At 45.6% G+C, this 135,380-nt stretch overlaps 6 protein-coding genes and 1 non-coding gene across 13 annotated transcripts; 3 read left to right on the forward strand and 4 right to left on the reverse strand.

Annotated features, from left to right (window-relative positions):
* Positions 1-550: 550 nt before the first annotated feature.
* On the reverse strand, positions 551-25,264 carry LOC8053770 (kinesin-like protein KIF11). Its single transcript, XM_042291679.1, has 24 exons — positions 25,119-25,264; positions 24,752-24,890; positions 23,390-23,463; positions 23,047-23,305; positions 22,027-22,242; positions 20,853-20,919; positions 20,359-20,428; positions 20,107-20,299; positions 18,854-18,942; positions 18,674-18,761; positions 17,142-17,255; positions 15,419-15,514; positions 14,123-14,330; positions 12,042-12,214; positions 11,820-11,948; positions 11,066-11,233; positions 10,820-10,918; positions 10,641-10,702; positions 8,258-8,357; positions 7,160-7,243; positions 6,263-6,581; positions 4,031-4,179; positions 3,314-3,388; positions 551-2,497 (listed from the first exon to the last, which is right to left on the reverse strand). The coding sequence occupies exons 1-24, from the start codon at positions 25,169-25,171 to the stop codon at positions 2,396-2,398; spliced, it is 3,126 nt and encodes a 1,041-aa protein (XP_042147613.1). The 5' UTR covers positions 25,172-25,264; the 3' UTR covers positions 551-2,395.
* A 337-nt stretch (positions 25,265-25,601) lies between these two features.
* LOC115326377 (polyphosphoinositide phosphatase) lies at positions 25,602-59,056 on the forward strand. Of its 2 annotated transcripts, XM_040219101.2 has the most exons (22): positions 25,602-25,918; positions 26,746-26,844; positions 26,942-27,068; positions 28,470-28,626; positions 28,718-28,768; positions 29,831-29,996; positions 35,209-35,317; positions 35,992-36,117; positions 36,362-36,462; positions 37,296-37,458; positions 39,171-39,402; positions 41,705-41,945; positions 42,307-42,365; positions 42,803-42,969; positions 44,516-44,657; positions 47,020-47,078; positions 47,591-47,738; positions 50,816-50,869; positions 52,965-53,223; positions 55,377-55,456; positions 57,741-57,824; positions 58,862-59,056. In XM_040219101.2, exons 1-22 carry the CDS (start codon positions 25,817-25,819, stop codon positions 59,037-59,039), a joined length of 2,904 nt encoding a protein of 967 aa, XP_040075035.1. In that variant the 5' UTR covers positions 25,602-25,816; the 3' UTR covers positions 59,040-59,056. The 2 variants fall into 2 exon arrangements, with proteins under 2 accessions (XP_040075035.1, XP_040075036.1); XM_040219102.2 differs by lacking the exon at positions 50,816-50,869.
* A 549-nt stretch (positions 59,057-59,605) lies between these two features.
* On the reverse strand, positions 59,606-59,694 carry Trnay-gua. The gene is given in 2 exon segments: positions 59,606-59,641; positions 59,658-59,694. It is a non-coding gene; the product is annotated as a tRNA-Tyr (tRNA).
* A 207-nt stretch (positions 59,695-59,901) lies between these two features.
* LOC115308175 (ribosomal oxygenase 2) lies at positions 59,902-78,386 on the forward strand. 3 transcript variants are annotated; one of them, XM_029987234.4, is made up of 10 exons: positions 59,913-60,110; positions 64,262-64,300; positions 68,779-69,148; positions 70,118-70,237; positions 70,892-71,023; positions 71,769-71,875; positions 72,032-72,152; positions 74,065-74,308; positions 77,990-78,069; positions 78,166-78,386. In XM_029987234.4, the coding sequence occupies exons 1-10, from the start codon at positions 60,025-60,027 to the stop codon at positions 78,346-78,348; spliced, it is 1,482 nt and encodes a 493-aa protein (XP_029843094.2). In that variant the 5' UTR covers positions 59,913-60,024; the 3' UTR covers positions 78,349-78,386. The 3 variants fall into 3 exon arrangements, with proteins under 3 accessions (XP_029843095.2, XP_029843096.2, XP_029843094.2); XM_029987235.3 differs by lacking the exon at positions 64,262-64,300 and having other exon boundaries at positions 59,902-60,110; XM_029987236.4 differs by lacking the exon at positions 64,262-64,300 and having other exon boundaries at positions 59,910-60,110; positions 68,782-69,148.
* Positions 60,129-61,751, forward strand: LOC8053768 (arrestin, lateral eye). Its single transcript, XM_002434864.5, has one exon. It carries the CDS (start codon positions 60,369-60,371, stop codon positions 61,572-61,574), a length of 1,206 nt encoding a protein of 401 aa, XP_002434909.1. The 5' UTR covers positions 60,129-60,368; the 3' UTR covers positions 61,575-61,751.
* LOC115326378 lies at positions 78,385-93,901 on the reverse strand. Its single transcript, XM_029987237.3, has 4 exons — positions 93,847-93,901; positions 82,988-86,217; positions 81,868-81,929; positions 78,385-79,291 (listed from the first exon to the last, which is right to left on the reverse strand). Exons 2-4 carry the CDS (start codon positions 86,195-86,197, stop codon positions 79,195-79,197), a joined length of 3,369 nt encoding a protein of 1,122 aa, XP_029843097.3. The 5' UTR covers positions 86,198-86,217; positions 93,847-93,901; the 3' UTR covers positions 78,385-79,194.
* A 1,698-nt stretch (positions 93,902-95,599) lies between these two features.
* LOC115326380 (ubiquinone biosynthesis O-methyltransferase, mitochondrial) lies at positions 95,600-118,988 on the reverse strand. Of its 4 annotated transcripts, none has more exons than XM_029987239.3 (5): positions 117,479-117,770; positions 117,298-117,412; positions 106,833-107,072; positions 97,948-98,107; positions 95,600-96,449 (listed from the first exon to the last, which is right to left on the reverse strand). In XM_029987239.3, the coding sequence occupies exons 1-5, from the start codon at positions 117,634-117,636 to the stop codon at positions 96,331-96,333; spliced, it is 792 nt and encodes a 263-aa protein (XP_029843099.2). In that variant the 5' UTR covers positions 117,637-117,770; the 3' UTR covers positions 95,600-96,330. The 4 variants fall into 4 exon arrangements, with proteins under 4 accessions (XP_029843099.2, XP_029843098.2, XP_040075034.1 ...); XM_040219100.2 differs by adding an exon at positions 118,972-118,988 and having other exon boundaries at positions 95,603-96,449; positions 117,298-117,571; XM_029987240.3 differs by having other exon boundaries at positions 95,603-96,449; positions 117,298-117,531; positions 117,597-117,770.
* Positions 118,989-135,380: the final 16,392 nt, after the last annotated feature.

Genomic DNA, 135,380 nt, shown 5'->3' on the forward strand with positions numbered 1-135,380 from the left:
CAGAGAGCATACACATCAGTAAAATTAATATTGTCTGTGCCTGTAACAATTGAATAAATTGAATAAAAAGTTGATAAAGTCACGTCTTCAATTTTTGCAGATCATTCAATAGACAGATGGATTACACAAAAGCAATAAATGAGCGCTTATTTTATACTGTAGTAATCCACTTCATGGCAGTAGAGGTGTGAATATCCCAATACTTTTTTCACTCTTCCTTGAACTGCTGTATGAACCAGTTCAAACAGTGTTTTTTTTCCACTCCAGAGCTGAACCGAACCAAAATATTTGAACAGTAACCTGAACGGAACCGGAAAGATTCGGCTGGACACTGGTTGAAACACAATTCATGGATAAACTTAATAGCATATACTTTTGATAGGTTTCACTTGGCTTGCTAACAATAATTTGGACTACACCTAAACTGGATTACTGGCTTCATTAGGCAAGCCATGCTTCCAACATGTTCGAACTTCTAGCTTTGGCCAGAAATAAAGTGAAACAAACTCCAGTCGACTATAAAGATCAAGATTTACAAAGGAAACCAGAGGAAGCACATAAACATTTTAATGTGGACATGTCAAAGGACACAAAGAATGTACATTGTGAGAACAGTAAGATTAAGTACTAATCAAAGAAAGCGCAGAAGGCAATATGCTGAATAAAGTTGCGCAACAAAAGTCTGCTATATACAATGGAAGGCCGAGGAAGCCATCATCAATGGGAAGAAAGATTTCTTTTGACAAATTATCGCAAAAGTCACTTCCTCTTTGTTAGGCGGTCCATGGAATGCTGCATAAAATTAAAACTGACAGCTATTAAAACAAATGCTACAATAAATGTTTCTTTAACTTTTTTAGGTAGTTTGCCAATGTAAAATGTAAAAAAACTCGAAACCTAAAATTTTTTTTTTCTCTACTTGGTTAGGACAGGCATGTCTCAAAATACATGTTAATTGAAAAAAGAGTTTGTATTGTTTATGGTACAATGCAAATTTTTCAATTTGCAGGCCAAACCGAAGTTGCACCCCTGCAAGATGATAGCGTTTGTTCCAACAAGGTAGAGGGGCTTAGAATGATAAACTGGTACCTTCTTCACCAGACAAAAAGCGAGCCCCACTTGGCTGCTGCCATCTTGTACAATTTTGACCATTAGACACGTGACCGTACCAAATCCCGAGGCTTTTAAGCAAAACTGAGTCGAGATTTGTATTGAGATTGCTGTAAAAAAACACGATAAACTATTTTTCAATACTGTTAGCCTCGGAGATCAGTGTGTAGCTCCGATAAAAACCCAAAAAAAACAGCACCGTAGCCGACGGGCTCTAGCAGAGGCATTGTGAAGCTGCCAGAGTTTGTCGTAAAAGCACATTGTGGACTTAAAACAAACAAAACATAACTTGCCTCGTCGTTACTGTTACTAAAGATCAATAAGAATTATTTGTGCGCAGTGCTTCGTTAAAATCTAAACATAATACTATAAGGTCACGTGTCTAGTGGGTCAAACATGAGCAACATGGCGGCAGCCGGGTAAGGGACACTTTCAGCTGCCAGTTTATCGCTCCAGGGCGTTCTAACTTATTGGTTTGTCCCCATCCAGTGTGCGCTCAGAGGTCTAGCAAACTAAGCCTGTCCTAACAACATAGAAAAAATAACTTTCCCTAGGTTTAGTGTCCCTTCAAGGATGTTCATAGCCAGCCCAAGCAAGTATCGAAGGGCATCTATACGTAGTCCAGGATAAAAAGATAAGTACAAATTGTGAAAATGCTGTCAATTTACAAAGACGTGACACAGTATAGGGCGACTGAAATACCCAGGCTCGAATCTAAAATGGGCCGTAAAAATCGGCGCCTGTATGTAGCAATCTGGACTTTTCATTAAAGGTGTATTTCACAGGTCGGTCTTAAGGTTTCAAAATAAACGAGTAAAACTTGCCGCTGACCTTGGCAAGATTTGTGGCCCCACGTTTGCTTTGTAATATTGCACGTTAAGACAGACTTGTGAAATACACCTATGACGAAAAGTTTAGATTGCTTCGTGCAGGCGCCGATTTTTACGGCCCATGGTAGATCGAGCTTGGCTATTTCAGACACCCTATATACGAATCCAATAAAAGCCAACTTAAAATGCTCGGTTAAACAATACGAAAATGTTCTAAAAAGTGGTGCTGCAATTTTTTTTTGTTTTGTTGACAAAAAGTTTGCCAATGTATATAGGGAAAGGAAGCAAAAAAAAAAAACTTGCAGCACAATCAGAGGATGTGCATTGTAATAATAATAATAAAAAAAAAACACTTAATATGCCGGCACAGTCAATTTAAAAGATGCAATTAAACGTGAATCATGATCAGTGCTGAGGTCCTCAGCTAAAATGTCGTCAAGAGTTTAAAAAGCCTCCTAACGGACGTTCCTGGCTGCAAGGCATTTCTTCGAAGGATGTTTGGTCATTTTCTTGGCCTTGCGAGACGGTTGCTTTGCCTTGTTCTCCTTTTCGTCGCTCTGCGCGAGGCAAGAAACAAAAAAATTAACACAACAATTTATAAGATTTCAAAGCTCTTCTTGGAATACAATGCCTCCACAGGATAGTAAGAAATATGCCTCGGATACCAAGCCTCTACCTAGAACGAAGAGAATTTTGAAAAGCTGGCCAGGAGGGCCTAAGAGCAAAAATGCAGAAAAGGGACACGACAGGATTGGCTTCGCCGCTTTGCACTGGAGGGAGCAAGCATCGAGATTGCGGTCTCTGCTGCCTACCACATTTATTCAAACATAGTGCGACCCTTTTATGAACAGACCCGTGTGTCTCCTTTCGCACAGGACCCACGGACTTGGGAAAGGAGAATAAGACTTGGGAAAGGAGCTGGCAAATGAAACTGAGATGTTTGAAATAAAATAAAATGCAATCCACACAGATCTCATTTTTGCGTTCAGACGTTGTCGGTGGCTCGTCATTTGCCAGGCATCTTCCGTAAATTGCAATAATTGGCTCGTCTCGAGTGTCGAAGAGAAATACACAGTAGGTCCAGTAAAAGGCGCACCGCAAACCATTCAAACTAAAAAAGAAAAGAGGAAAAGTGCATACATAGGGAGCAAGAAGTGCCCTTAACCATAATGCACCCCATCCCATTACTCCCATTGCACATTTTCTTGCATTCCACAAAGGCAAGAACACATGGTAGGCAAACAGGAACGTAAAAGTGCTACATTGGAGCTCCGTCTGCTCATCTATTTCCACGGAGGGGCGAGCTATAACAGAGATCCACACTCGAGCGAATCAAGGATCATTTGCTGACAACCAATATTGGCAAGACTTACGTTATTGGAAGAACATGAGGTCAGAGACTCTGTGGAGGAGGACTTGGCGGAGGCAAGTGTTTCCCAGCTGGAAGCCTGCAATGAGAAAAGACGGACACTGTTTGAACATGCTCTCCATAAAGAAGCTATACCTTTGCCCAAGTTTGGTCAAATGGGGACACAACGTAAGGCGAACAAAACAGATGCAACTTGAAGAAGCAATTTGTTAAGCAAGAATGTCACAAAGTTTGTAATGAAACCCCAAATATAAACAAACAAAACGAAAAAAAAAATTTAATTGGTTGCTAAGACTTTGCGTGGTTTTTCTCCATGAGAAAAACAGGATGTAAAAACACACTGCTCCAAAAAACTGTATTTGAAGTCGCATTTCACTAGCTGAGTGAGTGTAGTTATTAACAGCACTTAGAAATAGGCTTCAGCATAAAGAAATTGGAGATCACAAAGAGAACCACCCTAAAAGAGAAATTTTTGTATTTCTGTAAAAACATCCTCTACATTTTCTCAAAGTTGGTCCCTACATCCCCCTTAAAGCAACAAGCAAGGAAAGTATTATCACTTTGAGACCAATAATCCTTTTGTTGCACTTGCCAAGGGTTTAATGCATGGGAGACAAAAGAACACTGCCTTTTATGAAAACAAAAGGCGGCGAGATTCTTTTTTGACTGAATATGTCCGGTAAGGTCTCAAGATAGACTCAGCGGGTGGCAGAGAGCCTACCTCAATGTCTCCCCCGTCTGGCAGGGGCAGACGCATGGCCGCCTCCATGTCCAACGCAGCAGACCGCAGGCGCCGCAGGATGACGTCGTGGGGAGAGGTATGGGGCAGGTCCGTCGGGAAGGGGTACTCCTTGCGCTGGGGGGTGCAGCCTGCACGCAGGGACGGCAAAGATCAACAACAAGTACCATATTTACTCGCATAATGACAACAGGCGTCTATTTCGACCTTCTTCCCCCTCGCGTAATTTACAGCTATGCAAGTCTCGAACTGCGTCCAATTCGGCTTGGCTAGCCACCAAGCCAATAATTCTCTTTTGCCGCGAAGCAGTCGTGCCAAGACAAGTGAAGCAGTTGGGCAAAAGTGATCAACAGTGAAACCGAGCAGCGCGCACACCCAACAAATCTGGGGTCGAAGAATTGCCCAGCCCCAGACATGTTTCGCTCATCGGTTGCATCAATGTCAATAAACACGCCGTCATTTGTGTTCCTCTTTTGGAAAGGAAAATCACGAAAGTGGTTAAATCTAAGAACGGTCGCGTTGCTCCTCGTGCTCGGCAAACTTCGCTGGGCGCTTCTTTTGGCAAAAGCCAGGCTGAGAGTGCGCTAAGAAAGGGTTGCAATTTATATTATTAGGCCTACAAGCTGTTTAGGGGCACCGGAAAAGTACAATAAGTAAATAGAGCATGGTTACTGTGGCACTCCCATGACTAGCCGTGAGTGCGCCTCTGTCGGTGGAGACGTGCCACGGTACCAGGGTGTAAGATAGACAGGTGGGGAAACGAGAGCCAAATGAGTGACCGCATTGTGTCCCCCTTGGTTTTCTCTTTTTCTGTGGCGCCATCGATGTGGAGCACCGCAGATTCTCACTCCGGGTAGGCGACTGGTGGCGACCAACTAAACTGATGGAGATGATTTCTCGTGGATTTTCAGTGGAGGACTATCGTGCTCTCTGTTTATTTTGCGCACTCTACCATAGAGTTTTATGCAAATCCGATTCCGATTTTTTTTCCTCTCGCCGCAGCGCCATCTGTCGCAAATCGGGGGTACCCGCAAGCAGACGAGTACACAATCCGGTCACGGCGCTGCGATAGGCTTCTATGAGCCGTTTCCCCACCTGTCTATCTTACACCCTGCACAGTACCCGGCCGTGTCATATTGGCAGCTAAAACAAGATTTGCACAAAGTGTGTAAACACAAAAATTTTACCCCCATAATGAACACACCCCATAAATATGTGTAGATTTTTTGGGAAAAAGTGTTCATTATGCGAGTAAATACATTACACTTTCAAAAAGCAAACAAAAAGAAAAAAAAGAAAAAAAAAAGAGGGGTTTTCTAAAATTGTGGCAATGCATACGCAAGGCTTGCCACTGGAACACTGGTTCTTGTTACAACAGACGTCTGTAGAAGAAACGGTAAAATATTCTAATCTGCCCGCTTTACAAAAGCCACATGGCAAAATCCGATTGTGCAAAATTGTCAAAAATCGCAAGAAAAAATGCTCGCAGAGCATTACTGATTTAGTACTCCTTAATGTGGTGAATTAAGATACAAGGTGTGGCAGAAAAGTAGCAAGAGTGGCAACACTGCGCACAAACAGTCAATGCTGCTGCTTCCCCTTCACATTGCAGTTAGGTAACCCCTGCCATACACTCAGTACAAGTACACTCTAATCTCATTAATCCAAACTCTTAATTCAAACTAACATGTAGGTCCCATGCTATGAGTCGCTTTATTCAAGTGTATTTTCAGTCCCCCTCGAGTTTGAATAAAGAGATTCCACTGTATGAACTTGCTACAGTTGGTAGGCTCTGGCGAAAAACCGACACCAAAAGGACCTATAGGTTTAACAGTTTTTTCCAAACGAAAAACTAGTGGTTCCCTCCATTCATCGAATGGTAGTGGCATGGTTTAGAGCAGCTTACATAGGGGCAAGCCATTTTCCCCCATTTTTTGGGGTTGCCCACCCGCAGTTCGCCGACCCCCTGTCCACCTCGTTTAGCCCCTGTAAAGGGGAGAGGGCGAACAACTTTGGGACAATAGGGAAAATCAACTTCCCCATTATCCCGACCAATCTGCGCGGAAGGCGTCCACTATTTGATTGCGAATGCTCTCCACATCTTAAATCTAGGCTCTAGTCCGACCCTGCCGCCACGGCGCCACCTGGTGAGGATGCGTGCGCTTGCTGCCTGCGTCCACCCGACGTGCTAAAATGGGGCAGGAATGTGCATACCCGTCGGCCGATACTCCTGGAGGTCGCTCTCGAAGAAGCGTGTCACGGCGCCTCGGAACTCTGCGACGTTGCCCCTTGTCTCCACGTCCAGGCTGGCCGCAGTGGCCCGCGCTTCGTCGGCCTGGGCACCACCCTCCCGGCACAGGGCTTCCGCGCGGTCGGCGTGGTCGCACACCCGCTCCCAGAGGTCGTCCACGACGGCGTCCGCTTCGTGGAGGAGCGAGTCCGCGGCGGCTGCTCCTTGCGACGCTCGTTCTGCCACCTCGTCCACTAGGGCCTGTCGCATCGCCTCCTGGTCGCTGTGTTGTTGCGACAAAGACTGCCGAGGCAAAAACGCGACCGTTTTAACTCTTGAGAAAAAGGTGGGCTGTATGCGTCAGCTGCTGGCTCCCAGCAATATCTCCCGAAGAAGGTGTCCAGGCGACTCTAGATCAATTTTGCCGACTCTCGTAACACCCCAACAGCTTCCGAAATTATGACTATTCTTTTCAGCTGCCTTCTTTTGGGAACTGAAGATTGTGGTGGAGAGGTAAGCCCTACTTTTTCGGCTAATCCTGAATCACACACCTGCTAAATTTAGCGGCCGTGTGATAAAAAAGAATGTGCCTGTCCTTCCACTGCACATTCGAGCTTATCCGCGAGATTAAATATACATTTAATTTCATGATGAAAAGGAAGACCTGAATTGTTCAATATTGGTTTCCCCGCAACACTCGTTTTTCTCCACCTCGATTAAACGAATCTGAGAGCTGCGCATTTCACGAGTCTACGAAAATCGCTTGTCCGATATTATACACATCCTCTCAAGTAGACTCAAGTGCGCACTGGGTTTGTGCGGAAAACTTCTCCGAGCCAGATTTCGGAAGATGTGCGAAGCTTGAGAAAAAGAGTAAGCACCTGGGTCAAAGATGAAACTCCGTCGGAGACGTCTTGGTGAACACGCTGCTGGATACTCGACAGCTCCTTGTTCGAGGCGGCAACCTGGGCAGGACATGTGGAGTGGTTACCAAACAGTTAGCCAAAGTATAAACATGTCCCTGGAAAGATTAGGCAAATGCGACAGTTCACTTAAGGGGGCACTGGCTAGAGATTTAACTTCGGAACTACTGAAGTGATCGGAGTGAAATTTTGCAGAGGAGATTTAACGTCCGATGTAGGTGTACTGTGCAAACTCTCTAAAACAACTTTGCCTACCTGCATAAGAAGATGTGTCACACTTTGTTATGAAATCTATGATATGCAAATGAAGCCATTAAGGACCGTTTTGACCGCCAGAATATAAAGTGGAAGATGTGGAACTTCGGACTATCTAGTTTTTGTAACTCCAATGTGAATAATTCAGGAAGAGAGATTAACTCAAAATATGAGATGCATAGCTGTCCCATGTAAATCTCTGAAAACTTAGTTCTTTCTCAATGAGGACTTACACGAGATAGAAACCGTAAAAGCCTTAAAAACAAAAAAGAAGTAAATTTCACTTCAGAAACATCTTGATTGTGGTATCAAAATACTTTTATGTACCTCTAAATGAAAGATACCTTCGTATAAAATTTGCTGCAAAAAGCGGAACAGAGAAAAATGCATTTAAACATTGAACTCCTTACTTTGTTACTGCCTCACAATATGTTGAAGCTATTTTATATCAATATAACTATTTCGCATATAGTTACCATATTTAGTGTCAGGGCGGATAATTAGTTTCTAAAACCCAAAACCACAAAATTTAAAGAATTAAATTTTTTTGAAAATAAAAATTATATTTTTATAATAAAAATAAAAATTAGCGCATACAATAGTTCATTGCAATTTAAATAGGGAGAGGGAAAGGAAGGCCGAGGAGGAGAAAGCAGAAGGAACGCTGAAGAGGAGGTTTCTTCCTCTCTTCTCCAGCGTTCTGTCTGCCTCCTCTTCCCCAGCCTGCCTCACCTTCACCCTACCATCTTGAGTTGCAACGGACTATAGAGGCACAGTCCTTTTTGATGTAGCAAGACTCGCCTCTGACAGGCTGCTGGTGGTACTGATCAGGGCACCCTCTTCAATGGCCGTCCAATCCGACAGCAAGCTCTGGACATTTGAGGCCGAGTCGTCTTTGACGCTGCAAACAAGGCAAATTTTTGTGAACAATATAACAGACATCAATTAAATTTACGATGTAATGAACTTTCTTTTTTTGTGTGTATTACTCGCCTAGAGGACTTCAAATGTGTATGACATATCGAAGTAGTCGTACTAAGGAAGTCTTCACATGAGTGCTCATCTACAGGCAGCCTCTAGAGAAAACAAATAGTCGACCAGAAAGTGTTGTAAACTATCCTCTCTAACAACACGAAGATAGCATTTTTTTTGGCAGTTTTCCAATCATTAATATTTTTTGTTGTCCACAAAAGAGCTGTAATCGCCGATGACCGGAGACAGGCCTTGCAGCCAGAAAACATGGGCAGCAACTATTATCTCCAGAATGCGTTGATTGCAGTATTTAGATAGAACATTTAAATTTGTTTAGAAGACATTAAGCAGTCATTCTGGAGATTGAAAGAGAACATGCTGTCCATAGAATGTTCAGTCCCGTGGCTTCAGCCAGGGTGTGCCACCGGGGACGAAAGACAATCAGGTGCAAGAGTTGGCAGGCGCCATCTTTGTTCTTGCAATAAACACTAGGCTCTTTCAATTTACCTACACCTCCTGCACCGGTGCAGAAAAGTGTAGGGTGGCGTACATCCGAGCTTAATCTGTTCTGCAAGTACAACCATGTCACCTTTTGCACGGCTTGAGGGCTAGAGATTTAACTTCTGAACTAGTCAAGGGACCTGAATGAAATTTGCAGGGGGCATATAACATTAGGTGCATGCGTACTGTGCAAACTTTCAGCTCTCTAGGACAATACCTGCATAAGATGTGCCACTTTTCATTAAAAAATATTACTCTATCTGCAAACAAAGATAGTAAGCACCATTTTGGGCTGCTTGAATATGAAGTGGAGGTTTTGGAACCTCAGGCTATCTTGTTTTTATAACTCCAATGTAAATATTTCAGGAAGTGCGATTACCTCTAAATATGAGGTGCATATCTGTCATATGGCAATTTTTGAAAATAGTTTTTCCTGAATGAGAACTCAACTTAAACAAAATAAAGTAGATAGCCCGATTCCTTACTAAATCCGAGTTAAGAAACATCTTGATTGTTGCATCAGAATACTTTCACTTTTGAACAAAAGATTCCTTCGTATGAAAATTGCAGTAAAAGTGGAACTGAGAAAAATGCACTCAACCATTGAACTCTGTTTTTGCCTCGCAATGTGTTGAAAATATCTTATATCGATGCAACTACTGTAAACAAATTATTTTTTGCGGGCTTAATATTTCGCAATTCAGGTCAAAGTTGAATTTTTGGAATAATTCACGGGTTCTAATTTTCGTAGTGCTTACATATTACCGCAATTGTTTGCGGGGCGTATTTTTCGCAAATCGTAAGAGATTCACAGATTTGCGAAAATTAAGTTGTTTACAGTATTTGGTGCATGGTTATCAGATTTAGTGTAAGGGTGTAAAATTGGTTTTAAAACCAAAAACCTCAAATTTGAAAAATGAATTTTATCAAAACATTTTAAATTTAGGCTTATGCCCTTTTTTAATACAAGAGGCGGGACGGGGATGGAATTCGAGCACACGCCTGCTTCCCACGCGACCTAGAATGTGCGCTGGGATCTGAATTGGCATATAATCATTGACCAATTCAATTTCCCCACTACATTTAGTGGGGCAATTCATCATTGGTCAGACAGATGGACAAATTTCTGGGGGTGAAGGTCCAGTTTCCGATACAAATTTCTGGGAGCAAAAATTCATGCTCTGGTGCAGCAGTAAGGGATCAGCATCCCTACTACACAACTGCTAGAAGAAACTGACATATGCCACTCAATGCTGAAGCATGCAAGCTTGGCGGGTGGTCTTCAGGTTTTCCTTAGTTGCTGCCTTAGGGCCGAAATACGCCAGAATGTGTGCAGGAAGGCATTACTTTTTTCATCCGGAACTAAACATACCGCAACGTGGTGTGCTAGCTACGGTGGAGCCATAACAGCCATCATAAAGAGACCGGCGACATTACAATTCTGTTGGATGCCTCAAGGAAATTTTTTATTCTTTACTCCTTATATTTCTACTCAATTTCAGCACGATATTTAAATTCCAGGGAACAAAAACCAGCAGAAAAGGCAACTCCTAACCCCGTTTCTAACCATTGCACAGAAAGATTCTTTGGTTTTTTCTTGTGGTAAATAGAAGTTTATTTTTTCTTATTTTTTTATTTATTGGATTGGATTATCTATTGAATTGGATTTTTTTATGGGATTATGAAGAGAGCAATCCAGATGGAAGCTTACCGGGAGGTGACCGAAAGCAGCGACGCCTCAATGCCATCGCACTCTGTGGCTTTCTCGACCATCTGAAAAACCAAGGATGCAAACAATGCATTGTCGAAGTACAAGGATTACTAAAGGAATCCCCCCTTTCCCCCAACAACAGTGCACCATCTTCACACTAGAGTAAAAGTGAGCCCCACCTGCAAGTTCCTGGCTTCAGAGTCCACCGAGCAGGACCTCACAGACTCCAGATATTCCTGCAGCATTTTTTGCATGCTGGCGACGTGCGCCTCTGCATTCTGCAAAGGTAAGAAACAAACCAGAAGCAAAGCAATTTTTCAGGGGGAAAGAAAAGGAAAAAAAATATACAGGCTCGATTATGCAAAGTGTGCGCATCCGCATTAAAACTAGCGCGCCGTCCAGCATCTTTCCCGGTCTAAACTCACCGCGGAGCTCCTGTGCACGTCCTGCTGCAGGGATGCAGTGAGCTGACGCGCCTCTTGAGATGCCTGCTGCCACCGCTTGTGCAGGGCAGCGCTGTCCTCCCAGCAGGCATTCATCAGAGCAGCCTGGTCTTTCTCAAACTGGGACAGGCGGGCACTCGCATCCCTGCACTGAAAGAGGCAAAGACACCCGTCAGAGGACCGCTGACCGCCTCCAGGAAGGCGCACTGTTCTTTCCTTGCCTGCAGTTCAAGCCGGTCATTGCTCTTAACGCACCTAGACTTTTACAGAAACGAGGTGCCTGCTGGTTAAAGCTTTTGCAGTCAACGAGCCAGTCCAGCAGGAAAAAGGAAATGACAAGTTTGCCGTCTTAAGGTGTGTGTTACGACAGCCCCCAGGATTACTTTTCTCGAAATCCTCCAGATGGCAACAACTTTGCTGAAGAGTGACGACACTGGGAACTAATCACTGCTCCATGTTCCAGAACACAACTACTGTACAGTGCCTAAAACAATGGAGGACGCGGGAAACACTGGCGCGTTTTCCAAGTCCTCAATTGTGGTCCCTCAGTTTCCTATGGGGACGTAAAATGTGCCACTACACATTTTACGTCATTACGCTGCAGGTTGCTCTGCAGTAAGACGCGAGGCTTTCGTGCGCATTCCTACGACCAACCGCCAGAATTGCAACGTCCGACACTAATTGCTGCCGCTTCGGGACCAGTTTCGATGCACGGATGCCACGAAGGCGCGCTTACCCAGCCTCGGACCTTGTCGCCCAGGGAGAGGCACTGGTCGCCCATCTCCTGCAGGCTGCGCTGGGCACCATCCACGAGCGGTGACACGGACGCCTGGAACAGCTGCACCAGGAAACCGGTGTTGCTCGCCTGCAAGGAGACGGCCACAAATCACGGTCGTAAAGGGTCGCTTGTGAGAGCCGAGTCGTAGACAGATCAGTTTCGGGACTGCCACCCACATACCAGACTGCTCCGTGCGTGCGTTCCGAGCTGCTCTTCTGCCGCCCGCACGCCGTCCAAGATGGAAGCCAGGGCACTGCTCTGGGCAGCGGCGGCATTCTGGTGGGACTGCTTGGCCCTGGCCGTCAGCAGTGCCATCGCCTCTTGCTCACTCTTGGCCAGTTCGTCAAGCTGGGCTGCACCGTGCGTGCAGAATGGTGAAATCTTTAGTCTTTGGCATTCATAACCTACTAAACGGGCATTAGGTTTTCTCTCCCCACAACAGGCACACAGAAAAAAAGAACAGCATTCGCCTCCTCAGCTCTCAGCCAGTACAAGTGACCACGTGACAGTGTGCCAATTATATACTGCACATGTGTTAACAACAGCCATGTGCTGGGGCTGGCAAAGCATAGGGCAAGTAGAAAGCTTCAGACACTGCTAAAGTTTTGCTTTTCCCATCATTGCAGAACATAGAAACCAGCATGCTCGCTGGATTGCGAGATGGTTTGCTTTGCTGAGGCAGCGATGGTCGCAGTCCCAAGACGAGTGCTCCCGCGGTGTTTGTGTCCAACCCAATAGCGACATTCCACTATCGTCGCCAAGCGGTAATGCAACGTATACGTCAGTATTGAGATTCACACAACTATGCGTTAAAGCATTGCAGAGGTAATATTAGAGCTCAAAACTAGAATTGTTTCCAAGGTATTAGACCACCGGATGCATCATTTTTTTTTCTAAATTTACATCAGCAAAACTATACATCGTATTTACTCGCATAATGAACGCTCCCCCCACAACAAGTATGAAGATTCTGACTTTTTTCCCCTCATATATTGAGCGCACTTCCCAAGGTATGTAGTTGTGGAAGTGATCAACCACGGAAACCGAGCGGCACACACACCTAACAAAGCTGGGGTTGAGAAAGAGCCGAGCCCCAGACATGCTTTGCCCATTGGATGCATTGATGTCAACGGACACGCCGTCGTCTGTGGTCCACTTTCGGACAGTGAAATCGCGAGAGTGGTTAGGCCCAAGACCGGCCGCGTCGCTCTTCGTGCTGAGTGAGCTTTGTGGGTCGCTTGCTGAAAGCGTCCTACAAAAGGTTTGCAATTTATAGGGGATGGGGACTGTGGCGCGTCCACGATCAGTTGCAGGTGCACCTTTGTCAGTGGAGACGTGCCATAGTACACTGCCCTGTCATAATAGCACCTACGATGACATTTGCGCAAAGTGTGTAAATGCATGCCTGCCGACCTAGCAACATAAAAATACGAAAGACCGCCGTGCAAGCGTGCGCAACAACGGGGGGAGGGGGTCGAAACTTTTTTTTTAGTTTGACAAGAAACCTTGTAAAGAGGCACTATTAGCGGATCACACTGCCTTCACAGTTGTTTTGGAGTAAACTTCCGATGGTGCCCTGCCCTTCTACGCACGAACATGGTTCTGATGCTTTCGTGAAGCGATGTGCATCTTGATGTCAAGCTTGCCGCCGTGCAAAACACTCGCACATCATTGGCGCACATGGTACAGAATCCATACTTGTCAGCTTTCCGCGAAGCAACGAAGCACGGAAACTCAGTCGCAAATGATCTTGGAAATGGTTGCAAGTACTTCTTGGCTTTTGAAAGCGCCATCGAAAGTCAAATTTGAGGGTTTTACGTGCCAAATCAACGACGGGCATCTGGCACGCTTCAGCGGAGGACTGAGGATAAACTTCGACCACCTGGGGATCTTTTGACGTGCAACCGAAAGCTCAGTTACATGGCGAAAGCGCCATTGATTGTTCCAACTAAACTCGAGGAATCACAAAGAGTAGTTCGGCCTAGCGTGATCATATAAGCTGTGTTCCAAAATGCGCTCGAACTCCAGGAGTAGACGTTTCATACCTTAGCGTCTGGAAACCTACCCTCATTTTATGCTGTTGCTAAGAATTGCCACGTGGTAACCCGCCGGAGCAACCTAAACCTACAATCGAGAGATGTGATCAAAATTTGGTTGAGTTGGCGGGCATGCAAATGCAAAAATTTTGCCCCACGTAATGAAAGTTCATTATGCGAGTAAATAAGGTAAATAAATAAATGCAGCAACCAAGTTATACTTACCGAATGAGCCTCGGATGCTCTCTATGGTCTGCTCCTGGCTCTCAAACCGGCTTCGCGAGTTCCCCTCGATGGTGGCAAACAGGGCGTCGGCACCCTCCCGGAACTCCCGCTGCTTCGTCCGATTGGCGGTCTCGATGCTAGATTTGCACTGCAGCTTCCTCTGCAGGAGGTCGATGTCCCCCGTTGCAGTCTTGGCCACGTCCACCAGCTACGAGAGAAGGCCGCGTGAATGACTCCCGCAGACGTCTGCCGTACCGCAGCGCTCCATTTCTGCGCAATTCGGCAGACGACAAAAGCTACGATCCCGGCGGTCGAATCGCAGCGTCAGAGCTAGGCACGCGACGACATACCGTCAAGGTGCACTCCTAGTTTAGAGGGCCGCGACATGCTTCGCGCTCTTCTGGTACCTGGAGCGCGTCTTCGACTGGTGTGCCTAGCGTCCTATGCTGCCCATACATCAAAAGTGGTTCCAAAGTGGCAGCAAATGACATCGCAGAAGCCGGAGTGTCACGCTGTTACATGTTGCGATCCCGGAGGTCGGTTGTGCAAATGCTAACAAGCTGCGAGTAGCACAACCAAATGCGAGCGTCGCTGTCGTCTCGGCATTCCAACTTCTGTCTGTTGAAGCTTCCGCGGACTGCCACACTGGAGAGGGACCTGTAGCAGTACAGCTGTCTGCCACATACACACAGCACATGGGACGCCGTCAAGATCGCGACTGGCGACAGCATGACCCTTCTACGACGTCATCGGGCAGAAATCGAGGAACCAGTTTTTTGGACGCGGTAAACGCACCAGTCGGAGATGCGTTCCAGGCACCATAGCGCAATCGCTCCGACCGGTTAGAGGTTTGCCACAGCTTTAGCGCTTGACCAAGTTAAGATCAAGTATAATCGGCACTGTCATGCCTTGAGGCAACGTGCTCGCAACCCTAGAGCCGCACTGCTCGCACATTGTGCAAAAGTTTGTTCGATGCAGGTACAGTGAAAAAATCGTCTGCAGACGCACATCAAACTTGTTCAAGGCACGTTTGCTCTACATGTATGCATGCTTCGAACGTGTCTACAGACTCTTTCGTACGATGTATTAGCAACGTGAACAAGGCTTAGAGCTACAGCACACTCGCTACAAATTACATCACAGTGCAACTCGGCAACCGAAACGAGAATAGGGAAACAATTTAATTTTTAACAAACGAGCGGACTGCAAAAGCTTAAACGTGCTGCTATAGTATGTATAATATAGCATGTATAGGCAGGAGCATGAATTCCGGTGCAGCAGTGGCAGTCCCCTCACAGTCTTTGCCGTTTCCGTGAGCAAAACTTCGGTCTTGGCGTGGAAGTGTACTAGGTGCTGCTGCTCGTCCCTTTCCACCGCAGTCTTGAACAGCGCCTGGAGAAACCCAAACAAAACACCCCCAGAAGGTGTCAGGCAAACAGGCCAAGGGTAACTTATATTTAATCCCTTGCCTACTAATAGCGAGTGTCACTTATGCCCCTTTACGGACCATAAAGCCCAACCACGAGTGACTCGCGTGTCGGTTTCAGCACTTGTTTAGTGCACTCTCTGGCAGACGACAAAACCAACCCCGTTGCTGTATTTACAGAGAGAGAACGCTCTATTTATCCCCCCTAAAAAACCAGTCGCTGGCGAGCGTTCACGCTAAAAGAACGTGGATTTGGTGTGGATGTGCTCTTTATCAACAAAAAGATAGAAGACCTTTTTAAAAAGATTAATGCTCAGGCATGTGTGACAACAAACCCTTCTGCTTTTCCTATTTTTAGGAATCTGACAATAGTTTGATGGGCAGTTACAAGAGCATTGAAAGCTGTGTGAATGCTGCAGGCATTCTATTAACTTTGGCATCTGCGCAGAAGTCCCGATTCAGAGCAATATATGAAGCCCGAAATCGAAGAGATTATTTTGTCTTATTTTAATGTAAATAGCCCGTTTAAAATAAAATTTTGCTGTACATTCCTTGAAGAAAAAAATGAGTAGGCAAGGGGTTAACTAAATTTAAAGTTACTAGAACACATCTGCCTAGTTATGGCCTAGTTACACAAGCACCCTTAACCGCATTTAAGTGTGACAGAGGTCTGACTTAACTTTAAGGGGGGGGGGGGGAGGGAGGGAGGGAGGGAGGGAGACCACCCAAAAAAAAAAACAACTTTTGCAAAAAAAGTTGATTTTGAAAAATGTCATATTCACGTCCACCAACATCTGGAGAGTATTCCCAGAAAGTTTCATTAGTTCACACTGCATAGTTAATTTTTTTTATAAATTATTTTCGGTCCATCAATGCTTAACAAAAAGGTAGATGTTGGAGCACTTTGAATGCAGTTTTCTCCATTCCACTTTTCGGCATAAATTTCACTTCAGGAAAACTATCGTTTTGTTATCAGTACGTAACTTTGATTCATTTTTACAAGCTTTTTTGGGGTGAACTTTTAAAAGGAAGATAGCTATGAGTTTGTATTTTTTTTATTTTTGTCATTTTCTATGCCCAAAATCTAAAATGTGTTTATGTGGCTTTTTTGTCATGAAAGATATAAAAATATAGCTCCATAGCTATCTGCTCTGAACTGTCCCAAAGCAATGTAACATGAAAATGACGAATTTATAAGTAACTTCAAAACAATAGTTTTCCTATGCAGACACGCCCACTTTCAACTCTGAACAATTGCGATTTTTTCTGTACTTCACCCAGGTTAACGAAATTTTGCAGAAATGTTCTCAACATCTACAGAAACAAGCCCTGTAAATGTCATTTAAATCAGACAAGTGGTTCAGACATTTATTTTTTGGGGTAGTGTCCCTCCTTAAAGAACCCCTGAGCTTTGACTGCATAGCCGCAGAATGTTGTCCACAAGCATAGTGTGGCAACTGGCTTAGCGTAGCTGCGGTTAAGGATGCCCGTGTATATACGGTATTAATGTTACAGGAATGACATCTTAACTTGGGGTCGTGTTTTGTTACTGAAATTGCAACTAATTGAATTTACTTAAAAGCTCTGGCAAACCTGCTTTGTGGCACCAAGGTTCTCCTTTGTGTGATGAAGGTCCACCAGCGTGTTCTGCAGGGCCTCGGTCTTTGCTGCAACCTCTTCTTTTGTGGATGTGAAGAGCTCCTCGAGCTAGACAGCAAAAGAGTGCACCAACGAAAAGCTTACCAACTTCTTGGGTACCAACCATATATATACACAAACAAGAGCACATATATATATTTTCATGGGCAGTTGCAACTTTTTTTTCTTGGGTACCAACAATTCTATGCAACACCAAGAAAGGGCCTCCTTTTCATATCGATATTTTCATAAAATCACTTGTAGCTTTTGAATAAGATAATGGCAAGTTCCGAAATTTCGGCATCTAGTTGAGACACCTAGATGCTGACAGAATGAGTATTCGGTGATGCGTAGTTCATTCATGAAAAATACCCTGTATATTATTTTGAGAGACACAGTAAAACCATCAGTGCACCCTTACGTCAGTATAGCTCACAACCCCAATCCTGGTTTCAAGCCTTTTCAGTCTACATCAGGCTAGGGACGTGACCGTTTCCCCAAATGGCCCAATTTACGCCCGCGCTAACCAGAACACGTATATCTTCTATATTCCGAGAGCATTACACTGCGGCCCAATGCCCTACATTGGGAGTTGCATATTTGCTTATCCCTTTCGACTGATAGCCTAGGAAACCCTCCTGGTCTCGGCATTAATACGTTAGAGCAGAATAGACCTTGTAAAGAATACGTCCAAGAAAGTGTTTGACACATAGTTATGCATCAGTGGGCGACTCAGATCCGCTTAAATAGTACTCCAACTGGAAGGACGCCTCACTTAGGAATGGTCGAGAAATTTGTTAAGCTCAGGGAACCCATTGTGTAGGAACTTCCTGGAAACCGAGAACTCTCACATCATGTGGTGACTGTCCGAGGAATCTGGCAATCACCACACAGTAAACAGGAACCATTTCAATCATTTTAATCCTCACTGGCTTTAAGTAAAGTCCAAGTGAGAAAAATAAACTTTCAAAGCAGTCAGTTATAGAACTCCAAATGCCTTTACAATGACCGCCTCTACGAAAATGCCCGTTTAAATGAAGCAAAAATAAAATCCCGGCCAATCTCCCATGTGTTCAATGCGTTTCTTTGACTACTACAATGAATTTTTTTTTAACAAATATTTCTGTTTATTGAAGCAATTGTGTGGCCAGTGTCACCGGGACCCGCTAATTATTTCGTTAAATCGGGAACTTAGTAAAATCAAGGAAGGGCGACCTCGTGCATAGGCTGCGCAGGAAATCCGAATTTGTTAAATCGGGAAATTCGTAAAATTGGGTTTCATAAAAACGACTAACCTTGCTTTATCCGAGTCCCAAATTGTTCCGCTTTCGAGCAAGAATATGCAGTTTAGGAAGCATGATCTGCGACTCTACCCGCGACGCCAACATCTAAACGAGATCAGTAAAGCCGCACAGAAAAACGCGCACCCTTCTTGGGGCCAAACAGGTCAGATGATACGAAGAGAACAGAAAAGGATGAGTACGCACGTCTGCCAGGCGCTGAGAGAGGTCTTCAATCTGGGCCTCCTTGGCAAGGATGTTCTCGGACTGGCAGGTCAGCCGACGCTCCATGGCACTTGGGAGGAGAAATCAAAAAGTGTGGGCTCGTTAGACGCAAGTTCGTGCTTAAAACGTGATGACTGGAAAGACAACACACAGCTAACCCACCTGTAGTTCTCAGGATCCACAAACATGCCATTCTTGTCCCGTGCTGCGACGAGCTCTCGACGCAGCCGCTCGATCTCCTCAGTGTACTCCTGAAGTCACAAAATAAAGAGAATTTTAAAGGAGTGAACCCCACAAACAAACATGAAAGTGTAGCAGTGCCTGTGTGGAGTGCTACAAGATTCCCATGTCTTCAAAGCTCAGTGGTAGCCAAGAAGTTTTTTTTTCAACTTGACAGTTTCCCTGGGTCAAACAAGGGTGCGCCTTCCTACAAAGCAGGAAAGCAGGAACCGAGAAGACTTTTCCGCAAACTTCCACGCTCCGTTCAAAGTTCACACTGAAGAGATTTCACTGAGACAAGCGAGTCCGTAGCGGGTTCCCAAGTGTTTATCGCACCGTGAAACAAATTTCTCGTGTCTGCGATTGAGTTTAGTATGGTTGATAAGCCATTTTATCGAAACAAGTTTTAGGGAATGGGCACATTTCACCGAAGCTCAGTTTAGAGGAAGTGGAGCCTGTTTAGAGAAACACCATTTATCGAAAAGGACTGTTTCAAGAAAAGAGGTCCCTACTTCGCACATGCATCGCTGGGGCGCTTGTTACCCACCCGGCCCCCACACCTGTTTACGCCGCCTTGCAGCAACAGTCTGCGGTGGCCAATTACAAAAATGCTAACCTACTTGGCCCACCCATACACGCTGCTTTGCGGCGGCCGAATTCGCTAAAAGGAGACTCATTGCCATTTTCTCCAAACTGGGTTTCTCTATAAAGGAATTCGATAAACTGGAGGAGGCAAAACAGCGTTGGCTAAAATGAGCTGCTCTAAACTGCATCCCCCGACTGCGATTTACAATAAAGGCCCGTTCACACTCTTGCAACCAAGTACGACCGAGAGAGACCAGACCGGTTTTTAATCCTCTTGCGACTTCTTAGGACCAGGCGCGCTGCTGCGGAGCTGGTCCTAAGACGTCGTAAGAGGATTAAAAACCGGTCTGGTCTCTCTCGGTCGTACTCGGTTGCAAGAATGTGAACGGGCCTTAAGAGTTCCTGTTGTGCGGGGTTTGTGGCAGGTGGCCCAGTGTTTTCCAGTGATTGTTTATAGAATTATGCCAATGCATCGCCAAAGATCGTCCACCCCATATTTTCTCACGTATCTCTTCATTTTGGCTGGGTGTTATGGGTTTATACAATAATAGTCTCTCACTACAGTGCCCGACATGAAGAAGTGGGTTCCCCCCGCTAAGAAAAGCACTGGCCTTGATGAGGGCCCTCTTGGTCATCTTCTGGTTGACCTCTGGCCGGTTGGTGATGCTTTTGGCCCTGTGGGCGTAGTCCAGGGTGTTGAGGGTTTCCTCCAGGTTGCACATGTCGGGAGAGATGGTGGCGATGATGGAGGTCTTGGTGCGGCCCCCCAGCGAATCCTGCAGCAGACGGGTCAGCTTGCTCTCCCTGCACACACAAAGAAACGGGATTAGAAACGCTGCACGGCCAGAGTCCCAGTTTTCAACACATGAGGTGCCTTGTCGACCAAAGCGGTGATGACTCTGCCGAGAGTCAGGAGAGACTGGTTGATGTTTCCTGCAAAAGGAAGAATCAACAAAATAAGTGGGAAGCACAAAACGTGTACAGTAGTCACAAAGTGGATTTTCACGCCTTAGGATTTCACGAGTTCATAAATAAATCTGCGGGTCAGATGGTCGTAGCGTTGCGCAGTTAAAGCATCTCGCATCCCCCTCGCATGTGAAAGCTATGGAGATGCCAACCTAATTGCAAAAAACACATCTGCGTACTAATTTGATGTACACCCAGCCACATCTAATGAATTCATTGCTGACCCCAAGATTACCTATAAGCTCTACTTCATTCAATAAAATCCAATCGCTCCCATTACTACCTGCAAGATGAAATCCAAAATTTATCGTAGTTCTGAACGGGCCAACACATACTGCTACAACAGAACCATAAAACATCTATAGCAGACAGGAACGAAGAAGTTCCATACCAGCCTCGCGAGCACGCCTGTCCATGGCACCAGAGCGGCCAATGTTTTCACTCCCAGCAAGGTCGACCTGCGATCAGAGGTTGAGTTTAGTTGCAGTTTAGGATCGACGCTCTTTAGCGCCACCTTTTGCCACCAGCGGTATATAATGGGAGAAATTCTGTCAGTGGCTCGAAACTGCGGTGCCCAGGGCTGCACAGGCACCGTTTCAAACTTGCAGTTTCGAAACTAGACTTAGAGGTCCAAGTTATTAGTTAGGAGACCCTGGCAATAACACTTTGCTCTGCCATCGTCTGCTTTAGCAAGCAGGCTTGACAAAAAGATGCTTCTTGCGTTCCTCGCTAAGCACGCTAGTGAAAGCTGGCTTTGACTGCAAGTACCAATCCTGTGACAACACTGCTGAAAAAACGCTGACTTAGCCTATAGACCGACATACGCTTTGCACTTCGCACTTTCACCAGCCTCCTTTCCTACATCCTCTCCACGGTTTACCTCACTTGAACCTGAACCCCCAGGCAGAGAAGATTGTCTTCCCTGCAGAAAACTGAGGTTGTACGTAGACCTTAAAGAGCAACCAGGATAACCGGTTTCACTACTCTAAAGGCCGATTCAAACCGTCGTAAGCAGTTGCAAGAGGCTTAAAAACGGGCTTTTCAGGCCGGTTCACACAGCACCATCTTCTAACGTTATGTTAAGTCATGAAAGCCTGCATACAAGTCAGGGGGACACCTCTGCTTCATATTAAATGTGCTATCGGTTCCGGCACGTGACGTTCGAGACACTAATGTTTCGGCGACTTGTACACAAGATAAGAAAAAGTAAGGAAACGGTGCCGTGTGAAACCGCCTTTAGCCTCTCCGATCGTAAGCAGTCGCAGCTATGTGAACCAGCCTTTTAAGGCTGACGAGCAGCAAGAAAGGAGGAAACTCCCTCAATTCCTCCGTTCCATTCGAGAAAAAGGGAGACCCTTTTCCTTTCCGCAGGGAGTAGCTCAGTCTTCGAGAGAACAGGGTGAGAGAATGGAGAGAAGGAAACTGGGAACAGTTTTTCCCGGCAGAAGAGAATTCTGCAGGTCAGCTGCTTCAAGACTGACACTCATCCATCCGCAGCAAACAATCAAATCGTCCACATATACTTTGGCGAGGAAACCCGCCCAAAGCGAGGAAGAGGGACCTGCCAGGTTCAGCTTGCCGGTCTTGACGAGCTCCTCTCCGTCGTCAGTGTTCTCTCGGATGTGGACGGTGACGGTGAAGACTGTGTGGCTGCGAGAGGAGTGGGCGTTGAGCAGGGTGGCCGCCGTCTGCCGCTTGGCCGCCCCCTTCTGCAGGATGCTGAACACCTGCTCCCGACTGTGCACCGTCACCTCCTCCAGGCCCTGGATGATCAGAGAGCCCTGCACAGACAGGCCACCTCGTCTCCAGCTGTGCCCAGGACATCTCAAGTGACGCCATAGCTGCATTTACTTTTTCAGTATCCGTCCACATATAAACCCTCGATGCATTGTAGATCAGAGATCTTGCGTGACGGCATAAGAGGGCTTTTTATAAAGTGGTCTTTTGATTTGGCGTAGACCCCAACGAATGCTCTCGAGGGTCCCTGGGGATTTGTGGACTACAGTTTGAAAGCCATTGATTTAGAGTTACTGCTAACAAGGAGCGGCAGTGGTGCACAGGTACGGTAGCCCACAGGTGCACCCAAGTGTTGCAGTTGTGCATACTTTTCAATCTGAACCTTAACTTAGAAGATGCAAAATGCGCAAATGCAGCAAACTCTCCGTCTTAGAGCGACCATGTTTATCAAGCATGAGAGAAGGTAGACTGCCCATGGGGTTTTGAGTTTTTTAGCTAGGCATCACTTTTATCAAAAATACCTCCGATAGCACAAGAGTACTTTTTATGTAACAAACGCCAGATTATACTACACTACCCAGATGATTTTTCTGCCCTACCCAGATGGCTTTTTTTTTTTTATTTTATTAATGCTGCAAAATTTTTAATATTTCCTTCTGTCCTCATCACACAAAGTTTTCAGTAGAACGTTCAATAAAGTCTTAGTGAAGGGAAGAAAAAAATTCAATTATGAACCGCAAATACTTTCTCTACAACGAAACCATATCGCCTAGGCATGTACAAACGACCCGTCAGATGCTAAAGCGGGACAACTCTGGCCCGGCGTGCATAGTGCGTAAAGCGTGCACCTTGCGTGCCGAGTCCTCGTAGATCTTGAGGCGAGTGGTATCCTCGGTGGCACTGAGCAGGTCGAACAGCTCCTCGTTGTACAGCTCCAGGAAGGAGACCTTGATGGTGAACTCGAGCTCCTGCAGGGTAAGCTCCTCAAACATCTGGTGCAGGGTGCGGGGGATCACCCCAGCCAGTGGGTCATGGGCCCAGCTCAGGTTGGTGTCGCAGCGCTCCCCTTCCATTGTGAACGTCTTGCCTGACCCAGTCTGGCCATATCTGTGTGACGACAGAAGCCAACAGGCAAGGAGTGTGATAAGTGGCACCGACGCAAGAGGAGGGCAATTTCACGCATGTACTCACGCAAACACGGTGCAGTTGTAGCCCATCATCACCTCCGAAATCGTCGGGCCCATCACAGCCTGGTAGACGTCGATCTGAGAGGACAATGAGAAACAAAACGGTCTTAAAAATAGGAAATTCATCTCTTTGTCGAATGAATGTGAACCCTTAATAAAGCAGTGATTTCTTAATACACATGCAACATAAGAAACAAACGGAACAAAAGAGGGTAAGACAGGTAATGCATATGCTGAAAAAAAGAAAAAAAAAAAGGCGAGACTATTACACTGACGTTGCATCATCCACTCTGCACCACCACGGAAGAGAGGGGGAGCTGCTTTTGTATGAATATTGAGTGACTTGTGCTTCTGTATGAATTTTGAGTGACGTCAAGTGGAAAGATGTACACATGCCTCGCACCTACATTGCACGACGTCAAATGCCGACACGATAGCCCTTAGTGTCAAAACTTCTTCGGCAGCATATCAAAATCTTCTGCTCGTAGCTCAATTGCACCACTGCCGAAAAATTCCACACACACGGGCTGAATGTCATCATAGGAAGCTCGGTACATCTTTTTCAAGTTCACACATGTCAAAAACTAGCTGCCTTTGTTGAAAATATGGTGCATGTCAGCGCTTGTGCAAGCAGTTAGCAGCATCTTACTGCCTTGGTAAGTGCGCATGGTGAGACATCAACCACCGGCATAATGCGGGGCCCCATGCTTCCCTAGCGTGTTGTCACAGGCAAGCTGCATGCTTAAGCAAGCATGTTTGCCTGCTTAAAGGATGCAGGAACATGAGAGTTTCTGCATCCCTGGCACTTTCAACCTTGAAAGGGTTGATCTGAATCTGTTCGCTCCATGAAGGAGCGAAGCTATACACACAATGTCGTGCACCTTGACCGGAAATAAATATACGGTCGACGCAGTGAGCTCACGACATTTAGTGGTGGAATATGGCTTCCCATCATCCTGCAACGTTTTTTCGTCAACGTTTCTTTTTGTTTTTAATAAAAGCTGAAAAAAGAAAAAAGTTGATTGTCTGAGGCATTTGTCGTCAATATCGCCAAATACTTGAAAATCACTCCTGCCGGTGTCATTATTAATTCCTGGGTCCGCTGTGTGAAGCCGGCGAGTTACCTGAGAGCTACGCCACAGCTTTGACAAACGGCACTATTTTAAACGAAGTTCGCCATCAAACCTAGAAGCCGCTAAAAGCATGCGCGTTATTCGCTGAGGCGTGCTTGCCCAAGCCTCGGGCCCCCTCGTCTCTTTACCCCCGCAAACCAGGCGAGCTTGCGTGAGGGCCTCGCACGCCCCCACGGCCAGCGCGAACTCGACAAGCTGAAGCAGCACTACATTAAGAAAAAGATGGCAGTCACCTGCTTTGCTTCTGGAGGAAAAACCTTGTCAAAGACGAAGGTCTTGTTGAAGCGGTCTCTGACAACGATCTCCTTGCGGTCTGAGATGACGTCGATGGCCTTCACAGCACCCGCCTTTTTTTCTTGGGCGTTTGTGGGCCTGCAACAACACAAAAGCTTTGCTGTCTACGAACGAAAGTGCTGTAGAAAATTGCAGCCACGGTGTAGGTGGGCGAGTGTTTACATGTTACAACGAACAGCGCACTGCGTTCTTCGAAACGCTGCGAGTACCGACATACGCTAGTTGCACGAAACAACTCCACTAAACTTCCATTCTAGAACGAGGACACCTGCATGCTTTTCAACCGAAATTTTCTGGGCAGCTTACCGACATCGCACAAAGACTTGAATGTGCTGGTTGTTTGTCCTCTTCGTAGCCATGTCTGCGTGAATGGAACGCAAGAAAGAGTGTTCGTCGTGACGGTGACCCTGAAGAAGTTACAACTGGAGCTGGACCGGATTCGAGAATCAAATGCGGAGTTGGAGTGGCTGGAGTTCGGCAGAAATTACCGTGCCGAATGTCAGTTGCTTGGCTTCGCCAGCTTCGCGTTCTCTCCAAAGTTTGAAAATGTGAAATTATATGTCGAGCGTATTCATTGGATAAGCGAGGCTCACGTGACTTGTTGTTGTTGCTCACCATGGAACTTTTTGAATTGATAAAATTGTAATATTAAAATAAAAAGGATATACATATACTCATACCAAATAAAAGAATACATTATGTCAGAATTTTATTACAGTGTTAAGCTGTTAGCTTGGATGTTTTCTTTGTTGTACACATGACACGAGTTTTACGAAAGGAGGCGGAACCGAAACTCGAGGTAAAATCGTAAAATGGCGACAGTGCTCAGCTCTTGAATCTAGCTAGCTCTGCCCGACAGGCCCGACAAGCATGTAGAATTTTATGGGAAACGATCTGTACAATTTACAGATTCTGCTTAACGGCAGTTTGCGGAACTTGTTGTCTCATTTTCAGTGTCAGTGTGTTCGGCCTTTCGGGAGTTGAGATTCATCTTCGCCGGTGCCATGGCTGGAACGAGTGGACAGAAAGCGCGAACCTCCACGACTGTGCCCCTTCACCCGGTGATTAGCATCGTTCAAAGGATGGCTCTCTACGAGACGAGATGCGTAAGTGGAGCTCGAAACCACTTCAGGCAAACACGTAGTGCTCATGCCGTCGCCCAACGAAAGCACATGACGCCTTTCAACGAAGGAACTGTTGCCTTTTATTTTCCAAAACAAAAGAGGGGAAAAAAAAAAAAATCACACTTGTGTTGTTTTTTTTTTCTCGCATTTTACTTGTGTACGTTTAGTTGTGAAACATTAAATTTTAGCCACATGAGTTGGTACCGCATACGCTCGAACGTTGCACAGCCTTTGAGCCTTATAAGAAATGTCATAAAAGTTAAAAAAAAATAGTAATGTACACCAAAAAAAGAAAACTACGATCTCAGATCTGCCTCACTGACGCACTCTGTGAAAAGGGTGGTATTTTTTTTTTTAATCAACTTTCAAAGACCGAAAAAAAAAAATTAAGAAAACGCTTATTTGTGCAAACAGCTAGGGATGGTGATACTAATAGTTATATTTCTCTGCTCAAAGTGTAGCATCAGACGACGAGCTAGGCCAAGCAAGTAGGACGAAGCCTGTACGCAGTGAAATGGAGATATGGGCCAGTTGGTTCATTGCAAGCAAAGAAGCGCCGAAAAAATACAGGGACACAGACGAAGGGAAACAGGAGCACCTTGTCCTGTTTCCCTTCGTCTGTGACCGTGTATTTTTTCGGCGTTTTTTTTGTTTGCCTGTACGCAGTGCACCTATCAGCTGCCCAGAGAGAAGAACAATAGTGCAAAACGTAACGAGCATCTACTATTAATGGTTGACAGGGTGCTACACGAGTGAGTGCTGTCTAACCGAAGCAAGTCACAAATTAGCTTTTTATTTGCTCGTTTCAGAGGTACTACCTGGTGGGCTCGAACAACACGCAAACCACATTCCGGGTGCTGAAAATCGACAGAATGGAGCCGAACGAACTCGTCGTTATCGACGACAAGGTGATGATGCACTGAAAGACTTCTTGCCATCACGAGGTGTTCTTGCTAAATTTTTGAGATAGGTGTGTTGAAGGTTAACCCTGCTTTATTTCGGCAGATGGAGTACAACCACAAGGAAATCATAGAATTTCTCAACATGATTGAAAAGGAGAACCGGCCTACTAAACCAGGACAGAAGGGAAGCCCTGGCTTGAATCGCATTGTGTCAGCATTTGGAATTGTTGGTATGGTTTACTGATATACACGACAGGATAGGTGGTATTCACTGGACGCTATATTTGAGCTGACTGCTCTCAGCGCATGCTTGGGAGGAGTTTCTGGTCGCTGTCCAGCGCTTCGGCAACCACAAGGGAAGAGTGGAATGAGAAACTCTCTTCTCACCTAGACTTTCCTTCGTGTGCCCCAGTCTTCCCCAGATGTCGCTATTGTCCCTCTAGAAGATTATAAAAAATGAAACCGTCACTCAAAATTCCTACTAAAGCAGCTTTCCCCTATCTGTATTCCATGGCTGTGCGAAAGCAGCATCGAGCTCAGCTATGGCCGCCAGTGAGTATTACCTGTACTAATGGAGGGTGGGTAGATCCAGGTAACGACGTTTATACAGACTGGGGACCACCACTTTGAATCATGGTGATCTCGTTTTTATCTTGATGTCTTCCATAGAAGACATCAAGATAAAGGCAGTAGCTGGATGGAAGGGGGGGGGGAGAGAGTGAGAGAGAGGGGGGGAGAGGGGGAAGCGAAGGCCATGGATGAGGAGTGTAGGGGCAAAACTGGGGGGGAAGAGACTCGGCCCACGAAGGGTGCCTTTCCACCGAAACACACTATCTTCTGCTTTCTGGCCTCAAATAAACATGTCTAAATGCCTAAAAAAAAAATGTAAAAAAAAAAAAAAAACTTATGTTGTAAATTGGAAGGGTTAAAACGAAGAAAAAAAAATTAAGTGAGGCAGTTTAAAATAAGTAGTAAGCCCTATGCAGAGAGGAAAAAAAAACAGACAGGATAAAATTTTTAAAAACAAAATATAAGAAAAAAGTAAAAACGAATGATGGTTTCAGTTGGACAGTGAGTAGTACTATACCAAAAGAGCTCAAAATAAAAGATAAAAAATAAAAATAATAATATGGAAATGAGACAGCTGGTAACTCTTCCAACGTCAGGAAGAGGAAGTATTGTGAATGAAGTGGAGAAATGAGTTTACATCTGTTACTACTTGGCATCTCACTGAAAAAAAGAAAGCTGAGGCAGCATTTTTGTTGACATCATTGTTTTTAAACAAGAAAAGAAAAAAATAAACATTTGAGTTTAGACAGTGTAAGGTCGACCGGTCTGCCTTTGAGGTATGGCGACACTGGTTCACACCTTAGATGAGAAACTTTACTCGTGCAGTGCCACATACGCTAGCCTGATGTTTTTAATGTGCATCACTTAGTAGTGAAACATGACCGCACCTTGGTACAATGCTCATCAAGGTAGAAATGGGCCAAGGTGGGAATTGAACCCAGGATCCCCGGGCTTTGCAGCACAAGCTTTCACTTCATATCTGCTTTGAGCTGCAGTGCGCTATGGGCCGTATCTAATGTGTTTGGTGAGCTCTCTGACAGTTTGTCTCTTTTGCTTTTAAGGCTTTGTGAGGTTCCTGGAAGGTTACTACATGATCCTTATAACAAAGAGAAGACGAATTGCCATCATTGGGCACCATACAATATACAAAATTGAAGACACCAGCATGGTCTACCTGCCCAACAACCCCGAGCACAGTGTTCACCCTGGCGAGAGCAGGTATGTGGTTGGATTTTTTACAAGAATTTGGATATTCCATCAGCACCGGTGATTGCGACATATTTCATGCAGCGAAAATGTTCTGTTGCAGATATGTCAAGATGTTTCAGAATGTTGACCTTAGGAGCAACTTTTACTTTAGGTTTGTATTATTCGCAGCTGGGTAATTGTGAGGACATCCTTGATTCAATCATCGTATGATTCATTAATTCCCAGAACGTCGGAGCGAAACCAGCTTCCCACATCTTTTGTAGCTGTGCCATCACTTGACTCATTCAGAGCCTCGATATTAGGCATATTTTTGTGTATATTTTAGGGTGGCAGTTTTATTTTTTTTGTGTGCACAAGTGTCCTTGTTTCTATTTTGCTCTCTCCCTGAGGCTACTGATGTAAAGAATAGATACATAGACCCTTTTCGAAAGTTCATCAAGCAAAATTGATGGTTGCCATGCTTTTGGTTTCTAGGCTAGGTAGTGCGAGCTACTGCCCGTTATAAATGGAAGAGTCATTTGTATCCATCTATTCATAAGCACAAAGTGCATGATTGAATCCAAGTCCTCGCCGAATTCTGATGCGCCCTTATGCCCAATACATGCTTTTAGAGTATGTGATCAAGTAATGGCGGGCAGACAATGTCGCAGACTTTTGGGAATGGTCTGCTAAAACTCTTTAATATACTTTTCATGGGTGGAATTTGACTTGTTGCCATAAATGTTTTGATGGCAAAAACATTCTGTTCTGTAGCTGTTGTACTGCATTGTCCATAAGCTCGTAATACTTGGATATACAGGCATTTGGGATGCTGTTACAGTGAAGGTAATGCCTGGAGAAACTGATTTTACTTTAGGACATTCATAAGTGGTCATCAGCATGAGCTGTGGATAAAGTGATCCATTGTCTGTCAAAAATCATAGCTTTAATGATGCAAACTGAATCTGATGAAAGCTCGCTTTCAGCATGTGCTTAACAACGTTATGCACAAGCTGACAGCTATGGCTGCCGATAATGACTCCCTGAGGGAGGCTCAACTAACTTTGGGAGTTTTTTGTGGGAAAGCATGAAAGCTGTGGCTCACACTACATGCCAGGTTTGAAATGTAGCGCGACCTGCAACTCGTGCCTCTTTTTAATTTGACGCCCGTGTTAGGTCATAGCCACTCCTTCATTGACAAATCATTGTCTAACTTTTTTTTTTTGCACCTCAGTTACAGCTACGACTTGACGCACACTCTCCAGTACAACCTCACACCATTGGTGTGCACGGTTCCTAGTCAACCAACGACTTCGCAGAGCGAGTCAGATGACTCGCTTCTCAATGCCGAGGAAGCTGAGGTAGAAGCGGCTGATGTCTGGGACTTGCTTCCAATTGAAGTGAGCATTACTGAGACCATTTTTATAGACTCATTGAATGCTGGTCTGGAGACTTCAATATGGGCTTGAAAGATGGCATGCTTTGAGGATTGGAAGCCCCACAATATTTTTCTTTGGCCACACAGCATTCATGCAGTTGCAAGTGCACAATGTACATTAAGGACCACGGGTTAAAGAATGTACTTCTCTGCCGAAATGGACTCCTTAAAGGCCGCTGTACAAACGGGACGTTCTGCGGGGAAGAACCTTCTCTCCCGAAGCTGGAGACGGGGAGGGAAAGGGCCAGCGTTGGGTCGAAAGGGCGTCTAGAGAATGGGATTATCCTCGGGGCGAGCCATCCTCTCGAGAGGGAGTGGGGACGGAACAAAGCTGCCGTGGGGTTCCGGCTACCAGGTGGAAGATAAGCTTGTCAAACGGCGACCTCGGATGCGAGGACGGGCACGTCAAAGAATTTGAAAATAGCTGCTTGATTAGCCGGACGACCCAGTGCGGTCTACTGGCTCTAGAAGGTGACTCGGATGAAGAAAACTCGTTTTGCTCCAAAACTCTAAAATCATTCTGGAACGTGAACTCTTGCCACAAATAAAAATAACACATACATGAAGAACTACGAAGGCACCTAAGCTTTCTCCTATGATGTGAGAATGCGTGAGCATTACAGGCAGGGTTATGTTGGCGCAATTTGCAATAAAGAAAGAAAAAAAAAAAGTTATGTCGACGCAACTAGGCGCAACGAATAGCGCGCTAGTTTCACGATCGAAACCGGGCAGGGGATGATTTTTTTCTCGTGTTCTTTTTTTATTTCGTTTTTTTTTGTTCGGTCACCTGACAATAAAAATCACATGAACAGAATTTTTTTTTTCTTTTGGCCACGTCACCAGAGATTTTTTTTTTTTATTTCTCCTTTTCTTGTCTTTTTGTTTTCGGTTTACGCTCCCTTTTGCAAAACTCTTTCCACCTATTTCGCGTTACTTTGGCGTTAGCCAAACCATTTTATTTATGGCAGGGAATTCTGCCGTACGTATCTTATGTTACTATTACCAACCCTGGCTTGCAATTCGCGTAGAGAATTTCGTCCGGCAACCAGTTTGGGAATGACGAGGCCAAATTTGTGTTATAATTTTTTTGAAGTATAAGCATAATTTCGGCCTCGTTATCCGTCGGTCTTTATGATTGGCTCTTCAAGTATCTTTTGGGAAGGCAGACGACTGGCATTTTTAGAGTGCACGTGTGTCGACCAGAGTGAACATTGCTGAAGCGCCTCTAGTGTGATTTTGGCCGTAAATAACTGGAGGCCCCGGGCAAACCCACCCAATGTAGAAAAGTATCTACCTTTCTGGTTTCATAGAGAGCTATGAAAGGGACGAATCGCAGCCGAGTCAAACTACCGGCTTGCAAACGTAATCGTGTTGACAATAGCTCCAAGGAGTTTGTATGACTCTCTCTGGCGGTGTGCAGAGGGTAAAGGCACGGAGGTAATATATGCTTTCGCCTAGTCACCTCGCAAGCGATTGGGTATTGGCTCCAGAGATCCATTTCGCTTTGTTTTATTACCGGGATTATAGCATAATTTCTGTGTTCCTAATTTCACAGACAGAACGAAATCGCATTTCTCGGGTGGCGTCACGGCGGTGAGACAAATAAATCAGTGTACCGGAATTCGACGCTTGTGCTCGTTCTATAGCGCTTCTAGAAACCGTGCGATCACGGCTGTGCAACGTTAACAATGCATAAACTGCAGTTACTTGTAATCGTATTGCATCGTGAGGGAACGACTATGACTGGGTAAACAGGAATAAAGAGAATGGGTGCGTGTGATTTGTTGAAGTTCGAATCAACAAATCAAGCTTCAACGAATGCGATAGTATTGCATTCACTGAACCAGCTATATGAGTTTTCAGACGGTATATACGTTCCAAGTATGCGATTCGTGTTCTGCCAGTGGTACCTCAGCTAAATTAAAAAGCAAAATCCACGTTGAAAAAAAAAAAAAACGTTTACGGTGACTCGAGCCGCTCCCGCGTCGAATCATGTTTCACGTAGGCGTAATCTTGGGGTCGATGCATGATGAATTGTCTTCAATCATAAAAATAGTTTGATTACGATTATTGGCAACGCTAAAAATTTGAAAGCCAAGCAGTGAAGACAACGGTGTTCTTATAAATGTTATATACATTTTATTTTACACTGTTTGAATACGCTGCCGTCGTTATGTTCTTGAATTATTGGCTAGCTTGTGGCGGACAGGGAAATCTTGCAGGACCATATGATAGGACCTACACTAAACCTGCCGCGCTTCGAAAAATGTTAGTCAAATGCATACAAGCTTGTTCAAGGCGGACGGAGCGTTGCGCATCCGGCAAAGCGCATTCGGTCGCTGCCCGCGGCGGTTTTTTTTTTTTTTTTCCGAGCGGCGAAATAATTTTTAGTCAAGCAGCAGGCCCCCTCTTCGGCGGGTTCGGCCGGATTAACGGAGGCGTCTCCTAATCCATTCCCCGTGTTGTCCTCTCGGGGGAGGGCGGTAAACAGGTGGGGGAGGGCGTTGAAGGAAGGAAAGGAGGGCAGGAGAGGAGGAAACGCAGAAAAAGTGGAAAGCGCGAACTGTACGGCGGCCTTTAAAGGGGCACTGACAGCCGAAAGGTTGTATTCTATTGTCTAAAACGATGCATGTTGTAGTCATGGACACTCCAAAAAATAGCACAATGCGAAAAGAAGTTTCTCACGTGCACGTGCCTTTTTGCCTTTGGAGCTTTTCTCTCCCTTTTTCTCAGCTCCTCGCTTCTTTTTATCTCTTACGTAAGCGACTTTATAAGCAACATTTCTATAATATTTAATAATGTAATTCATAAAACATTTTTTTAACGTAATTCAAATGTACTACGCCCCCTGTTTTGAACTGTTGAAAATCACAGTCCGGAAATGATGCTGCCTCCTGGCTTTTTATCCTCCCTCGGAAAACATGGCGATGCTCGGCACATGTAGCACTGAGGATAATCGGGGAATCGGAGGAAGTTCTCTTTACGGTGCCCGACAACCTCTCAGACTTCGGAAAGGAAAGCGTCAAACGGTCCAGACAACTGGAGCTGGTGCCCCCAAACTTTTTGTCAGGCGATCCATTATGGTGTTATATAAGACAACCCAATCAATATTTTGCTACAGCGTCCCATTTATTTTTAATAAAGTAATAAAATGCAACTGCTCAAAATCAAAATCGAAACTGGACTGGGGAGGAAGAAGAAATGTAGAGGAGGAGAATGTTACTGAAAGTCATGTGGCTGTGCAACTTTTTTTTATTTATTTTACTATAGACGTATTTGCAGCTTTTTACAAGCCACAAAAAATGGGTATCATATTTTTTGTCTATTTTTTAGCATCGAGTGTGTGCCTTCGATGATCTACGACTGATTTTCTTTGGTAGTCGTGTCTATGCTATAGAAAACGGCATGTGACCACAGAGAAGAGAGTGAGCGTGTTTGATCAGTCCTCGATCGGCGGTTTTCGGGCGGAAAGGAAACAAATTTCGAGCCACAAATTGTGTTCTGGGTGGTTGGACTCTCATATGTCATGTACAAATAAAAACCTTGGGGACCATAAATACCCTGTCAGTGTCCCTTTAAGTGTTGAACCAGCATTGTCATAACTTAAGAACAGACCCCTCTCTCTCTCCTGCATAAACATTTACAACATTCAGTTTGCTCTTTGCAGTGTCTGATGTTGGTTCAGTCTAGCTTGCTTAATGAGGGATGGAGCAGTTCAGTGGGCCGCAACATCTAGCTGAGGCATAAAAAATAAGACTTTGTTGAAGGGCAGCTAAAGTATTTGTTTACCTGATAATCCTCTCTGTCTATGGGTGAAAGTTTTTGAGGGACAACAGAAAGGATGTTCTAAGTGCAGCCCTATCCTCCCTGTCTATGGGTGAAAGTTTTTGAGGGACAAGAGAAAGGATTTTTTAAGTGCAGCCCTGTGTATGCTGAATTCACCAGCTCAGCTTTGTGGTCAGTGTACACAAACTCCCCCAAAACATATACAATGAAGTACGTACGGTATGTCACTACTGAGTGTTCCAGGTCTCCTCTGTATCAGATCCGGCTTTTTGTAAGGTTCGATCGTTCTGGCAGGCATGATGTAAGGCATATATCTTTCCATAGACACAGGAAAAGAGAGTTTGATGATTCAATTTACATAAAGTGTAGAGGTACATACAAGATTTATAAAAAAAAAAAGTTTTTTTTTGTTGCTTACGTTACATAGTTTGCATATCGTGCAGTGTGACAAATTTTGTGAACCATTCATCTTGTATCCTTTATTGTTTTTAGTGCTATATGTATGCTAGTATACAGGAGACTCTCATTAATTCAAACTCCAGGAAGTCACGAATTTTGTTTGAATTATCAGAAGTTTGAGTTATCGAAAATTCATCTAAATTTGGTGTAAGATAAAATTATGATTTGCCATATGAGTGGCTGCATGCTAAAAGCAGATTTTTGATTTCTACTACGTAGGCTTACTGGTCATAAGCAGGTATGCCACACAAGAAACATTTGTGAAATGTAGAACAAAAGTTCATTTATCCCTCAAAAATGTTGTTTTTATCATGGACTGTTTAGACAGCACATCACAACTCAAAACAAAGTTGTTTGTTCATCAGGCCAAGAAGTTGTCTAATGTGAGCCATTAAGCAGGGGACATATGAGTGATGAAAACAGGCACTTTTCATAACAACTTTCGCGGACGCTGTGACGTGTACCCATGCCATGCCGCTGCGTCACAGCGTCCGCGGAAGTTGCTATGAAAATTTCCGCATGGTGCCCGTTTTTATAGCTCATGGTGCCCTGCTTGAGCCCCGTTGAGTGCGCTTCTCGCCAAGCACCGGTGCACTGCGGAGAAGAAACACCCGTGGAAGCAAGCTCCGCGGGTGTTGCTTCTCTGCCGTGCATCGGTGCACGAAAAGAAGCGCACTCAACGGGGCCGCGAGAACAAAATGCATGAAGTGCGCAAAAACTCCGTTCGAATTAAGCGGCTTATGAATACATTAAAAACAGTGGGACAACCTAAAATTTGAAATTTGTTTAAATTAAGCAGAAGTACAGAATATCGGGAGTTTGAGTTATTGCGAGCCTACTGTATAATGTTTTTTTTACATGAAAATGGAAGTCTTTGTGGTCTTTAATTCCACGCTTAATTTCTCTCCTGACTGCCGCCTCGACTACAGGAATCCCAGAGGCCTTCATACAAGTTGCCCGGAAGGAGGTTTAAGTCCGCGGGAAAAGACGACGGCGTGGAGAACACTGCAAATATTGTGTTTGGAAACTGGTCTGAAGGTATTGCGGCAGCAGCACCTGTCACCTAACCGTCTGACACAATACTGTCAATCAAAGCCACCAATACATAAGGCCCTCCACTGCCTTGCAGTGGGCCCATGCTTGGGAAAAGGCTTGCCTCAATCCTAACATGCATAAAGCCCGTATGATGCTGAAGTTATATGCATGATGCGTACCTACTATCTTTTCCTACCCCTGGTTTATGAATTAATGTTGTTGTTCAGCAAAACCTCTAGATATCACGAGTGTCAAAATGCAGTTTGTCATCTATTTAGAATGATCTTTGTTGTTTCTGTCAAGCAAATAAAATTTCAGAGCATGCATATTATGCCTGACCAGCAGGAACGCCTAGAGTTTGGTAGATAAACGAAATGGAAGTTGTGTAGGGCAGTATTTACCAGCTGGCACTCAGTCCTATCCCAGGTTGACGCAATAAATATAAAAAAAAAAATGAAAAGCAGGTTTTAGAGAAAATTTTTAAAAGCCCCGCTTCTCCCAACGTCTGAACTCTGTGACAAACAAAGTCATAAATTTAGTCTTATTGTTGCGTGTACCTACTCTGGAACGCAGTATTCATTTTGATGTCAAGCTGTTTTTGGTGGGCTGGAAATGAAAATTGTAAAGAATGATACTTTATTTTTATCATAAAAGTATACAATTTAGGTGTCCTGTAGGCACCTGCTTTGCCGGAAGGACAAAGCCCAACTGGAGGTACGTCTGGAACGCCTACCTCCTCGAGCCCGTAGACCTGCACACAGACTGGCTCCTTTACGTCACCCACGGGTTTGTGGGTCAAACGAGTATCCTTTGACTGGGAGTCCTAGCACTTCCACGTCGACAACATATTGTTTTGCTGGCTATCTGTTTGGCCAGAGAGTGAACGTTTGGATAAACATAATGTAGGTAAAACAGCGCTGAACGACAAAGACTAGAAGGAAGGAACAAACAGGACGGGCAGGCGCTGCTTTACCTACGTTATGTTTAGCCTACACCAACTAGTCCAGCTTTCAACTTTGGAACATTTAGACTTGACATTGGCATCAGACATAAGTGTCTACGGGCGGCCCATTTTTCTCACCCTGATCGCACGGAGGTCCCAGAAGTTCTCGGGAACCAGATTCCTGAAGCGGGGAGCCAACTCAGAGGTGTGCCCATGGATTATGTTCCTACTTCTATTGGGTTTTTAATATTGCATCTCAGCTTTTTTGAAGACTTTTTTGTTTTAAAATTTTTCGTTTACATATCCTAAGCTTTACAGGAAGCTCACGAGAAAATTTTCTCGTGTCCGAGTAGCATTGTGACTCCTTGCATGAAGAGTAGTGTTTGATCATTTATGCTCCACATAGGGCACTTTTAAAGTGGGTTCTTTAGAAATCCAATGGTTCCTCGGGTGCTCAGATTCTCTTTGTCATCCCCCATCCCTCTGCTGGATACATTTTGGGTATTTATAGGTGTGCACAATTTGAGCATGGCTAGGGAGATACAGTGATGCCTGATTGATATGCACGGTTTGAACATGACCGGATACGTATATTGGTGCTTGGCTACAAGCCAAATAGTGTGCTTTTTCAAATCTAACGTTTTTAAGCTTTTGAACTTTATATTGCTGGCCTGCCACTTGGGATTTTGTGTTTTTTGGGTGCTGTCAAGTCTACTAATAAACCCTTATCCACATCATGCTTGTCAGATGATCTCTTTGTATGCTAGTTTAGCGTAGGTAAAGGTAAAAACGGATACAAGCTTGCACGGACGGGGTAAATATGACTTTAAAAGATGAAACAATCAGAGGGATTCTTTAAAAGGCTCTCAATTACTTGTCAAGGGGCAGTTCTCCTCTAAAAATGTAAGACTGCCGTTGCAAAGCCTTGGCTACCACTTGGAAACCTATCTTGAATTCGGGTTTCTAAGCGTGTTGGCTTGAAAGAGAACTGTTTTTGTGCTGGGATAGCTGCGACTGCATAGCAGGATTCCTTTGCAGGGGGACGTGGCCAACGAAGTGGAGACGGAGCAGATTGTTCACGATTCATCCGTGTCCTCTTTTACGGATGGCAACTTCACGTCGTTTGTTCAAGTTCGAGGCTCGGTCCCATTCAGCTGGTCGCAGGACGTCTCCAAGATCGTTCCCAAACCTGCCATCAATCGTTAGTGGCTCATGTCTTCTATAAAATACAGTGCTTACTTCTTAGATCGTAAAGAAAGAGTTCCAGCCAGGAGACATATTTATTTATTTATTTTTCATGTCCTCAGGGCCGTAGCATTACAGAAAGGGTTGGGAGATGGGATCAAACACACTACAAAATGGTCAATTCGGCTTAAACACATGATCAAACACATCAAACAGATCAATTCGGCTCAAACACAAACACGTTAATGTTTCCTTAAATCTTGCAAGATCACTGATGGTTGCAGTGCATGGGGGAAGGCGGTTCCATTCAGATGATGTTTTTAGAAAGAAGGAACTGTATAAGGAGTTTTTGCATGTTGGTATGCCTATTTTGGAGTGATGGTCAGAACAAGAAGATATGTAGATGGGGTCATTGTTCAGTTGACGTTTTAGTATAGAATTGTTAAAGTATATTTTATGATGCAAGCACAGACAAGAAATCATGCACCGGGTAGAAAGGGGTGGCAATAATAGGCTAGATTTCGTGGAAGTCATATTTGATGTGCGATGATAGTTGGATAGCATAAAGCGCGCGGTACAGTTTTGGATGGCTTTGAATTCTGAATTGAGTATTTCTGTTCTAGGATCCCAGACCGAACATGCATATTCGAGCTTGGGTCGTGCTAATTTTTTGTAAAGCAAGAATTTTAACGATGATGGAGCTAAGGAAAAGTTACGTCGTAGGTATCCGAGCATGCAATTATTGTTGTTAATGGCATATTCCGTATGAGCCTTTCTTGACAGACCAGAACTACCTAACATGAACGCCTAAGTATTTGTAAGATGATACGTTTTTACGGTGGTTATTTGACATGCCCCATTTTTTGTGATTATCTCTGAAGTTTGAGTGGGCGCTTGCCCAGTATTTTACGGTAAAATGTTGGGATTGATGCTGAGTAGGTTAAGCTTGTATAATGAGAGTTTATGGGGCTTTTTATCGAAAGCCTTCGAGAAGTCCAAAAAGATGCGATTGGTCTGAGATCCATGGTCCAGAGCTGAGTGGAAGTAATGGGTGAAAATGAAAAGCTGGGTGTCACACGAAAATGATATGTGAAACCCATGCTGAAAGGGGCTAAAGAAATAATTGGACTGTAAGAAACCTGAGAGCAGTGAAGAGATGACGTGTTTCATGACTTTGGAGGGCATGCTAGTAAGGGAGATTAGCCTGTAATTAGAAGGGGAAATTTGGTTTCCAGATTTGTAGATTAGCACCACCTTCCCCACTTTTCAGTCCTTAGGTAGAACACCATGATCAAGTGATTGTTGAAACAATGCTGAAAAAAATGATTGATGAATACATTTTAGTGTCTCTAAGAAACTTGGCATTGATCTGGTCAGTGCTCGAAGCTGACGTGAACTTGAGACCATTAATGATTTTACCAATATTTTAACAATTTCAACAACAGTTTGGCACGTGGATTTGCGCACCAAACTTCTTTTTTCGTTTTGTCAACATATCTTTTTACTAGATGGCGCTGTAGTTTCGACCTTCAAGACTGTTGTCAGACTATTAAATTAAAAAAATGTTATAGAACCGAAACATTTAAACAGAAAAAAGATATTACATGGTTTTGCAGAGGGAACCTTTCCCATCTGGGAAAGGTTTCCTCCGCATTTCCGGAAACGACCTCGGCAAACGCTTTAAGATTAGTGGCTTAAAGTATGCTCGTTGCACGCTCCTCGTGCCAGTGGACCTGGTGGACCCGTACTGCTTTGCGGCGGGGCGCCACTTCGGCCTCCTGCTGCGCCAGTATGGGGCCCCCGTGATCGCCCTGAACCTGGTGAAGAAGCGGGAGAAGCGGCAGCACGAGAGCCTGCTCAGCAGCCAGTTCCTGGACATCATCGACTACCTGAACCAGTTCCTGCCCCGCAGCCACCACATCATCTACCTGGCTTTTGACATGGCCCGCAGCAACAAGCTGTGCGTACAGCGCTCGCTTTTGACATGCGGCGTCTGGCTCTGCCTATCTGTTTGATGCTCTGCAGGTATGCTGCCCAGAACGCATCTCTGACATGTGCGTTTAGCGTCCTCTTTCGCCCGTGCATTGAAAGTGGTTCCTAAATTGCGGCAACAAACGACGTTGCAAAAGCCGGAGTGTCGTGCCGACAGATGTCACGATTTCTGCAGTTGGGCGTAGACGCTGTGGAAAAAAGCACAAGAGAATGCAGGTGTCGACTCCCAGCTGCCGAAGCTTCCATGGACCGTCAAGCTGGAGAGCGATTTCCAGCAGAACGGGCGTCTGCTCCATCCACCACCACTGCTGCGACACGGCCAGGGTCATGGCCGGCGACGGCGGGACACTTGTATGACGTCGTCAGAGTCAAGGGACCACTTTTTTAGTGCACGATAAACACGCCAGTCGGAGACGCATTCTAGGCATCGTACTGCCGGGTTAACTGCCACGCTTGTACGGGACAGGCACCATGCTGGATGCCTGTCGTAGGCTTTTTGGACATGGAGTGTTTATTCTGAGTGCTAGTTGGCCAAATCGAAAAAAATTGACTGTCACTTTGGAATTTTCTAAAGGAGTTCAAAATGTGTACCGTACGCTTAGAACGTCTTTCTCATGTCCACCCAAAACCACAGTCTGTCGCGCACGTTACGTGCCGCACCGAAGGAATTGTTTGTGAACTGGCGCCTAGATCGCTGGTCGGCCGTTGCGTAATGGCCACTGGCCTCGTGTCATTGCGTGTGCTCGGCGTTCGTTTTGCAGCCACGCTCCTCGCCCCTCCCCCTTGACCTTACCGTGCCACCATTGTCGCGCTTGCGCCACTTTGGTGGTACGCAAAGCCCGCGAGCAAGAGCCTTCATTAGACATGTAGTCCGCTTTGCTGACGCCAAGTGCACACTGAGGAATGTCCCCGCACCAGCCGATAGACTTTTTTTTTTTAAAATTCAGTTCCATCTGGTATTTCAAAAAGCAGTTTCACTTTCGACAAACTGATGGCAGTCATGAAACTAGATTTCAACGGGCACCGTCACTTTTGCATGTCATAGGAAAATGAGAATTGTTTTTTCAGTTGCCTAATAATTCTTAATGGTTAAAAAGCGCAACAGGACAACGGACAGAAAGGAAGACACAGATATTAATTACAATAATTCTTTCTTGATTTGTTTCAGTTTCGACAATGTGAATATGACAATCAACCAATACAAAACGACGACCTATAAGCGCCTGGATGAAATTTCCGCCATCAAAAGTCTTTAGAGCCAAACTTGTGTCAAGAGATGGGTTGGACCACACTCCGAAATAAGCGCTTATGCTGCCATCGTATCTAATTCGTCCGTTGCGTTGCACCAATGTGTCTAGCATACAGGCTTCGTATATTCTTCGCTTAGTAGTACCTTCAACTCCTTCCTTCGTCAGCCTCGAGAAGGCCGTCACTAGTTTGGCACAGGTGCCATACGCCGTGATGATGATTGTGATCAAAGTTGCCAGTCTGAATTTTGAAGAGGGTTAATTGCACGTTGACTCTGCATTCCAGGTTGCACATTCCAGACTCGTGCACAAAAGCACTAAAGGCTCGTTCTCGCTCTGGCCAACAACTTTTGACCAAGTGCCTTACAACCCCTTATGACCTCTTATACCCTTGTTGCACGGGCACACTTAACTGCAGTTACGCTAAACCACAATTAGCGCACAATACTTGCCGACAACATTCTGCGGCGATGCTGTCAGAGCTATGGGCGAACGTGCGCTTGAGCATCTTGAGCACCCTTCAAAGCAGTGCACGCGCTCTCTTCACTTCTTTTGAAATAGCCGTTCGAGGGTATAGTGCGGCGTCTGTGCTGCCGCGTAACCGCAGTTAAAGCTGAGTTAACCGCGGTTAAGTGTGCCCGTGTAACAGGGGTATTACAATCTGGTAGCCGTGGAAAGCTCAGAACTCCAGTATATTTAATTTTTCTTTTGCTCATTATTCTTTTTATTCATTGAAACACTTTTGACAGTGTTATAAACAACCTTTTCTCATAAATAGAATATATTTACATTTGATCTCGCAGGTACCGTAAAACTTTTGCTCTAATAAAATGCAGTTTCAGGACCCCCTCGTGGATGGCGCCAGTGTGCTCTCGTCATAAGAGATTGCTAGAACTCTGTCGTAAGCAAGCACAAGTGTGTGTATTGACCCTGGTCCTATAAATGTTACTCTTTGAAAAGCTCTTTCGCAGTCCTTTCATATGTACGACAAGCGCGCGGGACCCACGTTTTTTTCGTCTGCAGGAAGGAGGCGAACGTTATGGGCCGCCTTTCGGACATTGCCTACTCGGTGCTGAGCAAGACGGGCCTGTTCCACAGCCGGGCGGGGCAGTCGCAGCCGCCCCCCGATTACCGCCTGGGCGGCGCTCTCACCCAGTACGGGGCGAGGCTGCAGACCGGAGTGGCCCGCGTCAACTGCGTGGACTGCCTCGACCGAACCAACACCGCCCAGTTTGCCCTGGGAAAGTGCGCTTTGGCTTTTCAGGTAGGTGGCCGCGCGGGCTCGTTCGACGCGAGTCTGGTTTGCGAACTTGTGTTTGCTTACGACCGAGCTCTCGCAACCTCTTACGCCCGAGCGTCGCTAGAGCGACGAACAGACACAACCGATGACGGCGAGCCTCGTACGAGCGCATAGTTCACGCGAGGGTATCATTGGAAGGCTCGCCATCACTCGTGTTTACCTCACGAGCACCAAGAGACTGCGAGCTTGCCAAAGTTACCATCTCGTGCGTGCGTCTGATGCTCGTCAGCATCGGTTGTTTCTGTTTTTCGCTCTAGTACGGGGGACTCGTACTCGCTCCGAGAAAATGTCTTACTGTGCATCTGTGGGCTTTTCTCTCGCGCAGCTGAATGCACTTGGAGTACTGCCCAAGCCCGACCTGGTGTTTGATACGGACAGTGTACGGTATGCGTGCCTCTCTTACCGCTCATTTCTTTTTCAATTACCACCGAACTGTGTGAGCTCAACTTGGTACCGTTGCTGCGTGTCACTCCGGTAGAGTTGCTAGGATTGAAATCTGCGATCTTTCCCAGAATCACGATTGATTAAAGCCGCAGAACTGTGGAGGGTGGAGGCTGAGTTAAGATGGTGTGCAACACAAATCTTAATATACTCTATTCATATAGTGTGTTGCCATTTCTTTCCCTGCTTCGCAGCTTTAAAATAATATTCAATAAGGCCTCATTGTCTTTTCTATGGACATTGAGATTAGAGTGGAAGTTTTTAAATTTGAGTGTTCGTTTCTTAAGGAGGAGGAAAAACTCAAAAACTCGCGTAGGCTTTTTTTTTTTTTTTTAGTGTCTTAATATTTAGAGTTGTTTTTTCCTCTCTGTATGTCAAAGGATGCTGGAGGTCCTGTATGAAGACCACGGGGACACCCTGGCTCTCCAATATGGCGGGTCGCAGCTGGTGCATCGGGTTAAGACGTACCGGAAGATTGCACCCCTGTCCTCTCACTCCAGGGACATCATGCAGACTCTGTCACGGTACTACAGCAACACCTTTTCCGGTGAGGTCACCCACAGTGCAGTGAACACTTGGGGGACAGTACTATGTCACCATCAAAGGGGTGCTGAAGATAGTGCACCAGACAACAAATTTAAACATACCTAAATGTTTATTAAAACACAACCTACAAAAAACCCGACATAAATATAATTGTGGCTAAAAATCGAAGTATTTTGGGGGGTTTTTTACACAAAAAAGTCAATAGTTGGCTGCTTAGAGCTGCCTCCTTATGGCTTGGAGCTCAAAGTATTTGAGATGTAAAGCTGTCTGAGGCACATTTTTATTATTAAAAACACAAGTTTGGGGACCACCGAACTACCGAAATCAAATGTTCATTAAGAATGAAAGAATCTGTAGTAGTGCAAAGTGAAACCCCACTTGACTTCTAGATTACTTCACATCGCATCCACCAGCACTGATCCTTGGGCTTCGCATTCACTTAGACTTTTTTTTTTTTTTTAATGAATACACACTTTTAATGCAAGATTAAGTAGCTGGTGTCTTGATATCACTTTCTAGTGCTTTCCACTAAAGTATGAATTTTCGGGGCGTGTCAGAGTCTATGTAATTTATTGCAGTTAATTGGACTTCTCAGTGTGTAACTTCTCCCCCCACGTAATAGTTCTTCCTTTGGGGCCCTTAAAGTAAAAAGGGCGAGGAATGAAAAGAATACTAGTAGTTGATGGCAGGAACGTGAAGAGCGTTCACTGGGCATTGTGAATTTGCATCATGGATTCACTAGGCGCTTGGATTTGCAAACTCAAGTGCTTTCAGTTTTTGTAGCCTAAAATTTTCAAAATTGTAGAGGTTCTGTTTTGGAGCTCCGACTTGTGCATAGCATCATGAACCACATGCCCGGAATAGACCTTCATCGGTATGATCAGTTCAGAGGTGTCATCTTGCCATTTTAGAGCGCAGCTCTTAGGTGCCCGTTTTCGGGTTGAGCGGTGTCGCCGTCAACATCGGCGTAATCGTGCGGTTGCATTATGGGAAATTTTCGTACTAAATTTAGCGGAATAAATGTTCCTATAATTTTAGCGGCGAAATTTTTCGGCTAAATATAGCGGGGAAATTCTACTAAATTTAGCACTGAAATTTTTTTCTGCTAAACTTAGTGGGGAGATATTTTGACAAAATCTAGCAGGAAAATTTACCCGCTAAATCTAACGGAAAAATTTTCCCACAAAATTTAGCAGGGAAATTGATGTCACGTGACCTCAGCACCAATTCAGTCTCCCTGCTAAATTTAGCAGAAAAATATTCGCTAAATGTTTCCGCTATATTTAGTGGAAAATTTTTCGCTAATTTTAGCAAAGAAAGTTTTGCTCAATTTAGCGAAAATTTCCTGCAAAATGGGAGGGCAACAAGCGAGGTGGAGGGGAGGGTACGGAAGGGGAGGACCGGCATACCCTCCCCTCCTGCTCCTCGAGAGCTGCGCTCTAATTCAGCATTACAGAGAATTGTAGACGTCTTCAATTTTTATTTGCGTTAACACTCGAATTACTCGAGTACCTCTTTGACTCTGCTTGAATTTTGCTTGTCCACAGATGCGGACAAGCAGAATGCAATCAACTTGTTCCTCGGGGTGTACCGGCCCTACGAACAAAGCATTGCACTGTGGGACATGACCACCGACTACTACCTGCACAACTCCATTCCTGCGGGCAAGCTGCTCTGCCACCGGAATCCGTGAGTTTTGCTCCCACGTTTCGCGGAACGCAGTTAAGGCCCGCTCACATGCACGCGTTTGCTTAGGACCGAGCTCTTGCGACGTCTTACGACGAGAAAACATGTTGGTGCCATCTATGAGCTGACCCTGGAACTGCATTTAATTAGAGCGAAGGTTTGGTGCATTTGAGAGATCAAATGTATGTACTTACTACCTACGAGGAATGGTTGTTTATAACATCCGCAAAAGTTTTGCAAGCCAAGAGAGAAAGAATGATGCGCCAAAAAGAATGGAAATATAAAGGAACTGAAAGTGTTCCACGGCGATTCGATAAATGGTGGCAGTGTGTTTTCTTGCGGTCAAAAATTTTAAGAGGTTCTAAGACACACAGTTGTAAGCAGTCGCAAGCACATGAACTTGCCCTTGAGTCCTTTGCAATGTAAGATAAAAAGGAGAAGCTTGTCTCCTTTCATCGTATTCGACTGCACGTGTAGCGAAGTGTTTTAGAACGTAGAAATCTTGCAGTTAAGGTGGACCTTCTATACCAAGGGTGGCCAGGCTGACCCGGCCTAAAAGCCGCAAACAAAACCACGAAACTTCCAAGAGCCGCGAGGGGGGCGGGATTTTTGTTTAGAGCAATAAACGAAACTCAAACTACTTTTAATCTATCGGAGTCAAGAGCAGTCCAACTGTACGTAAGTTAGCAGTAGCTCAAGACTACCAAACCGCAACCTGACTTTCGATCTAAAATGCGTTCCATTTTTCTTTTTGGGGATGTGCTCGTACGACCTAGAGGGAGGCGAAGGAGTGGGGGAGGGGAGGGGAGGGGAGGGGAGGGGAGGGGAGGGGAGGGGAGGGAGGGGAGGGGAGGGGAGGGAGGGAGGGAGGGAGGGAGGGAGGGAGGAGCTGGTAGGGAATGGAGCCGCGAGCTGCACTTTAACACGCGAAGAGCCGCAGCTTGGCCACCCCTGGGCTATACAGTAAATTTTATATTGCTACAGACTATAGTGTCGATTAGATTAGAGTCCTTATCTCACTGAGCCCTACAATTAACACAAGAGATCACGATGTCAAAGATATAAAGTGGCATCACTGTGATAGATTTGTATGTGGGTTTCATTCTTTCAGTGTTTTGATGGTGCACTTCTGCAGCATCGCGCCTCCCAATAAACAGATATAAATACGCGACTTTGAACAGTGTTGAAGTTTGGGCTATTTGGTATCCAGGAATAATAAAAACAAAAATAGCACTGTATCCTCTTAGTTTTCTTTTACCTTGACCTTGTCTTTGCGCTGTTTTTGTTTTTGTTATGTCTTTGAACAATAATAATCTAATGCATAGTGTTGCGTGAATATTCAAATTTCTAATAGTAGTTTCGAATATTATACTATTTATTATTCACTTTAAAATGAACTGCAATATTCATATTCTTCTTAGAAGTGTTTATAGCGGCAAGTTTGCTCCTTTGAGCACGCTTCTTACCGAGCACGGGTACACTGCGTGGAAACAACACGCATGGAGCTCTCTTCCACCGGTGTGGCTTCTCCACAGTGCTCCGGTGCTTGGTAAAAGCTCACTCAGCAGTGCTTGGCCGCCGCAATCAATTCTCCGAAAAGTATGGATATTGTAGCTGCGTGCTTTTGAGAAAAGCAAATTTTAGAAGCGGGATGGTGCATGTACGCACCTTGTGTATTTAAAAAAAGGTAGAAACATTGTGACTACCTATTGATATCTTCATTGCAGTAGTATTTTCAAAATTAAACACCAATCATACGTGATTGAAGAAAATATATTTTCATATAGAAGTATATATGGGCATCTATATAGGCTTATTTTTATGTTGAATGTGTTGTTTACTTGCCATGTCAATGTAGGCATTAGACTTTCAGAGGCCACAGTCAATAAATAGATTAGATTAGCTTAGAAATGGACAAGTGGAAGCTTGGCAGCAACCTTCAGAAGTTTCAGCTGGTTTTTGTTTAACCATGTTGCAGTAGTGAAAGGCTTAGAAAACTGTTCAATATCTTGTTAAAAAATATTTGGCCAAAACCACTGCTCGCTTTGATTTTGCTTCAAACTCAAAATCCACTACTAGTAAATACCTTCTAATGTATGCTCATTGAGCATAGAAGATGATACATGGCACTGAGTTCTGCAACATTATCAAGCGAATGCATCTTTGCAAGCAGGCACAAACGGTGTACTAATATGCACTATAGTGAAGATAATGATGTGGCAAAGATTATTTTCTATACTGATTTTGCTATAAAGAAGTTTCATTGTACCTCTCTGGAAGGGCCTTTGTTTTCTTGTTGTTTCGTATTATTTTTGCCATGGATTCGTGTTTTGATCTGCATGAAGTTTTCTCTCCTTTCCAATAGGTACACCTGCTGGTTTGACGAAGAGGTGGCCGCAGCCTTGCCGTTTGCACTCGAAGAAGGTTGTTTAGTGTTTTTTTATTTGTATAGGTTTAGGCTTTTTGGGGTAGAACATTGACTTTCTAGCACCGAGAAGTGAGAAGCAATTTCGCAGCAGCTCCTATACACATTTATGCATGCTCAAGCAAATCACGAATGTAGGCAAAGCTGTTAGGAAGAATTCGGTAGAGGAACCTTCTGGAAGTCTCTGAGTGACAGCGGTTGACATGTCACTGAGAGACTTGACTTCTTCGAAGCCATGTTTCTTCAGCCGAAGCCAAGTCTCTTTGACAGTCACTTTGAGACCTCTTGGAGGTTCCTTTCGAAAGGTCATATTCATTCCATTCTTTATAGCTTGTCCTTAGCTAACAGTGTTTTCCTGGTGTGACCGTCGGGATGAGAACAGCAGGGAAGCCTTTCAGTTGTCGCGTCTCCAGTTTCGCCAGTACTTGCCCTGTCGTTCTAATCCTGTCGGTGGCCATAGTATCAAGGCGGTGACATCTCTCAATAAGTCTAACTTTGGTGGCTTCAACAGTGCTCAAGCACCACGGAAGGTCCCTGATGGAAGTGATGAAGCTGGAGGTGACCAGTGAGAAGGCAGACGGCTTTGTGGAGCTGTACAGGCCTTTTGAGATGTCCGTCATCAGCGAGCTGTTCATGTTCAATCTGAGCCACTCTGTCAGGTAGTCTCACTGGCTTCTCTCCTGCCTGATGCCGACTGGCTTTTGTGGTGAAAAATGAATGTCGAGCATGCCGGCATGTTGTGACGTGGAATAGCGCCTCTCGTGCCTCGTCAGTCCCGTGGCCACATTATGCGCTTCAATTGAGCGGTCTTGCAGTGTGTTTGTTGGTGTAGGTGTAGAATCAACTGTAAAGTTGCTAACTAATTAGAAGCTACAATTTCTGTTGCTGAAAACTTCTCCTAGTTAAAAGAAAATTTCAGTAACTGTAATGTGCAACTTTGCATTTCTGGACTAACTTGTAGTTGACAAGAGCACAGATTCACATTTGTTTTTGTCTCGACATCAACGTTCAGGAAATCAAGACAAGACGGTGCCATTATCTTTTCTGAATGGGAAATTGTGTTGATTGGCAATAGCAGCACACTGCGACATAATGGGACATTTTTAAAGAGTATCTTGAGCATAACTTATAGTTACTTTTACAAATAACTGTGAAGACCTGTTCTCCGCCTTGTGCTTTGTTAATTAGGACCAAGTTCTTTTGATCTCTTACGACAAGAGAGAACGCTGGCATGCTGGAACCGTCTATAAGGTGACCCTAGACTTGCATTTCACTAAACCAAAGTTTTTGTGGTATTTGGGAGATCAAATGTATGTATTATCTATGAGGAATTGTTGTTTATAACATTGTAAAAAGCTTCATAACTTAATTAGATTTTATTTCAGGTAACTGTAGCTGCCCCCCCTTTTTTTTTAGGAGTATCTGTGGCTACTCCTAATTCAGTTGCTAAATTATATAAAAAGAATCCAAGCTGATGCAACACGGAGCATGTTGTATGTACCACCTTGGATTATTTTAATATTAATTGGCAACTTGTTTTTGGGGAAAAGAGACTATAATGATAGCACAGTTTACTTTATTGTGCATCAAACTCATTTTGTCACAATGTGTGAAATCATTTTAGCATGAAATAGTCAGTTTGTATAAACTACTAAAGCTAAGCATACGCACTCTTTTTGGTGCCTACTCATTATGTTAACAGAGCAGTTAGGATCTCTTGTCCTCCAAATGTAATTCACATTCAAAGTGAGGAGTGAGTATTCATCATTATGGAACAAACAAGACCCCTTTATTAGCATTGTCTTAATATTTTGGTAGGGGTCACTTTTACAAACTGAAGATTAATCTTATATAGTGTTAAAGGGGCACTGACACATCAAAATCATATCTTTTTTACTATCCGAAACGATTGAAAACGATGCCGGGACATTACCCTCAAAATTTGAAACTTGGGAATTTAGTATTTCTCAATTAAAAAAACAATTTCCAAATGCCAAATTTGAAGTTCCCGTGTGATCCGCGCCAGTGCAGCGAGTCAAATTTTGCGGTCTCCTGCGACTCAACTTTCTTTGGGACCTCCGCCGTAGCCACGGCGACCCGAAGCGAGGAGGAGGTGACCGGCGCCGGCACGGGAAAAAAACGGTTTCTTCCCCGAATCGCCGATAAGCCTCTGCTCAAGTGCCGCCAAGTTTTCCGAGGGAGGATACAAATCCAGGAAGCGACATCACACCGAAATCTGATTTTTGGTATTTCAAAAAGAGGGGCCGTAGTGTGTTTGCAATCGCGTTAAAAAACATGTTTTACGATTGCCGTTATTAAATGGTATAGAAATGTCGCCTACAAAGCTTTTTAATTTCCTGATTTTTGACGTCACCGATCAAAAGAAGCAAGGAGGTGAGCGCGGGAAATATAAACAACAAAAATAAAAAGGCGCGCGCGCGCGCGAAACATTTTTTTTGCGCGATGCGTTTTTTTTTGCGTGTCTATGACTATAACTTGCATCGTCTTAGACAAAAAAAAAATAGAACCTTTGGGGTGTCAGTGCCCCTTTAAAGAAAAGGCACAAGTGGTACAAATTTTAAGAATCACTGATGTGACAAATCTGCCTAGTGAGCATTTAAAGGTAGTTCTTAGGGGGTGCAGATTGTATATTTTTAATTGGGTTGTATACATTTGATAATGAATATGGTAATAATCTTTATAGAATAATTGTCATAAATCGATTGTGATGATATTTACACATGTTAAACTTTAAAAATGACTCTTGAGGAATTAAGTTATTCATCTCATTCTTTACACCTAATTCCTCAGAGCTTATTAAGGATATATTATTTGCTGATCTGCCCATATACATAAAATAGTAACCTTTTTATATCACTTATATGCTAGATCAAACTGTTAGGACTTTGATTCTCTGAGTCACAGGATCACAGTGGGGTTGTTAAGAGGTAATCTCGCTTACAAGAGTCATTTAAGGAGACCACAAAAAGTAGGCTTTTCTTCCGCATTTGATAATCTCGCCAGGACAATACTGGGCCCCATTCATGATTTCTCGGGTCAGAGGCATCTATGGGCTGCAGCATTATTGTTTTGACGTAGAATACATTTTTGGCGATTGTGACTCGGTGAAAATGTAAGATGTGAAAGCAAGATGCGAAAGGAACTATGGAAAAGATGTCTTCAGGTTACATGTCTGAGAATGTCATCGGGCCGCACGACTAGTAACGTCGTTATTCATGCGACCCACGACGTCACTAGCGTCATCATAAGTCACATGTCATCATAAGTCATGTGACCTAGTGACCACGTGACCCAGCGTCATCATAAGTCACGTGACCTAATGACGTCGCCGTTACTGCAGCAGCAGGGCTTTCTCACGGGCGACATCTCGCTCTCGTTGGCTGGCATAAGTATCGTGTGACCATAGCAACGTCCAGTGGCGTTCTCGTCAGACGTCGCAGCGTGAGTCTCGGTACATAAATGATTGCACCGAGATTGACTGACCCCAAAACATATCCTAGTGCCTCGTGCTCGTATTGCTTCGTCTTCGTCCTCGTTGTTTTGGGCGCTTTCACACATTTTAAAACCACAAACCAACAGGTCCAAATAACAACTTTCCTACGCGTGGCGCTGTCGTCGGGTGTAATCACCGTTGTCATTTGTTGTTGACCCTCGGCAGTAGGCTTTTAGCGTGTCGGCACAAAGTTGGTGAATGAACCAATCTTTCTTTTTCCAGAAGCCGGCTGGAGGGTGTGCCAGACAAAAAGCCGCCGAAGGAGAGTTTGACAGGGTTGGGGGCCCCCATTGTATTACGGAATGTAGAATGCTGGTGCACAGGCGGAGCTCTGTCATTTGACGAGCTCTGCTAGAGCCAGAGTGCCTGAATGCGAGATGACGGCCCCTATTTCTCGGTGGAGCCTGCATGAGGAAACTGACTAAAGAAAAAATTGATCAACTTTTAACCCGGGGGCTGACTAACGCTCACACTGCATGGATTATGCCGGATGTCCACTACTGCTTAATGTACCATAAAAACAAAATAATTTGCATTCATAAGCTTTACTGAAACTTCGGTTTACGTATGCGAGTGAAGTTCGAGGAGGGTGGGGCTGAAGGAGCTAATGAACTATTAGATTTCTGTTTCCATTTTAGAATTCTCAAACGTCGTTCGAAACTTGACAGAAACGTTGTGTGAGCATGGACATGTTTTGTTTTGGGGATGTCTCATCGTTCCTGCATTCATTCTTTGTTGCCCCGGTGTTTGTTTCGTCTACGTAATTTCGCCTATTTCCTTGCACGTCTTCTTGTATTGTTTCTGTGTGGAGCTTGGTCTTGTCTGTTTGTTGAGGCAATCCTGGTCTTGCATCTGCCTCTACTTGAGCCTTGCTGTGTAGTGTCTTTGTTTCGTTTACTATTCCAGTAGCAGATATATCTGTTTGTTATTGAAGTTCTTGCTTGTATCGTATGCAGTGCAGCGAATGTTAATTATCGAACAGTTGTTTTTAAATGAACGCTCATACCCTTCCAGGGCAATCTGACTCATTCAAAATAATATATGCAAAGCATACCATCTTGAGAAGGGTGGCTTTTTTTAGGCAACGAACTGTGGGTGCTGTAGCTATCTATAGGGATTAAGAAAGCTTGATGTGAAGTAAATTTAAAAGCTGGCTGAAATAGTCGGGTATAAGGGCATGGGACGCAGCAAGACACATTACAGTTAAAGACCTAATAAGTGTGGTTGAAACTGGATGTTGCGCATGCTTCCTCGTTTAGCCTCAGGCAGTGAGTCCACATTTTCTTGGGCGGTTATGCTTTGAAAAGCGAGCCTGTCCTTGTCAACTTGGCAAGCCAAGTATCTGATAAGATTGTTTTCTTTTCTCTTTGTATTTTTTTTTTTTCGTTGCAGCAAACATTTTGATTTATAAAAACTGTTTACTTATGTGGCTGCTTGATTTTAGTGTCAAAAACTTTGTGCTGCCAAAGATGTAATAATTATAAGGCTTGAAACACTGAAAGCTTCTGCTTTCGGTGTTTCTTTTTCCATAGTCATTTTTCACTGGAAAAGTTTTAAGGCTACCACCGAAAATTTGCTGTTTTAAGCTCGGAGGTACAATTGTCGAGAGAGTCACACCCATTTTGGTAAAGGTTAATGAGTCAGTAGCAAGAATGTTCACCCCCGAGGAAAAAAAAAAAATTGTGAAGGCTGGCAGATGCACCACACTACATTTCCCAAATGATCGGATGGCATTTTTAATTTACAATATTTTGACACAAGATTAAAGATACGGTCAGTTTTGCCTGCACAAATTCTTCACGTCGGCACCCTAAAATCAAAACTCGATCGACACTTCTAAAGCAAGTCATTATGCACGCTAGCCACCTTCTCCCTCACGGAAAAAATTTGCATTCGCTGCATTACATCTCCCTTTCTACTTTCTGAAAGTGCCATTTGGCATCTTGCTTGTTGTAAACAGAGTCCGAGGTAGGGGTTGCCGAATGTTCCTAGAGTGCCACATCCCGTAGCGCTTGAACTGAAGAAACGAGTCATTCAATCTTTTTGATTGCCTAATATCAGTTAATGCCCAAAGAGGGGAGAAAAAAAAAAAAAAAGAGTAAAACGTTTACGTGAGAGCACTGAACGCTGGTTTTCACGAGTTGTTTTAATACACAAAGCGAAAATGTGAGTCTTTTTGCTCCTTTGCGAGCAAACAGTAGTCACAGACACGGTAGGGCGTCTCTTTCAAATGCCCTCAGCTCCTTCGCATTTGTCGAATTATCCGTGGGAGTTTCCTTTATTGCCCTAGGGGCGTCCGGTCACTCTAGCTACCACGCCTCATCGTATAAAGCCGCGCAGCGTAGTAAGGGCCTTCTCTCGTGCCACTCAGGGACATCATGCCCAACTCGGCGACAGACCACAGCCCGTTCTCAGTGCGCATCCGCCCCGGCAAGCACCGAGAGACGGTGGGGGCGGCCAAGCTGCCGAACCCGTCGGTGAGCGGCATCTCCTCGGCCATGTCGACGTCGAGCGGGGCCAGCGACTCGGACAGCATGGAGCCGAGCGACGAGGAGCCCGACACCGCTCAGACGCCCGACAGCAACGAGTCCTCCTCCAACGACTGCTCCCAGAAACCGATCACCTTCGAGGTGAGGTCGTGCTGCTCTCGCTTTCTTTCTCCTCTTTGCTTTTGGTCCCTGGATTCTTGGAAAACTGTGGCGTAAGTGTGCACACGGAGCGTGGCACAGTTTGTAGAAAGCAATTGTCGACTCCTAATGTGGAATACTTTTTAATGGAAACAATGTAAGAATTGGTGTAGCCCCCTTGCTGCCGTCGCATTGCCGTCACCGTAGCTGCAGCCATATTGTGCCGTAGGATTGTGCGAATACTGAAATTTTTTAATAGTAGTTTTGGGTAATATGCTGTTCAATATTTGCTTCAAGATGAACTGCAATATTAGTATTTTTTAAAGTGTTGATCACGGCTCGTTAGCCCCATTACTGAACACCGCTGCACTGCAGAGAAGCGACGCGCTCGCTTGCTTAGGAGAAAAGCACACTTTAACGGGACGGCGTACCCGCGTGCCTTGTATATTTAAAAAGAAACAAAAGCTTCATGAATGTTGATACCTGCATTACAGTAAAATCTTCAAAATTAATGTGTGGCCATTATGCGAGAGTATATGTTAGGCAGGGATGCCCTGTTCATCTTTTGTGATTGTCGTTTTCTTTTTTTTTTATTCAAGATTGTCGAAAGGATATTTGCATATATAGCGAGATTTATAAGTACCCTTAATTAGGTATACCTGGACGTCTACACGTCTACACGTCTACACGTCTCTACACCTTTAGTTTTACGTTGAATCTCGTTTACTTGCCGTCCCAATGTAGGCATTGGTGTTTCTAAGGTCACAGTTCATAAATAGAGTTAGATTAAAACTAGCTTGACTAAATGGACAAGTGGAAGCTTCGAAACAACCTTTATGAGTTCAGCTGGGATTTGCAGCAGTAGTGAAAGGCTCGGAGAAACTATAGTCGATATTTGTTTTGAAAATATTTAAACAAAACTGCTATTCGTTTTGAATTCGCTTTGAACTCGTAAAGTCCACTATTCACACATGTCTACCACGCAGTCATCAGCCGAGTTTAGTGAGCTACGTTCTCCTAGATTTAGCAGGGTTGGTGCTACTATGGGTCAGCTGACCACGTGACATGCATCAGGTCATGCCAGCTTAAGGGGGAAAACTAATCTCGGAGCTTTTTTTCTTATTCTGTGACCAAACCCATTGAAACTGCATAAGCTTGTTCAGCTTTTTGTGCTGATTTCATATATCTGGTCGTTTTCTCAGTCAGGAGAATTGTCCTCATGGTAATTAAAACTTGCCTGCCTTTGTTTGGAGGAACGATAGGAAAAAAACGGCTCAACAAAATATCCTTTTTAACACACAGCTAGATACTAGAAAGTGTAGAGCATACAATGTTGGAAGTGCTTTTAAGATAAATCCACTATTAGTGATTTTACCACACATTCAAGTTCGGTGCTCAATACATGGCTAACAAGTAATAAAACAAAAGATCAAATAGAAAATATTCTAGACTTTTATTAGAAAATCTGCTCTCAACATTGTATGCTTCACTCATTTAGCTACACATTTCAAGAAAGGTTATATTTCTATCTGCTCTGGATGCTGAGATATCCCTCTTGCAAATTTTTCACGAGTCCAAAAATTGTGTCTTGTGAAAGCAATGTTTTAGAGTCAACTTCAACTCACATTCAGCCCGCATAGACATTATTAGTTGATTTATTGCCCAAATATTCACCCACAAAATTAGAAGCCTGGTAAATTCAGAAGAACAACAGCCATCGCCATTTTCAAAAGAATACAGTTTTAGGACGTTTTTGGCTCCAAGGACCCATGTGCCCCCTTAAGTGAAGCCATGCTGACATATTATGGTCTTAATGGGACGTCAGGTCGTGTGGCGTCGCTGTGATGATTTGCGCCAAGCAAATTGCCCGGCTCGCAGATAAAAACTGACAGGCCACGGTGAGGACGTAGTACAATGCTCTGACCGGCTCATTAACCATTACATTGGCACCTTCATATTGTTGCAACATAACCCTGAAGGAAAGGTGAACAACAACTTTTAGAATGAATGTAAACATATACCCAATAAAACAAAACAGCACCACTTGGGTAGTTAGGGTCCATTAGAGACAAAAAGAGTGTTCCTTCAGTGTTTTTGTGTTTGAACAGTGCAGAAGCCATCTGAATGCTACAGTTTTCATGGTCTCTTCTTTATAGTCTGTGTTCCAGACAATGCAACAGACATATGGCAGAGAGATTCATGAACCTTCTACTAAGGACTTGACCGTTTACAAAAGGTAAGGCACATTTGCATTTACTGCTACAATTTGTGCTTGTCTTTTTTTTTTCTTTTAGCATGAAATGCTAAAGCTAAATGCCAATGAGCAAACCTAAAGCTAAATTAAAATGACTTCGGCAGTCAGTGAGGAGTTTTTCAAAATGAGGGACTCGGCAGAAGTTTGTCGCCTTATTTTTACAAGAGAAGCTTAATTGGCTAACAGTTGACGACCCTTTCTTGTTAAACAACTCACATGAAGTCATAAGGCTCTTAATTGAACACAACAACAAGGACTTTAAGGCCTTCTCCATTGACATCAAGGACTTGTATTATGCTATACCCCAAGAACGACGTTTAGTAATGTGCATTCAAACCTGCATTGACTCTTTCGATATTATCGCTTTCCAAAATGCTTCAGGAATGTCCCAAAGTGGCTTTCTTGAATTGCTTACAGTCTCCCCAAAATCTACTTTCACCCTGTGGAATTGAAACATCTATCGGCAAACAAAAGGTGTTTGCGTTGTTTCCTGTATTGTGCCTCGTCTTAGTGACCTATACTTAGCACATCAAGACAAAATCCTACACCGGTGTTTTGACACTTCAAAAAGTTGTGAAAGTGTTTCGCTATGTAGATGATTTTTTTTTATTTTCTTGGCCCTTGATGGAAACGACATTTCAAGTACCGTATCCAATATCCTCTCGATTTTTAAAAACTGTTTGGATCCTTTGGACATAACCCATGAGCTTCCGGTTGAAGAGTCCCTAAGGTTCTTAGACCTCAGACGTTTTTTTATATCTCATCTCATGTGTTGGTCCTACGCTCCGAGAGGGAAAAAGCCACTCCTCCATTATCAATCGGTGCACTCCAAGTTAGTTAAGAGGGGCGTAGTTCACCTATGCCTAACAAATTCCAGCAAAAAGTCGTGCCCGCATACTGTACAAACTAGCTTTGACGCGTAGACAGCTAGGCTACTATCAGTGGGGTACCCTATTCACTTATTAATATCTGTCGCAGAAAAACTCCTTCAGAAAATTAAAAATCCAGATTTAACCCAATGTAAGAAAAGGGACCGAAACCAAAGGCCAGCAGTTGTGCCTTATATTCACCATATTTCTCGTGGTCTTAAAAAGATAGGCAACCGCATAAACCATAAACATCAACATAGTGTTCTGTGCTCCATACAAGCTCTTTAGTTTATCTAAAAAAGTCAATTCATCCTCCGATAGAACCTTAGGTTGTATAAAACAGCATCACACACGTTTTGTTCCGTGCTCTGAAGGGGTGTCTGAATGACTGGGAGGTGTCTGAATGACCGGTTACAAGAACATCATTATAAGATAAACACTAAACAGAGTAATCTCAGGTAACCTAGGCATCTACTGCCGGGACTGGGGTGCTCAGTAGGCTTGAGAAACTGGTAATCAGCTGACACTAGAAATTATTGAAACTGAAAAAATAGCCAGGTTGGACAAGCAATCCGTCAGTGTCCCATCCTTAGCTTTATCAAAGAAAGAATTGGATTATCTCGAGATAACATCAAAGTACCAATAGTGATGGGTAATTTTCGTTAAATTTTTTTTTTCTTAATTTTTATTTTTGTTTAAAAAAGTTTTTTTTTTTAATCTTTATTTCTTAGGTTTTTCTTATTTATTTATTTAATATTGATTTATTAATGTTTATTGGCTATTTTGTATCCGGTGTTTAAAAATTTAAAATGTTCTCTTTAACGGCGAAGGAGAAGGAGATGACGATTTGAGGAAGAAGAAATATATCACTGAGTTGTAGTCAGCGCTGTGAAGGCCCGTTCACACTCTTGCAAGTGAGTACGACCGAGAGAGAGGAGGCCTTTTGGAACCTCTTAAAACTTTTTAGGACGAGGGAACACACTGGCATTCTGCCGCCATCTATGCGGTGACCCTGGAACTGCATTTCACAAGAGCGAAGGTTTTGCAGGATTTCCGAGGTCAAATGTGTGTAATACTGTACCTATAAGAAAGGCTCGTTTATAACGTTGACAAAAGCTTTTCGAGCCAAGAAAGATAGGATAGTGAAAGATAGAATAATGCGCGTATGAAATAAAAAATATGCCGGACCGCCAAGTTTACACTGCTACCCAATAGATGGCGCCAGTGTCTCCTCTCGTTGTAAGAGGTTTCAAGGCACCCAGTTCTAAGAGGTCGCAAGAGTGTGAATGGGCCTTGAGTCTGTTTCTTTCTTGCGTGCCTGTGAGAGTGGCTGTATATCCACGCTGCTCCATTCAAGCTTTTCACACTTTTTATTTTGGTATTTCTTCCTTTTGCAGATTTGTAAGCTTGGGGAAGTTGTCTGGAATGACCTGCAAGAGTGATGCCAGCAGCATCGCCTCACCAAAGAAATCGTTCCAGCTGTATGTAATGGTCCTGATTCAAAGATTTTGATTGATTCGGATGGTCTAAGTGTGTGGCACATGACCGTTATGAAGTGGCATTTTCTAACTATGGTATTATATTTCTTGGTTAATTTCTTCTTAAAAAGAATGTTTATTGGCATCGGTTGTGTTCCGTTTTTCGTCTTGATACGGTCTACAGTAGGAAGGAATGAGAAATCAGTGAAGCACCAAGTTTTGCGTCAAAACATTTTAGAATGTTGGGTAGGTTGCGGTGATCTCAACTAAAATAAAGGTATCCTGCATAGCTTTGGATCGATAGTATAGGTGTCTGTGAAGCCACCCACTGCTCCACAGTTAACACTTTATGTCTTTGAGCTCAAATTTTGGTGACATTCGGAAGTCAATCAACTATAAGCTGCAGTTTTTTTTTTTTTTTATGCTTTTTAAATATTATTGGCTGAATCCATAGCTCTGCTTCATAACACTTTGTTTTAGGAAATCTAATTAAAATGTGGTTCATAGATTTTTTGCTATTATATTTAAATATAAATAAATAAGACTGAAAAAAAAAAAAAAGTTTACAACATTGTCAATTATGAACAAGACAACTGCGCTTTTGGGCTTGCGCGAAAGTCGAGAAATCAGGTGGTGTTCTTGTATGAGGCATAGTAAAGGCAAAACATAAACGTAGGACTCTGAACAACCCATCACGTCACACAACATGGCAACCGGTGGTAAAGAAAATATTACTTCAGAAACCTGATCTCGCCGGTCCAGTACTGGTTGGCCATGTGGATATAATAGTGTCACATATATACTTAAATTTACACGTATAAAGGAGGTGCGAGTTCTCAGCACTTCCTTTTTCCCCCGCAAGTTCACTAGAGATAATTTGCCTGCCAAGTGAATTTGTTACTTCCTGTCCAGTTTCTCTCTCGTTTTTCTCTTAGTGCAGTCTTTGTGTAGCCTTTCCTTGAATCACCCCATGTTTCTTCTCACTAAAGGTATCCAACTTTTCCTGTGCTGCGAGTAATCTCGTGCTGTTCTCTTGTCAGGATCCGGCAGAGTGCATTCCCCATAGACTCGGTGTACGAAGTGAGCCCTCCCATGGTGCCGCGCTCTTCGCGGGACATCTACCAAGTCTACGTGCAGAGAGGCAAGACCGGTGCCCTGACTCCAAATCATCACACACTGATGACCTATCAGCACTTTGTTTCCCGAAGATACCAATAAATTCCCTTCTCTCTTTCTTTTTTTTCTTCTTTTGGTTGGGGGAGGGGGAGGGAGAGGGTAATTACTGTCCCTGATGATGCTGTACTGTGATGCTCTCAGTTTTTGTTTTGTTTCCGCCAGATCAGCTGGTTAGTTATATGGTATTTTGAATATATACATGGCCTCATGAGCCACATATATATGCATATTAATCTGTGTAGTTCAATTGGGTTTACCATTTTGCGTAACTTGGTCCATATTACTTTGTTCCTAAATTGAACTTCCAGTCAACATACGACCCCCAAAGCTTCGTAACCACCCAACTAAAGTTCCAAATGAAACTGGTAATAATAATAATAATAATAATAATAATAATAATAATAATAATAACAACATTAATATTTTATTTGCATATAAAAAGAACTACCCTGGGTGGGTTATTAAATAAGAGAATAAAAGGCAGAGGCAACTTTAGGGTAAAGCTTAAGCGAGTCGCTCTGCATGGAATGTCATTGTCTCCATGATGTGTTGTATTGGGTGGGAGAACCTTACATTCATAACGTCATACAAAAAAGGAAAAAAATCACTCCGTCGAGCCGGATTCGAACCAGCGACCTATGGATGTCAGCAAGTACTCATCTACAGTCCACCGCTCTACCAACTGAGCTATCGACGGATGAAATTCAGTGCTGAAAATGTGCTTTTTGTACCTTATTTTGAAAGTATAAAGTTTTTAACTATTTTCTTTGTAAATATATGCTAATGCAAATGCTATTAGTTTTTTCGGCTTTGTTGCCATCACACCAGAGTGTTGTGAGCATTTTTGCCTTTGCGCGTGATTATTTCTGAAGTGATGATTCCTTGAAGAATATTTGCCAACAATATCCAATCCAATCCTCCTGCTACTCGCCTCGCCCGCTGCATGTGCGCATATGTGAAGTTATGACTTGGAGATTTGGACGGGAAATTTTGGCATAAGTTGATTCGGGTATATCTAAAGGAAGCTATGAACAGCAAACGCAGTAAAGTTCCAAAAGCTCCAAAAGCAGGAGCAACGTATAAGAAAAGGAAGACTTCGGATCACGACACAAGGTAAGCGAACCGGAATAAGCACGCTTGACATATGTCCGCTCTCGATGCTTGTCTGTCCGACTGCAGAGTCGGGCACCGAAGCCGTACCGGCGCACGGATTAGGAAAATCCCCGGTGCTTGCGCGGTTTCGGCCCCTGATCTCATTACTCCCGCATCGGCCCACGATGCGGCATCGCGGAAACGCATAAATAGCGCCGGCGCGAGCCGCCGCAGTGCTCGCTTTCCACCGCTCGCGTTCGTCCGCCGTGACGCCCCACCATGGCGTACCTCGTGCTCCTGTGCCTCATCGTGGCCGTGAAGGTGTTCAAGAAGACGTCGCCCAACGGAAAGGTGACCGTCTACATCGGAAAGCGGGACTTCGCTCAACGAGGCGACGTGTGCGACGCGGTCGAAGGTGTCGTGGTGCTCGACCCAGACTACTTGAAGGGCCGTAAGGTATTCGGCCAAGTGATCACCACCTTCCGATACGGCCGAGAAGAGGATGAAGTCATGGGCCTGCACTTCTACCGGCAGCTGTTCCTGGCGCACGACCAGATTGTCCCCGAGCGCAACCAGATCACCCAGATCTCGGACCTGCAGCAGCGGCTGCTCCGCAAGCTGGGCAGCGGGGCGTACGCGTTCAGCTTCAACCTTCCCACGAACGCACCCATGTCGGTGACACTGCAGCCGGGCCCAAACGACCGCGGCAGGCCGCTGGGAGTCGAGTACGAACTCCGCGTGTACGTGGCCGAGGACGAGCAGCAGAAGGCTCACAGGCGCAGCACCGTCAACATGGCCATCCGCAAGATCCAGTACGCGCCGCTCACGCAGCGGGAGCGCCAGCCGACCACCGTCGTCAGCAAGGGGTTCATGCTGAGCGCGGGCAAGGTAGAGCTCGAGGTGGTGCTCGACAAGGAGGTGTACTTCAACGACGACAAGATTAACGCCCAAGTGTCGGTGTCCAACTACTCCAAGAAGAGCGTCAAAAACATCAAGATTCTCGTCCTGCAGAATACGGAGGTGACGCTGGTGCACGGCCACTACAGCAAGGTGGTGGCGTCCGTTGAGTGCCGGGAGAACTGCCCTGTGCTGCCGGGGGCCTCCTTCTCCAAGGTCTTCCACCTGCTGCCCCTGGCCGCGGAGAACCGGGACCGGCGCGGCATCGCGCTCGACGGCCTGCTCAAGGAGACGGATGCGTGCCTGGCGTCGTCGACGCTGAACCACGAGGACGCCATCGGCATCATTATCTCGTACGTCCTGCGCGTCCAGCTCTACCTGGGGCCCATGTCCGGCGACCTGATCGCCGACGTGCCATTCAAGCTGGCCAAGCCCGAGCCCGAGGACGTGTACCCCAAGTTGCAGGAGAAGAGGATCCTGGACAGGTCCAAGCTGAAGAAGCAGCTCAGCAGAGAGATGAGCACCAATCTGGTATTCGAGGACTTCCAGTGGCACAGGCAGATCAGTGAGGATGGAGGAGGGGACTGACAGGTTCTTCTGGGGTGTGTGTCTGTGGTTCCACACGCTTTTCTTTTGGGGCCTGCCAATGAGCCGTATAGTTGGTCGGGCCAAAAGCATCCTTCTGCAGCATTACCGAATTGTCGGGTTTTGTTCTGTCTATTTCTTTTGAAGTGTGAATAAAAGATAGAAGGTGTCTCATTGTCACTTTTCTGGCGTTACCTTTTTTGAGGCTTTGGAGGTGGAACGATCCCTTCCGTGCTGTGTCAAGTGCGCCCTCGTAGCTTGTTTCAAAGGATCCTACAGAAGGGTGCCTAACTGAGGATTCGTGTCGGTGTGTGGCAGTCATAACGGTGACAGAGTGCTTAAATATGTATATGTGTCTGGTAAATTCTGTGGAAAGGTTTCTTGAAACTATGTTAAAATATGAAGAAAGGAATAGAGGGCCACACCTGGCAACCAGTTTTGCATTGAAGTCACCGACGTCACCTCCTTCACCGAAGCGGGTAAGCCAGTTATAAGAAGAGGTGGAGGACAAGGGGGAGGAGAGGAAACAAAGGAGTGTGGCAAGAGTAAACAGCTTGATGGACAACTGGGAGAGGAACCGGTAATGGTGTGACCGACTCTACTGTTCTCTACTGATGGGATTGGCGATGTCACTCTATTTTGACCAGCTCTTTTTAAATATGCAGAACCGTCCCCTTAAAATAATACATGCTAACTCTACATTTTTTTAGCAATTGTGCCTCCCTTGTGGCTTTTTTTTTTCCTTTAATAAAGCCTCGATTTAGTTTTTTTTATTCTTTTTAAAAAGCTAGTTCATTAAAAAGCAAGCCATCTTTACTGAAAGCAAAGCTTCCAGAAAGGATGTCTTGCATCCTTCAAGATAGAACATTTCTGCTAATAAGTACAAGGTGTCCCCAGAAAACATTTGCAGGGTTTTTCCCACTGCAAAAGTAAATTATACTTTGCCGAACGCTCATTCTCCACCCAAAGGTTGCACTAGCAATCCAAACCAGGTGCCAAAGCTTCAGCTCAAACCGTTATAATAATAATAATCTCTTTTCCATTTAAAATACATTAATGACAGAAACAAGCCAAAAAATGTGTGAAACAGCTTGACGAAGCCCCTTGCTCCCTTACAGTTTCATACAGGAAAAAAAATAGAACATAGCAACAGCACAAGATATATCAAAATACAAAATACAACTTAACCTGTAAAACAGAAGAAATATTAACTTAATTCAATTCCAGAGAATCTTGCATTCTTATAGACGTTAAAGTTATGGTGAGTGTGTTGGTAAGGATTAAATTATCAGAAAGAATAAACAAAAAGACGGACAAGACCAGCCGTTATAAATCTCCGCGCAATATTTCTGCGCCCTTGCTTTCCCTTTTAGAGGGACATGTCGAGTATCTGCGGCCAGCCGCAGTTGATGTCCTTGACAACCCGTGCGCCCTCCACCAGGTGACCACGCTCTCTTGCCCTCGCCAGTTATTTCCCCCAGCCTCTGTCCTATAGATGATAAAGCCAGTAAGCAGACGAGCTGGCTTAGGTTGCACATCGTTAAGACCGGAGACGAACGGAAAGAATCCTGTTTGACCACAGTTCCCTTTCCCTCTCTGCTCCTCTCCTCCCTTTCACTTTGGGAGGGGAGGAAGGGAGGGGGAACCGGGTGTGATAACACAGCACCACCCACCTCCTCCTCCTCCTTCCCTGTTCCTCCTCGGGTCCTTTCACCACCAGCCTCTCCTTAAATATTTGTTGTTGTGAAAATTACGAAAGATGTCTCGTCTTGATTGTCTTTTTGTTTATTCTTTCTGATAAATTAATTTATAGACATTATATGGATATTTTAGTGACTGCATAAAACAATTGTTATGACCAAATGGCACAGTCCAATGCTTGCTCCTCCTAATCAGTTGAATGGGTTACTAAATGATTTTTTAGCTCGGGCAGGTTTGCTAAGGTATTCTCATTTGTTTTCTTACGTAAAAGAGACCATACATTTTTATTTGTATATATTGAAAACACAGAATAAATTATATTTTGTAAATAAGGCTTGGGTATTGGAAGTGTATGATGCATTCTCAATGAGGCAACCAAATTTCTTTTGCAATAAAAGTATTTTCCTGAATTCGAGCTAGTGGTTGTGCCCCATACCAAATGGCAGTAATTCATGTGTGAAATGAATAGGCTTTGATATACAAGTAGCTTTACTTTAGTAGGTAAAATATAACTGTTGAGTTCAATGACCCTGGACAATTTAGGGAGTAAATAGTTTCTATGACTGTCTCAGGCCATGTACTGATTAAAAATGACACCAAGAGTCTTGAAATTCTCTACTATATCAATGATATTTGTGTTTAAGGTAAGGCTCTCTGTAGTGAAGACATTTTTTTATTCTTGGGCCGAAAGAGAATTGCCTTTGTTTTAGTTGTATTGATTTTGAGCCCATTGTGTGAAGTCTAATTTTGCAGTACTGTTAAAGTCTTGTTTGAATAGTTAATTAGATCATCAGTTTTAGCTGGTAATGAAAGGCTCGTGTCATCCGCATATATTAAAAATTTAGGTCGTGAATCTATGTCAACAATATTAATGTAATATTAATACAAGGGAGCATTTTGGGGCAAAGGCGCCTAAATGCTCCCTTGTGGCGCACCATTGTGGTAGACAAGTGCACATTTAAATAAACATGTTGTTTATAATTTGCCAGATATGACTGGAGCAGCAGAAGTGCTACACCCCGAATACCGTAAATATAAAGTTTTTTTATCAATAAGTTATTATATAAATAATCAAATGCCTTAGCGAAATCAATGAATGTGCCTAATGCCATATTTTTGTTTTTGTCAAAACACCGTAAAATAAATAATTTTTGTACAAGCAATGCAAGTTCTGTCGAACGATTCTTCCCAAGTCCAAATTGAGCATTTTTGAGTATTTGAAATTTATGTAAAAAGTTATAAAGTTGTATACGAATAAGTTTCTATAAACTCATGGAAAAAAAAATGGAAGAATATAAAGGTGTCTGTAATTTCCTAGTTTGTTTTTATCGCCCTTTTTGTATATTACAGAAACTTTAGCGCTTTTGCATGAGATGTGGGAAAACCTCAGTCGAGAGACATAAATAAAGATGTAAGTCAGACAAGGGGTCATTAAGGTTAAAACATACTTTACAGGCCGGATCTGCGCGTTATAAGCATCGCAACTGTTGCTGTTTTTAAATTCAATTGAAACAGTAAAAATCTCAGAATCGGTTACTGGACCTAAAATAATGGAATCCTTATTTATGCAAATATTTTTGCATGAGGGATTCACTACAGTTAAATTGTGGTAAATTAATAAAATGGTCATTAAATGCATTAGCTAAAGACACGCCCACTAATGTCATCCCTGCAGAAAGAACGCCTTCTACGTAACTCGTATGTCTTCCATGCTCCGTAACAAAATTTATATTCTTCCGCATGAGATTAGAACGCCCCACTGAAGACCTAAAAGATTCATGAGGATGACTCTCCCTAACTTTTCTCAGGTCATTTGTCAGTTGATTGCGGTAAAACTTAAAAGTCTGAAAATCATTGGAATCTTTTGTTTTCGCAAACTTTTTATAAAGCATGTTTTTTATGTTTATTCTACCGAGTAAATCAATTGTTATCCATGGCTTTCGAATGTGTTTTTTTCTCTTTAAATAATTTATAAGGAAGATTTTGTTTATAAAGATTTTGAAATAGTTCTAAAAAAGAAATTTACGCCTCATTAGGATCCTCTTTTACAAAAATACCATCCCAATTTGTATTACTAAATACAATTTCTGCACACCCCTCACAGAAGTAATTGGCGCTTTTTTGTTTGTATTTTTCATTTTGATACACATAAAAAGTCGGAAAATGATCACAAAGGTCATAACTTATAACTCCAGATCTCGCACTGTTTTCCTCATAATTTTATATAAATCAACCAATCGAGGTTTCTGAAATAACATTTACTCATGTTGACGTAGTGATCACACTACGACAACCATTTACAACTATCAAGTTTTCCAGTTCTCTCTTTGAAGCAGTATGTTTAACATGTTTACATTAAAATCGCCATCACATACAATATTCAACTTATTTTCATTTGAGTCATCAAAATAGCAGAGACAGTATTGTGCTTAGTTTGCAGTGTTAAGGCTTCATAGTCTTTAGTGAGGACACTAAACCTTGTCAGCAACTCGCAATCAATGCTTTCCTTAATCAATATTGATACACCACCTCCTTGGCTTTTGGAGCGATTCATTAAGAAACATTTGTATAAAGGCAATCTGAAAACATTACCACGTTCTGTATAGCAGGTTTCTGAACACAAAATAACAGAATTCAAAAATTGTAAGTGATTTTGTGAAAATTTCAATGGGAAAATGGTGGCCGACAGAGTTTTCGAATGCATGGAGCTCTATGGCACCAGAAACCAAAAACAGGAAAAAAATGGGCCCCATTTTTCCATTGAAATTTTCAGAAAATCACTTATAGATTTTGAATGAGATGTTGGTTTGTGCTGAAACTTTGTACTCTGGTTCGGACCTCTAGCCCTACTTTTGGGCGGAGATGGAGCATTTGGCAAGGCATACTAGTTCACTTTTGCGGTGGAAAAAATCCTTGTAAATTTTTTTTTTTTTGAGGGGGGGGCACCCTATAATTTACTGTGGGGAATATTGGATATGCTCCTTGTCTAAAGGAGGCATAACTATTAGTGGTATGCCACAATGGGAGGTGGCACTAGCTTCCACGAGTAGAACCTGCTGTTCATGAACTCTTCTGTTCAGGCGGTGTACCCAGTATTACCAATGATATGTCATAATTAATGTGGGGTGAGGGAGGGAGGTAGGGGGTAGGTGTAGAAAGCATGGTGAATACTCTATGCTTTTCTCACTAAAGGCTCCAAAGTCTCCATCACTGTATCAGCTAGCAACCTCTCTGCATTTCGTCCAGAGCGGAAGCTTGTCACCTCTATCTGTCCTGAGTGGCCAGTCTATTGTAATATTATTTCTCGTTAGCTTTGTCTTGAATACCGGGAGCTCTTTACTAAGCTTATTTGGAATAGTATATTGTGTCTGTGTTCAGTGAGTAGATACATTCGTTTAACGCCAGCAATATAAATATTATGGTTTTAGTATGATGATTCCTCTTTAAAGTCTGAACATTGCAATGAAGAAAAGAATAGAGGCAGTGCCTTAACTCTTTCCTGATAGAGAAAAGTAGCAATTTTCAAAGTATCTGTGCAAACGCTTTTGTTTTCCCAACTAACTTGCGTATGGAAAAAATTTATCCATCAAAATGTGGCCAATTAGTTGTTCTTTTAAAAGGAACAGAGGCTAATATAATGTCGGTGAAAGGTTTTAAATCTTTATTTCTTAAAAATGCAGTGTATGTGCAGAATATGTATGAGTGCTGAAACTTCTGCAGCTGAGTCAAATTAAACGACAAATAAAAAAATTCTTAATGGTATAGAACAGGGGTTCTCAAACTGGGTTCTGGGGAACACACGGGTTCCACGAGCTGTTCTCATGGGTTCCGCGAACACTCAAATTGCAACCCCCCTCCCCCGATGCTGCAGGCTGCACGGCAGGACTATGCAAAGCGCCTTCATCTCACTTTGTACTGACATCGCGATTGATATGATGGGGATATATGGGAAGCAACTCAAGCAAAATTGCCTACAATTGTGCATCTGTTTCTTCTCGGTCGGCAAATATAGAGGGGGGGGGGGGGGAGGGGAGGGTTCCGCGGCAGTTTTTGAGGCTTCCTGGGGCTCCGCGAGACTAAAAAGTTTGAAAACCCCTGGTATAGAAAATGGGCCCCACACTCATGGCTGTTACTTCTGAATGTTAGTGTACTCTAACTAACATTGTCCATTTTTCATTTGTCATAGAGTTAGCCTCCGTAGCTCGTGTGCTCTTCAACGAAGGAATACGTATGTGCCGAAGCACAGATAGTGCACTTCACATCCACAGCAGAATGCTTTCTTTGTGTTCTACCATGGTTTTGTCATAGCCTTGATTGCAGTTCCCTCATATTTAGAAATTTTGTGCGCCTTGTTGAGAAGATAAAACATGCACTCCGGCTCAGGACAGCCTTGGAAATTGTAGTGATGCTTACCGACAACCATCTGTTAAGCGATGCAATGCCCATAACTAGGGTTCTGTGTTTTCGGATAAATTTGAAAAACACTCGCCAGTAAATTTTCCATGAATTCGGATTTATCCGAAACCCCTCCGAATTTCGAGGTCACAGCCAGAAAATAAACAGCAAAAAAGAGAGAGTTTTACAACTAAACTTTTGTAAGAGCACAAGGTCAGCGGTCTCAAGGAGATTCCACTTCTGTTCCCTTTGAAATCTAGAACTACCAACAAAAAGGTTTTGCCTTTTAGCATGTCGAGGTTCCTTTGGGACAACAGGTGATGGTTTCCAAACCTTATTTATTTTGTTCTTGAAATTTATTATTATTATCTTTTTTTTCTTAGTTTTACGCTGTAAAATTCGTTCAGAATTTCAAAGAATTGGGAATCTAGCAAAAATAAACTCTGATGAACCATGAATCCCCAGTAAAAGATAAACTCAGAAGAATACCCTCCGAATATCACGAGAAATAAACTCCGAAAACACGGAATCCTACCTATAACGTAATATAAAGTGTCCCCAGAGCTCTCAAGATCCAATAAATATGCCACTATACAGTTGAATTATGTAAATAATACCATATTTGTTACAAAGACCATTGGCCATGTTGGCCATGTTAGACAAGTGCAACCATTCCCGGGACTAGTTTAGACAGCCCACCATCTAGTGATAAAACTTACATACCTTGAAACCGAAAGTAGCGTTCTTCGGTTAACCACGACATATTGGAACATATTTCTCCTTACTAAATTTAATTTTTTGACGGCGCTTAGAAACCATCAATTACCGGTGATCGATGGCCTATGGGCACGGTCAAAACAGAGTTGAGGGACCCCTATGCTTCCTCGAAATATCAGTAATCTTTTTAATGCGAAGCACTCGCATATTGTATAGAGGCACAACACAATTCATTTTTACTACAGAATTGTATAGTTGTTGAGAGAGATGAACAAATCACGGCCGAAGCAAAATGACTAGCGCTGATAAACACAGCATCCGAGGCCCTGGTAGTCCCTTTGACAGTAGTAGTCACGATTACGTCTCGGCTCACTAAGTGTGCTTCGCTTTTCAGCAGCGATGAAGAGGTCATTCCCACTGCACTTCCCCGCAAGTTTGGAACCCCCCTTGAATTCATGGAGTTCCTGCTGAGTCCGCTCTCGTACAAGGAGTTCTCTGAGAAGTACTGGGAGCGAGAGCCCTTTGTGGCCCACGACCGTGCGGGCATGAGGGCATTCTGGCCTCAGCTCTTCAGCAAAGACGCCTTCTTCTCTATTGCAAAGGAAACCAAGCTGTACTTCGGCAAGGACGTGTCTGCCTGCAAGTATGAGGACGGGAAAAGGTCGGACTATGCGGAGGGTTATTCGGCCAAGAGCGCCAAGCTGAACAAGTACTTCGAGGAGAGGAAGGCCACTCTTCAGGTTCATCAGCCCCAGCGATGGAAGGTGAGAAGGGTTATGCACTGCATAGCGTTATGTTTTCTTTTGCTTTTTTTGAGGGGGAAGGGGGGGGCATGTTCTCAGTTTTCTAAAGATTGTAGGGCTTAACTTTCTCTTTTATCTCGAAAGCTTGTGTACGCTGATGGAGGAGGGAACAGCCATGCCAATCAGTTGAGTCCGTAATTTCTCCCACACAATTTTCTTGGATAGGAATGCGCGTTTCCATAAGCCAGTACCTCAGTTTTTGACCTTCCATTGAACTGTCACAGAATGTTATTGTTTGTGCCCAGTGGCAGTTATCATCCCCATAATGCCTCTACTCTCGTCATTTGTGTGCTAGATTTACAGATAGAGCTGGTTTTGCTCGCAGATGTGACCTTTTTCTAATCATGGAATGTTTCAGATTCAGTCTTGCAGTAACCCTGAGAAAAGAACTGATTGATATCGGATATAAGCTAAATAAATTTTGAGCATATAGGTGAGCATCTATGCACCAAGTGTGATTTCTTTCGTGTTCTCGTTAATTTTATGCTCCAAGTCCTTCTTTTGCATCCCAAAAAAATGTTTTTACTGCAACAATATTCGATCCACATACTAATTTAAAATAATAATGGAAATACTTTACTTTTCCTTGGCCATGAGCAACCCCCCTGCCTACTGTGTGGTGCAGGAAGCATAACTGGAACACAATATATGCATCAGAATAAAAGTCCAGAAGTAAATCTTAAAACAACAAATTATGAGAAATACAGTACCTTGTAAAACTAGTAGGTACGACTAGACCTACCTCTGCACACTTAGGTGCAAAACATCCATTTTGTTTGCATGCAACATAAAATAGCCTCAATCGTGCCTTTCAAAATGCTTCACTGCCTACCACAGAACGTAAACCTTTGTGGTCTGGTTTCCTCATGTTGAACGGCCTCTCTGTCGCTACTTGCTTTTGTTTAGTCGTATCTCTCCTTTCTTCGTCAGGATAGCCTCTGGGAAGTCCTGGAACTGATGGAGTGCTTCTTCGGCTGCCTCGTCGGCTGCAACGCCTACATCACGCCGGCCGGCTCTCAAGGCCTGGCCCCGCACCACGACGATGTGGAGGCAAGTAGAACACCAAGGCCCCCGCTGCCATCTATGGGGCGTCGAGTGAGAAGAGAGAGCCGCCTTTTTCGCACCACCCAGACAAGCCACACATTGCCTAAAAAGCAGAGCCTGCAATGATGTAGTGCCGGCAGTAGGGACAAGATACAACCGATTTTATTGGATATGAGGTTTCCGGAGTGACAACTTAGAGGCAAAGAACTGAATTTGCTTACGAGTGGATGCTATCCGCAGCAGAAGCAGACAAAGTGCGCCTGTTTTATATTGCATCTCCCAGATGGTTCCACTGTCGATGACGAGCGGCACCAACCAGACGAGATCAACAGAAGCAGACATCTGCCTGTCACGGAGAGTAGCGCCACCTGAGCGATACAAAGGAAATTAGATGCTCTCCATCTGCTTTTTCTGTCCGACGGCTCCTCTCTTCTAACCTCTTGCCCCAATGACCGTCAAGCTTTGAAACTTTGGCATCTTATGCCAACTGCTAGTGCTACATTGTGGCACAGTATGAGCTTTCAATTATTCATACCTTATTTTTTGTGGTATAAAAAAGACTGTTCATGTTTTGATGCTTTGCACCCTTTCCAATTTTTTTTTTGTGTCATCGTCCTTTTGTCGGTTCATTTTTAGTTTCTACATGGGGCACTTTTCTAGGTGTTCATCGTGCAATTGGAAGGGGAAAAATGCTGGAAGCTGCACAAACCGGTGACTGAACTAGCCCGTATCTACAGCAAAGACTTCACTTCCGAGGAAATTGGGGAACCCACTCACGAGTTCACACTGAGGGTGAGAGTAACATTTCATGCTTAACATTTTGGGCCATACTTTAAACTTGGGGGACTGTGTTTGCGCATGTGTTTGTTTGTGGAAAAAGAGCTATGCAGCAGCAGATTTTGCAGTGCTGTAACTATCTATGAAAGAAATAGGGCTGACATTGGGCTTTTTTCGACTGGCACTGCTAAGTTATGTGCGGTTACAGGAATGTTCTTTTTAGGGGGAGTGGAGGTGTGGTAACCCTTTAGAACACTCTTTTTGCTTTGAAAGCACTGCAAGTTAGTTGATATGTAGCTTCGAGGAACTAACTACTATGCTGCTCTATGCTTCTTTTATATGTGAAATTTATTTGTGATTGTCATAACATTATAATATGTATCTTTATGAGCTCAAAACTTGTCATAGGAATATTTTGTAGGTGCACTGGGTAACAGCAGTTAAAAGAAAAAAAACGTTAGAGAGTCACATGTACAGAGGACAAAAAATGTATTACTAGAGCTATGAGTATTGCATATTTTGCTTTGAGGCAATTGGAGTGCTTGCCACCTCCTAGCTGGGTGAAAGATGAGCTTTTAAAATACAGTCAGTCTGTGCTCACAACTTCTAGCCAATTCCTTTTCACCATTCATTATTTGAGTTATCTAGCGGCTCCAGATTTTGTTTTAATCCCTGCTAGACGTCTGGACTCTATTGATTTTTACTTTTTGTTGTACAAATGTGGCCTTTAACTTGTATATCATACCTCCTGTTCTAACAGCCTGGAGACTTTCTGTACATGCCACGAGGAACAATCCACCACGCCTATGTGCCAGAGTCGGCCGACAGCCACTCAACCCACATCACCATCAGCACCTACCAGAAACAGTATGGGATGCATTTTTATGAGAAGCCGCAGAACATATTCTTCTCATCTTGTATATAGTACAAAGATTATGCCTAACTATTGTTCTGCCCATAACAGGTTATTTTTAAACAGGTTTTTTGGGAGTCAAAGTACCAATCAATAATGTTTCCTTCCAGAACCGTGGGCGACTGTCTCATGGACATAGCCCCAGACCTGATCAGCTCGGCAATGGATTCCTGCATTGAACTGCGGAAGGGCCTGCCCAACAGATTCCTCCCGTCTTGCGTACTGTCCAAGGTATTTCTCCCTTCCTATCTCAAATTCGTGTAGCGAGCGTTTTATCAAAAACCGTCTGGCGCCCTGGACGTGACGGGCAAATCATCAAAGCCAGAGCTGTAAAAGTTAATCTTATAAAATACTAAGACTGCAGTTGCTGCAATTTATGTGTTCTATGTTGTAAAATTAAGTTATTGGTACGGTCACAGTTTGGCAAATCTGTCTAGTTGCAGCTATGGTTTCTCACAGGCATTGCAGTTACTTTCCTAGACACCCCAGACATTGAGGCAAGTTGCAGTTGCTGACCAACGATGTAGTTTCCAATGCCGAAAAAGGTGTTGGCAGGTTGCGTCTTGTTCAGCAATCTCGCTTGTGGCGGAGCTTGAGGCAGTGACAAGCATGTTATGCTGATATTGGGATGAAATCAATGTGGATTTCTGTGTTTTCCAACGTAATTTATTATGTTAATAATTTGACAGAGTAACAGGCTATTTCAGAAATGTAACTACAGAAACTCCCCTATGAACGCCCTCCAGACATCCCCCCCCTCCCCCCTGATTCCCGTTGGAGATCACATATAATTATGTCAACCACACTATTTGTGGCACATGTTTCAAGTGAGTTTGTAGTGGGCTTTTGCATGTTTATTGCACCGTGGCATGTGAACATGCTGCGATCCGCAGTATCGGTTCCCATGACATGCAGATTCGTAGAGGGTTCCCGCATTTGTTGTTTGCAATCTACGCGCGCAACATTGGTTACCGTGATACACGAGTTTGTAATTGTTTCCTGCGTGTTTATCGTACCGTGAAACGCGAGTCTATTGAGTCCGCAATTTGCGGTATCCATTCCCGTGACTGGAGTTTGTAGCAAATTCCCGCATGTCTATCACACCCTGGGACGCGAATTTGCCTTGTCTACGATCTGCGGTAGTATCAGTTCGGGCTGGTGCCCCAGTGCTTATCGCTAATTTTTGATGAAAATTTGCTGTCGCATCCACAAAGATTGCCCGCCCCACATGTTTTATCATTTACCTGTTCGTTTTGGGTGGGCTTTCTTGTGGGATTTTACTGTATGTAACATTTGATGGAATTTCAATGTGACCTCAGGAGCATGCTGTGTGCAAAATTTTAGCTTATTGCAGAACCTTAAATACTTTTAATTAACTACTTTACAGCTCTGAGGTGCATAAGTCTTAAGACAGCATTTTGTGGTCTAAGATGTAAATTATTCTGAAACTAGGGTGGAAAGTAAAAAGACCAGTCATGGCATTTAAATCATAGTAAACTTCCTCCAGCACGCCTGCATCCTAACGTTTTTTTTTCTTGCTAATCCTAATGTCTTTACATTTTCGTACACCAAGGTTTATTATAAATCTTTGCGGCATAGAGGGTGAGCATGGGAACATTGAACCTTGTGTTCTCTAAGAATCGGGTACGCTTTATGTCCACTTTGCACTGAATGCGAAATACTGAAATATTTACGAACCAGTGCAGGTAGACAGTTAGTCAAAAATCCAAACACACGAACAATACACTCGCACAGCTCTGAACTTTCAGCTCATCTGTATTTTGTCAAACTTCCTCTTCCTTGACCCAAGGAATAGAATGCAAGCCCAACAAACAAGAGAAAAAAAAAGTGAAAGACAAGGCAAAAGGAGGGTAGGTAAAAGACAAGGAAAAGGAAAGAAGACTAGAAAAAAAGAAAATAGAAAACAAAAAAAAAAGGAAAAGAAAACGAGAATAATAATAACATTGCTGAGTCCAAGAGTTATAAAAATTACAAGAATAATTAAATAGTACTGGAGGTCTTCGGAGCCAGGCACTCGCCCGGGCTTCTTCATATCGTCTGCGACTGTGCATAAACAAGTGTTTGTGTTCAAACTTGTCCTGGCTGATCGCTTTGCCTCGTATTCTCTCGGTCTTACGCGCAGGAAACGGTGGTGACAGCGCTCAGCTCCGTCCTGGAGCACGTCAAGCAGATGCCAGACGAAATGCCGTCGCCCGAGGAGATGGTGCGGGACTTCATGTTCTCCCGGCTTCCCCCGTTTGGCTTCGACCGAAGGAACACCTCTATGCGCCCTTACGGGGACGTTCCCCACCTGAACGACAGGGTGAAGCTGGCCTACCCGGACCACTGCACCTACCTCACGGAGTACTCGGATGAGGACGAGGAAGGTGCGTGCGTCCTGAACAGGCACTCTCCTTCCCCTACCCGTGGGCTTCACCTTTGTGTCACATGAAAGGCAATGCTGCAAAGAGTTCCTAAAGTCTTGGAGGTATACTGCTACTGTAATCGCTCTAAAGCGGGGACCGGATCAGGGATTTTTTGCTGTTTCGAGGGTCGGAAAATAAGCACCGTAATATACCGAGGGATAGCCCACCTAAAATCGAAAGCAAATAGGCTGAAAATAAGGAGTGGGTTAACTTTTGGTGCGTGATTAGAAAGACGTTGAAAAATGCTATAGTCGGTGAATGGTTAAAAGTGAAGTGGAAGCTCCTTCCATATCTCTCCCCTTCGGCAGAGCGAACTCTGGATGGAGATGAGGAGACCTCCCCTCTAGCGTGTACTCCGCTAATGTAGAAAGACGTGGGAGGAGCGACTGTGACTTGCAAAACTTGCGATCGTAGGGAGGAGTGACTGACCAAATTTGACTTCGCTTAATCTCCAGCTATGGCCAAGTAACACCATTTCTGCTGAGGTCTTGCCAGGGCCCTGCAATTACTAGAAGTGGACTATTTTTCGGTGTTCTTGAAAAAATAGCAAATCGTGCCAAAAATATGGGTGGCTTATCTTTCGGGGGTGGGACATCTCCTGGAATATTACGGTAAGTAAATATAAATGAGGAAAAACAAAAAAGAAATCCTAGATAAGCATTTAAATACAAAGTTGGAAGTTGGAGTAGAAAGTAAGAGAAGAATATAAGGGGGATAAATACATCTATAATATCGTAACGGTGCTGCTGAGGCATGTGCCAGTACCCACCGAGGACGACGACGTGCAGACGGCGCGTGACACACACTTCTAATCTGGTCTCATTTGGTTATGGACGTCCTCTTGTGAATTAAAAACGTAAAAATATATTGAAATAAAATATTTAGGTAATTATGACGTTACACAATAATTGTAACCCAGAGAATTCACTAGGCATACAAACCAAAGTTCATAGAAACATTAGAATGCTCCAAAAGGGCTAAATACTAATGAAAATGATGTAACTGATTCTGACAATATGCAATACTTCCACATCGCTGCCTGCTGCAATTGGCCAGCTCCACACGGCTGACCAATCACAGCAGGAGGCAATGTCCCGGTCCCGTTTGGTGCCTCTTCATCGTAGATTAGGACCCGTGGAGGTACGACGCATGACACTAAGCATTATACATGGGAATGCAAAGGAGTTTTAACATATGTAGTTCCACAAATATGAAACGGGGGACTATGAATGACGATGCTCTGGTGACGACGACTTTCAATGAATACAGTCGAATCTCACTAATTCAGACTTGAGGGGGACCAAATATTTGTTTGAATAAAGCAAAGTTTGAATTACCGGGAGTTGCCTACCATAAAGAGGCATAGGATGGGACCTGCATCTTAGTTTGAATTATCCGCAAGTTTGAATTAAGAAAGTTTGAATTAATGAGAGTCGACTGTAATACGGCGAGAGGGCACGCCTTAACGATACGCAGTTTTCTCTCATTTTCTTCTGGTATCTCCGTTCACACGGTTGGTGTGCGTTGTGGCGCCGTCTCTTTAGGGGCTTTTATTTCTGTGCCGGTTGCAGCGGGCTTGTGAGAAGCGGGCCACGGGAATTAGAAGGACCGTGGCCAGTCACAGGCCGGTTGAAAGACGTCCACGGACCGGATTTGGCTCAGAGGCCGGGGTTTGGAGACCTCTACTCTAAAGGCACATTCACACAGTACCGTTTGCTTACCTGTGTTGTGTTATGTTACGTCAGCTCACTTCGAGAGTCGCCGACACATCCGTGCTTTGTACGAAGCGTGGCAGCCAGTTCAAGGAGTAGCTTCGCATATGACATGCGAAGCATAGACATCTCGGTGACTTGTAACCAGTGTTGTCAACTCAAAAATTAAAAACTCGCTAAAGGAATCCCGGGAAACCACTAAATGTTAGGTGCAGGGCAAGAATGACTTTTTAACACTATTTACTGCTACAATAGTGGAAAGATAATACATTAGATAAAAAGCCCTTAGATGAAAGCTCTCCTGTTTGGCTTTGAGTGCAACCATGCACAACATTAACAATGTCCACTGCATAACGTTTCTGTTACCAGGTGTTACCAGGCTCCTTGTCTAGCCATACTTGCCGATGTACATTTTTATAGTTCTCATTTTTTGTGCAATATGTGGTGTCTGACCATATTGACATGCTGTGCAAAAAGTTCTATTTTCCAGTAGAAGTATCTGACTTTTCTGACGTTGTTTGGAACTTCCAATAACCAGTCTCAAATGTTAGAATCCTATAGACCCAATTTTTTTCTAATTGTAGCTCATAGTTCAGTGAGCCCATATGTCATCTGCAGACTTGGAAAATAAATTTGTACCTTGACAGTGTAAATAGTTTAAAGCATGTTTCAGTGTTTGCCGCCATAATGTCTCAATAGCGTTATGAGTGTTATTGTCACTGACGAGAACTGTGTTGAGAGTAAGCACAAATAATGACCCCATGGCTCTCACTTACCACTGAAATTAATTAAGCTTCTTACGGTTGGTAAGTGTAAACTGCAAAACATTTTACACCGCCATAAAAAATGCTAACATGACTTGAAAACCGCTAAAAATCTCTCCAACTGCAACACGGCAATTTTTCCCATTAGACAAATCAGAAAATCGCTAAATTGGCAGCACTGCTCGTAATGTAACGTAGAAAAAGCAAAGAAAATGCTCCTGTGTGAATGGGCCTTTAGAATGACGGTGGTGAAACAAAAGGTAGCAGTCGAGGAACCGGATGACGTTTCTCTCCCTTGCGTGTGATTATTTTGCCGGGATGGTTCCAAGCATATCAGGAGACGAAAAACCGCCATTAGCTGTTTCATTTCTTTTTTTCCCCTACTTTTGAGGTTTACAGCTCCTCTATGTTGAACCTCTGGCAGACACGACTAATACCCCTGTTACACGGGCCATTTCAACAATAATTTAGCCAATGACTATTCACGAGCAGTGTTACATGGCAGTGCCAACTCCCATCAAGCTGCTAACAATCGTTGAGTTCATCTGAGCTGGCCTACCACGTTTGACTGGTGGGGGTTTGCCCCAAAAGAGCTGGAGATGGCAGTGTCCGCCACATTGCTGCCAAAGGCCAACGCCAGCAAAGCACTTACTATTGCAGAAGATTGAGGGAGGTATCTAGAAAGTGTCGTAGCAGCAAATATTGTAGGAAAAGGTAGGATTCGGTGCCAGAGCTTGCGCAAAAATGATTGCGGCACGTCGCAGAAGCCCACGCTCGGCAAGCATAGGCTTTGTGATGTCGTTGCCGATAAGTCTTTCATTATGTCTCTCTTGCTTGAATTCGAGTGAAACATTTTCACTGTCGTTTCTTTACTCTAAAAAATAAAAAAAGAGAAGTTAATTATATTTTGTGTTAAATGTTTATAATGAATGTTGTGTGCATTTTATGTATTTGCCTCACTTTATAAAGAAGCTGATGTGACGTTTTGGTTTTGTTTTGGTTTCAATTGGGTCATGTGATGCGCATCTCAACGTGGGTTGTTGGGCCTTACTGTGGAGAGGTTCTTCTGTGCTCTACAAAATACCTGTACCACACTGCACACGTGTTGAAGGGATGCGGTGCAAGCTACCAGAAAAAACATATTTTCCCTTCTTTTTTTACCTCAGATAATGCACTTCTTGTGACGTCCGTATATAACAAGAGAGAAGAACACATGATGAGCAGCTCTGACGCGCAGCACGAAGAGGTAAGATCCTAGATGTCGTCACTTTGCGTCCGTTTTTTCTTAGCAAGCGCTGACATTCCTCTTTTTCTTTTTTTTGCTGGTTTTCTTTTTTTCTAGGAGTCTGCAATAATAAAGCTTCCCATTAACTTACTGGATGGAGTGAAGCAACTGTGTGAGAGCGAGGATTTTGTGAGTGTCAAGGCCTTGGAAGCGCCCTGCGACGAGGACAGGCTTTTCCTGGCTCTGGCGTTGTGGACGCGTCACTTGCTGAAAATACAGTATGACGCTGAGCCCGAGTGAGTTCAAAGAAAAGTAAAGTCATTGTCTTTGACAATGTATTTATCCTTGCAGTGGTGACTTTATTACTACATCAAAATAAGGGACATTTTACAGCAGTGGTATAAGGTGCAGTATACCTAAAATATACTAGGTGCAGTATTTTTGAATGGCATCAGGATGACAAACACTAGCTGGTTTATCGAGGCAAGCTGTGATAGGGCAAGCTGTCGTTTTGGGTTAAAAGGTACTAAGCTATCGATGCAGCATCATAGTATTACTTTTCCTCTAAGATGGCAACTAAAAACAATTGCTTAAACAATGTATTGTCCATGGCTTTGGTTTGCTTACAAGCACTGTAACAGTTGTATACCGTAAAATACCCCAATAGTGCGCACTTCGTTCAAGCACCAACTAATTAAAATTTCCAAAACTTGAGAATTCTGCATATTATACGTTAAGCACTTATTTTGACCGGACAAGCAACCATGTCTAGATCAACCCAGTTTTCAGCAAAAATCAGGGTGGGCGCTCCCCCGGTATTTTACGGTAATACCTTCATCAATATGCCGAGAAACCCAAAATTGTTTTTCACTTCGCAAATAAAGGGGGTTCATTTACTGTCGAGGTCAAGAGAAAAATGAATGCCAGACCACCATTCGTCTTTACTGTGGTGAAGAAAATTAGCTCATACATCTTTTGAAGATTTCTGTGCCCATACCATTAGTCACTTTATTCCTCATCGCTCTCCGAAGCAGCCGAGGGTTGGCGGTCAGGCATTCGTATATCTTTAGACTGCGGCAGCACCGGTACACTGAAGTAAAGCTGTGGTGAGACAGGCATGCATCTTGGAAGGGTGCTGCGAAAGTTTTAAGCCACGGAGATTTTCTTGTTCGGCAGCCAAGTTGTCCAGGCAACCATGCTGACGGCCAATGCGGTCTGGAACCAGCTGTTGGGGTCGGTAGCTCTGAAATAGAGACAAAGTATGGACGCATCCCAAATTGTAGTTTGTACGCAGCTTTACCATAGGTTATTGAGATGACAAAACATAATGAAATAGTAATGTAGTTTTTGCACATAAATGACTGGTGGAGATGGGCGTATAACGGTTTGATTATCCGCATCCGATCTGCATCCGCAGATTTTGTATCCGTATCCGAACAGCATCCGCAAAATGTGGAACCGCATCCAACTCATAATCCAGGCATTTATTGTATATCGTAACATCAAGCACGAATGAAAAAAAATATAGCATGTTTCAAAGAAGCTGTGCAACAATTTCAGGGCTTTGCTTAAATTATTGTGGAAGTTGATGCCGGACACTTCTGAAGTGAACTACAGAAAACAGATTTTGCCTGGATACTTAAGTTTTTATTTAAAAAAATTAAAAAGATCCAGGTTTTTGGCGCCTCTCAACTCGTACGTCGTCTTCCGGGTCACGTGCGCAGTGACGTTGATGGGGTAGGCGCGGGGTTCCGGAAAAGTTCTCTCTTTAGAGCCATCAGTGAGCAGCGAGAACTCATTCGCTCGCGACCGCGTGACCACGTGCTGGTGGGCGCCGCGCGAACAATATGGTGAAAGGAGGAAAGTCTCATCCGGGTCCGGCTGGTCCGGCCATACCCGTCCGGCCCTCTCCCCCTCCCCCTCTGGCTTCTGGCGGCTGTTCGCGGTAGCAGAGAGTACACCATAGCAGAGAGAGCTGACGGCTTTGTGGACCTAGGATAGATGGCGCCACTAAAACTTCGTATAATACAAGTTTTGTCGATGATACCAAGGTTTTTGACGCATTTATATATATGTTGGAACGACAAGATTTATAGAAAAGCTACCTTTTATCGAGCAGGCATTCGCACAACTTGCTATCTTTCTACAAGATTCCCCATTGATGTCACGCCGCGAGTTTCTCATGGCCGCCGCTCGCGGCTGCAGGTCGGGGAATCTTCTAAGTTTTGCCTTGCTATTACGCGGCGGTATCTCAACATTTCGATGAAAGGAGTTATGTTTTCTGTCATTTGTGACAAGGTGAACAATATCAAAAGCAGAAGATGCCAATTCCTTTAACGTTAAAATTGTTGCACAGCTCCTTTAAGCTATTTGCTTATTTTTGTACAAAGAAATCTTTGGGACAGCATTCAAAGGGGATGCCATTTTGTCATTGTCAGTTTCATTGTATTTATATTAAAAGCGATCAACCTTTTCGAGAAACTGCTCGTTGAAGGAAAAATGATGTCAGCTATGTGATCGTCCTAGGAGTCCGCGAAGCTCTGCCCTGAAAACCGCAAAAATTATATATATATATATATATATATATATATATATATATATATATATATATATATATATATATATATATATATATACACATATATATATATATATTTTTTTTTCTTTGTAATATCTATTTTATGTTGACGTGTACTTTCGAAACATAAAAGTTAAATAGGGCATACTAAATTATGAGATTTTAGTTGCATCAAACAATTAAAAAGTAATAGAGATTCATAATCGTCCAGCTACAACGCCCTGCCGTCGTAGTTGGACGAATATGAACTACCAGACTTTTTGGCTAGATTTCTAAGCATAGAAAAAAAGAAATACACAGGCAGTTTACGGGCTGCCTATGTGCGTGCGCTGTTGATATTGAAACTTTACAAACCGTGGCGCCACAGGGTCGCGCTCGCTGTCGAGGCACTCCTGTTGTTTTTGGAATCATGACCACACTACTCTTTGCGGAGAGGGGAACGTTTCTTCTACTTTCTTGTGACTTGTACATTTGAGGTTTTCTTTGCCTGGAAAAAGTTTCCGCTCTTTCCCTGCCAATATACTAGCTTTCTCGGGACGATTGATGCCCTGCAATATTTACTGTTTCTATAGATGGCAGTTTTGACAAGAGGAAACGCACTAACTAAAGCAATCTTCAGTGAGAATCCAATCTTTCTTAGGATCCCTATCGTTTTTTCAAAATGCGTTTTGTGGAAATACGTTTCGGGGACAACTTTTCATGAACATACATTTCATGGACACACGGTTCGTCGGACCTGTACATTTTGTGGGGACATGCCCCTGCGGTGTTTTGTCGAAAACACATTTCTTCACTAAGCCGCTAAAAGCTAGCGCGCAATTCACTAAGGCGAGCTTAACCAAACCATGTCCCCCTCCCCCCTGTAATCCAGGGGAGACGCAAAAAGTTTGTTACGAAAATAGCAGGGTTATGCGAGACGAAAGGTCTCAGGTTTTCAATGAAACGAACACGAGAAGCTTTCGATCAGACGTCGCATGTCGACGAAACGATCTGTAGATGAAACGTCGGTTCTAATTTTTATCCGCATCCGCCCAATTACTGGGGATATCCGCGGATAATTCGCGGATATGCAGGGCTCTAGAAATCTGCCCTGTTAGCTCGGCCAATCCTTGGCCAATCGTGAAACCTCACGAATGGCAGTAATGCCAAAAAGACACAAAAAATGTTAAAACTCCGAAGAGAAGAAGTGGGAATGGCGAGTGCACTGCATGCTCACAAGTCTGTTCATGTCACTCACTTACCTTGTGATTATGTTGTTGATCCAATGCAAATTCTGCTTCTGTGGCACACTATGTGGATGGGGCTGCATGGAAATGAAGGTTTGGAAGTTTTGAAATATTTAGAGCACATGGTTTTAGCAGTTTTGCTGATCCTTTCGGTTTGCAGTAGGGTGAGTCAGTTCACACATCAGTTTATGCAATGATGGTCTGGGTTATGTTTCTTTAAAAGCCATGTTCTTGGGAGAAGCATTCAGCTATATGTGAACACCGTAGCTAATTTTCTTCCGGAGATATAAAATTTCGAAGCTCGAGGCATGGAGATTGCCAAAGGTTTCACTATGGTACTTTGCAGAGGCGCCAATTTCACACCGAAGCACGTACCATAGTAATACTTTTTTCTATTTATTTTATGAAACCTTTACAACATGTACGCAGAATATAAAGAATTACAAATAAATGTTTATATGAAAAAAAAAAAAAGCACTGATACATCTCAGGTAAACATTTTTTGGAGACATGTTCTCAAATTCTTTACCAAGAAACCACTTCATATAAAAAGGTGCAAAGTACATAAAAATCTATCTTTAAATGCATTTTACCGCTATATAACACAGATATGCTTAGCCATTGTTTTAGTTTTGTTAATAATGCAGAAATGCGGCAAAATTATATTCCAATATTGAAAAAGAAGTCCATCTTGTATTTTTTTTAAACTCTCCTTAATCGTTTGCAGTGACTTGAACTAAGTTATGTTGGCAAAACATTGGATAATGTAGGACCTTCCAAAGAGAAAAGCGACAACAAACCTTCACTCAAATTGAGCTAGCTTGTCGTCGTTATGAGGGCTTTGCCGTACGACGTCGGCTCCATGGAGTCATTATTTAGAACCGACTTTACGCACCCTAAGGCAGAGCAGTGGTGCTGCTCTGTCGTAGGGTGTAAGAAGCCATGCTGTTCCAAGCTAAGTTTTAGCTTTGTTTTAGTTTTATAAAATATAAAACAAATGAATATTATTATTATTAACTGACGTGGGAAAGCCCAGTGTTTCATTGAAAGGCACAGAACTCGCCCTTCCACGTCATTAAGCTTTCCTTTGCTATATTCCGTTATTTTTAACATCTTGGAGGTGTTTTGTACGAACCTGGAGGTCGTAGTCCGACGTTCTGGCTGAGATCAGCTGCTCCCACTTGGGCAGCTTGTCTGTCGTAAACAGTGGGGAATCTGGCTCGTTCATGAAGGGGAGCTTGTGAAACTTGGGATTGTATCTGTCTCGATGTCCGGATAAGGTGATTGCCTCCTTCAATGCGTCGGTAACCGCAGCGGTGGTTTCGGACGACTCTTTCTGGTATGATTCGCCAAGGACATTTCCCAGAGCCAGCGCTTCCTTCGAAGGACAGGGATGGCTTCGGTCGCCTCGTTTTGAACTTCCAAGGTCTGTTTCTCCACTCAGGCTCATGTAAGTAGCTGTCATGTGCGATCGACGACCATCGATCCAAGCTCCAGCGTTGGACAAAAGTTCAATTTCTCGTCGATGATCGGTTTTTCCGACGAGCATGCCACCATTTGGTCTCGCGAAGCGTTCGACTTGCCTAGCATCACGGCGGCGCTCTTCCTCGTCAGATTTCATTCTTACTCTTGCATCTCGCTCAACTGAGTTGCGGTTTCTGCGATGATCTTCTAAGCGCTCCATCCTGATTGTTCCGCGAGCTACCCTTGGCTCCATCCTGATTGTTCCGCGAGCTACCCTTGGCTCTCCAGAGTCGAGCTCTCGCGTTAGACTGACCATCCTTTGGTCCCTTGTGGCTTCCCCAGTTCTGAGTTCACGAACGTCCTGGCTCTTACCAGTCCGTTCGACTCTGTCGTATCGGCCAGTTTCATCGCTGGCACCATGGCCTCTGGAGCCAGTCTCCCTTTGTTCGAATATATGACTATTTGTCGATGTTCGGATAGCAGTCTCCAAGAGCATTCTTTGTTCCATTACCATTCTAGCTGTCCTTTCACTGTGACGGGAAGCGTCCTGGACTTGTGTCCTTGCATCCTCCATCCGTGCCCCAACTATCTCAACCTCCGCGTTAGAGCGCACACGGTTGTCCCGGTTCCTTTTCTCCTGCCCCGTGCGTCGAGTAAATCGCTCCTCGCGAGCAAGACTTTGAGGCAAGCTGCTGTGAACCAGATCTTCCCTGTTCATTTTTTCGAATTGCTGGCCGAGATCTAAAATTCTGTCGTATATTAAACGATCAGATTGGCGCCTGGAGGGCCAAGGCTCTGCTCTATCCCGGCGCACATTTGAACCTCTGCGGACAGAGATGTACTCCCGTATGTTGGTGTCTCTTAAGAGGTTTTCTCTCGAGTTCGTACGGATACGGTTGGCATCGTACGAAGGCTTGGATTTTCGATTATCAACGCGGCGGACGTCGACTGTTCTGTGATGGCCGTGTTTTCTGCTGAATTCTGGCTCTCTCACACGGTCGGTCCTAAGATTGTGCGCGATCTCTTCTGCCCCTGCCGCCTCCCGACGATTGTGAATGACCGCGTTGGACGCACGAACTACCGCCTTGGCGCTCGCAAAGTGGTAGTCGTCTCGGGAGCCGGCGTTTCGTCGTTGCCTTCTATTCACAGGGTCGTCGTAATTTACGGACTCGTCGACTACGTTGTCCCGGCGGCTTTCACGGATCTGGTTGTTTGCTTTTGCGTGCTCTGTCACCCTCCATCGACTCTCGTGAAGGCGACTGCCCTTGGCGAGCATTTCATTTCTTGTCGAATCGGTCGAGAATCTTCGATTCTGAACATTCGCTTCGCGCTCGGTCATCCTCTGATCTCGATGCTGCAGACCTGACTGCCGGTTATCTCTGCGAAGATGAATCGCGCGGTCCTCCAAATCGACCTCGTCAAAAAGTGGTTTAGAAGTCGCGCGGAAGTCTTCCAATCCACGATGGTCACGCGTGGCCCTCATGTGGCTACGATAGTCCCTCATGTCATCCCCGTAAAAGATCGAGTCAGAAATAAGTTTCCCTCTGCGGTCGTCAGTGGAATGGAAGCGCGTACGTGATTCTGACGTCCTGTCCCTCGATAGATTTGGTGTCAATCGTTCAGTTGAACTCCTTGAAGTTGTCCTCTTCCTTGCATCAACCGTTGATCGACCTATGATGCTGTCCAAAGTCGTAAAGCCGTTTACGCGTACTGCTGCGCGTCTTATGGGGATCGCGTGGTTCCTCGGCTCACTCTCTGTCTCTTGTAGACTGACGAAGCTGTTTACAATCGCTTGAAAGTTCGCTGCTCTCCTCGCTTGATGATTTGCGTCGTTTGCGTTGGTTTTGTACCGAATTTCACGCTCCAGTTCATTCCACCGTGAGCTGGTTGTCTGCGATTCTACGGTATCGGGTCTTGTTCTATGCCCGTCTCTTGTCCTCACGTTTTCGAACCTGATGCTTGCATCCCGAGAAGAGTGATCCAAGCGACGTTCAGAATTAGCAGATCGGCGTTCTAACATCTCTTGTCTCGTTCTTGACTCGTCTTTTGCCCTCGAGTCTTCCTGTTCGTTTTCAGCGTGCTGAACAGAGCGCCCCAGGCGATGTTCAGCCGCACGCCGCTCGTCCCTGAACTCTCTTCGGGAATCACCCAATCGAGATACTATTGTTCGTTGTCTCGCCGTGCGTTCAATTCTTGTCGCGTATTCAAGGTCAGCGTGCTGAACAGAGCGCCCCTGGCGATGTTCAGCCGTACGTCGCATGTCTCCTAACTCTCTTTGGGAATTGCCCAGTCGAGATTCTAGTATATTTTGGCTCGTCCTGCGGTCGTTTGTCGTGTCTTCAAGGTCACTTCCAGCATGCTGAGCAAAGCGCTTCAGGCGATGTTCAGCCGTACGTCGCATGTCCCTGAACTCTCTTCGGGGATCACCCAGTCTAGACTCTGGTGTCTCTTGTCTCGTCCTACGCTCGTTTCTTGTTGGGTCTTCAAACCTACTTCTGACATACTGAGCAGAGCGCTCCAGGCGGCCGTTCCTGTTGTCCCTTCGCGAATCCCAATCGCTGTACCTGCGATGGCCCCGAATATTTTCATTCGGGCTCATTGTGTCGTCTTCGGTACGCCTACGGTCTGGAAGACCGTCGTCAAGTCTGCGATCGATCGCGAATTGATCCGCGAAATCCAGTCGAAATCTTGCAAGTGCGTCATCTGGTTTGTATCTCTGGTCGCGCTGACCTTGTGGGGAGGTGATACGAGATCCCTCAAGGACTTTGTCCTTCGTAGGGCTGAAGCCTGTCCAGTGCCGTTCCAAGCGCACCCGGTCGTCCAGGTAGGCTTGGCAGGGGATGGCGATCGCCACCAGGATGAACCAAGCCGTCGTCAGCATGTCCAAGCTGAACCCGTTGGCTGGAATGAACAACGAGAGCTTCGGTTATCCCCCGCTTTTCAGCTGAAACACGGAAGTGAACCGACGACTGCAGTTTCTAAAATTATATTTGTTTCTTAGCGACCCATGGAACGGAACATTAACGGTTCTCTTTGGGGTAAAAATCGTATCACGTAAAGCGATGGTTGCTTTTTTGTTTGTTCCTATGTAGAGTTTTTTTTTTATTTTTATTTATTATTATTAAAGTTAACTAAAATTTCGTGTGACGGCGTGGCGTGGCACTGTCGAAGCTAGAAGAGTTGGCCGCCTGCCAAACAGCTGTATGCCGCAAACCAACTGCGCGATGCTCCGTGGCCCTAATAGCCCCATACAGGTGGGAGCAAAAACTGCGTCGCATCGCTCCGCCGAGCGGCATGTAGCCACCGTCGCTGACGCTGTGACGTGGGGGCGCGGCATCCAGCCACGTCATAGCGTCAGTGGTGGTTGCTATGGTTACGCCGCTCGGCGACGGGATTTCTGCTCACACGTGTTTCTGTGCGTTCCTGATGTCGTTGCGAGAAAGAACGACGAGGCGACGTTTTGAAAAGACGCAGTGGCCTGTGCCAGAGAGACGGATATTGAACTTGAGAGTCGCCTGCGTTCAAAAAATGCAATTCTGCATACGATGGTCTCACAGAACCGAAATTTGTGCGCCTTTTGTTTGTTTTGTCTTTCGTGAAAACGCGTGTGCCACGTTGCGCGAGAATTATGTCCGTAAATAAACGCGCGATTGCTTAAAGAAACTCGTTAGTGTGAAACGCGTTTAGTTTCTAGGCTCCGCGTGTTGTACAGGCGCAAAAGGAAAATAGATGGAAAAGATAATTCCAAGTTTCCAACCCCGAGCTTGGCTGACTACGAAGTGGTTTGATAAGTTACGTCTCCCTAGACGGGTTTGACTTACGCTTTCCACATGCAACGCGTCGTGGCTTGTTAGCCACGTCTGTTGTAGCCCGTCGACGTCATTTCGGTTGTTTCAAGCGAGAGCGCAGCGACCTTGAAGCTGGCTTCTCCGAACGCACGGAAGCGTGCGGAGAAGTAGCATTGCGGGTGCGCGTGGCCGATTTATTTGCTTTTCTCCCGCGCATAAAAAAAAAAAAAAAAAAAAAGTTTTTTTAGGATTTTAGGTTTACTAACACGAGAAACATTATTGTTATTTTTTATATTAAAAAATATAAAAACCATCGATTTCGGTTACTTCACTGTTTTCCTCCCAACTTCGCAGATCTGTACCTTGGAAAATAATTTAGTCATAAATGTGATATTTTGACGCAATATTTTACTCCTAAGTGGCCGTGAATTGCCAAGAAATAAAATTTGTATACAGACTTGCTGTTGTACTGCTCTTGTATTGCTCTTGGCGAAAATGCCCGCTATTAACATTTCCCAAACTTGGGAAGTCTGCAAATTTGTATTGTAGTGGTGCGGCTGAGGTTCGTGCAGAACTCACTGAGGACGACGACGACAGTCTTCTAATTTGGCCATGGCCAACAACTAGAAAAATATACACCGTAACATTGGTGTCAGAAATGGGATTTCTGCATGGCACCTCATGCAACCCGGAAAGCACCCTGTCAGGATGTACGTCTTGTGCGACGTGGTCTACGCCGGCGTCTCATGGAGCCATATAGGGTCGCGGCTGGATTACCCGAAGCCGCAACATCTTCACGCCGGACCCCCCACGGACAAGTCACCACTTCGCCATGTTTTCCACGGCTGTTTTAGTGGCCGTGAAATGAAGATCTTGCGTTGGCCGATGGCCAGATTTGCATCCCAGAGCTTCGAGCCACCGAGGCGGGTACGTGCGCTCCGGATTTGAATTGTCCTTTGACGGTCATTGTGGCCATCCAGCGGGAGAGGTCCATAAGCGGCAATCTTCTCCAAAAGTTTTAACTTGTCCTGGGTTCCGGCCTTACCGGCACATTTCATTTTCGGTGTTGGTGATCAAAACGCGAAAATATGCTGTGATGTATGTATACCCGATATAGATCTCTGCCGGCATCAGAGTTCTACTCAGACATGCCACCAGGGGCCCTATGTTGCGCTTTTTGGACTCCCACGGCGACTAGGGAGAAGGAAGTGACGTCAACGACGCAGCAAACGCAGATTGGATGTTGACAGAAGAAAACAAAATCAACATCCAATCTGCGTTTGCTCTAGTCGTTGACGTCACTTCCTTCTCCCTAGTCGCCGTGGGAGTCCGAAAAGCGCAACATAGGGTCCCTGAGGTGACGAAAACGTAAGCTACCTGCGGCCAGGTGACAAGGCTCCGCGCACCAACTTTAAAAGGTGCGGATGGGCTGGATTTTTGTGTTGCGGAAAAACTGTGACTTTGGCGTGAATTCGGTGAGTGTGCAAAGAGCATCAGCAACAACCCCTGCAGAAGAAAGAAAACTCTGTCTTTAATGGAACATGGCGAGGTTGTTCAGCAGGATGAACCTTCTTAGAAGAAAACAACCCTCAAAAAACGCAGGGAGGGAACGGTGAGGCCGAGGCGCGAGCTAAAACCCTCTGAGGACGACGACGATGCGTGCGACAATCTGTTCTGATTTGGCTATGGCGAACACCTAGTTAATTAAACTCCCTAACAATATGAAGGAGTTTCTGAAGATTTTTTTTCGGGATGTTCGCACGCATCACGAGTTGAGGCAGCGAAAAAAAAGAGGCACGGACCCGCAAAACTCGCCTGTGATTCCCTCGACTTCGCCCGCAAACGAAGTTCAGCTAGGCGCACCTTGCTGACTTAGAACAGGATGCCCCCGACCTTTTCTTCGAAGTGGACCCTTCCCGCATGAATAGCTGACCTTGTTTTCGGGATAGAGGGCCAGTTTTTCTCCCTCGTTGTTAATTATCATAATTTTCGAAGTTGTGAGCGGGGGGGTGGACCGTGTTGCGGGGAATGTGTTCGGTGCTAACCGGTCGTGGATTCGTTGGTGGCGGACTCTCCTCTCGTCACTCGCACGTCGATCGAGTCGACTGTTTGTTTGACATTAAGCTCAAATAAACGCCGTATAGATTACCTCTGCATCGTCTGGTACGTATACTTTATTTCTTGAGTATGTTCCCTTTATTTTGTTTTGTTAGTAGTAAACGTTACAGGTCGAGCTAGCGCAGGTACCCTGCCAGCTCCGTCGTTCTGCCTTGGCTACGAAATCAGGCTCACGACGTCTCTATCGGCCTTCGTGGTGGCCATGCAAGGTGTCGAAAGCTTTCAATAGTTCACGAGACTGTATTGGTGGGTACATAAGTTGACATTTTAAACGATCAGGGGTGGGTTCCGACGTTCTACGGGCAGAGACTAACAAGGCAGCGAGCTTCGGGCTGTGGCACCCGGAATAATAAACAAACTCTTACCCGAACCAAATCACCGGTGCGAAGCCCGTTAAGATTACAAGTCAATTCTTTTCGCGACGGATTTAAGTGACGGACGTGAACATCACGGTTCTCCGTCGATTTGTGTGCTGTAACGCTAGGACTATAGCGCCTTCACTCTAAAAAATGCCGGTGCGTCCACTTTTCCGCACAACCCTTGGAGAGCCAATCACCGCAACTTACGGAGGCCGCTCAGCGAATGACGGTGCCGAAACATGTTTAAACCAAAAAACGCAGTCTGAGTTGTGACATTAAGCTATGCAAAACGTCACGCTTGCATTGCTTAATGTCACAACTCAGTCTGTGTTTCTTTTTTTGGTCTAAACATATGTTTCGGCATCGTCATTCGCTGAGCGGCCTCCGTAAGTTGCGGTGATTGGCTCTCCAAAGGTTGTGCGGGAAAGTAGACGCACGGGCTTTTTTTAGAGCGTTGGACGCCTCACCAGCGACAGGTGCCATCTTGTTTCGAAAGTCACTGACGTCACGTCAGCGTCGTGTTGTGATTGGTTGCCGCTTGGTGGTTCCTGAATGCGGTTGAAAGAAATCGGTCACGAAGCGGTTGGGGCAAAAACGCTCTCCAACCGCTCGATCCTAGCCGCTTTGCGGTTGAGAACGCGCGGATCCGCTTCGCGTTTGCGGATCCGCTTCCAGTGTGAACGCGTGGTTTACGGAATTTGACTCGTTGAACTCTGTCCATTTTGATACCTGAGAAGGCAGGAGAGTTTTTCATATGGTGTGTGATCTATTCTATTTCATGTACAATGTTATATTACGTGTAAACCATGTGACAAAACCATTACTTGCCTCACTCGGATAGCAAAATATTTTTCTTTTTTACAAAATAAGACATCGCAATCACTGCGTCGCACCATATGGACAGTCCGTGCCGAGCCTCGGAGAAGGGGCTCGATAGAGGAGCTCTGCCTATGCGCTGATTTCCTGCGGATCATCCGCCACAACGTGTGTGGTGGCACAGAGTGTAGAGTGAATAAGTGAGTTATACTATGAAGTGCTTTATCGGGTGTATTGCGGAAGCAAATTACTCTCTTAGAAAACAAAAAGGCTTTAATCGGGGAAAGAATTGCTCCTTACGCCATTCTCAGCAAAGATCGAGTTAAGGGTATTCTATCACGCCAAAAAGGCTGTCTGTAGAAAAGGTAAAGAATGCAGGGGCATCAATCGCCCCCCAAAAGCGTGCTCTTGTTTGGAAGGGACACGTCAGAAAACGTTTTATGGACAAAGAAAACTCAAAACGTATAATACCCCATCACACGACCGTAAAGGTACCTTTAGCTAAGGGACCTTTATTCTCTGCGGCCCATCAATTAACGATCTTCCGCGCGTGGCGTGTGCTCGCGACCCAAGAGCACGGGCTGATTCGCCGATAGCAAAGTGACCGATGTTAAAGGTACCTTTATGTCGACCGTGTGAATGGGATATAAGCCACAAGAGAATAGAGGCAAGGTATTTGATAGGAACTCAGCCTCCTTTCCCCCGTAAAATTTGCTCGCATTTTTATTTGATTTTTTTTTTTTGTCTTGACGGTTGGCAAGTTGTTGCCAATTAAATGGTTCAGAGCACGCTGCTGTGGGTTTGTATTTAAAACTGACACCGATAAGAGGCGTTACCATTATTGAATGCTTTGGGATATTTTCCCAGTTGTGTGCGTAAATATGAGTACTGCGCAGCGCTGCGGTAAGTGACCGCCTTTCCTCTCTACCTTTCTTATTGTCGGACCTAAGTAAAATGGCGCAGTGTTGTTAGTCTGTCCTTTGTTAATTTTCATGCTTAAAAATTGCGCGTCTGCTTGAAATGGGTTTTACAAAGCAAAAGGCAAAAAATATAACACTAAAATTTCCTTTCCTTTGCGCGCACTTTCTGGGCGAAATGTCGCAGACTCCCAGACGATCTCATAACCTCGATCATCTTTCCAGCGACGCGAAATGTCTCTTGAAAGATGAACGCTTATGGGACACTAACACCTCCCCCTCCCCCAACTTTTTTTTTTCTTGCAAGGCGATTTATCATGGTGTTAGGAGACTTTCCAATCAATATTTTGCTGCAGAGTCACGTATATGTTTAATAAAGCTATGGTGCCTAGAACGCGTCTCCGACTGGTGTGTTTACGCGGCCAAAAAGTGGTCCCTCGATTTCCGCCTGATGACGTCATAGAAGTGTCATGCTGTCGCCGGTCACGACCCTGGCAGCGTTGCAGCAGTTGTGGTACAAATAGCAGACGCCTGTTCTGCTGCAGGTCGCTCTCCACTGTGACAGTCCACGGAAGCTACAGCAGCCGTAAGTTGGGACGCCTGGGACTCCGCGACGACAGCGACACTCACGTTCGCTCGCGCTTTTCGCCAGCATTTCTACGGCCAACTGCCAGGATCGCGGCAGTCAACAGCATCACACTCCGGCTTCTGTGACGTCATTTGTTGCCACTTACGGACCACTTTTGATGTATGGGCAGTATAGGACGCTAAACGCACCAGTCGGAGACGCGTTCCAGGCACCATAATAAAGCCAAAAAGTCAACTGCTCGAAACCGAAACACGAGCACGGAAGCTCATGGCCGGAAATCACGTAGCTACGCTGGACTGCGTTTTTTTTTTTTTTTGCGCTTTGGTTTCTTTAAGCAGACAAAGACGACGACGAAGTTGCGTGCACCGTTTGTCGTGCGATTTTCGCACTAATATCCCTTCCCCTAGATGTTCTGCGTTTGCATATCGATTGGCCGGTACTACAAACGACAGTTTCGAAGTAGCGGCCTTACGTCCGTCGCGACATAGGTCCGTAGTGCGCCGACATCGCGTCGTTAAGTCCGCGGTACGTCGTCATATTGAAAATGATGTGTACATGTACATCTTGTAATCTCTGCAACATTTTCTTTTTCGATCAACGTATTTACAGTTTTTTGGAGGCTACAAAAAATGTGGTTGATATATATATTTTTTTTTACAATTTTAATATTGCATTTGTGTCTTAGATAACCCACGGGTTTGAATTCATTCGGTATACAAAATTTTAACAAAAAGTGACCATGGAAACGAGAGTGAGCGCGACTGAACCTGGCCAATTCTCGACCGGTTGTTTTCGAGCGGAAAGAAAACGAATTTCGAGCCGCGAAAGGTCATGTTCAAATAAAAAAACACTGTTGTCTCTTTAAGTTAAGTTCAAATAAAAACATCAGTGTCCCTTTAAGTTAATATAAAATTTCTAAGTACGATAAACAGAATACGATAAAAATACTTTCGCCATATTCTGAATTGGAGCCTTCTTTGTACAAGATAATCAAATGGCTTATAATTTATAAAATACAATCCAACTGATTTTTTTTCCCCGCTTGAGTTTATGTATGTCGAATGCGGGGATTCTGGGTCGATTACGGTTATAAATTTTGCGGATGCGATTCGGATGCTGATGATCAAACGGTTATCCGCGCGGGTCTGGTTCACACACGCGTGTGAACCAGATTTGAGCCGTCATTAACGGTCACCTAACTTACGGAATCCACCCACTTCTCATGGGAATCTGCAGACTGGCGCCGGTCACCCCGTTGGGTAAACCCACGGGAAAGGTCTTACTGCCCGATTGGCCTATCTGAAGCGCGTCACGTTCACAGCACTTTCCCTTTTATATAAACTCCGTGTGAGCACAACTTGACAAATGTCCAAAGCCCCAGCGAGCCAAACGGGACGTCGGAGCAAAGCACGTGACAGTGTACCGTGAGGAAGGATTTGTCACGCTCTTCGAGCACTCCGTTGCTCCGATTGGTTCGGGGCTGCTGCAGCGTTCACCCTTTGCCAAGTTATACTGAAGCGAAGTATTCACTCTACACTCTAAAAAAAGTTTGTGCGTCCACTTTCACACACACCACTCGGATAACCAATCACCGCAACCTACGGAGGCAGCTCAGCGAATGACGATGCCGAAACATATGTTTAGACCAAAAAACGCCGTCTGAGGTGGGACATTCAGCAATGCAAAACGTCACGCTCGCATTGCTCAATGTCACAACTCAGACTGCGTTTTTTGGTCTAAACATATGTTTCGGCATTGTCATTCGCTGCGCTGCCTCCGTAGGTTGCGGTGATTGGCTCTCCGAGTGTTGTGCGTGAAAGTAGACGCACAGACATTTTTTTAGAGTGAATACCAGTCCCCGAGAAAGACAGCACGAGCGATCTGGAATGCAAAGAACTTGGAAACGGTTGTGACGGCAGTCACAGAATGCACCCCATACTCACGGAAGGTACTCGTTGCAGCCTTCGATGAAGCGGGTTCGCTGTCGTCGCCTCTCTCCAAGATGGGCGCACGATGTCTTCTGTCGCCTTTATATAGGATGCGGCGAGCGCGGCGTGGACGTCACTGGGGTCTTAGCCGCGGAGTTATCTCTGAACGCACGCGCGTTCTCGTCGAGCAAACGTTTACACGAAGCGACCGGGGTCACCGCGGGTCTTCTGCTAACAAGGCGGAGGATGCGTCCAGCGGAGCTCCCGTCGACGCGCTTTAAATCCAGCCAAACGGGGATTATCCAGTGTCCCATTGACGCGCGGATTTCTCGGAGATCCATTTTTAGACGCGCCAAAGCAGCAGAATCGCTGATTTGGCATGTGCGTTGTATTGTTTGGTCCGTGGTGCTGCCGCAAACTCGGTAGTAGTGCGCGAGTGCGGTGCGCAGAAGACCGGCAAATAAAGATGAATGAATGTTGGCTTAAAGTTGCTTTCGTCTCGCTCTTTTTTTTTTTTTTTTTTTTTTTTTTTACAGTGGTGTAAAGTACGTTTCTTCGCGTCGTCAACTTTCGAAGTTACTGCGCTGTAGCATCACATAGGATAAACAAGGCCTGCGAACACGCTTTTCTTCCTCCATGAAGCGTCATCACAGTCGGATGACGCCAACTCGGCCATTGGACTCGAACCCGATGTCGAGCGTCGTTCGACGCGTTGATTGGACACGAAACCCAGCCGAACAGTGACGCAGCACTCGTATCCAATCGGCGTCTTCGCTCGATCTCACTGTCGCGAAGTCAAAATTTGAGTGCACAGGCTTTGATTATCCTAGATGTCACTGGCTCATCACGACGTCTTTTAGCGTCGCGGGTCGATCTATGCATGGTTGATCGAATCCTAAATTGATCTCTATTTTGCGTCGCCATTCTTGCTGGAGACGGCTCTGCTCCGAACAACAGCTTTGCCACACAAGCAGTGACGATGTGGCGAAGCACACTCTTCGGTATGTCTGAATTGGCCGTGCAACGATAGTGGGTAGGAATGTTCCTCCTTGTACACCGAGCTTAGCGTCACTAGTGCGGCCCAAGTACACTTCGCACGCACCGCCACTGACCAAGAAGCTTCTTTGTCGCCGCATAATTTCAAGAACAAAACTGGACGTCTTTTTGTAGTCTATCCTTCGAAAAATCGGAAAACTCGATGACGAATTTGTGGGAATCGCATTGTTGGCGTTGTCAACATTGTATCGGTGCTCGGTGGCACCCGAAAGATATGCGACTGACTCCGTGTCATGGCAAACCAAAAAGAATGTTTATTCCCTCGTGGCCCTGCACAAGCCACGGGCCCCAAGAAAAGTTCAAAGGAGGCTCACGGCACAAACATTGCGATCCCAAGGATTTCGTCATCGAGCTTTCCGATTCCTGCGGTGACGATATTTAAATGTGGCCCGTATGTTCATACAGTGTGCACGAGCACTGCGTGACCATTCCATTTGGGCTCGTGAAAATGAACGTTAGTATACATGCCTTTGCGTGTGACGTGATATGGCTGCTTGCTCGAGCGATAACCCCCCCCCCCCCCCCCCCCCCCCCCCCCGGGTTCGACTCCCGTCGTTGGACGCGCCACCGGTTGAGGGTGCTGCTATGGCAACTGATGTGTCTAATGGAATACGTTTGTTTTGGCGCACAGTGTCTTGATGGCAGTGCACCGTACTCCATGGAATTCACAGTTTTTCAACGATAAATTTAGAAGGCGCTTCAAACGACGGGAGGCTGAAGTGCGTGAGGGGGGAAAAAGGGGGAGGGGGAGGTACCTCCCTTCGCGGGAGTTCCACAACTGACCTAATTTAGTAACGTCGGTGACAATCAATGCCCCGAAATGCATTTGCTTGTAGCGGCTCGTGCCCAATCGCTGCGATGACGGGGATAGCCGAACCTTGCCAATGGGGAGTTTTAGAATAGGGAGTCCCTGCGCTTTGGGTCACCCAAGCATCTTGGGGGACCCAAATTTAAATACTCTAATATGTGGAACACAGCGCGTGCACTGGGCTTTGCCAACCCCAGCACGTGGCTATGATGATGATGATGATGATTAACTTTATTTTCAAAAGGGTGGCGCCATGGCCTCATTGGGGGAGGGGGAACATAGGTAGGAAAAGTTTACATTCGGCGGTGAACTCCTGTATAAACTGCATATAATCGGCTCCTGGTCACGTGGCCACTTATTCTGGCTGCGGGTTGAGGGGGTAAACACGCTGCTCATATTCCTGGATTCTTTATCTTCTGCGACTGCGTTGCGTAAAAAGAGAAAAACAAAGTAACGTACGTGTTTCATAGGTTATGAATGTCGAGGAATAATTCTAAGCGGTATTTACTGAAAGTAACACGGCAAAACAAAGAGGAGACGTGCCCACGCGGACACCGTTTGGATAACGACGTAACTTTAGAATCACCGCCAGGGTACGAATCTTCAATTACATTTTACAGCCACGCAGAAACCCCTCATACTGGCGATTTGACAGCATGAAGGGCGTAAGTTAGGTCGGTACTCTTCAGCCAGCTCCAGGTCTGCGTCAGAGGGTTGAAGAAGCTGCCGTGGATGAGCCGGACATGACAGCCATCTGCAAAAACAAAAAGATACATAGACCGGCAATTATACCGGGTGTCTCAAACAGTGGCCAGGCTGTTTCAATCGACCGCAAAATTCGGTTTCTTAACCTATCGCGCTACGATTTTGTGCAGTGTTGCGCACAGGTGGCGCATTTTTTCTATAAAATTTTCAAAGAGCGAACTTACCTGAGAAAAAAGTAAAAAAAAGAAAGAAAAAGGTTTAACTCCTATGGAAATGCAGCGAAGCCTCGGTCTTCAAACAGTAGGGCGCCCCATTGTTTGAAGACCGGTGGCTTCGCTGCATTTCCATAGGAGTTAAGCCTTTTTTTTTTTTTTTTCCTCAGGAAAGTTTGCTCTTTGCAAATTTTATAGAAAAAATTCTCCACCTGTGGGCAACGCTGCAAAAAATCGTAGCGCGATAGGTCAAGGAACCGAATTTTGCGGTCGATTTAAAGAGCCTTGCCGCTATTTGAGACAGCCGATATATCTTCCTACGCCACGTGCCACCGCCGCAACTCTCGCCACTGCGAATGCTTCAAAAACCACAAAAAGAAAAGAAACGGTACAAAAGGAGGACGCAACGACGCTAGACACGGCGTCGCGTGGTGGTAGGCTGAGACTTGTGTCCGCTACGTGCCTCATAAAACGCACTTCCGCATATGACGATTTGGTCACTAAGTCAAAAATAAAACTGCGAACCTTTTTTCCCTCGTGTGACACATTATGGTGAGGATTTGACGGTATTTTATGGACCATCCAAAACAGCTGCATACCGGAGTTGGTCGCTTTCTTTTCCGTTTATAGAAGTGATGAAAGCTATTCATTTTATAGACTCTCAGAGTGATATTACTGCGCCATGTTCACTTGCACCAGTCAGGAATAAGCTGACCCAACCTGTACGTACCAAAGTTCAAGAGGACCTCGGGTATGGGCCATATGTGGGCATTGTAGGCAATGAGGCTGTGGATAGACTGGTCGCCTCCTCCCATAACCTTTTATCATCACATGCCCGCATACCGTACCACGACTTCGGAACGACCATGAGGCTCGCATTTTTACAACTATTTGCCACACCTGCGTCACCCGTCGATACCTTCTTGTTGGTGAGGAACTTCCGGTCTGCGGTCACTGTGGAGACACTGTCTGTTCTGCATATTTTTTTTTGCCCTTGTCTCCAACAGCATCACCGGTTATTGTTTTCTCGAGCTTTATAGCTAGCTATAGCTAGTGCATTCCATGCCATCTTACCCTGTTCCTAGGGGAGTCGCCTCGCGTGCCATTTGGCCGTCCTTTAGCTTTTCTAGAAAATATAGGGTTTTTACACAACTTATAGCCGAATATCATTCTTAGTGTACCTTTTCTAGTTTGGCGCACTATGGTCATAGGAGCTTTTGTGCCACGAAACCCGCAAACAACAAGAATTCTGATTACGGAGGTATGACAAAAGGGAAGCTATGAAGTGTGAGCACCTTCATGCAGAAAATATAGGTTACAGGGAGTGCCACGTACTGGTCTCGAGCACTTCTTCCAGTTCTTCCGGTGGCACAAACATGTTCCAGTCATGAAGTCCGGCGGGCACGATTCTGAAGATGTACTCGGCGGCAATCTTGACGATCAGGTACGACAGGAGCGTGCGATTAATAGTGGTGAAGAAGAGCGAGCCGCCGTCCTGCGGAAGTTGTGCGAATCACATGCACACCCGTCACTGGGAACCTTCTCAGATAACTCACGTTCACACAGAGCCTTAAATGTGTACGGAAACGAAGTGACGTCTATCCCTCGCTTTGAAGTCGGCCAGCCAGAAGCGCAATGCGTATCGCGCTCGTGACGTCAATAGTTGATGCACTGCCAAGGGTACAGTAGTTGCAAGCCTTGCCGCTTGGTGGCGTCGATGCGTGACAATCTCGCCTATACTTTGTATCACTAGTTGCGTGCAGTGCAGGCGAAGGAAACGCTAAGCGAGGGGAGAAAGGGTAAGCACTAGGATGTCTGGGGAGAAGAGAGAAACGTCCTCTCCTCTAAGGTTCTTAGTACTCTTACTTTCTTCCCTCGTCCTCCACTTCCCTCCTATCCCGTCCTGCCTTCCTAGTGCTCGCCCTTTCTCTCTGCGCTTGGCGTTGCCTTCGTCTGCACTGCACACAAGTAGTACTATAAAGGGAGTATAGTACTAATACATATATAATGTACGGACTATGGCCTATAGCTTGCTCGGAACGTCATTTGCGGCCATGTCGGTATTTTATCTGCCACGAGCGTTCTGTTCACCGTGTTAGTTTCACACCGCAGTTCCACATGAAAATTCGGAGTATATCGGATAAATCTGAATTGACCAACATTTTACCAGCGGGCGTCTTTCGGAGTTTTTAGGAGTTATCCGAAAACAAGGAACCTTAAATACAAGTGTCTGTCAGCGTCGGTCCATGTGCAATAAAAAAACAGCTGAGAAAAAAAAATCAACAAAATAAATATGCAGTCAGTCCAGTTTTATGTTCTTGTTTGTTTGTTCTTTTGTTTTGTTTTTCGAGTGGCATTTGCAAGCAAAGTGAGTCAGCGTCAGGACCAACGAGGTGAGGGCCTTAGGACGATAAAATGGCTGCTGAAAGTGACCCCCCATTGGCCGCCGCCATGTTGCGCATGTTTGACCACTAGACACGTGACCTTAGAGTTTTACGTCCAGATTTTAACGAAGTACCGCGTACAAATAATTGCTTATTGACCTTTATAAACAGTACCGACGAGACAAGTTATGTTTCGTTTGTTTTAAGTCTAAAAGGTGCTTTTACGACAAAAACGCGGGCAGCTTCGCAATGCCTCCGCTAGACGCCGTCAGCCGCGGTGCTGTATTTTAGGTTTTGGAGCTAGACACTGAGCTCTGGGGCTAACAGTATTGACAAATAATTTATCATGTTCTTTTTACAGAGATCCCAATACAAATCTCGGCTCAGTTGTGAGTAAAAGCCTCAGGATTTAGTACGGTCACGTGTCTAGTGGTCAAAATTGTAGAACATGGCGGTAGTCAAGCATAGTTGTCAAGTGGGGGTCACGTTTATCGCTCTAAGCCCCTCTGCCTCGTTGGTCAATGACTGTACAATTAAAACGCAACCTAAAACATTCACTTTGGCAGGCCAAGTGCAGTGAAATACTTGAGAGCTACTTGCCTTTCGAAGCGAAATGACGGGGAGAGTCAAGCCTGATATGCGAGCCAAACGCCCAATTGCCTCCAGCCAAATGGCTCGCAAATTCTTACCTTTAGGTATCGTCCCGATATTAAACCATGGTTGTAATCACAACTGCTGCACAGTTCACAGAATCGCGGGGCCGCCTTTACGGGAACCAACATCTTTATTCAGCACCAACACGCGCGAAGGGACAAATCAAGCCGTCCAGCAACATACAGGGTGATTCAAGGAGAGGCCATGCTCTTTAAATCGACCGCAAAATTCGGTTTCTTAACCTATCGCGCTACGACTTTGTACAGCGTTGCCCACAGATGGTGCATTTTTTTTTTTTTTTTTTTGTAAAATTTGCAAAGAGCGAACTTATCTCAGGAAAAAGTAAAGAAAGAAAAAGGCTTAGCTCCTATGGAAACGCAGCGATGCCACCGGTCTTCAAACAACACGGCGCCGTTTTGCACGGGAGACAAGAGATGGCGCAAGCGATCGCAACGCCAACTGCCGCCAACGAACGAGCATACGACGCTGAGAGCCGGCGTCTTTAGCAGACAAGGAACTGTAGTAGTTCCTTGTTGTTACCGCGCCTGTTTTTGTTTCTGCGACTGTCGCCGCCTGCGGAACGCGCGCCGCTTCTGAGTCGAAAAGATCGTCTGCTAAAGACGCCGGCTCTCGACGCCGTATGCTCGTTCGTTGGCGGCGTTCGTTGCGCCATCTTTTGTCTCCCGTGCGAAACGGCACCGTGTTGTTTGAAGACCCGTGGCTTCGCTGCGTTTCCATAGGAGCTAAGCCTTTTTCTTTCTTTACTTTTTCTTCAGGTAAGTTCGCTCTTTGCAGATTTTACAAAAAAAAAAAAAAAAAAAAATGCACCATCTGTGGGCAACGCTGCACGATTCGTAGCGCGATAGGTTAAGAAACCGAATTTTGCGGTCGATTTAGAGAGCCTGGCGTCTCCTTGTTTCACCCTGTAGTTGACGTGGGAGTGGGACGCTAAGCTTAGGCCTGTCCCGCTACGAACCCAAGCACCCGCACAGCACTTCCGAAGGCACGTACTTGCGACAGTTGTTTGCTGCAAACTAGGTCAGTTAAGGACCCTTTTTTCTCCAAATACCCCTGCGAACGCAGAACGACTCGCATTCATAAAAATAAAGGCTCGTTCACACTCTTGCAATCGAGTACGACCGAGAGAGACCAGACCGGTTTTTAATCCTCTTACGACGTCTTAGGACCAGCTCCGCAGCAGCGTGCCTGGTCCTAAGAAGTCGCAAGAGGCTTAGAAACCGGTTTTGTCTCTCTCGGTCGTACTCGGTTGCAAGAGTGTGAACGGGCCTTAAACGAGCTCAACGTTGAGCACGCGCCGCAAATGCTGGCAGCCAAGTCTGTTATCTTTTGAAGCCCGGAAAGGCGCGTTATCTCTGGATATTTTCGAGAACAATAATGACTCTATCTAGATTATTTGTTTCGCAAGCAGAAAAATATTGTCGATATTAATACTAGTACGGCATAGAGAGACAATTTTACAATTAACATTTCACTCGTCAATCATCTAAAATAGTTTTAATACGCTCAGCGCGGAGGTTGATATTAGTGAACGCTCGTTTAAAAATGCCCTAAGCATTCAGCTTTATTAGGATCAATGTTTTTAAGTTTTCTTTTTTGTACAAAGAGTGCATTTGTGTGTACCAGCATTCAGACTTCGGCTGTTCCTGGACACAAGAAAGAAGGAATAAAGAATCCCTCCAATCAGTGAGAGCCGAGAAAAGGTACTTAGTTTTTGTAGATACCGGGTGGGGCAAGGCTACCCCACCTAAATTGCGTCTAAGGGCCCCGAAAAAATAAAAAGAAAATTGTTACCTTTTTTACTTTAGTGTTTCTCTAATTGAAAGAATTGGCATCTTCTACTTTTGACATTGTTCATCTTGTCAAAAAGGGCAGGAAACGCCCCTCCTTCCTTCGAAATGTTGCGATTCCGCCGCGTAATCGCTAGGCAAAAATTAGAATATTCCCCGACCTGCAGCCGCGAGCGGCGGCCATGAGAAACACGGTTGCATGACGTCAATGGGGTTCTTGTAGAAAGATAGCAAGTTGTGCGAATACCTGCTCGATAAAAGGTAACTTTTCTATAAATCTTGTCGTTCCAACATAAATATAAATGCGTCAAAAACCTGGTATCATCGACAAAACTTTTATTATACGGAGTTTTAGTGGCGCCATCTATCCTAGGTCCACAAAACCGTCAGCTCTATCTGCTACTGCGAACAGCCGCCAGAAGCCGGAGGGGGAGGGGGACAGGGCCGGACGGATATGGCCGGACCCGGATGAGACTATCCTCCTTTCATCACATTATTCGCGCTGCGCTCGCCAGCACCTGGTCACGCGGTCGCGAGCGGATGAGTTTTCGCTGCTCACTGATGGCTGTAAAGAGAGAGCTTCACCGGAACCCCGCGCGACCCCCATTGACGTCACAGCGCACTTGACTCGAAAGATAGTGAAGGGGATGAGGGGTGCACCGAAAACCTCAATCTTTGTTCATTTTTAAAATAAAAACTAGGACATGCAGGCAAAATATTTTTTTTTTGTTGTTCTTTACTTCAGAAAGGTTGAGACACCAACTCCCAAATTATTTAAGCAAACCACTGAAACTGTTGCACAACTCACTTAAGACTTGCTCTTAAAATGGAATAAAGCTACCATTACGAGGTGCGATCAAAATGTTCCGAGGCTGGTCGAGTGGGTCGTATACACAACAAAGTAAATTACTTCCGTTTAACCCCAAAGTATATTTAATCCCTTTGTGCAGCGACGCAGCGCTTCCACCTCTTTTGCCACTTTTGGAAATCCAAACACTTTCTGCGATTCGCGCTGAATCTCGTTCCTAATTCCAACACGGCGACCCTTTCAACCTGAGCTGCATCAGAGGGAAGAGGAACAAGCTGTTAACAGTGTACTGAATGGTTTTCCAAATATCCTCGTGCACAAGTTCCATACGCTTCCGTCGTCACTTTTGGGGGTTCTGCCCGTGGAAGATCGCCCTGACCTCTCTTCGTCTTCCAGCGATGCTCTATGATCCTTGAAGCATGAATGCCATACTCAAAACACCTCGCACAACCCACTGCTCCTTCGCCATAGCTTTGTCGAGCGTGGCGCCAGAATTTGATGTTCGCTCTTTACTCTAGTTTGCAGTTCATGCTGAAGTCACCCATGTGCTCCTGCACGTGGTCACAAAAACCTTGTGCAGCGTAGCTTTAAGTGTTCACAGAACGACGCCTCTTGGCGCTACTGTAACGCACGAAGGCCACTGTGGCCTTTGGCAGTAGCGTGCGCATCATTGTCCTGCTCTTTCTTTTTACCCTACGAAACTATAGTTTGGGATCTTTTTGATCGTACCTCGGGTACAGTTATTTCAACTGACATTTAATTAGTTTCCACCAGGGATGGGCAAAAATGTATCAAAAATGTATCAAAATACAAATACAAAATACTTCGTCAAAAATGTATTTAATTACAAATCTAATTAAATTTCCAAAAAAGCATTTAAATACAAGATACAAATACAACCAAATGTATTTGGTCTCCTCCAAATACTTTTCCAAATACATTCCTCAAAATTTGCGTCAGCGACTTCAGGGCACCTGCAACGGGTTTCTGGGTATCTCATTTTAATTTTGCGTCGCACACTCTGGAGTTAGTGTGCGAGGCTCTAGTAACGTAATAGATATATAATCACAAAAAATGTAATCAGCTTGGACGTAATAGGTGAAAAAAGTACAGAGCTTCAAGCAGCTTTTTTTGTCGATTACATTTTGGTATAGACCAACAAAGAACCGAGACGACCAAGACGCGCAGCACTAGCTAGAGAATTGTTTATTGTTGCAACTCGCACCATTTACGAAAATCTGGACGACCCGCGCATTTAGAATGTTCCACGCAAAAATATGGATGGAAATCAGGCTGGAAAGCATCACAAGTTGTCACAGGCACTTATTTAGCCAGTCTGCCTGTGAACGTCGATTTCGTCACTATTCTTGCCCTGGACTAGCACCGTAATCACAAAGTCACTAAACGCTTGTGCTTGATTGGGAGACACTGCATTCGGTGCAGAACGTAGTTTTCTTCCTGGTCTGGACAGTGACATTTAATTTGAGGGATGTATTTTTGCCCACAAAATTGTATTTAATTACAATTGTATTTGAAATACCCACGTTTTAGTATTTAAATACACACGTCAAATACATTACCCAATTTGTAATTAAATACAAATGCAAAATACACGAAGTATTTTAAATACGTATTTCAAATACTTGTATTTGAAATACTGCCCATCCCTGGTTTCCACATAGCGTTATATATTCGTATAGGTATATACCCAGGGTGTTATTTTTTATTCGAAACAGATTTTTAAAAAAAGGCGTCTTTACTGCTACGTGAATGCCGTCTTCACTATGTGTTTCTTGAGCTCGGCGGACATTCGAGAGGCGAACAACCGTCACAGTCTGGTGAGTCATTAACTAAAATATGTTAATTAATTTTTTAATTATTGGTTTTATGGACCATGTTGCAATTGTAATTTTGAAGCCTGCCGTCCTGGAAGGCTATACCAACTTACACATTAAAAAAAAAAAAAAAAATTGCAACTGGTTTGGAGATATCCGTCGACAATTTCTCCTCTTTCTATCATCCGATTCCGAAACTGAAAGTTCCAAGTGCGCCGGAAGCGCTGATCACGTGACGCTTGTAGAAGTGACGGTTTCGTGACGTACAAATCGTCATGATCTCATATCTGCACTGCGGCTGTCACGGTGCGGCTCGAGGTATGCAAACTCGCGGGGGCGGTCTTTAGCGCTCTCGCTTTTAATGCGTCATTGCCCTCGGAGCTTCCTTCGCGATTGTTTGTCGGCGAAGGATTCGCTTCGCCAGATAGCGTGGGCGCACGAACGCCGGCTCTGCCAGTTGTAGCGTTAAAATGGCTGCGCAAATTCAGTCGAGGTATTCAGTCGCCGAGAAGGTTCAAATGGTTATGGCGTATGCTAAAATGAATGGCAACGTTCGTCTTGCCACGAGGCTGTTCCGCCCAACACCCTGGTCGCACTGTTCCTGCCCCATCCACCGTCTTCCAGGTTGCCAAGAAGTTTCTGTCCACTGGGTCTGTGCATCGTCAAAGAAGAAGGAAAGCAGCTGTCTTGGACGAAGATTTTGAAATCGCTGTGTTAGCCTACGTGCGAGCGTACCCCGAAATCAGCATCCGAAATGTCGTCGAAGATTCCGGAGGCAGCATATTTTCAGTATGGAAAGTCCTGAGAAAGCACAAGCTCCATCCGTATCACATATCTTTGCATCAGGACCTCAGAGAGTGTGACTTTGAGAAGCGCTTGGAGTTTAGCAATTGGGCCCTTACTAAAACGGATGAAGACCCCGATTTTCTCACTAATGTACTCTGGACTGACGAAGCACAGTTTTGCCGAAATGGCAACGTGAACGTTCACAACGCGCACTACTGGTCTGATTCCAACCCTCACTGGCTCCGCCAGCATAACCATCAGGTTCGGTGGTCAGTGAATGTGTGGTGCGGCATGTTTCGTGACAGAATAGTGGGACCATTTTTTTTCGAAGGCACACTGACAGCTCAGTCATACACAGCCAACATACTTGATGGTGCTGTCAGTGACTTCATCTGCGATCTCCCGTTAAGCAAGCTTAGGAGCACGTGGTTCCAGCATGACGGAGCGCCAGCTCACTTCTCGTCGCGTGCGCGGAGCTACCTCAACGCCTGTTTTTCCCAGCAGTGGATTGGGCACGGTGGACCTATGTTCTGGCCGCCAAGATCGCCTGACCTGACCCCGCTAGACTTTTTCCTTTGGGGTCACATCAAAAACGAAGTCTATTCAACTGAGCCCCAAGATGTCAACGACCTGAAGAACCGAATTGTCTCAGCATGCGCCAACATTGAAGCACACGTCCTGAAGCGGGTGGTTCAATCTATGAAGAAACGATTCATGGCATGCGTAGCAGTGGAGGGTCGCCATTTCGAACATTACCTTAGGGTCTAAGCACACCAGAAACTTAAATTATCAGCAATTCTGATCTCTGAAGTTATTTCGCTGAATATAATAAATAGAAAATACTTCTTTCTTGCAGCGTTTAATTTTCTTTCGTTAAGTCGACTGGCAGAGTCAGCGTTCGTGCGCCTACGCTATTTGGCGAAGCGCCTTCCCCACCGACAAACAATCGCGAGTGAAGCTCCGAGGGCAATGACGCATTAAAAGCGAGAGCGCTAAAGACCGCCCCCGCGAGTTTGCATACCTCGAGCCGCACCGTGACAGCTACAGTGCAGATATGAGATCATGACGATTTGTACGTCACGAAACCGTCACTTCTACAAGCGTCACGTAATCAGCGCTTCCGGCGCACTTGGAACTTTCAGTTTCGGAATCGGATGATAGAAAGGGGAGAAATTGTCGACGGATATCTCCAAACCGGTTGCATTTTTTTTAAATGTGTAAGTTGGTATAGCCTTCCAGGACGGCTGGCTTCAAAATTACAATTGCAACATGGTCCATAAAACCAATAATTAAAAAGTTAATTAACAGATTTCAGTTAATGACTCACCAGACTGCGACGGTTGTTCGCCTTTCGAATGTCCGCCGAGCTCAAGAAACACATAGTGAAGACGGCATTCACGTAGCAGTAAAGACGCCTTTTTTAAAAATCTGTTTCGAATAAAAAATAACACCCTGTATAGTTGTAGAGTCAGTCACTCACTAATTTCTAATCGAGTCACATACCAATTGATTATAAAATACCCCACGATGCCGAGGTGTGCTCCGATTGCAGAAACTGCCGTGGCACAGTTTTCATTTTAATTCAGCAGTCTGCTCATGGTTTTGTTTACATTTACGAAAATTTCGCTGTAAACTACCGCTTTCCACTTTAGCGGGGCAAACACTGAAAGGGAGGAGACCTCCTGCCCACCCCAGCGTTAGCTCTGCTAAAGTAGAAAGAGTTGGGAGGATCTCTCCCTGAACTCTCAACCTGTCACCGACTAACACCAGTATTCAGTTACCGAAGTCGTAACCAATCACGATTTGAGACACTAAATTCTTCCAGAACAGGAAAAGACACCCACGTGCATCTCCCTCAAATATTACTTTCGTGCATTTTGGTGTGGGTCTGCTGTGAAAAATTTCTGAAACCCTGTTTCGAACGTGCAGACTGATCGGCTCTCACCTCTGTCAAGGCCACGCAGCACTTCACAAAGTCTCGGTAGTTCTGGACGTGGTCGACAACTTCGCTGGCCACCACGGCGTCAAACTTCACGCATCTCCGCACGAGCTCTTCGGCTTCGACGGCCTCGTACACGACGGAGTCTCTGATCTCGAGGTCCCCGTCTGCGTGAGCTCTAGCGACCTCGATGCATCCCGGCGTGGGATCGATGCCGGTGACCGTGGCACCTAGCCTCGCGAGAGGCTGCAATAGAACACTTAAAACATAAAACAATACAATCCACGGATTTTTTTCTTTTATGTTCATCTAAAGCATTAAAGTATTTTGCTTAAAAAACTTCAACATATAGCCACGAGGAGCGACTCAACTTAGAGGCGTCGTGTGCCCCCGCCTATGCCCCAACCGCATGGTCCTCTTGTTTTCGTTTTACATTCCTTTGTTCTTTTCGACAAATATGACGCAACTCTGCAGGTAAATATTGACTGTGTGGTGTCCGACACCACATTGACACCATATGAATGTCTGCGGGTCCTTGGGAGTCCGCGCTCGTCAGTCAATTAAATTTTTTTGTCATAATCAGAAGGAAACATCCACTTTTTGTGTTTTTTTTTTATGTGCATGACAATTGGGGTCTATTTTGCTCTAGCAGTTAGTTGTGTTCCTTTATTGTGTGGATAAAATTGCCAGTCACTTTCGCAAGTTCACGGGGGCCCCAAGATATCGATGTTTGAGAACTCAAATCCTACCGATTGACAAAAAAAAAAAAAAAAGAATTAGTGGGATGTCAGAGTTTGTTTTGTTCTTTTTTAATCAGCTAAGGCTACACATTAATAGAACAGCCTTGACCCTGTAAGTATCACGTCACCGCTTTAAAACAAACCGTTGCTAGGGGCGTTGTTATGGAAGAATACATGGGTGTGATGGGAATGGATAAGGAAGGAACTCAGAATTCCGGAGCGGTGGTTGTAGGAAGAAAGATGTTATTTACAGAGTAAGAAATCAAAAATAAAAGTCAGATAGAGTAGGAAAACAAGTTACGAGAGTCATCAAAATATGTACAAAGTTCAGTCCGCCGACTTCGCTTACGGCTCACACGATGTTATTGCCGAGAAGACGCCTCGTTGTCGTAACATTGGTTCGGGAGCCTGGCAGGCTGGGTCGAACCAGGCGTAGAGTTGCTAGCTGCAGCTTGGCTAACGGCGGCGGTCCACGGTGTGCAGGTTCAAAGTCCCCACGGGCCTGTTGGCGCCCGTCCGGAATCTTCCTAGACTGCCGGGACCGCTGGTGTTGAGCCGGGTGCCGATGCCCAACCGCCTTTTTCGAGCGCCTCGAGCGTGTCTCCCGTTCACTCTCCTCGTGTTGTCCTCCTCTTCTTTTTTCTTATTCTCATTCCCTGATACGGTCTTGCAGTCTTCTTCATCTTTGGTTATTCATGTGTTGACAGCGTTCATCTGCGTTGTCTTCCTCGTCGTTTGTTCAGCCCATATCATCACATTCACCCCCCTTTTAAAGACAATTGTTTAAATAAGATCGAACAACACAATGTAAAGACCAAAATGTTACACACTTTGGAAAAGGAAAAAAAAAACAATTGTTTCACCTAAATAGATGCACTCACAACTATTTGAGTAATCTCATCCTTTACGGAAGCGTATTATAGTCGGCTCAAATAGTCAGCCCCAAAGTTCTGACTGCCCCGAATGTACATGACATGAAAATCGTATTCAGCCAGCAGCAGACTCCATCGCAGCACGCGACTGTTGAGTTGTTTGGCATAGTGAATGTATTGTAAGGGTTGATGGTCGCTTTGAACCGTGAAGTGTTTTCCAAACAGAAATAGGTGAAATTTCTGCACCGCCCATACAAGGGCGAGACACTCTCGCTCGATTGCTGAATATGCAACTTCTCGCGGCAACAACTGCCGGCTAGCATACGCAACGGGGTGCATCATCCGATCGTGCTCTTGCATTAGCACAGCACCCAAGCATCTTCCCGAAGCGTCTGTTCTCAGGATGAAAGCCCTCGAAAGATCCGGAGACTTCAAAATCGGTTTGTCGGAGAGGGATTTCTTTAGCTCCTCAAAAGCTTTGGCGTGTTTGTCTTCCCAGATGACTTTGATGGGTGCTTTTTTCTTTGTCAGTTCCGTCAGAGGGAGCGACGTCTCAGCGTAATGGGGAATAAATTCCCGGTAATATCCCGTTAATCCTAGGAACGATCTGACTTCCGTCTTTGTTTGCGGTCTCTTAGCGCCTTGAATTTTCTCCAAAGTCTCGGTTAACGGCTCAAACGTTCCTTGTCCTACTCGATGTCCGAGAAATGTTATCCGGGAGAAGCCGATCTCTGTCTTCTTTGGCTTGATGGTAAGTCCAGCTTGTTTTACCCTCGTTAAAAATTGTCTCAGGGTTTTCGCGTGTTCCTCCCAGTTGGAAGTTGCGATTAGTACATCATCAAAATAATGATGTGTGTTTGGTACTCCATCCAGGACTTCCCTCATTAAACGAGTGAATACAGCCGGGGCTGTTTTTATGCCGAAGGGCATGAACTTGAAACGATATAACCCTGACATCGTTGAAAACGCAGTCGCGTCCTCCGATCCGTGTGCCATTGGCACTTGCCAGTAACCTTTCGCAAAATCAAATTTGGAAAAGTACTTCTTTGTGCTGACTTGAGCAAACATCATGTCGACTCGGGGTATCGGTTCGGAATCAGGTACGAGCACCTGATTTAGTTGTCGAAAATCGATGCATAATCGGGTCGTCTTGTCCTTCTTCTTTACTACCACCACGGGTGAGTTGTAGGGCGAGTCGCATTTCTCAATTATGCCGAGACTCAGCATGTCACCTATCTCTTTTTCTACTGCTTCCTGTAGCGCAAAGGCGAGTGGGTACTGTCGAACTTGAACTGGCACATCTGTTGTTAGTTTCAGCTGGCATTTTACGAGATTGGTTCGACCCGGAAGATCCGAGAATACTTCTTGGAACGACTCTAGCAATTCTTCCACCTCTGTGACCTGTTCTTCTGAGAGTTCTTCTGATTTCCGCACATCATTGTGGTCTTGCTGACGCCGAAGGCCGACATGGGGGACCTCCTGTTCTTCACCTTCCTCTTCTACTGCGAGGCCAGCCAAGACTTGTTCAGGAGCGCCCAGAACTTCTCTCTCCTCATACTTTTTGAGCATATTGACGTGGAATAATGTCGTCTTTCCTCCAAGGTCTATTACGTAATCCAGTTCATTCCTTCTCTCCACCACTCGGAATGGTCCCTTCCATTGCAGAATCAGTTTATTTTTGTCAGTTGGTAACAAGATCAGCACTGGATCTCCCTCTTGCAGTTCGCGTACACGACTCTTCTTGTCGTAATATCCCTTTTGCGTCTTCTGGGCTTTTCTTAGTTCTTCGTGGGCAACTTTGCACGTGTCTTCCAGCCTCTTCCGAAGATCGACCATGTACCCGTAGGTTGTTTTCGTCTCAGGGTCGATGTTCTCGTTAGTCCACAGTTCTTTTAAAACTGCCATGGGACCCCGAACATATCTCCCGTAAAGCAGATCAAACGGGGAGAACCCCAAACTACTCTGTGGGACTTCCCGATATGCGAAAAGCAACGGGGTCAGGTACCGATCCCAGCATCGTGGCTTTTCTTGGCACATCCTTCGAATCATTTGTTTTAATGTCCCATTCAGCCGCTCGACAAGTCCATTACCCATAGGATGGTAGGGCGTGGTAGTCAACTGTCTCAGCGATAACAGGCGACTGATCTCCTTCATCAAGCCTGACGTAAAGCAGGACCCCCGATCACTTAGGACTTCTTGGGGTAGGCCTACTCGTGAAAACATTTGAAGAAGGCCCTCTGCAACCTCTGTTGTCTCCATGCTCTTCAAGGCGACAGCATCTGGATATCTGGTGGCAAAATCAATCATCGTCAATATATATCTGTTGCCATTTTCTGAACTCGGCTTGATTGGTCCGATGATGTCTATGCCGACTCGTTGGAAGGGTGTCCCTATGATTGGCATGGTTCCAAGGGGCGCCCTGGCCACCAAGTGCCTGGGAACAGTCCTCTGGCAAATGTCACACGATTTTACAAATCGTTTTATTTCTGACGTTACTCGCGGCCAGTAGAATTCTTCTTGTACACGATCAGTGGTTTTCTTTGTTCCCTGATGGCCGGCCATAATTCCTTCATGTGCCAATTTGAGCACGATCATTCGAAAGTCTTTTGGTACTACTAACTGCTCCCATTCCTTACGGGACGGTGTTCGATATCTCCTGTAGAGGATTCCGTCACGTAACACGAATTCCGATTCGTGTGCCTTTTCTGAAACGAACTTTCTCCCGATGGAAGCAAAGCACTTATTTAGCGTTTTGTCGTTCTCCTGAGCCATTCTCAGCTTTCTTTTATCAACTTCTGTTGGCTCCACCGACATGACTGGTAACTCGGAAATGTTTTTCTTGCCTGGCGCCTTTCCTAGCGCCCCTGCGCAATCACTTACTTTCTCCAAGACCTTACAGTCTTTCTCTTCACGTTTCTCGCTCATCGCGAGTTCTTTAGCAGTTTCCCCTCCTACTGCCGTCTGATCAGTTTCGATTTCCGCTTCTCTCGCTTCAGACACTATTTGTCCTCTGTCACAATCCCATTCTTCATCGGGATCATCGATCCTCCTCACTCCTTTAATATTTCCGAGTACCAAGTCATATAACGGGTTATCCATACACTTCGCCACCAAGCTGCCTGTGAAGTATGGTGTTTTTATTTCAATCTCCGCCTCTGCTAAATATTTAATCGTCCTGTCCAGAAGAAAAACTGGACTGGAAAAGCCAGTTAGCTTGTTATCTGGAACCAGGCTTCTTTTTACAACAACTTTGTTGCAGCCGCTGTCTCTGAGGACCGTTACCGTTCGACCTCCCACTTCTCCTCTCACCACTGGCATATCGTCTACTAAGAAACGTGGAGGTTTTCCAACTGCCATATTTACTACTGGGATTTTGTCCCCGTTTTTTAACAAGACATAAGCCTTTTCTGATTCGGTTTCGTCAGCGGTCGTTAACACACAGGAAGCCTGGGAAGCCTTGTCTTTTTCTCGGTCTGACTTCCAGTTACAAGCTTCTGCTTTGTGCCCAGCCTTTCCACACCTCCAACACGCAGAAGGACGCGGAGCCTTGGAACTCGTCCAGCAATCGGCTGCTCTATGACCAGTGTGAAGTGCGCACAAACTGGGGACCTTCCCCGAGAACAACTTTGGTGGATTATCCGTGACCGGACGTGGGGACACCGTGGCTAATCTTAATCCTCAGCGCGCCCTCCGTTCCAAGGAGACGAGGTATGGGGTCAAGGAGAGGGCTAACTTTCGGCTGTCTGGCGACGCGAGGCTTATTTTTGTCTGGCGCGTTTCCGCGCTTTTTGTGTTGCACGTGCGGATCATCTTCGACGGGTGGCGTCTCCGGGGACTGTAAAAATTGGTGACCCTGACGGGTTTAGAGGTTGGCGTCCGTCAAGGTTCCGGAAGGGGGAAAAGGCTCGAGAACGAGGAGGAGATGAAGAGCGTCACGGAGGTTCCGGAAGGGGAAAAAGGCTCGAGAACGAGGAGGAGATCAAGAGCGTCCCAATCGAGGCCTGCCCCGATTGCGAGGGAGGGAACAAAACGAAGGACTGAAAGGCATCGGCCGTCAGGGCTCGGCGACTGAAGCTTGTCCCGGGACGGACGTCGGCGAGCGACCTGCTGACAAGCAGCCACAGTCAGACCTCACCAGCCCGTGCCTGCTGACAAGGAGCCACAGCCAGACCTCACCGGCCCGTGCCTGCTGACAAGCAGCCACAGCCAGACCTCACCAGCCCGTGCCTGCTGACAAGGAGCCACAGCCAGACCTCACCAGCCCGTGCCGGGTGACAAGCAGCCACAGCCCGACCTCACCAGCCCGTGCCGTGTGACAAGAGGCCACGACACGAGAGAATGACGTGCAACCTGCCAGGTTCCAAGCGCCGGCCCAAGCGGGTGAGCGGACACCTTACGTCCCCAGTCGGACAATAAACGTCCTAATTTAAATCCGAGTCTCGTGGCATTTCTTCTCCTCTCTACCCCAAAAGGGACCCCAAGGGTGGTGTAACCGCTACCTCCGGTAGCGATCATCACACCAGGTTTGTTGCAGAGGTAGCATCGACTGGCTACCCTTATAGAATGCTGTGTTTTATTGCCTTCTTTCCCACAGCCTCCACTCTTGTGGTCCGAATCATCTCTCAATTTAAAGAGGCTAGTCTGTCCCTGTGCTTCAAGAAAGTGGTCTGCGGTTGTCGCCAGATTCCCCAGGGACCTGCAGTTTCTTTCTTTTAGGAATATAGATAGCTTTGTGTTGCATCTCTTCAGGAACTGCTCTGAGACTATCAGGTCCCTTAACCCTTCATACGTCTTAGGGGTTTCTCCTGTCTCGATCCAACGGTCAAAGTATCCCAATAGTCGAGCCGCGAACTGTCTCCCTGTCTCCGCATCTTCGGGTTTGCCATCCCTGAATTTCTCGCGGTACCCTTCGGTCGTATAGCGAAACCGCTGTAGCAGGCTTAGCTTGACTTTTGCGTAGTCTAAGGACTCCTCAGGAGTCATCCTGCCAACTACAGTCAGGGCCTCGCCGGTGAGGCACAAGCTTAATGACAATGCCCATTTGGCAGGAGGCCAGTTTTGGCTGCTTGCGACTCTTTCAAAACGCTGGAGGAAAGCATCCAAGTCGTCTCGTTTATCATTGAATGGTGGAATGAGTTTATGAGGGCTGCGACAATTGGCTTGCGCTTCCTGATTTTCTGCCCCACCGGTACCCATCTCGTTTTCATTGCGATCTGAACTGGTACTGTCTCGCAGTCGGAGTCGCAGTTCTAACACTTCCCGCTCCTGTTGTAATCTACGGATCTCGCGATCAGCCGCGTCCTGTGCTTCTTTAGCTGACTCCCGTGCTTCGTCTCGTAACAGGTGGCGTTCTTCACGTTGCCGGTTGCGTTCTTGCTCAACCCAGTCGCGAAGCTCTCCCCCAGTATATCCCAGTTCTTTACCCAGAGCTACTATCTTTTCCGGATCCATACTCATTTCTCTTACAGCACCGCCCTGGAATTCTGCTCTCTATAAGATGTTAGGAAGAGAGGTCCTGTCGCGGACGCCAGATTGTGATGGGAATGGATAAGGAAGGAACTCAGAATTCCGGAGCGGTGGTTGTAGGAAGAAAGATGTTATTTACAGAGTAAGAAATCAAAAATAAAAGTCAGATAGAGTAGGAAAACAAGTTACGAGAGTCATCAAAATATGTACAAAGTTCAGTCCGCCGACTTCGCTTACGGCTCACACGATGTTATTGCCGAGAAGACGCCTCGTTGTCGTAACATTGGTTCGGGAGCCTGGCAGGCTGGGTCGAACCAGGCGTAGAGTTGCTAGCTGCAGCTTGGCTAACGGCGGCGGTCCACGGTGTGCAGGTTCAAAGTCCCCACGGGCCTGTTGGCGCCCGTCCGGAATCTTCCTAGACTGCCGGGACCGCTGGTGTTGAGCCGGGTGCCGATGCCCAACCGCCTTTTTCGAGCGCCTCGAGCGTGTCTCCCGTTCACTCTCCTCGTGTTGTCCTCCTCTTCTTTTTTCTTATTCTCATTCCCTGATACGGTCTTGCAGTCTTCTTCATCTTTGGTTATTCATGTGTTGACAGCGTTCATCTGCGTTGTCTTCCTCGTCGTTTGTTCAGCCCATATCATCACAATGGGACTGGATTTCGCTCCGAAAAAAGAATCGGTCAAAAATCTGACGTGGAATTTAAACGTCTAAAAAGAATAGATATAGAGCCTAGATTTGGAAACATGCCACGACAGAAGTTTGCCGAGAATCGGCTGTTTCTAAAATATTTGTGACGACAACATCCGGTCCTCGAGACGTCTCGAAATACCTGCTGCAGACGACAAACGCATGACAAACGCACGCGGAATGACTCAAGTATGCCGTCTGCAGCAGTTTGAATCGTTTGCAGAATGATACTATTTTGATTTTGTATTGATTTGCAATATGGGAGGCCTAAGAAAACTAATCGGATTTATAAAAACGAATTGTATTTGCGTGCGATTCAATACTGTGCGACAAAAATCATCACACGCATAGAGATCTGCTAAAAATACATGGAGAAAAAGCATCTGTTTAGTACATGATATCAAAGCAGCGTCAGGCCCTCTTCTTTATTTTGCAGTTGACATGCGTTGTAATGAAGGAGCAATTATTTTGACTCTAAGATGAGCGGTTTGAGACCCCAAAGTTTGTTTTCAAGGCTCTCAATGTGGTTGTGTGTTTTTTACCTGCTTGTAATAATCACACTGAAAAAAAAAAATCCTACAGATTCTTCAGTTTTAAGTAAGGCCCCGAATAGCGAAGGTGCTGAATAAAACCATCGGGTAAGTTAAATGGCCGCGTGCATGACCGAGAAGAAACGCTTCCCTTCATTTAATATCTCTCTATCTCTCTCTCTATTTCTCTATCTATTTCTCTATCTCTCTCTCTATCTCTATCTATCTATCTATCTATCTATCTATCTATCTCTCTCTCTCTCTCTCTCTCTCTCTCTCTCTATATATATATATATATATATATATATAACGGGCATGGTGGCGGGAGGCCGAAGGCGTGGGTATAAAACTCAGAAGAAAAAAACCCTTAGTGAAAAACAGCAACAACGGACGATTTAATCTTCGACGTTCCGGCCTTCGTCAGGAAGGCCGGACTCCGGCCGAAACGTCGAAGATTAAATCGTCCGTTGTTGCTGTTTTTCACTAAGGGTTTTTTTCTTCTCAGTTTTTATATATATATATATATATATATATATATATATATATATATATATATATATATATAGGGTGTCACAAAAGAAAATTTACACGGTCTTTTTCACCGCAAAAATAAGCTAGGCATTGCCGAACGCTCATTCTCCATTCAAAGGTAGAGCTAGAGGTCACAACCAGATGCCGAAGTTTCAGCCCGATGCGATAACTTAACCAAAAGTTATAAGTGATTTTCTGAAAATTCCAATGGGAAAATAGCGGCCGACGGAGTTTTCAAACACATGGGGCTCTATGGCACCAAAAACCGAAAACTGGCAAAAATGGGCTCCATTTTCCCATTGAAATTTTCAGAAAATCGCCTATAACTTTTGATTAAGTTATCGGATCGGGCTGAAACTTCGGCATCTGGTTGTGACCTCTAGCTCTACCTTTGAACGGAGAATGAGCGTTCGGCGATGTCTAGCTTATTTGTGCGGTAAAAACGACCGTGTAAATTTTCTTTTGTGACACCCTATATATATATATATATACATATATATATATGTATATATATATATATTGTTTTTTTAATAGAAGATTTGTTTTTACTTTTAGCCTGAGTGTAAACTATATCAGGAGGCCAGAATGACCTTGCCTGGTCAGTTTCGAGCATTCTAGGTCGATGTTCGATATGCCGAGTGTAGTGGATAAGAAGTGGAGCGCGAGCTTTGCGAAACACATTCACTCTCGCTCCAGCCAGCTGTCACGCCGACGCCGCGACGTACACGCTGCTGCTGTTTCGACGCATTCCTTCTTTTATTCCCGGCACAAGTTCGCCGATTAACCCTTTATCTTCAGTTTACACTCGTCGAGCCTTTTCCATCGGTGACATTTCTGGTGGAGGTAAAGGAGAAAGCGTTCCTTCTCGGTCATGCACGCGGCAACATACGTTTATATGTTACGGACAGTTCGTTCGATCACACAAATGTGCTTTGAAGAATTGGGCTGTGTGAAATCCTTCAAACGTGTGCTGGCCTAGACTTCGACCTTGATGCACTTCCCGTCGTCGTCGTACGTGATTCGGCATCGCAGTGTTTTCATCTTCTCAAATATTGCGGAAGCGAGTTCTACGGGAAGGCGCTCGCGCACATCGAGTGCCGATCAAAGCTGTGCAAATCCCGCAGAAAGTTGACCCCGAGAAGAGAGAAGTTTCGTCGAGTGTAACCAACTTCACTCAAAGCAGCCGGGTACTCCCTCTGAAAGAACCACTGAACCCGCGAATCCGTCGTGTCGTCTGCTAGCAAGGAAAAACCGGTTGTGAAATTTTATTACGGGCTTTCGCTTTATGGTACTGAGACGATAGTAAGTCTTCATGAAGGCACAATGCTTACAAAAAATTAATTACTTTGTTATCGGGCAATTTCTAACCTCGCGTCGAGCCGTATGCACTTGTCCATAACAACGGACCTAGACGCGGTTTGTTCTGGGGCGGAGCGCCATGTTGTGACGTCATCACTCACGAGGTCTATTCGGTACTCTGGGAACATTCAGTAACTCTAATTTCCACCAGAATTTGTACCGAGTACCGTATGGACGCCATTTCTTCCTACCAATTGGAATGAACAATTAAGTAGATCCGGGTAGTCATCGCGGTCAGCAATAAATCGAAACGCTCCTCAAAACCTGAAAGTTTTTTTGCACCGACCTCGGACAGTAGCCCGCCTCCGCATCCAACGTCGAGGATCCTGAGACCCGCTAGCGGCTTCGAGACGGACTTCGGCGCCTTCTCCGCCCGCCGCCCGGCCTGGAGCAGCCCGTCCCTGATGAGAGGAACCCGTATCGCGTTCATCCGTGAAAGGGGGAACAATTCGCCCTCGGGATCCCACCACTGATGGTTCAAGGCGTCGAACTTTCTTCGGTTTTCCTCAAACACCGTCGACTGGAAGGTCGTGGTTGTTGGAGTTTTCGGAGACGCGTGGCTAGAATAGAGAAAAAGAGCGGTACCTAAGTCCGGGTTTGTGGCAAGGCTCCAGGTCTCTTGCATCAGACGGGATACTAGAAATGTAGCAAGATCACTCCGCCTTTCCAGCGGCGTAATAGGCCGACCTCACTAAGCGTTCGGCGCATGCGTGACGCCGCCATAACTTTAGTTCACAGGAGGCAGACGGCCGTGCATGCGAGGGCTCGTGCCGTCTCGTGCTCCACACGCGCAGAGCTCCAGCGGGGTTGTCGCATGTGCAGAAAGACTAAAGTTCCCACGATGCATTGCGGCAGCGGTGGCGTAGTCAAACTGGCCGGTGAGATCGGTCTATTGTGACCTCGGGAATTTTCCGCTAATCCCAGGGGTTTCGCGGTCGCGCCGGGCTTTCCAGTGCAACACAACCGTCGTCATCAGTTGTTTTTTTTTGTGTGTGTTTGTGTTTTTTTTATCGAGTTGTTGAGAGGGGTTGCAACTGTGAGAATCTGTGAGGTGCTGCGTTCCTTTGCAGCAAGCTGTTTGCCCTGTGTGGAACCCTGCTGCCCCTTTAAACGAGAAGCACGTACCGTATTTTCCGGACCATACGTGTTCAAAGGTTAAAAATTCACCCGATGCGGACTATCTACAGGTGCGGACTATACAATGATTTGTTTGTTCTAGGATTTTATGAGTAAAGAACTATATCAGGGGGTGGCCAAGCTGCGGCTCGCGAGCCGCATGCGGCTCTTCGCGCGTTAAAGTGCGGCTCGCGGCTTCCTCCCCTCCCCACCCGCCTCCCTCCTGGCCACACGAGCACTTCTTCCCCCACCCCCCCCCCCCCTCCCCCCCAAAAAGAACAAAAAAAACAAACAAATGGAACGCGTGTTAAATTGAAAGACAGGTTGCGGTTTGGTAGGCTTGTTCTACTGCTACCTTACGTACAGTTGGACTGCTTTTGACTCGGATAGATTGAAAGTAGTTCGAGTTTCGTTTATTGCTCACAACAAAAAGTTTGCCCCCCCCCCCCCCCCTCCCCCCCTGTTTATTGCTCGGAACAAAACTGTCTAAGCAAATACTTTTATTTTTGACCTAAAATTTGAACCCCCCGGACTAAGCACCGGGTGGAAATAATGGTTCTGCTCGCTGGAATTCATCGCCTGTGGGCTTCCCGCTTACACAGATGGCTGACGAAAGGGGCTGTCTGGTGTAGAGACATTACCGCCTGGATGCTAGAACGTGCCAATTGTTAAAGATACATATGCTGATTAAAAAGTAAGCTACCGGTAGACATGAAAGTAGCCGCACTGTCATCGACGTTATCTTTGGGATTACAGTGCATAACTGTTCTAGCAAGTTCCGAAAAGATTAAATGAAAGAGTTGGCCTGTTTAAAGGGGCTCTGCAATCATATTTAAGCGTCTACCTTTTTTGCGGTTTCCACGTCCCTCGGGGTTCGGGCAAGCCAGCGGGCACGGAGAGAGGACGACGCGGAAACCTCCTCCACCTACAGGGGCGACCCGCGGCGCCGAAAGCGCGCGATATGTGACGTCTTAGGTCCTTGGCTTACTACTGGTCAGCGCCGCTAAAAGCTTCTTTTTTGTCGAAATACAAAATATAAGTGGCGCGAACCGTTTCAACTATTTATAAAAGTAGTTCTTGTTCACTATTTTAGATAAGAAAAGAAACAAATGCAGTTTATAAAGTACGGAAACAAGAAATGACCCGTCGACATACCCGCCACCAAGCGGTGGGAAAGGCGGCGCATACTAGAAAGGTGTAGTGGGATCAGGCGCCAACGAGCGGCGAGCGTAGAAAGGTACCGGATGTACGCGGCGAGGATCTGACCGGTTCCGAGCGTTCCCAAGACGTTCGGCGAGCAGCTTTGGCTTGCGGTTTGGCCTTTTGGCGGTATGGCAGCCCGAAGTGGCTCCCGTTCTGAACTGATCTTTACCCCGTGTTTGCTGTCGTTTGTAGGATGAAGTGTCATGTTGAATTAGTGTTTAATCGCGCAGCAAATGCAATGCGAGCCGCCCTGGCTGCCCGCTTCATACAGCCTATCCAGAACATACTTCAGTGGCGCCCTCTCGAGCCGTCGACACGGCGTCCGGCAGCCGTGAGCGCTCGCTGAGCTCACTACTCCGCGACAACTTTTCTTGGCAGTGCAGTGGAAGGTACGTCCCGCGTCCCCTCTCCCATTTTGAATGTACGCAGGCTCTCTTCCTCTCCTCGGAAATGGGGGAGGAGGGGAGCCTGCGTACACTCAAAATGGGAGAGGGGACGCGGGCCTGTACCTTCCACTGCATTGCCAAGAAAAGTTGTCGCGCAGTATAGTTCGCGGCCACTCAAGCAACCAAGGACGTCATGAAGGAGGTTATTTTTTTGCTTGTTTTTGTAATTTTGATTTGCCTGTAACTTTTAAAATAAAGCGAAATTCGAGAAAAGAAAAGTGTCATTAATAGCGAGTTCGTTTCACACGCACTGGCACCGTTCGAGTTCTCTCCCAGAATGCATCGCACTCACAGAGTGTGGCACGGAAAACTGGACTCAAACGAACTCGCCAAATGCACCGAGTGCAGAAGACTGACGCTGCCGCCATCTATGTTGTAGAAAAGGTACCGACTTCAAACCGAAACTAGCGCGTTTCTGTTCGGAGTGATGCGTGGGAATGCGAGAATGCAGTCGGCTACCAACGTTTATCTACAAACGTTGGTCGCTGCAACCTGTAGTTTATAGTTGCGATGACTTCAAGCAGCTAGGCTGCCGTAGAGATAATTACAGACGGCGTAATTTTCCGCAACCAGCTGTCTACAAAGCAGCTGGTTGCGATCTTTCAATTCTTATAACCGTTTACACTGAAGAAAACTGATGATGCTGTCCGAGCAGAAGCTTGAACCGTTTGAGCATGGTATTATTCGTGAACCACTGAAAGGGTACGGCTTAAAACTAGCCTGTTGGAATATCCAGCAAAACTGGGACTTTCGATTTGGATTGTCATTATAGGTGGATCAGAAATTAGCCTTGGTGAGGGCGTCAAGAACGAGAGCTTTCTCGAACAAAATACGACGGGGCAAGTTAGCCGACGTAGGTAAATGTTAAACATGATGATGTTGCCCAATCCTCGGGTAAAGTTACCATCTTTAGCTTTCTCTGATGCTTATTGGGCAGACAGAGGTTTCTGCTGGGGGAGTGTTGCCGACAAATGTTAATTTTTCCACCCGCACACGGATGATGATAGACATCTCGGGGGCTGTTGTTACGTTTGTTCTGAGCATTTCTTTACACACTGGTATATTTCAGCGTTTGTACGGCAACAGAGCGATTTAAAACCTGCAAATAAATCACGGGTTGTCAATTGCTTCCTTCGGGAAATAGCAGACGCTCACAATTCAAGCTCGCGTTTGATTTCGTGGCCCGCGGGACGCGATTTCTATCAGAAAATCTACTTTTTGTTCCGTTCGGTTCCGCGACACATCGTAGCAGACGAACCCTCGTCGCCTGCTCCCGCTCCTCGCCGGCCCCGCCGGAGCGAGGCATGACGGGATTGCATTTTGGCGCACTCCCGATTTTCTCGGTGCAGCGAGTGCATGCACGCGTGGGGTGTCAGCGCTGAAACGAACTCGGAGAGTGCAACCACTCGTGGAGTGCCGGCTGAAACGAACCTGTTCCACGCTGCGAGTGGGCACGCGTGGGCACGAGTGCCGTGAAACGAACTCGCTATAAGTTACTACGTTCAGTGCGCTCAGGTTCGGTGCAAATTAAAAACCAGTAAAAATATGTCATTGCAGGGCCCCTTTAAGGGTATTCCTAGACTCGTATTCAACTCCTCAAACCGTTTTTTTTTTTTTTTTAACGTGAAATGTTTTTTTAGTTCTGGATTTCGCGAAGCCCTGGCTTGTGACGTCACATGAGTTCAGTTTCCCCGTTTGATTTAGCGGGAAATTGACGTCAAGTGTCCTCAACACCAATTCAGTTTCCCCATCAAATTTAGTGGGAAAAGTGACGTCACATGGCTTCGTGTCCGTGACCCACACACCAATTCAGTCTCCCCTCTAGATTTAGCGGGAAAATTGACGTCACGTTGTGTTCACCGAAAGTTTACCCGTAAAGTTGAGCGGGAAAATTGACACGTGAGCGGCCACAGCCCGCGCGAAGGCTTCTCCGGTCCGGTCGTCTCATTCGACTCGCTTCCCAGAAGTACGAGTATAATTACGCTAACTCCGTCGCTCGCCGCGAGGTGGCGACGTCCTCCTAGTCATCACAGAGCGACGAGCCGTCGGCGTCGCAGGCATCGCGGCTGGGTGGTGTCAGTCGCGTCGTGCAGCGCTGGATTAAAGGGATATGGGGGGGGGGGGGGGGGGGGGGCTAAGGAGGCTGCAGCCCAGGGCCACAGCCCTAAGAGCAGAGGAAGGGGGCCCCCTTGCCTTCGCGTTTTTTTTTGAGCGCAGCTGTTAGGGGCCTGTTTCCGGCTTGAGCAGCGTCGGCGTCGCCGTCGCCGTCGGCGTAACCGCGAGGTCACGCGACCCCTCCCTCTCAGGGTCACGCGACCCCCTTCCCCAAGGTCACGTGACCCCCCCCAGAAGTCACGTGACCCCCCTCCCCAGGTCACGTGACCCCCTCCCCCGACGTCAGGTGACCCGCCCCCGAAGGAGATTGAAGAATGAGGGGTATACCCTCCCTTCAGTACCCTTCCCTCCTCCTCCTCTTCGAGAGCTGCGCTCTAATTCGGCGTTACAGGAAGTTGTAAACGGCTTTTTTTTGTATTATTTTTGGATAACAATTGCGGAGGGGGCAGAAGAAAAGTCGGGAAGCCTCACAGCTTCCTGCCCCCTTCAATTCAATGTAACTCCAGATTATAGAACTTCAAGCAGCGTGAGAAGTTGTGGCCCCCGCCTAATATCACTTCCTGTAGCTTGTTTACTTCAAGTGCCCTTGTCAGCACTTGCAGACCGCCTCTCAGGGGGGTCCCCCGTCCTAGAGGCCAGGGCCGTACCCAGGGGGAGGGTTCCGGGGTTCGACACCCCCCCCCCCCCCCGAAATATATTCGACCAACATCCCTCACACCTCTCCACCCCCCCCCCCCCCCCCCTCCCTTCCGTTCGCTGTCGGCTGGGGAAGGGAGGAGAAGGGACGCTGGGAAAGGGGCCCGGGGTGGTTTCGATTTCACTAAAGTCACTGGATCGGAAGACCCAGTGGGGGACCCGCTCAGGGGCGGATTTAGAGGGGGGGTCCGGATGTTTTGACCCCCCTCTTGATTTCTGCATGTGTAAAATTTAGGGCGTGAAACGAGGGAGAGGGGGAGGGGGTTCCTAAACAAATGGTACGCTGACCAACACCTGACCCCCCCCCCCTCAGGAAATTCCTGCATCCGCCCCTGGACCCGCTGGAGTTCCATCGATGCTGTTAGGGCCCTTAGGGGTGCACGTGTGCCTGTTTATACAACGCAGCACTCTTACTATTACTGCTAACCAGAGCCGCGTGAATTCCAGCGCGTCTTCGCCGCGCCCCAAAAACCGCAACGCGTCCGGCCACGACCTTTTCGGAGTCACTCCGATAGCGTCCTTTTGTTTTCCCCTCTCAGCCAAGTGCCTGGGTGCCATCCCCCTCGGCAGAAGATCCAGGCCCCGGGCGCCTCGCTTTCCTATCCTCATACCACGCTCCGTTCCAACGCACAGTGGACCGTAGCGGATGCAAGAGACCGTGTTCGCCAATCGCGGGCTGAGAGAGAATAACATGACCTTATACTTCGCATAGCACACCACAGAGGGTAGGGTGACACTCTCTCAGAGCTGGATTGGCCGTGGGATGGCTCGTAGCGTCCTCTGCGGTCCATTATGTGACACAGAGATGTTCGCTCGAGCTATAAACACGTACGTTTGAGAGAAGCCTGTATCGGTTTTCTTTTCGTTAGTCCAACTTCCCAGAACACCGCAAGAATGCGACGCCTGAGGGGCTTTGGAGGGCCCGCCGGGGGTATGGAGTGTTTCACGCGGTGAAAAGAGGATGGAAAGAGAATGACGAAGATTCGTTCCGCCGAGTGTCACCGGACCCTGCGGAGGATGCGCAGGGCTGCGGTTAGGGAGCTGGGTCAAGTATGTCTGTATATACTTTTTTTATTCTCTTAAGCGCGCAACACATATACGACGACACCGTCCGATCCGACGTGCGAACTGCCGGAATGACCTTCGGGGGCGAGGGTTTTCGTAGCACCGGAGAGCGTCGAAAACCCTCGCCTCCGACCGTCGTATTGTCGGATCGGAGGGTTTCGTCGTACATGTGTCTCGCGCTTTCCCCCAGTTCCCTCTTACCCAAGTCACGTTTACTGAGGCGGAGTTCGGGGAAATAATTTTTTTTTTTCGTAAGCTGTAAGCATGCGTTTGTTTGTGTGTCTGTCGTAGTCCCCTTATGTCATTCTCCCCTTCACGTCCCGGAGATCCCTGTTCTTCGTTCCTTTTCTCCCTGTATCCTTCTTTCCTTCCTGAACGTTCCCCACGGAGCCCCCAAGACGCCCCCACCACTAGCCCTGACAGCGCATGCAACGATATGTATGTGTCGAGGGACACGCTGCAAGCCGACCGCCTGGTGTGCAGCCAGCGTGCTAGACCATTTTGCCTGTTCTCTGGCCGCCTCTTCTTACCTCTTCTCGGTCTAGCGAGGCAACAACGGTTGGCTCTTTGACTCGTGTTTGTTATTCTTACGATATCCTTTCAGGTTAAAAATGTAAACCTCAGCATTTTCTTATTTGCTTTTTTTGTTTATTTAAACGTGCTGATGATTGGCCTTTCTTTTTTTTGTACAACTCATTACAAAGAGTGCCCGTGAGAAGCATATAGCGTTTGTTTGGTGTCGTATTTGTCAGTTATTTCCAATGTTTGCATTTTGGTACGTTGTTTTGTAACTTAGTGTTGGTAATTTCCATTTGTCCTGTAGCATCTACTTTATCATTCGTGTTGCCTTATATATTGTATAGTATTGATTATATGTTTTCATTGTGTATTCGTTGCTAAACATTTCCGGAAAACAAAATACGTATAAAATGGACATTCGAAGTATGTAGCCGTTGGTGCCTACAAACAGACGTTTGATACGTTTCTAGGCTTTCCTTATAATCGTAATATATTGGGGGGGGGGGGGGGGGGGGGGCAAAGTGCTCATTAGCCCAGGGCCCCTATATTTGTTTATCCGGCTCTGGCGTCGTGGGGCTTCACCTTGCGTTGACCCGCGCTCGCGGTCTGTTATGTTTTTGACAACTTTCTGGTCTGCCGAAATGGGTAATGGGGTTGGGGGTCGACCTATTCTTACCAATTAATGACCAAACGCCCTACATCAACGGCTCTGCGTGCGCTGAGCGTAGAGCGCCGCCGGTTGAACGCGTTTCTCCACGCCGCCGCTGTCGTTGCCGTCAGTTTCGGACCGGCAACCTGGTCTACCACGTGATGCTCGCGTTCTTTCGGAGGCTTCCTTTAGGCTCTGAAAGTTACTTATTAACCTTCGTTTATTTTGTTGCACTTCAAACGAAGATTAATAAGTAACTTTAGGTAAGTAACTTCACAAGCACCACGTGACCATAGCGGATAGTGACGTCACCAAAGCGGCCACTTTTCCGCGGGCTCCCGCGGGCGCCAACTACAAAATCGTTTCGCGCCGTAAATAATGCTCAATTTTTTTTTTAAAAGTCGAAAGCTTTATATATTTTACTAAGCGAAAAGGCGTCGGCGTTGTCCCCGAAAGATGGCCAGAAAAATGCGTCATCAAGCATGCGCCGCTCAAGGTCAAAGCGGACGCGCCTCAAAAATAAAAACGCAAAGAAAAGCACAGCAACGCAAATGCTTCGTCACGGAAGCCGTGAAGCCGGCGGCAAGCTCTGCGCCTGCGCAGTGGGGTAGCGCGATGTCACCACCGGACCAGAATGCCTTTCGCATTCCTACACGTAAACAGTCTTAAAGGGATACTGAAGCGAAACTTGAAATACACCTATTATGGTCAGAAATAGGTTCAATATGGTCAATGATAATCATAAATCATAATCGCGCGTTTGTATTTTGAACGGATGGCTATATTTTTCACCCTGATGGGCCCGATTGGGCGCGCGCTCAAAAATCGGCCATCGGAGAGCGCGATGCGTCTTGGGATATTGGGCGCATTCGTGACGTCACTTGTGCCGGTCGGGAAAGGCTACGGCGTGAATGTTGTGGTTACGAGCGTTGCCACTTGGTGGCGCGTCGACGATTTACGACTGTGACAACGTGGCCGTTTGAGATGTGCAAGGGCTGCACGCACGCTGCACCACGGGACCACGGCAAGTCGGCAACCACGGCAGCACTCACAAAACCAGCTCTGAGGCCGGATTCTCAAAGCGAATTCACGACGAAAAAAGTGCGTACGACAAATTTGAGAGAAAACCCGTGCTCTCGAAACGAAATTGTCGTAACCTTTGCGCAGGTTATGACAGAATCCTACGACAGCTCCGAAGCTGTCTTACGCACTTTTTACGATCAAATCAACAAGGCCGACAGCGTCGCTCAGTTACTTGGTATCGGCCACTAACGGACATTTATTTTTCTTCGTGCTCTTCTCGCGCGTCCCGACTTCAACCAGCAAGAAAAAAGGAAGGAGTACTTAAAACAGACCACGATCAAGAACGCAGGATCCACAAACACACGAGAAGAGCTACAACAGCCACGATTCTGCCGACCGAGCGAGCTCGGCAGAATATTGAGGAGTTTCAGCGACGGTGTCACCGCCCTGGCGGCCGGTCGCCGAAAGAAAACGAGGGGGATAGGTTCGCTGGGCGTTGGCCGCGTTGGCTTTGTGTAAATGCGTTGGCCGCGAGCGTAGGCTTATAAACTTCGGCAGCAAGAATATTACGCGACTCTAGTGTTCCGGTACGAGCAACAGAGATTACACGAACTGCTACGACGAGCTACGACCACCCGCCGCAGCGATGCAGGCGTCGAAGGAGCGCAACCTGTGTACTACGCAGTCAGTCGCCGTCGCCCGACGCAGGTCGTTTGGCATTCAGGACTTTCCGTCCCGGGTTCTTCGCTTGCACTTGGAACCGAGTATTATTCCCTGTGCTTTTGTATGTGCTCAGTGGCTGGATGTGGACGTCATAGAGCAGAGTTCTTCAGACTTGACAGCGACTCAAAGTTGACGGCGGAGGGGCTCGCAGCAACGCTTTCGGTTGGTGCACGGGTGCGACGACTACACGGATAAATTTTAAGATTGCTGCTAGCAAGGTGGGCCATAGTCGCTTTATGTTGACACGATTTTGAGTGTAAGTACTCCGTGCAAAGGCGAATCTATCGCGTTTCTAATCCACCTTTGTTTTTGTTGTTTTTGCGCTCGCACGACCGATTGAAAATGCTTCTGTACCAATCACGGAGTGAATGTCTTCGGCCTACATTGCGGAACGCCCAATAAAAAGTCATATTCGTTCAGCGAGCAAACTTCCCTTTCGAGTGACCTTTTTTGATTGATGATTTCGCCCGTACTTGAGTGCTTTAATCAACACGATCGATGAAGTTTGCTTCGCTAGTTAGGACATTTTTTGTGCCACATGCGGCACTAATGCTTGGCACGATGTATTCTACTGGTGGTATTGTGAATTGGTTTACTTCCAAAGCTAACCGTATGACAGGTGGGACCATTCAATTTGCTAAAAATGTGATATGGGAATGTCGTTGCATAACTAGCGTTTTACGTTTAAGATTGATAAGAAACATGCTCATGTGATGACGCACGTCTACAGCATAAGCTTTGCAGATCCAGAATGGATGTGCTACAGGCTCAAGACTTTTAATGGACAAAATTGGTGATTACATGGCAATAAATATTGTGGAAAACTGCCCATTGACTCGGTGAGTTTTGATCGTGACCATTGGCGTGCTGTTGGCAAATTAAAGGGACATTGCATCTAGATGTGCTTAAATATCTTTATTTATTTCAAGGTTCAGTGGACCCCTCTGCATCATTACAGGAAGGCACTCTCCAGCCACAACACAAGCCACAACAAACAGCAGTGAATATACAATGCATAATAACGGGCACCAGTGTCCAGGCGTATAGTCCGCAGAAGCCAATTTGAGCCTAAGAATGTTTTTGTTTTGTTTAGATAGTTTGCATTTGGTGTATAATTCGCAGGGCCCGATTTCCGTGCCCAGTGCATAGTCCGCCAAGCTGGTGCGTTGCGTCTTTGTGCTTTTTTTCCTGGGTGGCATTTTCTTCAGAAGTTCTTCGGCGAACGCTATTGAGCCTGAAGAACTGCTCTTGAGGCCCATATCTAGGCACTCGGCACACACACAAGCACAAAAAATAACACTCGGTGCCAAGTACAAACGAAGCACCTGGGCGGAAAGCCATGAGTGCCAAATGAGCAGCGTCCGGTGACGGCGACTGACTGCGTTGCGCCCCTTCGGTACCTGCATCGCTGCGGTGGGTGGTCGTTAGCTAGTCGTAGCGAGATGATCTTCACTTCAAGCAAGAAATCTTGCCATACCATAGTCAAGATATGTGTGCAAGTGTTCGACGACGTGGGCTCTCTCACGTTGGTGCAGTTGTCATCAGGAAAGGTACATAACAATGTTGAGTGTTTGAGGCTGAAACTATGACGCATACTTATCTAAACCTAAATTTATCGGTCTGTGGCTACAAACATTTTCGTTGACGTTGCTTAGATCATGTAACCATTCAGGCCTCAAATTAAATGGTGTTTCGAACTCTTCGGTTGTGTATGAAAACCTATTTGCTCTAATAAAAGACATTTTGAAAAGGACACATCTCTTCTGCTGATACATATCTTCCAATTTATAATGCAGAAGCAAACAGAAAATCAACTGCATACATCTACCACTTGGCATAAGCACCTTTTGCAATTCATTATTGAGCACACTCAAATATCAGCTAAGGTTGCTCTTGTTTTAGAAGCTTTGCCCTGTTCTGTAAAAAGAAAACAGTTTAAAAAGCTTTACCTTCGTTCTCCTCCTCACATTTATACAGACTTGTTTGTCAGCAGATCACACACAGCAGATATCACCGTGGCACATACAACTCGAATGACCGATGAGACTATTGCTATTACAATAAAGCTTTCCACAATAGCCGAAATGAGGCTTGTAGGAGTGCACAAGCACATGGAAATGAGATTGGCGCTTCCGGGGCTTGTTTACATTATGCGTAAAAACAGGACGATCGGCGACCAGCTGATCGCAATATAACACCAAGAATACCGATGTTTCGATACATAGAACGGAGGATAAAGACCTCAATCGTCCCTTGTATGCTGTAGTTGTCATACTTTCCATCCAACCGCTTTTTAGCACAATTAACTAGAACAACCGAAAAGTTCGCAACACCTTCTAATGCGAGGCCTGAATGGTTACATCATCTAAGCCGCGTCAACGAAAATGTTCGTAGCCGCAGACCGATAACTTTAGTCTGAGATAAAGTACGCGTCATAGTTTGAACGCGCGAACATTGTTGATATGTACCTTTCTTTGGACCCGCGTACATTCGGTTCAACTTGATGACAGCTGCACCAGCGTGAGAGCTCACGTCGAACACTTGCACACATATATTTCGACTATGGCAAGATTTCTTGCCTTCGACTGGCTTGAACACTTCATCTGTAGCATCACGGTAGGTCTTGGTTGAAATGATGATCGTCTCGCACACGGCAACAGAGAACGACACGCTTTGTTCTATTTATACGCTACCGGTCTACGGGCGTCGCAAATCTATCCCCCTCTTGTCCGCCATGTTGGATCTATCGGAGCGCCCCCTATATTCGCTGAAACTCCTCAATAGTAGGCCTAGCAGCAACATCGACTCGGCGCACCGTTGCTCCGGCGGTCCTTGGCCAAGACCGTCTGTCCATGACCGGCTGGCCTGCTGAATGTAATATGCCCGCGCGACCCTTGTGGACCCTTACCGGATGAGTAGTTTGATCCCTGAACTAAATTTCAGAGGTCAATATTTCCCCCTTGTCATCTCGATCTCCTTGTTTTCCGAGACAGCGGTGACGAACGCTGTCGTCGAAAAGGGACTCTCATTGATTCTATCTCCTTGTTTTGTGTGATATAGAGCTCAAATAAACGCCATACGGATTACCTTGGCAGCTCGGTATGTACACTCTGTTATTAGTATGCCATTTTTATTCTGACTCGACGCTACGTCAGTGTCGAGCTATAGCAGTTCGTGGGAGCTACGCGATGTCGGTCTAACCTTTCTTTGCCGAGTGTCATGTCAGTATCGAGTTGCAATCGTAAAAGATCGGTCCAGAAGCGCTTACCGAAACGCGGTCTAACAGAGCGAATCCAGCACTTCGATCAAACGCGCGTGTCCGCTCCGAGTGTGAACAGGTATTTGGCATTTGCGTGGCTCTTGCTGACACCCTCGTAGTTCAAACATATCCTTTTTAACGTCGGCTTGCAGCTCGCGACTCGCAGCAACTAATACCGGCCGTGCCAGAAGCATGCTCGGGCCGTGTCGTGCAAAGAGCCGCAACGAGAACGAGCTCACTGTGGCCAACTACGCTTTGGCTTTCTCCGCCAAGGCTTTGCGAACGCGTTCAGGCCTAGGCGAATTCTGCCGGCACGCCGTATTGCCGCAGAACGGCGCTGCTATTTTGGCACAAGTGATGTCACGAGAACTTCCCCCCATCCACCAGATGAGAATTTGAAATCGTTTAATTATGTTTAAAATTAGTTCTCCTGTGTTTTACAGCGCAATATTTATATTTCCGAGGTGGTGCCTGTCCCTAGCCCATATTTATGCAACAAGATCGGCGCTAAAATTTCGTTTCACTACCCCTTTAAGTGTCTTCGGCGTGTTTCGTCGTAAATTTGTTTTATGACATTCTTTTTCTATCTAAGCTGTTTAATTTATTTTCCCTTTGCATATGTTTTTTTGTTAAGAGGATCATTTAAAAATCCACTTTCAATACATTTTTTTACGTGGATCTCGGGCCGACAAGCGGATGTGCATCCCCGATCACTTCCGGTTTCCCTCCGCGGTCAACACTTTTCAATATTTCGAGAATATTCTCTGCACTCCAAACTTACGTTACCTTGAGAATCGTGCTAGAGGCCATACTGTTGGCGTTCCGAAGAGATCTTGAAGCCGTGCAGACAGCCCGCGCCGGAAAAGCACCATCATTCAAGGGCAGCAAATAGCGCTAAAGCACGTCCCACCTTCCAAGAATGGGGCACAACTTTTTATGCGACCTTATCAGTGTTCCGTGATCAGATTCAACAGGAAAGTTGTTTGCCGCTTCCTTCACTTCGGCAGCTGTTCGTGCTCGGCTTGTACGAATTCGTGCCACGGTGTCAAGGCCAGCATAAAGCTTCCAGAGTGCTTTCCGTGCCGCACCTGCGGCCCCGACCTGCAGCGGGGGCACGTAAAAAAAAAAAAATTGGCTTGCTCTTTATGTTTATACAGCCTTGATGGAGATGCGCCTCAACGGGTAATCGGTCTCTTAGCTGTAGATGAGAAATTTAGCCAGTGCGGTACAACCGCTAACCTGGGATTTTTAACGTGCATCACGCAGTAGTGATCACACGAACGCGTGCCGGTACGAAACTCATCCAGATCGAAACGGGCGGGGGCGGCGGGGATCGAACCCAGGAGGTTCCCAGCGCAAGATTTCGCTCCACGCTCCGAGCTGAGACGCGTTAGCCCACTCGGCCACTTCCTCCCTCGGGGGCACGTAGCTACAAAGGTATACTTAACTTATATACACTCCGTGCGACGCGACTGGCGCGCCGCCGCGCGGCCGGTAGCGAAGGTAGGCAGTGAGAACCCCGGAGAAAACGAAACCGAAACCACGCCGCGTACGTTGGTACGCATATTGAAGTCGGAGTGGTGCGGTTGCGCTGGGCTCACAGCATGAAGTGCTGCCTGTGCTGCGTCATTAAGTGCTTCAATAGTTATGCGTCGTGTCTCGTGGAGACAAAGTTTCACAGTTTTTCACCTCGCCGATGTTTTCTGGGACAGCGACAACGATGGAGCCGTGCCGTACGACGCGAGAAATTTGGTCTCCCGATCATGTCTGCCACTGTGTCATCACGGCTGACATATTCTACACTGCCGCTTTGCGCTCTGCGTTTGTTTTCGTACCAGTAACGCCTACATGTGTAAGCGCCGATACAACGAACTGAAATGCCATCCCACACTCGCGGTTATGAAATGCCAATTTCGTTGGAGGAATGCCCTCCAAAGAAGTTTCGCCCCCATCGTACGTGTCATTGATATTTCCGGACAAGTATGGCGTGCAATCTGTACTTCATGAAGAAAGATTCGAACGGTAAAAAAAGTGACAAATATAAATCTAAAGAAAACAACAATGAAACTCGGATTCACTGGAGAATCGACGATTGAGTATGGAAGTTTATATGTGGTGTGCTTTCTTTCTGGATCAGCCTCCTTTTGAATGTGAAAACACTGACACCCTGAGTTCTGTAGACAACAATATTTTTCTCGACTTTAGAGCCACCTATCGCAAAGTGGTTCGAACTGGAAGTACTGTCCACTGGTCCCTTCCTACCTGTAAAGTGTGCACCTCCCACGATTAGTCGTATTATCTTGACAGCCTTTGACGGTCAAAACTTGTTCCCATTTAGTTACGCCGCCCAAACTAAATTTCCACCTGGCTTCGCTATGCCAACTCTTTTTGTTATAATAATGTTGTGCCAATTGACGGTCATGTCAAAGTACCCGTGCGCCGAAAATCAGCACCTCGTACAACAGGTTATTACAAAACAGCTGACCGCAAAAGCCCTTGGCTGCCAAAGCGTGTGTTGGCCGACAGCTTTCCTTTCTCGGCTTTGGAAGCACCTTTCGTAAAGTTGTTTCAATTGGAAGTACAGTCCACCAGTCCCTTCCTACCTGTAAAGTCTCCACCTCCCACAGTCAGTGGTGTTCTCTTGACAGCCTTTTCATGGTCAAAACCGGTTCCCATTGAGTTACGCCGCCCAAACCAAATTTTCACCTGGTTTCCCTATGCCACCTTTTTCTTTTTGTATAATAAGTGCTGTGTCTTGTTACTGTCAAGTCCAAGCACCTGTCTGCCCAAATCTGCACTTTGCACAGCCCGCTATAACACAACATTTTGGGTCCAATATTGGATATCCCGTACAGCTTTATTTTTTTTTTTATTCGTTAGAAACATAACTTTCACACCTGCTGTCCTAAAGAAACTTGGCACTCATTGTGCGCAAACTTAGTGAACATCTCACTCGCCTCCAAATATCATCGTTCCAGCAGTCCTAGGTTTACAGCGACGAGCGAAACAAATTTCCCACTCAGAGCAATTATGGTGGCGGCCGTCTTGTTTTTCGGAAAATTGCTCCAACTCCTTTTTCGGCCGCAACTAGAGAAATTACCCCTAATAACGACTCAAACTCAATATATAAGAAGTGGAGAACAGCTAAATGCCCTTCTGCCCCAGCACTCATGCAACGTCACCCTCAACTTATCGGCTCAAAAAGCAAAAGTTTCGTCCGCGCGCGCTTCCGCCGCCACAGTTTGGCATGCGAAAAGGCGCCGCAGGCTGCTGAACGCGCCTCACAGTCGAACGCCAGCTCCTCCGCTAGCGGCGCTGCGCGCGTTTTTCAAAGCGCCCCCTATAGTTCCCGCACGGAGTAATAACAGACGAACTGGGAAACACATTTTATTACACGAAATTGCATGTTCCGCAATTTCTGCTTCCTACGTTAAAACAAAACCTAACAAAATGTGAATCGAAATCACACTTCCTGGGACTGGGAAACACATTTTATTACACGGAATTGCTCGTTCTGCAATTTCTGCTTCCTATGTTAAAACAAAACCTAACAAAATGTGAATCGAAATCACACTTCCTGGGACTGGGAAACACATTTTATTACACGGAATTGCTCGTTCCGCAATTCCTGCTTCCTATGTTAAAACAAAACCTAACAAAATGTGAATCGAAATCACACTTCCTGGGACTGGGAAACACATTTTATTACACGGAATTGCTCGTTCCGCAATTTCTGCTTCCTGCGTTAAAACAAAACCTAACAAAATGTGAATCGAAATCACACTTCCTGGGACTGGGAAGCACATTTTATTACACGGAATCGCTTGTACTGCAATTTCTACTTTTGTGACGTCACGGGTAGGACAGACCGGTACAGACCGGGCAGATCTTGGGATTCCTCGGCTCGTCAGCTCGCTCCATGCGTGGTTTGGGTAACGCGCGGCAAAGCCTGTTTCACGCGTTGTGTTTCTTTGCTAGAGTGATATTCGTAGTGGGACATTTCACCGAAGCTTGAAAGCGTGGCAGGCGTAGTCTTGCTTGGTCACAAACACTTTCGACGCCGAGGTGTCGAAGCGCTCGGATGGTGGTTGTGCTCTTCTCTACCCCAGTAGAAAAAAGCTGGATGATGAAAATAGAATATTCCGCTCTTTACCCCACTACAACGTCTACCACGGCGAATGGGGTGTAATTTTTATTGTGATTCGGACAAAATAAATTTGAGAAAGGAATTTCTCATTAAATTGAAAATAGGAAAGCAAAATTCGAGAAGCTCTCGCGTGTGTAGTTAAAACTTCAGTGAAAGCGACTCCGTGTATCATGTTGGTTACAATGTGTTGTGTGAGTGATGGTATCTTATTAGTTCCAAGTTGATTCCTTTTTTTAATTTTGTAAACCAGTAAACAAACATTTCTTCAAAATAACTGGCTGGAAAAAGCGGTGGCTGGCTTCCGGAGTCGTTTCAATTAAATCCCTGCTTATTCACCCGGTCGACGCGAAATGTAAAAAAGATCTTCTCGCGATCGACACTTAAGCGACCTAAAAAATGAGGTATACACCTACTATTAATTACTACCATATGCATGTTTAATCTTGCAGACCCAAATGCGCATAATGCGTGATGCGCTTCTCAGCGAACGATTTTTAATCTGCCAACAATTCTTAGTAAAAATTGGACAAAACAAATTAATCAGTCGTCTGAATTTGCCGGGCCATGTCCGAGAATCTAAGAATTTATGTAAATTTCTGGTTTTCTTTCGACCAGAAGTCGCGATGTGACCAACTTCTTTGCCACGTATTCGATTCGGGAGGAGTTATAAGCGTCAGTTGCTGACGAGCATTCGCTCGGCAAACAAAATGGCTAGGTGGCGTAAGCTACCGCCCGATCCAAAGGGCTCAGCCGTATTCATCCATCCATCCGTCGCCAATAACCACCTTATTTCTTGTGTATAGGTGCCGCAAAAACCTAACCAAATGTGCACTCACTCAGATATGCCCAGAGTTTCTCCTGAATCACATTTGCCGAATGCTGTTACTCAGCAGCGTCACAGACCGTTCTGCCTGGTTCGATCTCCCGCGCGTGCGTCCCCCGATCGCCCCATAGGGAGGCTGTAGTGAGGGTGGGCGCAACTCAAAACCTGGAGAGCGTTTGCAATTTAATGGCGGCGCCTGAGGGAGAGGATTCGAGAAAGGATATGTGCCAGTGTTGCCTGCACGAGAGCAGGCGCCCGCTCTGTTGCAGCTCTGTTGCTCCATGCGCCTTTCCTCCTCTCGCCTCCCATTGCAAGCAACGAGCGCCTTGGCGCAGCCTCTCTCGCTTCCTTCTCGCTCCGAGAATTGCAAACGTCGAGCGGAGAAAGCAAAGTTGCCAGACAAGCAGCAACGTCCAAGATGGCGGAATTTACCATTTTTCGCGTTAAAAAAATACTTAACCTATCGCAACAAAACTGGTGGCTATGGAAAAGTAATCATTTATACCTTGTGTAAATTATTCAAGCACCTTAATGGGCTGTTATGACCCGAGTTAGGAAAGAAAACGACCCTTTGCCCCATAGACT

The sequence above is a fragment of the Ixodes scapularis genome, unplaced genomic scaffold (genome assembly GCF_016920785.2).
Source record: "Ixodes scapularis isolate PalLabHiFi unplaced genomic scaffold, ASM1692078v2 PGA_scaffold2__306_contigs__length_199485367, whole genome shotgun sequence".
Taxonomy (NCBI): domain Eukaryota; kingdom Metazoa; phylum Arthropoda; class Arachnida; order Ixodida; family Ixodidae; genus Ixodes; species Ixodes scapularis.

Excerpts from the sequence above, each read along its gene's own strand:
- LOC8053770 (XM_042291679.1), bottom strand. The coding sequence starts at position 25,171 with ATGGCTACGAAGAGGACAAACAACCAGCACATTCAAGTCTTTGTGCGA. Across the intron at positions 12,215-14,122 it reads GAGCATCCGAGGCTCATTCG|CCCAGCTTGACGAACTGGCC; the intron begins GTAAGTATAACT and ends CGCACGGTGCAG. Across the intron at positions 2,498-3,313 it reads CCTCATGTTCTTCCAATAAC|AGCGACGAAAAGGAGAACAA; the intron begins GTAAGTCTTGCC and ends TGCCTCGCGCAG.
- LOC115326377 (XM_040219101.2), top strand. The coding sequence starts at position 25,817 with ATGGCTGGAACGAGTGGACAGAAAGCGCGAACCTCCACGACTGTGCCC. Across the intron at positions 39,403-41,704 it reads ATGGCCCGCAGCAACAAGCT|GAAGGAGGCGAACGTTATGG; the intron begins GTGCGTACAGCG and ends TTTCGTCTGCAG. Across the intron at positions 47,739-50,815 it reads AATCTGAGCCACTCTGTCAG|AAGCCGGCTGGAGGGTGTGC; the intron begins GTAGTCTCACTG and ends TTCTTTTTCCAG.
- LOC115308175 (XM_029987234.4), top strand. The coding sequence starts at position 60,025 with ATGAACAGCAAACGCAGTAAAGTTCCAAAAGCTCCAAAAGCAGGAGCA. Across the intron at positions 60,111-64,261 it reads ACTTCGGATCACGACACAAG|ATATGACTGGAGCAGCAGAA; the intron begins GTAAGCGAACCG and ends ATAATTTGCCAG. Across the intron at positions 78,070-78,165 it reads CTGACGCGCAGCACGAAGAG|GAGTCTGCAATAATAAAGCT; the intron begins GTAAGATCCTAG and ends CTTTTTTTCTAG.
- LOC8053768 (XM_002434864.5), top strand. The coding sequence starts at position 60,369 with ATGGCGTACCTCGTGCTCCTGTGCCTCATCGTGGCCGTGAAGGTGTTC.
- LOC115326378 (XM_029987237.3), bottom strand. The coding sequence starts at position 86,197 with ATGCTGACGACGGCTTGGTTCATCCTGGTGGCGATCGCCATCCCCTGC. Across the intron at positions 81,930-82,987 it reads CGTCGGACTACGACCTCCAG|CCCCATCCACATAGTGTGCC; the intron begins GTTCGTACAAAA and ends ATTTCCATGCAG. Across the intron at positions 79,292-81,867 it reads ATCAACAACATAATCACAAG|AGCTACCGACCCCAACAGCT; the intron begins GTAAGTGAGTGA and ends TCTCTATTTCAG.
- LOC115326380 (XM_029987238.4), bottom strand. The coding sequence starts at position 117,636 with ATGCAAGAGACCTGGAGCCTTGCCACAAACCCGGACTTAGGTACCGCT. Across the intron at positions 98,108-106,832 it reads GCTGCGTGGCCTTGACAGAG|GACGGCGGCTCGCTCTTCTT; the intron begins GTGAGAGCCGAT and ends CAACTTCCGCAG. Across the intron at positions 96,450-97,947 it reads GGAAGAAGTGCTCGAGACCA|ATGGCTGTCATGTCCGGCTC; the intron begins GTACGTGGCACT and ends TTGTTTTTGCAG.